Source organism: Coregonus clupeaformis, chromosome 7, assembly GCF_020615455.1.
Source record: "Coregonus clupeaformis isolate EN_2021a chromosome 7, ASM2061545v1, whole genome shotgun sequence".
Taxonomy (NCBI): Eukaryota; Metazoa; Chordata; class Actinopteri; order Salmoniformes; family Salmonidae; genus Coregonus; species Coregonus clupeaformis.
Window position 1 is genome coordinate 70,310,321 of NC_059198.1, and position 105,085 is coordinate 70,415,405.

The 105,085-nt window shown below is 44.8% G+C and overlaps 5 protein-coding genes across 8 annotated transcripts; 2 read left to right on the top strand and 3 right to left on the bottom strand.

The window, feature by feature from the left end:
* Positions 1-3,854: 3,854 nt before the first annotated feature.
* LOC121569558 (SRC kinase signaling inhibitor 1-like) lies at positions 3,855-49,332 on the top strand. The gene is made up of 21 exons (XM_045221509.1): positions 3,855-3,880; positions 4,792-5,135; positions 9,854-9,889; positions 16,879-17,077; positions 20,573-20,865; positions 25,811-26,670; positions 26,875-26,982; positions 28,877-29,004; positions 29,833-29,853; positions 30,541-30,701; positions 33,810-33,985; positions 34,689-34,819; positions 35,296-35,443; positions 36,050-36,368; positions 36,602-36,878; positions 37,063-37,211; positions 38,668-38,817; positions 40,282-40,371; positions 40,506-41,585; positions 43,464-43,595; positions 48,828-49,332. The coding sequence occupies exons 2-21, from the start codon at positions 4,818-4,820 to the stop codon at positions 48,828-48,830; spliced, it is 4,779 nt and encodes a 1,592-aa protein (XP_045077444.1). The 5' UTR covers positions 3,855-3,880; positions 4,792-4,817; the 3' UTR covers positions 48,831-49,332.
* A 5,489-nt stretch (positions 49,333-54,821) lies between these two features.
* Positions 54,822-77,098, bottom strand: LOC121569559 (formin-like protein 1). Its single transcript, XM_041880627.1, has 25 exons — positions 76,489-77,098; positions 68,857-68,940; positions 68,148-68,234; positions 67,797-67,870; positions 67,341-67,424; positions 67,071-67,214; positions 66,825-66,936; positions 66,649-66,725; positions 66,466-66,559; positions 65,898-65,972; positions 65,681-65,791; positions 65,417-65,566; positions 64,584-64,685; positions 63,922-64,468; positions 58,521-58,645; positions 58,140-58,342; positions 57,709-57,943; positions 57,542-57,610; positions 57,350-57,430; positions 56,992-57,121; positions 56,689-56,852; positions 56,455-56,556; positions 55,738-55,842; positions 55,464-55,560; positions 54,822-55,199 (listed from the first exon to the last, which is right to left on the bottom strand). Exons 1-25 carry the CDS (start codon positions 76,663-76,665, stop codon positions 55,135-55,137), a joined length of 3,294 nt encoding a protein of 1,097 aa, XP_041736561.1. The 5' UTR covers positions 76,666-77,098; the 3' UTR covers positions 54,822-55,134.
* Positions 77,099-78,347: 1,249 nt separating this feature from the next.
* Positions 78,348-88,308, top strand: LOC121569561 (max-like protein X). Its single transcript, XM_041880631.2, has 8 exons — positions 78,348-78,454; positions 80,766-80,802; positions 80,939-81,028; positions 81,553-81,662; positions 81,899-82,001; positions 82,500-82,599; positions 86,448-86,649; positions 86,950-88,308. The coding sequence occupies exons 1-8, from the start codon at positions 78,413-78,415 to the stop codon at positions 87,004-87,006; spliced, it is 741 nt and encodes a 246-aa protein (XP_041736565.1). The 5' UTR covers positions 78,348-78,412; the 3' UTR covers positions 87,007-88,308.
* Positions 87,717-91,399, bottom strand: LOC121569562 (homologous-pairing protein 2 homolog). Of its 4 annotated transcripts, none has more exons than XM_041880632.2 (8): positions 91,142-91,228; positions 90,805-90,905; positions 90,602-90,691; positions 89,447-89,558; positions 89,221-89,363; positions 89,090-89,143; positions 88,770-88,829; positions 87,717-88,595 (listed from the first exon to the last, which is right to left on the bottom strand). In XM_041880632.2, the coding sequence occupies exons 1-8, from the start codon at positions 91,161-91,163 to the stop codon at positions 88,539-88,541; spliced, it is 639 nt and encodes a 212-aa protein (XP_041736566.2). In that variant the 5' UTR covers positions 91,164-91,228; the 3' UTR covers positions 87,717-88,538. The 4 variants fall into 4 exon arrangements, with proteins under 4 accessions (XP_041736566.2, XP_041736568.2, XP_041736569.2 ...); XM_041880634.2 differs by having other exon boundaries at positions 91,093-91,178; XM_041880635.2 differs by lacking the exon at positions 91,142-91,228 and adding an exon at positions 91,235-91,399 and having other exon boundaries at positions 90,602-90,905.
* An 81-nt stretch (positions 91,400-91,480) lies between these two features.
* On the bottom strand, positions 91,481-102,746 carry LOC121569560 (reticulophagy regulator 3). The gene is made up of 10 exons (XM_041880629.2): positions 102,531-102,746; positions 101,765-102,009; positions 98,168-98,274; positions 97,754-97,784; positions 97,517-97,643; positions 97,235-97,319; positions 96,472-96,609; positions 96,236-96,315; positions 95,595-95,727; positions 91,481-93,767 (listed from the first exon to the last, which is right to left on the bottom strand). The coding sequence occupies exons 2-10, from the start codon at positions 102,007-102,009 to the stop codon at positions 93,205-93,207; spliced, it is 1,509 nt and encodes a 502-aa protein (XP_041736563.2). The 5' UTR covers positions 102,531-102,746; the 3' UTR covers positions 91,481-93,204.
* Between the last annotated feature and the right edge of the window lie 2,339 nt (positions 102,747-105,085).

Consider the following 105,085-nt stretch of genomic DNA (forward strand, 5'->3'; position numbering starts at 1 on the left):
AGAAAGTGTGCATCTGATTTGAACAGTTATTACGGTGACCGCGGTCATTTGGCTGGCCAATTACCATCATCCAAAATTCCATGACTGTCACAGCCCTACCATCTCCCCCTCTCCATCTCCCCCTCCTCATCTTCTTCTCTCCATCTCCCTCTCCCCATCTCCCCATCTCCCCCACCCCATATCCTCCTCTCCATCTCCCCCTTTCCATCTGCATACAGACAGACAGGTTAGCAGGCAAGGCCAGCCCAGCTCTGGAGAACACGATGCCTTCTGTTGATGTGAGACTAGCCAGATCCCCTCCCCTCCCCTCCCCTCCCCTCCTCCTCCCCTCCTCCTCCCTGTCTCTGCTTGTTTAATATCCTCACATACACACTTCCTTCCTCCTCGACATCCATCTGCAATTTCCACCCCCCCTTCTCTTCATTACTCTCTCTCTCTCTCTCTCTCTCTCTCTCTCTCTCTCTCTCTCTCTCTCTCTCTCTCTCTCTCTCTCTCTCTCTCTCTCTCTCAGTGGCCATACCATATGGTCATTATGAGCTCCCCGGATGCTCCATCCCTGGTGCAGTGGTGCCTGGCGGTTCAGAGAGAAGGCTGGGGAGAGATGCCCCCCTAAGGTGTGTGCCGCTGGAGGGAGGCAGCTGTGGTGTAAGAGGAGGCCTGGTGGTGGTGGTGCAGTGGCTTAATGGATCCCTCTGTATGAGTAACACATCCCAGGGCTCTCTGAGCAACACTGAGGCTCTGCCAGATTCCGTATCACTGCATACAGCTCCAGAAAAAAGACTTGCTGCCTGTCAGAAAAGATAGTTCATCCAATACATAAAACAATTGTTTGAGTATTGCTCTGTGTGATCTTGCATTCCTTTCTTTTTGGGGGTGAAGCGAGGGTTCAACGTTATATCTGAGCCTCAGGCGTTTCTACTTGCCTACCGCAGCTGAATCTTTTTTTGTTTTGCCAGTTGAATGCTCTTGAACTTACCCTCTCTCTTCTGAGGAGAAGCAGGTGCCTTATTGTTTGAGTTCAGAGGTCAGTTCCTATGGTATCTATGCGACCAATCCACCATCACTCTCTCTCCAGGAGCGTTACTTTACTTGGCATTATGTGACATTGCAGTAGACTCACTCAATACAGTATGTCTGACAAGCCATGCTCAAGATCAAGTATTATTCTGCAGCCTTCCTTCCATGATGGCTCTTTTATGTAGCTTTAAATGGTGCTGCCGTGCGTGGGTTTTACACCGATTGTTTTGCTTGTCATGGTCATTGTTTGCCAGCTTATGGGGAAATCTATTGGCTGTGACAAATAAAGACGAACAACCTGTCTTCCTGTTTCCATTATAATCCTCCTCCTGCCCACAGAACTCCTAACAGGGCTGTATTCAAGATGTGCACTGACTGTGTGAACAGGTTACCAAGCACATAGCAATGGAGCTGAATGACTAGTTTGCAGATGTCTAGTAGATAGGCATGTAACTGAATGACTAGTTTGCAGATCTCTAGTAGATAGCCATGTAACTGAATGACTAGTTTGCAGATCTCTAGTAGATAGCAGTCAGTGGAGGCTGCTGAGGGGAGGACGGCTCATAATAATGTCTGGAACGGAGCAAATGGAATGGAATCAACACCTGGAAACCATGTGTTTGATGTATTTGATACCATTCCACTAATTCCGCTCCAGCCATTACCACGAGCCCTTCCAATTAAGGTGCCACCAACCTCCTGTGATAGCTATGTAACGGAATGACTAGTTAGTAGATCTCTAGTATGGTTTGTATTGAATTGCTTGCAGACCTTCAACTGGATTAGAAACCAAGCCTTTTCATCCACTACAAAAACTATAACAACAAGCCGGCATTTTTTACATTTATACATTTTCATAAGTTACAGAGATGTGTTGTATCTCTACCAAATAATAGATTTCTAACCTCTAGTGGATGTGTGATGAGTGAGTGACTGAGTGAGTGAGTAAGTGAGTGAGTGATGGTGATTATATTGATTGACTACCGTATATTCAGCTCCTTTGGTTGTTCAGGGCCCTGGCTAATCAGCCTGTTAATGGGGCTGACTGTGGCTGATGCTCATGCACATCATTATGTTGCTCTATGGGGCCCTGCCTGACCAGCCATTATAATGCATATGGGGCCCCTTAGTCAGGGCCAGGGCACAATAAGCCTCCATCTAATGAAGTGTACACCACAGATCTGGGGGGCCAAATGAACACATCCAGCAGCATGTACTGTAGTAACTATCTCCACCAGAGCGCTCAATGCTAATGCTATTACCCAAGAGGTCAGTCCATTTAGCCTCACCCCCGCCCAGCCCCAGTCTATCAGCACTCCCTAACACAGTGTTATGGAAGGGTACGAGTATTTAGAGATCTTTATAATCAGTGTGCTGTGGTACGGTGCTACCCAGTGCTTTGAAATGATTGGGTGAAGAGAGAGGGGTGTGGTTATGGTTGAGAAAAGGTTGATTACAGGAGAAGAGAGGTTGTACAGTATGTCTACTTGTTGACATGTGATCAACTAGTCCTATTAACACCTGAACAGCCCATATGGCCTGGCCTCTCTTTCTTTCTTTCTTTCTTTCTTTCTTTCTTTCTTTCTTTCTTTCTTTCTTTCTTTCTTTCTTTCTTTCTTTCTTTCTTTCTTTCTTTCTTTCTTTCTTTCTTTCTTTCTTTCTCCACCCCCCTCCCTCCCTCTTGTCTCTTCTCTCCTGGTGGGTGTCTATCCATGATAGACTGTGTGGCCTCTGGACTTCAGGTGGCCCTACCTGTCGTGTCCAGCCTTTGGCGGCTCCCTTCCTTCCTTCCTCCCTCCCTCCCTCCCTCCCTCCCTCCCTCCCTCCTCCCTCCCTCCTTCCTTCCCTCCCTCCCTCCCTCCCTCCCTCCCTCCCTCCCTCCCTCCCTCCCTCCCTCCCTCCCTCCCTCCCTCCCTCTCTCTTCTCTCTCTCTCTCTCTCTCTCTCTCTCTCTCTCTCTCTCTCTCTCTCTCTCTCTCTCTCTCTCTCTCTCTCTCTCTCTCTCTCTATCCTTCCCTCTCTCCCTCCCTCCCCCCAAGCTCTGTGTGTTAATTACCAGTTCATTTGATGCCTCTGCCCTGAGGAGTACCACGCTGCTCTGCTCCCTCCATCCCTTCATCCCTCCATCCCTCCATCCCTCCATCCCTTCATCCCTTCATCCCTCCATCCCTCCATCCCTCCATCCCTCCATCCCTTCATCCCTTCATCCCTCCATCCCTCCATCCCTCCATCCCTTCATCCCTCCATCCCTCCATCCCTCCATCCCTCCATCCCTCCATCCCTCCATCCCTCCATCCCTCCATCCCTCCCTCAGCTCAGCTCCATCATAATGATCCTGGTGAGGCTTTAATGTGCAGATGCCCTATTAAGCATCACTACTTTTCACAGTTTTTTTATTTTCTTCTGTGCCTTTAGTTTGGTTTAATCAATGTTTTTTCCCTACCTACTTTTGAATTCATCTTTTTTTTTACCTGCTTTGAATTGAATGATTCTAATTAGATCCTGCCAACTGTTGTATTTAAAAATGTTTGGGGTATCTGAATCGTCTGTGTAATGATGGATTATTTATTATGCCATCTATTAGCCTACTACTAGTGGAATATACACATTAATATCAAACCATGAGTATTTATAACAGCCTTTATAAATACATACAGATGCATAATCCATTCATAATCCATTACACAGGTGGTACATACAGAGAGGTACTGTGTCATAGCTGTGCTATGTGTTTGAGTGTGTGAGCGCACTAACAGGGTGTGTGTGTGTGTGTGTGTGTGTGTGTGTGTGTGTTTGCACACACAGATTAACCGTGGGCATGTTTCTTTTTTTAGCCAACGCTGGGGCCTGTTATCCAAAACAAGGTAATTGAGTGGGTGAATGGCACCCCTGTTGTTCTCATGCTTTAAGCTCATTGATCTCCACTGTCACCCATTTTGTGCGTCACCGACTCACCCCCCCCACCCCCCACACCATGTGTTGTCTGTGTTGATTAGAGAGGTGATAAAGGGCCACACTGGCTGTCGGGGAGACATGCTTCCTCAGAGCCCAGCTCTCTCAATAACCTCTGTCTGCTATCTCCTCTAGTAGGATGGGAGGGAGGCCTGGATATTTAGGGAGGAGGAGGGGGAGGAGGAGGGGAGGAAGAGGAGGGAGGGAGGAGTATGTTTAGATAAATGGAGAAAGATTAGTTAGGAAGTGGAAGCTTCTTCTTTTTGCAGCTGCCTCCCTGATTTTGTAGAGGTAATTATTTCTCTCTCTGTCTTCAGAAAGCAATGAAAGGCACTTCAGATGACAAATAGGAGCAGAAAAATGGAATATCCTTCAGAGAAAATTCTGCTACATTCTTTTCTTTGATCTATTGCAGGAGCATTTTGTTCTCCCCCTCTAAAGTTGAGATCAATAATCCTGCAGGGAGCTGCTTTTCTCTCTGCTGTTCTGTTTGGTTTTGTTCCGTCTTGGTGGCAATGAGTCTAACATCCCATCCCACTCTCTCTCTCTCTTTCTCTCCCGTTCCCTCTCTCTGTCTCGCTCTCTCTCCTTTATCGCTTTCCTCTCCTCCTCTGTGTTCATCTGTCTGTGTGTGTGCCTGCCTCTGCCTGTGTTCATCTGTCTGTGTGTGTGCCTGCCTCTGCCTGTGTGTCTGGATGTTTGTGTGCATTCATCTACACGTCTGTGTCTGCATGCCTGTCCTGTGTGTGGTGATCCACTTTCCACCTTACCTGCTACCCCCTCCCTCCTTCCCTCCCTCTACCCCTCCTTCCATCCATCTCAGATCCCTCAGAGCGTGGTGGCGGTCACATGATCTCGACAGATGACCTGGAGTACCCGCGGGAGTACCGGACACTGGGGAACGGGACGCGGCGTTTCTCCAACGTGGGTCTGGTGCACACCTCGGAGCACCGCCACACGGTCATCGCCGCCCAGAGCCTGGAGGCCCTTACCAACCTGCACAAGGTGGACATGGAGCGCAAGAGGGACGCCTTCATGGACCACCTGAAGAACAAGTACCCGCCCCAGTTGCAGCACCCCGGGCACCAGCACCACAACCCCCCCTCGCCCTCACCCTCCCACGGCAGCATGAGGCAACCTGACAGAGAGCGAGCCGCGCGCGAACAGGTAAACACTACCTACGGGTACTTACTTACATGAATATAGTGTATTGCTGCAGTGTACACACACACACACATACAACCACCTCTATTTCCCACTGCATGACTAGGATGGAGTTGGTTACAGACTAGTAGTTTCAGATTGGTCTCTGGGTCTGTAGGTCTGTGGGTGATAACTGGAGCTGTTCTGTGTGAAAGATGATCAGAGAGAGAGAGAGAGAGAGAGAGAGAGAGAGAGAGAGAGAGAGAGAGAGAGAGAGAGAGAGAGAGAGAGAGAGAGAGAGAGAGAGAGAGAGAGAGAGAGAGAGAGAGAGAGAGAGAGAGAGAGAGATGCCAGACAGAGAAACGGCTACAAATCCTAAATTGCCCGGGATATCATCATCGGGGCACGAGGGAGAGAGCAGCAAAGCCTGGAATTCCTTGTCATCTGCTGGCTGTGCATTTGATCGTCTGGGTGGAACATGAACAGGGGGGAGGAGGGGGACAGAGAGAGAGAAAAAAAAGGGGAGGAAAAGGGGGATCAGCAGAGGAACCAGTCAACCAGCCTGCTAGTCAATTAGCCAGCGCCAGCGGGAGGGAGACAGCCACCCATCTGCGAAGGAGTTAATCGTCTGGTGTTGTAATGAATTAAATAAAATAGTTTCCGCCGCATGTGCCGGAGAGAGGGAGGGAAGTGGAGAAAGAGAGAGCCAGAGGGAGGGAGAGACTGACAAAGCGGTATGAGGATCCTCTGCACCTGACAGAGGGAAGGGACAGCCTGGTGAGACTGGATAGGAAAGAGGAGAGGATAGGAGGACAGGTGCACTGCAGGTGAGAGCTGGGGGAGGATGGGAGGTGTTTAGTGAGGGAGGAGTGTGTGTAGGTCTGGAGGGGGTCTCGTATGTCAAGGCAGGACTGGTCTATGTTTGTTGTGGTAGAGTGTGTATATGTGTATGTGTACAGGTGTATGGAGGTAGACTGACTGGGAGAAAGATCGAGTAAAAGAGAGAGAGAGACTGACTGAGTGAGAGAATGACGGAATGAGGGAGGGGGGGTTGAAGGAGGAGGGGTGTAGGTAGGAGAGGAAAGGAGAGAGCGCAGCCTGCTTTGCATGCAGGTCAGGCAGTGTGGCGCTCCAGTCTGTGAGGCTCTGTCCTTCTGTCAGAGAACCCTGCCTGCCTACGGCCCTCTCCCGCACAGAGGTGCAGTGTGTGTGTGTGTGTGTTTACACGGGACAGTGAGGCTGGACGGGTTGTGGTGTATGTGTGTTTTCGTGTTTGTGTGTGTACACCGTGGCAGGGGAGAGATAGGATGGGAGAGGGATGAGGAGGGGGGGAGGAGGGGGAGGAGGAGTGGGAGGAGGAGGGGGAGGGGAAGGGGGGGAGGAGGGGGAGGGTTAACAGCATACATTTAATCCCTGGTCCCCACCTCTAATCCTGGATGGAGGTGCAGGCAGGTCTGCAACCTGAAACACATGGGTAGTACATATGTAATTCAGCAGGGGTATGTGTTAACTGGGGGGATAAAGATGTTTCAGCTTAGTACTAGGGCTGCTGGTGGAGTCATACTGTATGTATTAGCTAGTATGGAAGACTGGTGTGTGGTGACTATGATAAATCTGGGTCTGAGGAGGTGGCTGCAGAGTGTTGACTCGTCTAGGTATGCTGAGAGGGGTTTGGCACAAAGTGGGAGTTTTGGTGGGTTCATTTATTTTCTATTAGTATGCTGTATATAAAGGTTATAATTGGTCAGAAACCATACTTCAAGGTAAACAAACAGCTTTATAATACTGAAAGCATAGTGTTGTCTTTACCTTAGAATCCACTGACCTGTGCTATCTATCACACGGCAGCAGTATTTGTAGGATGGCTAATCAAGGTGCAGTTCAAACAACAACAGGAGCTGAAGTGGTGGAGAAAGAGAGGCTGTTTACTCTGACCTTAGATCTGTAAACAAGACTCATTACATGACAGCCCACAGAACAGGCACATGCACAATAAACATTCTCACATTACTAGTCTGTGAGGAAAACAACATTATTCAAGAGTTATTCACTTGCAGAAATGCTGCCTCTGAGCATCTGTCTGTCAGTTAGTTCCAGGGTTGTCAGGGGCAACCCCTGAGCCCAGGCAGGCTAGACTGAATGACTGACTGCCACATGAGCAGGTAGAATCTAACCCAGCCCATCCCACAGGCAGTAGAGCCTACCTCCTAGTCTAGTCATGACCTACTTTCCACATGGACACACACACACACACACACACATTTCCATCCTGCCGACACACAGGCAGAAAGCTTTGGTTCATCTGACCTCCAACATAAAACCAGTAGAATAGAAGTCACTTATAGAATAGAGAGAAATGAGAGCAGCCAAGAGAGCAGAGTTTAACTGAATGTGTTCTCTAGTAGACTCCGAGTTACATCAAGGTTATCCTATAGAGATCATTGTTTTGACATTAGTAACATCCAGCTCCCCAGTAAAGGACTCTCAGGATTTATTTTGTGTCAGTGTAAGCAAAACTAGTTCTTACTGGATCTGACCGTTCTAGCCTGTTCTGACACTGCTAGACATTACAATGAACTCAATCCCAACCTTTTATTTCAACTCATGCCCCATCCATCCTGTAATGCAAAGAAAAGGAGAACTTATCAGGGAGGCTCATCCGCATATATAATCAGCAGCCACCTATGTGATTCAGAGAAACAGAGAAAGTTCCAGACTGTTGCTGTAGTTGTTTATCCTGGTTCCAATAATGTTTGTGCTGTATAGCTGATTCCTGTCACAAACAGGTCTGGTAACAGGCTAGTTGTTGTTGCCATGGCAAGGAGTCTTAGCGGTGCTACCCGGTGCCCTGTGGTCATATATTGTCACTCTCTCCAGGTCATCACTTAGTCTCGACCGGATCATGAAAAATGCAGCTCCATTGATCAGCATGGGGTGTAGAGGTAGTGTGCCCTGTACACCATGCCGCCTCCCTAGTCCATTGCCAAGCCCTGCAGGACTGTTTAACACTGTGTCAATGAGAGAGATAATAATAATAAGAATAATATCCCATTTAGCAGACGCTTTTATCCAAAGCAATTTACAGTCATGCGTGCATACATTTTTTTTGTGTATGGGTGGTCCCGGGGATCGAACCCACTACCTTGGTGTTACAAGCGCCGTGCTCTACCAGCTGAGCTACAGAGGACCACAGTTGAGTTGAGGGAGATGTCATTCTATGTCTGTTGAGGTTTACTGACCAGTAGCCATCTTATTGTTAAAATAACTGGAGGACCACGAGATAGAGGGAGGAACACCTTAGACTTAGAGAGACTGGCATCATGTAGGTCAGGGGGGATTCCCATCAGCCATAACCAGCTCTCCAGCTAGCTAGCTGCCTCGGTTTTCATAGTTAAATGAATGTCGGTCATCTATTATAAATTACTACGCTGGGTGAGAGACAGACGGGGAGATGATAAAGTAACAATCAGTTGTAAATGAACTCTTTCTGATGTCCATAATAAAGATATGATGAGGTGATATCGAAAGGAAACACTGAGAATGAAAAACTAGCCGACTATGATAAAGAAAATAAAGAAAACCTAGGCTACCTGTCATTTTGTCCGATCCTCACGCAGGTGGATATATGGCAGTAGGGGAAACGGACACTCCAGTAAATGAACTGGAAATTGCCTGCAGATAAGAATAAATAACTAGAATAAGAGTTAAGATTTGGAATTCAAATGTATGAACTGTCGCCATCTTTTTAATTTACATATGATTGTGAGGTGTTTCCAGGCCATTGGAAGCCTGGTTTATAGCACACCGTGGTTATTATGTTTTAATGGAAAGCTTACTTCCTGGGGCCTAGACTGCCATGTGTCACAGTAAAGAATGGAGGGAGAGGAGGGTTAGGTAGAGAATATCAAATGGCTAGAGAGAGAGAGGCAGGTGGAGAGAGGGAGCAGAAACCAAGAGAAAAGGAGAGAGAGAGGGGGCCTGTCTGCCGATGGATGATGGAGAAGTCTGGGAGACAGGCCAACATCTGAATGACTGACAGAGTGGCCTGTTTAATTCAATTTCACTTCTTTCATTTAATCCTGTCAAAAGCCACAGCCTGTAGCTAGTTCCTACTTGGTTTGAGTTGTAACATAACATTCACAAACAGACCCCCCCCTCACACCCTCCTGCCCACATCCACAACACCTAATCCAAATCAATTACTAAGAACATTGTAACCTTCTTGTTGTATTAACAATTCCCTTAATGGCCTGTCAATATGTCCTGTGTTGGCTCTGATGGAGGATAATGACATGATGCTTGGGATAGTGTGTGTGTATGAGTGTGTGTGTGTGTGTCTGTGCTTTGTGTGTGTGTGTGTGTGTGTGTCTGTGTCTGTGCTTTGTGTATGTGTGTGTGTGTGTGTGTGGGGGGGTGCAGCATAGTAGGGTGTGTGCAGCATATTTTGGGCTGGGGATGGTCACACTTCCAAGGGCATTTGATGCTGGTGTGTCACTGTCAAGGGCTTTTGGGTTACGTATTTCAGCCACTCTCTCTACCTCTCCTCTTCTCTCCATCTCTTTCTCCATCTCTCTCTCTGTCTCTCTCTCCCTCACCCATCATGCAATTTCTCAAAGAGTTACTTTTATTGTTAGCTGTCAGATACTTGAGAGTAAATGTCTAACAACACCCCCCCTCTCTCTCTCTCTCGCTCTCTCTCTCTCTCTTCTTTTCTCTCTTTCTTTCTTTTTGTCTCTCCCCAGCAACAACCCAACTACTGGAGCTTTAAGGTCAGTGCTGTAAGTGACAGTGTCGCTGTGTCAGTTTGGTTTCTCCATCCACTGTGGTGTGTTCTTGTTGTGTGTATTTTTGTCTTTGTGTGTGTGTGTGTGTGTGTGTGTGTGTACCACCCCAGGCTCCTGTGGCACATCTCTCTCTCTCTGCCTGGTTTCTGCAGCAGCCCTGTGCCCGTTGCACCGCTGGCACGCAGACTCTCAGTTGGCATCTCTTGAGTCTCAGGCGGCGGCAGCAACTTAAAGCCTTCAAGCTCCATTTAATCTGCAGGAAATGATTCTCCCAGGATTAATGCCACCTCAGTCAGTCAGTCAGTCAGCTAGTGCCTAGCACTAATGGCTAACATCCATGTGACCTTGCTAGAGTATTACTCAGGCTAACTGAGACGTTAAGAAGACATTACAGTGCCTTGTTGCATTGTGGAAATATTGCTTTGACATTTCTCAGATGTCCTTAGATATTACTGACAGGCTTTGAGGTTAGATATGCTGTATTTAGGATAAATGTACAGTTATATGTAATGTATTGTTTCTGTTCTGTCTTGCCTGCGGATGCATCAGTGAGGGTATATCTGTCTTGCGTGTGACATTGAGGTAGATGGAGTAGATGGAGTTTATGTGTATGTGTCATGCTGTGGATCTATGTGAGCTAACATGGTTTACAGGGTGTAAATTAGCTCCGTTGAGGGTTATATTTCATACATGTTGTCCAGTGGCTGCTGAGGCACAGCATGGATCTACACAGAGAGGCTTTCAGGAAGTATTGACATCTGTGTGGGAAGAGGCCTTTTCTGAGGTTTATGCTTCCCTGAAATATCATCCAGACAGGGTGGAAATGTTACCAGATATCAATATCCAGATCCCTGACCCATCTACCACACAGCTATGTAATTATTATACTGTCCAAAAAAGCTTTAAAAACCCTCTCACCTCAAGACATTTTTCTTTGCACTCCCAACAAACTCTAATCAGAGGCAGTCAGTCAGACAGGCTGTTTTCTTGGCTTGACTGCCCGCTGAAATTAGACAGTCATCAAATCGCTGTCACAATATTAGATTTTCTCTTCATTTTTCTACTTCCATGACTCGTGGAAATATTTGATCAAGTGCTTGTTGAATAATGCTTGCCCACTTCTCCAGTGCTCCTCCACATAAATTACATCACAGTGTCTAAATCTGGAGCTTAATATAATTAAAAGCCTACTGAATGAGTCACATTCTCAACAAGCTGAATTAGACAGAATTAAAGTGAAGGAGGAGAACAGGTGATAAGTAGTAGAGGTAGAAGAAGATGTAGAATCCAGCCCTATAGAGTTTTCTCTGCTGTGTGTATCAGACCTGAGTTCAAATACTATTTCATGTATTTCAATTAGTTTTCAGTACATTTCAAAACAAGTATTCAGATAACCTTTATTTTAAAAAACAAGTAGTTGAATATTGGAATGTATTTTGAAATACACTTGGAAAGTATTTGAAAATGCTCAAATACACTGACTCAAATACACAAAGACTTTCAATTACAATTTGGTAGACTATTTGGTTTTTACAAATAACAAATAAAAGTACTTGTTTTGGGCTGTGAATTTGAAAATACTCAAATACACAGAAAAATAGTATTTAAATAACAGATACTCAAATACACACGTATTTTAACCCTGGTCTGGTATGTATGTATTCTACTGGCCTGGCCCCTTTTCTATTTTTCCTCAGCAAAGAAGACTACCAGCCATCTCAGTCATCATCCCTCCCCAGAGTACGCCATTTTCCTCACTCTCCTGCCGAGCGAGCAGATCGCATCAGTGTACAATCCAGCGCAATTTGGCAGAGCAATTTCTTCCATGCATTGATGACTCCCCGTGTTATAAAGAGACTGAGCTCGGCCAAGGAAAGAGGGGGGGGGGGGGCACGCTCGCATTCTGCCCGAGAGATAGACGGCGAGAGTGAAAGCCAGAGATAGAGGGAAAGAGTAAGTGAGGAGTAAGAGGGGGGTAATTTTGTTTCCAATTTTCGCGGAACAGCCGTAGGCTTGCTTGTTTTCTAGGCTCTTCTCTCCCTGTTTGGTGAAATACCACAAAGTGTGGATAGAGAGCGAGTGTGTGTGAGAGCAGGGCTGTTCAAACAGACATAGAATTCAGCAGGAGAAGGAGTAGAGGCTGCTTTGAGAGCTGTCCAGAAACAGAGGTGTTGACATAGAGAGATCCAGACAGCCAGAATGAGAAGCTACTTTTGAGACGAATTAAAAACTGATGACGCTCTGAGGGGTGTGAGCGACAGAGCAGGAAAGGGAGGGGAAAGATGGCACAGAGAGATATTGTAGAGAGAGAGAGAAAGAGAGAGAGAGAGAGAGAGAGAGAGAGAGAGAGAGAGAGAGAGAGAGAGAGAGAGAGAGAGAGAGAGAGAGAGAGAGAGAGAGAGAGAGAGAGAGAGAGAGAGAGAGAGAGAGAGAGAGAGAGAGAGAGAGAGAGATGGGGAGGGAAAGGAGAAGGACATACACTGAGTATACAAAACATTAAGAACACCTACTCATGACATAGACTGACCAGGTGAATCCAGCTGAAAGCTATGATCCCTTATTGATGTCACCTGTTAAATCTATTTCAATCAATGTAGATTTAGGGGAGGAAACAGGTTAAAGACAATTGAGACAATTGAGACATGGATTGTGTGTGTGTGCCATTCAGAGGGTGAATGGGCAAGACAAAAAATGTAAGTGCCTTTGAACGGGGTATGGTAGTAGGTGCCAGGTGCACTGGTTCGTGTCAATAACTGCAACACTGCTGGGTTTTTCACGCTCAACAGTTTCCCATGTGTATCAAGAATGGTCCACCACCCAAAGGACATCCAGCCAATTTGACACACATCTGTGAGAAGCATTGGAGTCAACATGGGCCAGCATCCCTGTGGAACGCTTTCGACACCTTGTAGAGTCCATGCCCTGACAAATTGAGGTTGTTCTGAGGGCAACTCAATATTAGTAAGGTGTTCCTAATGTTTGGTATAGTCAGTGTATGAAAAAGGAAAGGTTACTGAAAGTGCTTGAAAAGGGCAGATAATAGAAGGGTGATAGAAGAAGAGAGAGGTGTGAGGAGTGTGATATTAGTCAGTTAAAACCACCTAAGGTCGATGTCTGTGCCCCTGCGGAAATCGAATTAGCATAATAAAAAGATCCCTATACAAATCCATCAGTTTAAGCTAGATATATCTGTTTTTTTGCATTGGATGTGTCTCAATACACCGCATCCGCCTATGTCGCACTTCCGCATCTGCGGTGAAAGGTGACAGAGCTAGAGCGGTGTTTGTCAGACCATGAGAGATCCTGAAAATCAGTCTTCTCACAAAATCGTCCGTTTTGCTCTACAACCCCCACAAGCGTATTGGGACTCGTCTAAAGTCGGTACAGCCGATCTGCCAACTTCTGTCTGTAGCATCCAAACAGTTTGGGCTACACACTAATGATGGCTCTGTGGAAAGGTGAGACTCTTACGAACACGTACATGTTGGTTTTGCTCAATGACGCCCACAGGCCTCACAAGACTCATCTGAAGGTCCCCCGGTACGAGTTGAAAAACATTATGGAAGTATATATGAAGACTGTTTAGTACCAACAATAAGGGGTTAAATACATGTTTAAAAAAAATTATAATAATAATGTTTCCTGAACTTTCTTATATCTCTCAGATATAGGACAGACACTTCCTTTACATATTTCCTTTAGATTTTTTGGAGGGGACTATCTGTTGTTCCATGTGGTGAATCTGTTATTCAATGTATGGGCTAATAGCAGCAAGGCCAAATAAAAATTGCATCAAATAAAACAATTCTAGATTTTAAAATGTAAATTAATTTAAACAAATTATCCTTGGTATGAGCTTCTTAAAACAATTCTTAGTAGAACCCCCCCCCCTGTCTTAGACAAGACTTAGACTCTCATGGGTTAATAAACGTCTCTCTAGCAACAGATCTGAGAATAGTGAGAATGTCTCTTTCTCTCTTTCTGACTAATAAACTCTCAGTGGAATGTCTTATCACTTATCACCATGGTAATTAACAGCTAAAGAGAAACCAGAGGCCGTCACCCCCTGTCATGTGATCCTCCAGTGGTGGACTGGACAGCTATCTGTTTTCTCTATGTGGCCTTGCCCCCAACCATTAACTTAAGCCTCTCAACCTATAACAAGCACTTAAACACAACCATGACACTGACCTTAAACCTGACCCACCCTGTGTGTGAACAAGAGACAAAATAGAGAGAAACAGAGAGGGAGGGAGAGAGAGAGAAAAGGAGAGAGAGATGGGGTGTGTTGTTGGATTGAATGCAGTTCATAGCCCTAGGTATGTTGCAGTCTGCTGTGTCCTCCTTTACATTGAATTATATTTCTTGTAAGTTTATCTTGTTTTCTCCTTGTTCATTTCTTCCTCCGTTGTATTATAAGAATGTAGTCTTCTCACAGTAATTGAGTGCTATTGAAAAAGCCTGGATTGACACCATAGGATGATAGGGAGAGAGGGAGAGAGGGAGAGAGGGAGAGAGGGAGAGAGGGAGAGAGGGAGAGAGGGAGAGAGGGGAGGAGAAGAAAAGGTGCAGAGAAAAGTGGAAGAGGTGGAACCACTGTTTTCCTCTGAAGAGAGAGTGCGTGTCTAGCATTAGAGATCTCTTAGCAGATGGTGTGTGCATTTACCTGCCCATGATGACGCACTGGAGAGAATGGTTCTAGGAACGCTCCCCGCGATCTATCCAACTGGGCACCCACTGGTTGAATCAACGTTGTTTCCACGCCATTTCAATGAAATTACATTGAACGTTTGTGCCCAGTGGGATATCACTTTGACACCTTTACATAAAATATCTATGGCAACAACACCAAGTTGATATGGTTTCTTTCCTCCAACATATTGAGAGAACATATTTTGTTCCATTGGGGGAATCTACCTTTGTTTCTTAAGTGTTTAGTGTTTCTCCAAGCTACAATAGAATGACTCACACCTGTTTTTCCAACAACAGTCAAAGTGAAAGAATCTCATTAGGTGAGTTGCTGGAGTTTGGTGACAGATCTTCTTTCGTGTGTGTGAGAGAGTGATGGTGCTAGTTTCCCTCTCTCCACTTTCTCCTGAGTTCTGTTTGATATTTTGCATGGTCTCACTGGTTCGGTGTGATTTGTTGAAAAGATCCTCTGTTATGTAGACACACAAACTCCAGGGAGTAGCGTTAGCTCAACGTCAGCTCACTGACGTGTTGGAGACACTAGAGGCCTCCTTTGATTATTGCTGTGATTAGAGATGTGACTCACTCTTCTAAAGGACATGTATCTTTTAGCTGTGCTAAGTCAAGATGATGGCTGTGTTTTATCCATCTGTGCTCTGGCTTTATTTAGCCCTGGAGCTCTGTTTGGCTCACTGGAGCTGGTGTCTGTGTGGATTGTGTGTGTAGTGTGTTCTGTGTGTACAATATATGTGCTGCTGTGTGGTGCTATGGACTGTGTTGTTGTGCTGCCTGCTCAGTGTGGTCGTTGCTTCGATAAATGACCCCATTTGAAAGCACAGTGGGGGCGAGCCGTCAGAATCACCCTCTCTCTGCGTGCTCAGACACTGTCTGCCTGCCCTGCCCTGTCCACCAAATCAAATCAAATCAAATGTTATTGGTCGCGCACACATATTTAGCAGATGTTATCGCAGGTGTAGCGAAATGCTTATGTTCCTAGCTCCAACAGTGCAGTCATTTACAAGTGCCACCACTCTGTTGTGGGGTTGTGTGTGTGACTGCACTGTGTAAATGTTTGTGGTTGCAGTATGAACTGTGCGTGTGTGTGCTGTGTGTGCGTGCATGCATGTGTGCGTGCATGTGTGTGTGTGTGTGTGTATATGTGTGTATATGTGTGTGTGTGAGCTTGTATGTGTGTCACAGGAGGTTGGTGGCACCTTAATTGGGGAGGATGGGCTCGTGGTAAAGGCTGGAGCGGAATGGTATCCGTTCCAGACATTATTAAGAGCCGTCCTCAGCAGCCCCCTGTGGTGTATGTGCATGCATGTTCTGTGTATTTGTCAATGACCCCAAAGCGAGCACTGCTGGGAGTCAATGAGCACAGCACTCTGTGAAGCTGCGTCTCGCCTTCCTAAATACAAGATTAATGAGAGCCTCGTAAAAAACATGCTGAAGTCTTATTAAACCAGAACGAGGGATGAAAATGACAGAGAGAGCGGAGGAGAAGTTGTGTTCTACTTGGTGTGAGGGACAAGCGAGGGGCGTAGGCACTGTATTGTACCGTAATGTGTCTGGCTGGCTCTGCAATCCTAACAGTCCTCATCTAGCATTCTGGGAGCTCATTAAAGGAGTCTGGGAGCTGGAGGAGACCCGGCGGTGGGGATAGGGGAGCCAGCTCACTGAACAGAACACAGCAGCCTATCAGAACACAGTCTAGTAGCAGTAGCAGCAGAGTAGCTGAGGAAGAAGAGATGCTGCCTGGGCCCAGGCCAGTAGAATAAACCCAGAGTGACAGCCCTGATCTGGATCTGCATGGCCTTGTCTAATCCAGACAGCCCTGGCCCCAACCAATAGGGAGAGGAGTCAGGTGTAGAGGGAGAGAGAACTTTACATAAGCTTTAAAACATTAAAATAGGTCTCAGTGCCCACCAGGTTATTCTGTATCTTCCCCATTCCTACCTACTTGTCCTCAGTGGATCCCCAGTTCTGAAGGTGTTGTGTTCTGCACCTCTGCCTTGCTGTATCCTTCTGCTGTCAGCATTGGTGAACCAACAGGCACCGTCACATTATTCCATCCCACCCTATCAGAAAGAGGAAAGATGGCATCAGTTGTGTGAATGTTGGTCCTGACATGCTGATACATTATGCCAATCTTAATTGTGTTTGTTTGTCTTATAATCTGTATATTGTTTGTTACCTCTTTCAAGTTTGTACTCCTCTCTGTCAAATCCATTCTATCTGCCTCTCTCTCCCTCTCCTCTCCCCAAACAAACTCTCTCTCTCTTTCTCTCCTCCAGAGTCGTAGCCCGCGTCACTCCCAGTCCACCCAGTCTGGGCTAGCTGACCAGGCTGCTAAGCTGTCCTTTGCCTCGGCTGAGTCTCTGGCTGAGACCATGTCTGAGGCTGACATCCCCCTGGGGTTCAGCCGAACCAACCGCTTCCGCCAGAGTCTGCCCCTGTCTCGCTCAGCCAGCCAGAACAAGCTGCGCTCCCCAGGTGAGACCCACCACATACTGTACAGAGAATATACAGTACATGAGATCAGTGGAGGCTCCTCAGTGGAGGAAGGGGAGAACCATCCTCCTCAGTGAATTCCATAAATTTTTTTATAGTGAAACTTTAAAACAGTTATCCTTTTAGATATATACTATACTAAATATATTCACATGCCACCAAATAATTGATTAAAACGCACTGTTTTGCAATGAAGGTCTACAGTAGCCTCAACAGAACTCTGTAGGGTAGCACCATGGTGTAGCTGGAGTTAGCTTCTGTCCTCCTCTTGGTACATTGACTTCAATACAAAAGCCTAGGATGCTCATGGTTTTCACCCCCTTCCATAGACTTACACAGTTATTATGACAACTTCCAGAGGACGTCCTCCAACCTATCAGAGCTCTTGTAGCATGAACTGACATGTTGTCCACCCAATCAAAGGATCAGAGAAGTAATCTAGTACTGAAAGCATAAGCTACTACAGCTAGCTAGCACTGCAGTGTATAAAATGTGGTGAGTAGCTGACTCAAAGAGAGAGAAAGACAATAGTTGAACAGTTTTGAACAAATTTATTTATTTAAAAATGAAGGAGAAGCAAGAGAGAGAGAGGGAGAGAGAGAGAGAGAGAGAGAGAGATTGCTATATTAAGTTGTTTTTTATTTGTTTTACTTTCACTTAGCTAGCAAATGCAGCTAGCTAGTTTAGCCTACTCAAACACCCAGCTCAAACAGAGAGGGATGCTATGTTAGCTAACTGGCTATGCCTATCCAACACTGGAACTTTTCCAAATCAAGGTTAGCTTTTGGTTTTATTCATTTATTGCCCCTGCCGGTGTAACTGCTAAACTGCTTGCTAACTGTACACTGTACTGCATGATTGTAGCGGGTTTACTAACGCGTTAGTTCTAGTAGCTATGTTGACTGACATTAGCTAATATGGTGACAACGATGTAGGCTGTGTGTAGCGGTTAGCGGTCATGATATGAAGGTTTGGCTTAGAAAGCTTTTGTCGCAAACAGCTGATGTGTTGTGCACTGAAGCCCACAAGCGAAGGGAAAAGGTGACAGGAGGACAGCGCGTAAATGCGAAAAGGAATTAATGTGCAAAGTGATCATGCTGTTTGTATGTGGCTGCTATGAAAGTGAACTATTCATTCCACCGATTCTGTTGAAAAACGTTTCTTAAGTGGAAGCAAACGGAACGAAACGGGGATAAACATACCTGAATTTGTCCAATAGAAAATCTTTTTTGCAACTGTTGGACTAATGATTACACCCTAGATCAGCTAGATGCAGGCAAGTGTGCAAGGCGGTATTGAATGTGCCACTGTCTGTCATCTTGATTACTCAAATGTTTATCTTGACCTATGCACCTACGTTGTAAACTTTCATTCATAGGCTAGGTTGTAGCAACCTCATGATGGGTATAGGTAAAATGTGAGTATCATGTAGTAGCCTAAACCTATCAATGTTACATTGAGCTGTATATTTTTATTTTATATTTGAGATTCTTCAAAGTAGCCACCCTTTGCCTTGATGACAGCTTTGCACACTATTGGCATTCTCTCAACCAGATTCATGAGGTAGTCACCTGGAATGCATTTCAATTAATAGATGTGTTTGAGCCAATCAGTTGTGTTGTGACAAGGTAGGGGTGGGGTATACAGAAGATAGCCCTATTTGGTAAAAGACCAAGGCCATATTATGGCAAGAACAGCTCAAATAAACAAAGAGAAATGACACTACTTTAAGACATGAAGGTCAGTCAATACGGAAAATGTGAAGAACTTTGAAAGTTTCTTCAATTGCAGTCACAAAAACCATCAAGCGCTATGATGAAACTGGCTCTCATGAGGACCGCCACAGGAAAGGAAGACCATTAGAGTTACCAGCCTCAGAAATTGCAGCCCAAATAAGTGCTTCTCAGAGTTCAAGTAACAGACACATCTCAACATCAACTGTTCAGAGGAGACTGCGTGAATCATGCCTTCATGGTTGAATTGCTGCAAAGAAACCACTACTAAAGGACACCAATAATAAGAAGATACTTGCTTGGGCCAAGAAACACGAGCAATGGACATTAGACCGGTAGAAATCTGTCCTTTGGTCTGGAGTCCAAATTGGAGATTTTTGGTTCCAACCGCTGTGGAACCAACTATTTCATAGTTTTGATGTCTTCACTATTATTCTACAATGTAGAAAATAGTAAAAATAAAGATTAGTAGGTGTGTCCAAACCTTTGACTGGTACTGTACATGACCATGTAATAGCCTTTACCAGCTACATAGCTGAGGCAACATCTTCCTCATCCCAAAGCTTTTGTAGACTTCTTGCATTAAATGTCAATTTACCAATCTGATCAGAATGGCTTCATGCCATTTTCATATTAACATTTACCTAGCTTATCTGCTATCTTATGAAACCTTATCTGCTTACATAGTAAATAATTATCAAACATCTCAAATTCCTTTCACATTTTGTGGTTATTCTTTCTTTGAATTCACTATTCAATATGAATTCTTGTGAAATGATTGAATCGTGATAACATTTGCATATTTTGTAACCATTTCATAAGCGTAAGTTATGCACTCCAGGCTGGGTGTTGTTATCAGGGACCAATCACACATCTCCTGGGTGTTGTTATCAGGGACCAATCACACATCTCCTGGGTTAGTAACCTACAGCCTGGTGCCTCTTCACACCCTCAGATCAGTGTGATTATTCTCTGCCTGCCTGCCCTGTGCTGCATTACTGCTTACATAACACTGGATCATCCACGCCTTAGATTGTATCCCACTATTTGAGGCACAACAACCATATACAGCCATACACTGCACTGTATTTCATTATTAGCACAGAGATAATATATTTATAGACATAAGTCAACTCAGTGTTGGGACAGCTTTACAGTGTGGACTACAGTATCATAAGAGTGAACTCAGTGTTGGGACAGCTTTACAGTGTGGATGGATCAAACTTATAAACATTGGGGGGTGTAGGCTATGCTAAGCACGCAGGGAGAAACAGAGTGCTGTAAAACCAGTGACAGTGACGGATGATGAGCCCTTTGGAAGAGGAGTTTAGGCAGTGCTATAGAACAGTGGCACTCTCTCACTCCCACCTCCTCCTGTCTATTTATCAACCTGAGTCTCTGACTCTCTTCACCTTCCCTCTATCTATCTCTCTCTCCTTTTTCTTTGAATTTCATCCCCCCTTCCTCTATGTTTCTATTATCTCCTGCTCTACCTTCATCCTCTTCCTCTCTGTTTGACTTTAAATTCTCTCTCCGTGGCCTAGGGTGGTCTAGCGGTGATGCCTCAGCCTCCGGCACACATCTACAGTGTCGGCATAGGTTCCAATCCGGCCTACTGACCTTTGACCCAACCTCTCTCTACCTTTCCCCACTGTCATAATCTCTCTCTATCTATTCAATAAAGTCAGAAAAGATCTTCAAAATATATGATAAATTGTGTCTCTTTATCTCTCTCCTTCTCCAGGCGTGCTGTTCCTGCAGTTTGGGGATGAGACGCGGCGGGTGCACATCACCCACGAGCTGAGCAGCCTGGACACGCTGCACGCCCTCATCGTGCACATGTTCCCCCAGAAGCTGACGGCGGGGATGCTCAAGTCCCCCAACACGGCCATCCTGATCAAGGACGAGGCGCGCAATGTCTTCTACGAGCTGGAGGACATCCGGGACATCCAGGACCGCAGCATCATCAAGATCTACCGCAAGGAGCCCATCTACGCCTCCTACCCCGCCACACACCTGGTCAACGGGGACCTGAGGGTGAGACAGGGAGGGGAGAGAAGGGTGAGGGAGGAGAGAGGGGTGCTGAGGAAGGGGAGGGGGGAGGGGGGGGGAGCTGGGATGGGGGATAGGTGGATAGGTGGATGGAGGGCTCATTATTCTACTATAAATGCTGATACTATCACATTACAGTTGGGCTTTAACCTTTGAAGGTGCAACAGCCCTTTGTGCCCTTTGTGTCCAGATATTCCCTCTGGGCAGTACTTTTATCTTCAAGAGTACCATTTGCTGCCTGGACACTAAATAACAATGTTTCACCCCCTCTGCATGTCTCTGCTTTGGTTGAGTTCAAGGTACCTTGAAGTTGTTCTGTTTTCAGTCCCTATCATCTGTAATATTCACAATACATTGAGGATGAATCAAATCAAATCAAATCAAATCAAATTTTATTGGCCACATGCGCCAAATACAACAGGTGCAGACATTACAGTGAAATGCTTACTTACAGCCCTTAACCAACAGTGCATTTATTTTTTATAAAAAAGTTAAATAAAACAACAACAAAAAAGTGTTGAGAAAAAAAGAGCAGAAGTAAAATAAAATAACAGTAGGGAGGCTATATATACAGGGGGGTACCGGTGCAGAGTCAATGTGCGAGGGCACCGGCTAGTTGAGGTAGTTGAAGTAATATGTACATGTGGGTAGAGTTAAAGGGACTATGCATAAATAATTAACAGAATAGCGGCAGCGTAAAAAGATGGGGTGGGGGGGCAGTGCAAATAGTCCGGGTAGCCATGATTAGCTGTTCAGGAGTCTTATGGCTTGGGGGTAGAAGCTGTTGAGAAGTCTTTTGGACCTAGACTTGGCACTCCGGTACCGCTTGCCGTGCGGTAGCAGAGAGAACAGTCTATGACTAGGGTGGCTGGAGTCTTTGACAATTTTGAGGGCCTTCCTCTGACACCGCCTGGTATAGAGGTCCTGGATGGCACGAAGCTTGGCCCCAGTGATGTACTGGGCCGTACGCACTACCCTCTGTAGTGCCTTGCGGTCGGAGGCCAAGCAGTTGCCATACCAGGTGGTGATGCAACCAGTCAGGATGCTCTCGATGGTGCAGCTGTATAATTTTTTGAGGATCTGAGGACCCATGCCGAATCTTTTCAGTCTCCTAAGGGGGAATAGGCTTTGTCGTGCCCTCTTTACGACTGTCATGGTGTGTTTGGACCATGATAGTTCGTTGGTGATGTGGACACCAAGGAACTTGAAGCTCTCAACCTGTTCCACTACAGCCCCGTCGATGAGAATGGGGGCGTGCTCAGTCCTCTTTTTTTTCCTGTAGTCCACAATCATCTCCTTTGTCTTGGTCACGTTGAGGGAGAGGTTGTTATCCTGGCACCACACGGCCAGGTCTCTGACCTCCTCCCTATAGGCTGTCTCATCGTTGTCGGTGATCAGGCCTACCACTGTTGTGTCGTCGGCAAACTTAATGATGGTGTTGGAGTCGTGCCTGGCCATGCAGTCATGGGTGAACAGGGAGTACAGGAGGGGACTGAGCACGCACCCTAAAGGGCCCCCGTGTTGAGGATCAGTGTGGCAGAGGTGTTGTTACCTACCCTTACCACCTGGGGGCGGCCCGTCAGGAAGTCCAGGATCCAATTGCAGAGGGAGGTGTTTAGTCCCAGGATCCTTAGCTTAGTGATGAGCTTTGAGGGCACTATGGTGTTGAATGCTGAGCTGTAGTCAATGAATAGCATTATCACGTAGGTGTTCCTCTTGTCCAGGTGGGAAATGGCAGTGTGGAGTGCAATAGAGATTGCATCATCTGTGGATCTGTTGGGGCGGTATGCAAATTGGAGTGGGTCTAGGGTTTCTGGGATAATGTTGTTGATGTGAGCCATGACCAGCCTTTCAAAGCACTTCATGGCTACAGACGTCAGTGCTACGGGTCGGTAGTAATTTAGGCAGGTTATATTAGTGTCCTTGGGCACGGGGACTATGGTGGTCTGCTTGAAACATGTTGGTATTACAGACTCAGTCAGGGACATGTTGAAAATGTCAGTGAAGACACTTGCCAGTTGGTCAGCACATGCTCGGAGTACACGTCCTGGTAATCCATCTGGCCCTGCGGCCTTGTGAATGTTGACCTGCTTAAAAGTCTTACTCACATCGGCTACGGAGAGCGTGATCACATAGTCATCCGGAACAGCTGGTGCTCTCATGCATGCTTCAGTGTTGCTTGCCTCAAGCGAGCATAGAAGTGGTTTAGCCTCGTCTGGTAGGCTTGTGTCACTGGGAAGCTCGCGGCTGTGCTTCCCTTTGTAGTTTGTAATAGTTTTCAAGCCCTGCCACATCCGACGAGCATCAGAGCCGGTGTAGTACGATTCAATCTTAGTCCTGTATTGACTCTTTGCCTGTTTGATGGTTCGTCGGAGGGCATAGCGGGATTTCTTATAAGCGTCCGGGTTAGAGTCCCGCTCCTTGAAAGCGGCAGCTCTACCCTTTAGCTCAGTGCGGATGTTTCCTGTAATCCATGGCTTCTGGTTGGGGTATGTACGTACGGTAACTGTGGGGACAACATCATCGATGCACTTATTGATGAAGCCAGTGACTGATGTGGTGTACTCCTCAATGCTATCTGAAGAATCCCGGAACATGTTCCAGTCTGTGCTAGCAAAACAGTCCTGTAGCTTAGCATCTGCGTCATCTGACCACTTTCTTATTAACCAAGTCACTGGTGCTTCCTGCTTTAGTTTTTGCTTATAAGCAGGAATCAGGAGGATAGAGTTATGGTCAGATTTGCCAAATGGAGGGCGAGGGAGAGCTTTGTATGCGTCTCTGTGTGTGGAGTAAAGGTGGTCTAGAGTTTTTTTTTCTCTGGTTGCACATTTAACATGCTGGTAGAAATTAGGTAGAACGGATTTAAGTTTCCCTGCATTAAAGTCCCCGGCCACTAGGAGTGCTGCCTCTGGATGAGCGTTTTCCTGTTGACTTATGGCTTTATACAGCTCATTCAGTGCAATCTTAATGCCAGCATTGGTTTGTGGTGGTAAATAGACAGCTATGAAAAATATAGATGAAAACTCTCTTGGTAAATAGTGTGGTCTACAGCTTATCATAATACCCTCTACCTCAGGCGAGCAAAACCTTGAGACTTCCTTAGTATTTGATTTTGTGCACCAGCTGTTGTTTACAAATATACACAGACCGCCACCCCTTGTCTTACCGGAGTCAGCCGTTCTATCCTGCCGATGTAGCGTATAGCCCGCTAGCTGTATGTTATCCATGTCGTCGTTTAGCCACGACTCGGTGAAACAGAAGATATTACAGTTTTTAATGTCCCGTTGGTAGGATAACCGTAATCTTAGGTCATCCAATTTATTTTCCAATGATTGAAGATTGGCTAATAGGATTGATGGGAGCGGCAGTTTACTCGCTCGCCGTCGGATCCTTACAAGGCACCCCGACCTACGTCCACGATATCTCCGTCTCTTCCTCATGCGAATGACGGGGATTTGGGCCTTGTCGGGTGTCTGTAGGATATCCTTCACGGCCGCCTCGTTGAAGAAACATTATTCGTCCAATACGAGGTGAGTAATCGCTGTCCTGATATCCAGAAGCTCTTTTTGGTTATAAGAGACGATGGCAGAAACATTATGTACAAAATAAATTACAAATAACGCGGAAAAACACACATAATAGTACAATTGGTTAGAGGGCTGTAAAACGGCAGCCATCTTCTCCAGCGCCATTTGTTTGGGACAAACCTATGCAAATAATTAGAGTGTGTGTGTGGGTGGCTGTGTCTCTGTCTCTGTCTGTGTCTGTGCGTATGTGTGTGTTTTCGTGTGTGTGTGTGTGTTTGTGTGTGTGCGTGCGTGCGTGCAGGCATACGGAAATCCCTAAAGTGTGTACGGAGAAACAAAATAGGATGGACTGATGGACTGAACTAGATTACATGAAATCATAGAGAGTTCTTATTTCCAGAAGGGTAGATGATGTGGTAAAGCCAGGCCTTTGAAGAACATTAAAGTTGCTGGCTCTTTGCTGGCTCTTTGTTCTATGACAGTGTGTGTGTGAACTGCACACCCCCTCCTAGTTCAGTGCTGTGCTGGGGACTGCCCTGCATGTTAGCTAACATCTTGACATTGAACTGCTCCGGGGTGTACATTTTTGGGTTTGGAGAGCTGGTTTTAACTGTGTTTTCAGGGTTTTATGTAAGTATTAGTCCCGACTCCTGTGTACAAGTGTGTGTGTGTGTGTGTGTGTGTGTGTGTGTGTGTGTGTGTGTGTGTGTGTGTGTGTGTGTGTGTGTGTGTGTGTGTGTGTGTGTGTGTGTGTGTGTGTGTGTGTGTGTGTGTGTGTGTGTGTGTACAATATTAAAGGATTAGACCACACAGGCAAACGGTGGAGGAGAGAAGAAAGAAGGAACCTGTGGTGGATGAGGAAATTCCTGCTTTCTCTCACTTCTCTTCAATAAAGAGGAAATAGATATGTGCAGATATGGAGATGTGCTGAATACGAGTTCTTTGTAATCCAATGTAATACCAATGGGTTTAGTTGGGCTGGTTAAATGGAGCTCAGTGGTTCTCCTAGATGAGTGGAAGGAGAAGAAAGAAACAGTGCGACAATAAGGCTGGACTGGGCCCCTCTCTTAAGCTCTTTCACTTTCAGCCTCAGTTATTACACTGTAAGGTGACAGTCAATACATGTAGGTATTCCCATATCCTATAAGCCTTTCTGTACTCTTGGATAGAGTCATTACTATAGACTTGAATAACACGTGTTGATTGTGTGGTGGTATTTGATGTGGGCTTGTATAAAGATGCTATGATTGCATTGATGAGCCCAGGCTGCCACAGACTGTCCAATGTCAGTCTGATCTCCTATCCTCTGATTGTCAGTCTGGCACAGAGGGGGAGCACAGCCTTTTCATCCACTGGTATCCACGGTAACCTACCCTCCACCCCTGCCCCTGTTGTCATTTCAGAGGGATCTGGTGTACACATCCCGAGAGTCCTCCCCTACCCGCCGCCTCAACACCCTGCCCTCCTCCTCCGCCTCACCCCCCTCCGGTTCCCCATCCCGCTCTCGTCTGTCCTACAGTGGGGGGCGGCCTCCTTCCTTCGCCGGGCCGGGTAGTCACCCCCAGCACCAGCAGCACCCCCAGCAGCACCAGCCCCAGCATTCCCACCACCCTGGGGCTGGCTCCCACCACGGGGGCCCCAATGCTGGCCTGTCCTCCTCCCCTAGCGCCATCCTGGAGCGTCGTGACGTCAAGCCCGACGAGGAGGTGTCTGGGAAGAACATGATGTTGGTGAAGAACGAGGGGTTGTATGCTGACCCCTACAGCCTGGTACACGAGGGCCGCCTCAGCATCGCCTCTACACAGTCACTGGCTGCCATCGGAGACCCCTTCGGCTTCCCTGTGTCAGGTGGGCTGTACCGCCGTGGCTCTGTGCGCTCCCTCAGCACCTACTCTGCTGCCGCCCTGCAGGGGGAGCTGGAGGACGCCCTGTACAAGCCTGGAGGTCCCGTCTACTCCGACTCCTACTCCTCAGCCACACTGGGCATGGGCTTCCGTATGCCCCCATCCTCCCCACAGAAGATCCCTGATATGCAGCTGAGGGACAGGGGGGACTCATACTCCAGCTCCCCCAGTCGAGCCTCCCCGGTCAGGCAGACCTTCCGCAAGGACTCAACCTCCTCTTCCATGTTTGTGGAGAGCCCCAAGTCCAGGCCCAGTTCCAGCTCTGACCCTTTGGCCCTGCAGGCCGGGTCGGGAGGGGACGGGAGCAGGTTTGCGCCCGGGTACAGCTCCCCGCTCCCTGGAGAAACTTCTGAGTCCAGGTGAGTATATGTGTGTGTGTGTGTGTGTGGTTTGAGATTTCATGCTTCCCCTATACAGTATGTGTGTGTTTCACTAGGTGTTTTCTAGTGTATACTAGTATGTTGTGACATTACTGTGTGACGTGTGGGCGCATGAGCTTGCATGTTTGTGTGTGTGAGTAAACCTAACTGACCAGTGTGTGTTAACCTGCTGGCTTTCTCCAGGGATCGTATGGAGCGTCTGGACCGTATGGAGGCCATGGAGAAACAGATAGCCAGTCTGACAGGCCTGGTTCAGAGTGTACTGACCAAAGCACCCGACAGTGACAGCACGTAAGACCCCCATAAGACCCCAAACACACAGAGCCATTCATAGAAGTATATACTACTACAGCAGTAGCAACATGACAGGACGAGCACAGAAATACATGACTGGTCTCAAGATACAGTGAGGGAAAAAAGTATTTGATCCCCTGCTGATTTTGTACGTTTGCCCACTGACAAAGAAATGATCAGTCTATACTTTTAATGGGAGGTTTATTTGAACAGTGAGAGACAGAATAACAACAAAAAAATCCAGAAAAATGCATGTCAAAAATGTTATAAATTGATTTGCATTTTAATGAGGGAAATAAGTATTTGACCCCCTCTCAATCAGAAAGATTTCTGGCTCCCAGGTGTCTTTTATACAGGTAATGGGCTGAGATTAGGAGCACACTCTTAAAGGGAGTGCTCCTAATCTCAGTTTGTTACCTGTATAAAAGACACCTGTCCACAGAAGCAATCAATCAATCAGATTCCAAACTCTCCACCATGGCCAAGACCAAAGAGCTCTCCAAGGATGTCAGGGAAAAGATTGTAGACCTACACAAGGCTGGAATGGGCTACAAGACCATCGCCAAGCAGCTTGGTGAGAAAGTGACAACAGTTGGTGCGATTATTCGCAAATGGAAGAAACACAAAATAACTGTCAATCTCCCTCGGCCTGGGGCTCCATGCAAGATCTCACCTCGTGGAGTTGCAATGATCATGAGAACGGTAAGGAATCAGCCCAGAACTACACGGGAGGATCTTGTCAATGATCTCAAGGCAGCTGGGACCATAGTCACCAAGAAAACAGTTGGTAACACACTATGCCGTGAAGGACTGAAATCCTGCAGCTCCCGCAAGGTCCCCCTGCTCAAGAAAGCACATGTACAGGCCCGTCTGAAGTTTGCCAATGAACATCTGAATGATTCAGAGGAGAACTGGGTGAAATGGTTGTGGTCAGATGAGACCAAAATCGAGTTCTTTGGCATCAACTCAACTCGCCGTGTTTGGAGGAGGAGGAATGCTGCCTATGACCCCAAGAACACCATCCCCACCGTCAAACATGGAGGTGGAAACATTATGCTTTGGGGGTGTTTTTCTGCTAAGGGGACAGGACAACTTCACCGCATCAAAGGGATGATGGACGGGGCCATTCCCTCAGCCAGGGCATTGAAAATGGGTCGTGTATGGGTATTCCAGCATGACAATGACCCAAAACACACGGCCAAGGCAACAAAGGAGTGGCTCAAGAAGAAGCACATTAAGGTCCTGGAGTGGCCTAGCCAGTCTCCAGACCTTAATCCCATAGAAAATCTGTGGAGGGAGCTGAAGGTTTGAGTTGCCAAACGTCAGCCTCGAAACCTTAATGACTTGGAGAAGATCTGCAAAGAGGAGTGGGACAAAATCCCTCCTGAGATGTGTGCAAACCTGGTGGCCAACTACAAGAAACATCTGACCTCTGTGATTGCCAACAAGGGTTTTGCCACCAAGTACTAAGTCATGTTTTGCAGAGGGGTCAAATACTTATTTCCCTCATTAAAATGCAAATCAATGAATAACATTTTTCTCACACTGTTCAAATAAACCTACCATTAAAATTATAGACTGATCATGTCTTTGTCAGTGGGGGATCAAATACGTACAAAATCAGCAGGGGATCAATTACTTTTTTCCCTCACTGTATTGTTGTTTAATAGACCAGAATATGTACAAGTACATTATTGAAGTATAGTAGTACTATACATAAGTATAGTACAGCTGTTGGTATTATTGGCTGGTAATAATGATGTTGCCCTGTGTACACTATAAATCCCTGTATGTCCTGTAGTATAAGTACATACTGTAGTACATGAGTATAGTACAGGTGTTGGCATTAGCACTGTAATTGCCTTGCCCTGTGGACCTGGTTGATCCTCAGATGCGGCCTACTGCGTCTCTGCATGATGGCGGGCTGCCCTCCGGACCAGGGCTCGGAGTTCTCACGGCCCTTCCCTTTCTCTTCCAGCGAGAAGACCGAATCCAACAGCGACGGCTCCGCCACTGGAAGTGAGTACTACGCCTGAAGTTCTATATATGCTCAAACTAGATTGAGGTGAATTGAGTTTTAGTTTGATCCTGTAGTCAGACTGAGTCCAGTCCTGCTAACCATTTACAATAGTTCAGGCTGAGCTTAGTTCTCGTATCCATTTACTCATTGGACCAGGCATAGACCAGTTATTTTAACAATAAGATGGCTACTGGTCAGTAAACCTCAACAGACATAGAATGACATCTCCCTCAACTCATCTGTGGTCCTCTGTAGCTCAATTGGTAGAGCATGGCGCTTGTAACGCCATGGTAGTGGGTTCGATCCCCGGGACCACCCATACGTAAAAATGTATGCACACATGACTGTAAGTCGCTAAAGCGTCTGCTAAATGGCATATTTTTATTATTATTAACTAGCAACCTAGATACAAACTTACCCATCGCTCTCTTCATGCTTCCTCTAATATCTCACATTTTCCCTCCCCTTTCCTCTTCTGTTTTATTTATCTTTCTTCTCACTCCCTATCTCTCTCCATATCTCTTTCCTCCACTGTTGCTAATGCTTCCATTTAGCATGAGTGAGTCTACAGAGACTTGCTGTTCAATGGCCAGACCATCAAAGGGCCAGCGAAAGGACACATCTGCCTTTGATGCCTCTCCTTGGCATGAAATAACATCAGAAAATAAAGCCGTTAAATTAGCCATTTTTCTCTCAGCAATAGTCGATAGAGGATGTGTTCAGGGGCCCTCATTTGCCTCTGGCAATGTAAACCTTTTTTCTCCACTCTCTCTTCTCTCTCTCCCTCATTTATCTTTGGTAACTGGCTCACTGCTTCTGTATTACAGCTGGACGGCTGAAGCGGAAAGGTAGTTTCACTCTTCTCCTTCTCTCCTTTTCTCTTCTATCTCTCCTCTCATCTCTCTGCCCCTGTGTGGGTGTATGTGGTGTTGTCCCAGCTCCAGTGGTGGTGGTGGTGTGTCTCCTCTCTTATGTACCCTTTGGTTGGTTACCTAGAGGTCAGGTCTGTCTCTTCTACACCCTGTCCCCAACTCCTCTCTAACCCCCCTCCTGTCTCTGGTCCTGTCTTGTTGGTCCCTTACTCCTTTTGGATCTGTCTGTCTTGGTCCTCTGTAGCTCAGCTGGTAGAGCACAGCGCTTGTAACGCCAAGGTAGTGGGTTCGATCCCTGGGACCACCCATACACAAAAATGTATGCACGCATGACTGTAAGTCGCTTTGGATAAAAGCGTCTGCTAAATGGCATATTATTATTATGTTCGACCATCTGCGATTCAGAAGGATATTCTCCTCCCACCATCAACAGGCTCTCCCTGTTCGTTTTCTGTCTACCTCTGTCCAGGAACTGAGCTGGGATCCTTTACCTGTGCTCCCAAGACTGCGTGTGGAAGTGTGGAAGTGTGTGTGTGCGTGTGCGTGCGTGCATGTATCTGCTGTTGTGTGTATGTGTACAGACGTCTCTATACATACAGCATTGTAATTAACCCAGTTTCCTTTGACTTCCTCATAGCCTGTGTTCTGTCCTGTGATTGTCAGCTCTGACGCCGTCGGCCCCGCTGGCTCTGATGCCCCCCCCTCCCTCCGGAGACACCCAGGTCACCACCGTCACCCGGCTGCAGATGCAGCTCCACCTCCACGACCTGCAGCAGAATGCCACTGACCTGCGCAAACAACTCTCCCAGCTCCGCAAGATGCAGGTGGGAACAACTGGGCCTACTCTCAATGTGTCTATTAGAATGGCTGTTTACACAAACACGCAGGCAAATAGGCACGTGCACACACACACACTCACACTCACACTCTCACACACTCACACTCACACACTCACACACACACAGCTGCAGTCTTAGTTACTGCTATTTATGTTACACTAATATCACACACACTTCAGAGGCGAGGGAATGAAACATGTTATACAAAACACACTAATAATAAACAAGATGTCTTCTTCTCTGACACATTTAGGTCATAGTTTGCTTTGAGGATGTTTGGGATGTGAGACAATGGAAGATTAAAGTTGTAGTGTGTGTTGGTACTAAGAGTTTCAAGCCGTGGTCATTAATACCCTAGGCTAGTGGCTATCCCTGTGAAGATGGACGCAGCATCAGATAATAGAAAGAAATGAAACCTTTTTCACTGTGACTCCCTGCGGTACCATGGTTACAGGCTTAGGAGAAAAGCTAAGGATGAGTTAAATGCTTTCCATGAAAAGAGGAGAGAAGAGAATCATCCTGTCTATGTATCTTAACTCTCTGGAGAGAGAGGGGGAAGAGGGGAGTGGAAGTGGTTTCTCTAACACATTAGATCAGTGGGGAAAATAAATGAAGAAGTGTAGAGGATATGGCGTATGTGATTTAGGGACAGCACAGGGTCGTTTAATAGTCTGCCCTGTCTGTCTCTTCCTTTAGAGAGACTTTATGAAACATAGCAGTGGACACAGTCAGTGGTCCAGTCCACTTCATGCATTGTTAAGCTCTCCCTAGGGCCCAGCTCCATGGCTCATGACTCCTGGGTTTTGTCGTTTTATAGCCTGTGATTTCCTCAACATACTGCAGGTGCTCACAGAGAGGCACAGCAGCAGTACCTGCACCAACTCTCTGCTGATTAGGAACTGGGTTTAAGTGGTGGGATATATTGTTTGAGAAATAATACACTTAGTGTACAAAACATTAAGGACACCTGCTCTTTCCATGACATAGACTGACCAGGTGAATCCAGGTGAAAGCTATGATTCCTTATTGATGTCACCTGTTAAATCCACTTCAATCAGTGTAGATGAAGGGGAGGAGACAGGTTAAAGAAGAATTTTTAAGCCTTGAGACAGTTGAGACATTGTGTATGAGTGCCATTCAGAGGGTGAATGGGCAAAACAAAAGATTGAAGTGCCTTTGAACGGAGTATGGTAGTAGGTGCCACCGGTTTGTGTCAAGAATTGCAACGCTGCTGGGTTTTTCACGCTCAACAGTTTCCCATGTGTATCAAGAATGGTCCACCACCCAAAGGACATCCAGCCAACTTGACACACCTGTGGGAAGCATTGGAGTCAACATGTGCCAGCATCCCAGTGTCCCTTTCGACACCTTGTAGAGTCCATGCCCCAATGAATTGAGGCTGTTCTGAGGGTAAAAGACACAGATGGAGAGGAGTGAAGTGGTAAATGGAAGCCAAACGCAGCACAGTGGGACTAGAGAGTAGTAATAATCTGTCATTTACCTGTGTGTGAGCCCAAGCATGACTCCTAACCTCTGACCCAACCCGTTGCCCATGGAGACGGCCACAGGCCTGAATAATACATGATGCTCATGAATTATGTAGAGCGAGAGCGAGAAAGGAGAGAAAGGGTGAACGTGGTAGAGGTAGCGTAATGCAGAGAAAGAAACAGAAAGACAACAGAGTACACATGTTTTTATTGTAACTGCTGTGGCTGGATCAGAATAAATGGGGTTTTAATGTACCACTTCTATTGGGGCAAATCAGAAGTAATGCTGCAGAGCACGTTGTTCATACTGTTGTTCAGTTTGATTCCCTGGAACATAAAAGCAATCCATTATTAATTTCCCTTGCTAAGCAGGTGCTTTCATCTCAGTAGCGCTTGCATTACATACATTATAACAGATTCCATTCATAGTTCTGGATGTGTATTGAATTTTGATTGAGTGCTTTGCTCAAGGGCACAGAAGCAGTAGGATTTAAACGTCCTACCAGTTCAATTCTCTAACCGACAACCCTGCTGTTTTCTGCCTGTGTGTGGGTTTTTTCTGAGTGAGACACCCACACGCATGCACGTGCACACACAAAAACACACACACACACACACACAGCACCGTGATGGGTTCCATCATCAGCTAATCACATTCTGTTAGCAGGGGAGACAGGTTGGCTCAGACAGTACCGCTGGCGCATCAGAACGCCCGAAAAGCTCTCAAGGACAGAGCAATCTGTGTTAACACAAACACACACTTTCTCACTCTCTCTCACACACACACACACACACAGAGAGAGAGACACACCGTGGAGGTACAAACTCAGGGCAGGGCAGGGCATCCTCATGCACACATCAGCCCATTACTAGACAGACAAGGCCAAAAAAGAACACACCGTACGCAGTCAAGGTCAGGGCAGTACTGTATACAGACAGACACACACCAGTGTTTCCCATGTATATATATTTAGCAGCAGCGCACCGCCACTGCAAAATTGTTGCCGCCACACCACATTTTTTAAATGTATTTTTTAAAATACATTTTCGGGATGAAGAACAACATTAATAATTGACTTATATATTTTTGAATAATATAATCTTTTAGAACTAGAAATCTCCAAAATAAAAGCTAAAGCAATGAAACCAAAAAAAATAAAACAATGTCGTAGGAGTCGTTTTTGCATGGCTAGATTACAGACCGGACACGCAGGACACATGCCCAGGGGCCCCGATTGGGGTTCCCATTGATTTTGTTATAATGTTTGAGCATAAGAACACTGAATCAGCCATGGTAGAAATGCAGGAAATTAGCTTTCACACTGCAAAATGTTCTGTCAGCTCCATTGAAAAATGTATAGAATTGCAGGAATGTTTTTGATCTGGGCAGGACCACCTTAGGTGTGTGATACCAAATTCTATACATTAATGATGACCTGTATGACCTCTGTATGACCTCAGACACCTGTAACCTCTATTACCAATTTGGTTACACTGATTTCTGCTACAAATCATTCATATCATTCAGACCACTATTAGTTACACAATTTTATCTTGTCTAACCATTCAGTATTGTCTGTCGGTCTGTCTGTGTGTGTGTCTGCAGCTCCAGAACCAGGATAGTGTGAAGACGCTGCTGAAAAGAACGGAGAAGGAGCTGAACGTGCGTGTGAGTGACGCTCTGAGGAAACAGGAGGACCCTCTGCAGAGACAGCGCCTCCTGGTGGAAGAGGAGAGACTCAAGTACCTCAACGAGGAGGAGCTTATCATCCAGCAACTCCAGTCAGTACTCACTTAATTACGTTTATTGAATGACTGGTTAACTGATTGATTGATTAACTGATAGACCTGACTGACTGATTGATTGACAAAATCTATTCACATGATTAAAAAATTAAAAATAAACATCAGTAAGATAATTGAGGTTCTAAAGAGGTCCTATGATTAATATGGTTGTACTAAGGCAGTCCTACTGGTAACAGAAACAATGCCCATGCATTACAACAGCTGGAAAACATCCCCGGTTCCCAGACACTGTCTGGTTTAGCAAAGAGTGTGTAACTTTATACGAGTGGACATTGTTGAATAAATCATTCGCCTCGTTAGAACATCGCTGTTAATCTAGGCTTATTATTAACCGTTGCTAATAGCCATTTTATTTCATTTAATTATTCATACCATTTTGATTGGCCATATGGCTTCAGGCTGATTTATTTGACATCATTAAGTTGGGTTTTCATTAGTAGTTTTGCTTCGTCAGCTTGTGTATGTGTGTGTGTGTGTGTGTGTTCCACGTTCATGTGTACGTGTGTGTGTCCAGTCTGTGTGTATGTCTCTCCATCGCCCTTGTGGTTCTCTCACCTCCTCACACGCCACAGTTGTATGGTAATTCACAGTAGAACATTACAGTCTTCATAACATGAACGTTTTCATGTTAACTGTGAAGGTCTTGTGTTAACACGTCTCTCCTGTGTTGTCTGTCCAGTGACCTGGAGAAGTCAGTGGAGGACATCCAGAAGGGTTCAGCTGTCAATCACAAGCTGGTGACGGTTCAGGAGCTGGAGGAGAAGGCCTCGCTGCTGAGGAAACTAGGAGAGACACTCACAGAGCTCAAGAGTGAGTCACTCACAGATTCAGTCTGATACACTGATCACTCACAGACACACCGACACGGTCTGATACACTGATCACTCACAGACACATTGACAGGGTCTGATCACAGGAGGCTGCTGAGGGGAGGACGGCTCATAATAATGGCCGGAACGGAGTAAATAGAATGACATCAAACACCTGGAAACCACGTGTATGATGTATTTGATACCATTCCACTAATTCCGCTCCAGCCATTACCATGAGCCCGTTCTCCCCAATTAAATGTGCCACCAACCTCCTGTGGGTCTGATACACTCATCACTCACAGACACACTGTAGGCACTGACTTGCTGTCAATCACTCTCAGATAGTCAATCACAGACACACATCAGTCTCAAACATCCAGATATCACAATCACCACTCTCAGAAATCAGACTCCCATTGTGACTCCTGAGATGATAATATGTAGCGTCACCTCTCTCTCCCTGTCCCCCTCCAGACCAGTTCCCCAGTCTGCAGAGTAAGATGCGGGTGGTGTTGAGGGTGGAGGTGGAGGCCGTCAAGTTCCTGAAGGAGGAGCCACACAGACTGGACGCCCTGCTGAAACGCTGCAAGAGCGTCACTGACACACTGACCACCATGCGCAGGTACGACCCAACACACTGACCACCATGCGCAGGTACGACCCAACACACTGACCACCATGCGCAGGTACGACCCAACACACTGACCACCATGCGCAGGTATGACCCAACACACTGACCACCATGCACAGGTACGACCCAACACACTGACCACTATGCTCAGGTACGACCCAACACACTGACTACCATGCGCAGGTACGACCCAACACACTGACCACTATGCTGAGGTACGACCCAACACACTGACCACCATGCACAGGTACGACCCAACACACTGACCACCATGCACAGGTACGACCCAACACACTGACCACCATGCACAGGTACGACCCAACACACTGACCACTATGCTCAGGTACGACCCAACACACTGACCACCATACACAGGTGCAACCCAACACACTGACCAGTGACCACCATGCGCTGGTAGGCTACGGCCCACCACACACTGACCATCATTGATACATCAACACTGATCCAACATCACAGGTACGAAGTGTAACTCAGAGCCTGCATTGTCTAGCCACAGCACAACACCACTAAACACATAATAGCCGATATACAGACATTACTGGCATCGCCTGACATTGGCTGTATTTGTGTGGTCAGGCAAGTGAATGAGGGCATATGGAAGAAGCAGGAGGACTTCCCCAAGCACAGCGGTGAGGACTTCCGTAAGAGTTCCGACTTTGACATGCCCACCAGCCCCCCTCTCAACCTCAGTGACCTGAGGGGCGGCAGCAGCCTGTCAAACTGGAGCCCCCATTCCAGCCACAGCCATAGTCAAAGTCATGGCCATGGGCACAGCAACCCCTCCTCTGGCCCCCACAGGGACAACCACCCCCCTGTGCCTCACAAGGGTCGGGCCCTGGAAGAGCTGGCCAACCGCGCTGCTGCTGATAAGGCTGTGTCTGTGGAGGTTCGACTGGTAAGGAACCCTTCTGTTACTCCATTCTAGTCTTTAATCTGTAGTTTTCTGAGTGTGGCATTGGTATGATGATACAGTATATATGGGTGTTGGAGGTGAGTGAGAGTAGGCATGAGTGAGTCTACAAGTGTGGATGTCTGCACATGTGTATGAGTGAGTGTGTGTCTGTGTGTGTGTGTGTCTGCGTGCATATACAGTATCACTCACTGTGATATCTTTCTCTATGGTTCCAGGCAGCAGAGCGGGACTGGGAGGAGAAGCGGGCCAGTCTGACCCAGTACAGTGCTCAAGACATCAACCGTCTGCTGGAGGAGACCCAGGCTGAGCTGATGAAGGCCATCCCAGACCTGGACTTTGCTGCCAAGCAGATCAACAAGCCCTCCTCCAACACGCCCTCCCAGTCTCAGACCCCCCAGAGCGGGGGAGGGATCCCAGAGCACCGTCCTACCAAGCCCCAGCATGCTACACACAAGCTCTCGGGGAAGGAGCCTGGCTCCAGACGTGGCTCTGGTAAGGATTGATCAGACCTCCCCTTACCCAACAGAGGTAACAGTAGAGCGTTGGGGTTTTTGATGTACTGATGGGCAGCAGTGTTTTGTCACATACTCAGCTCATGAATGTGTCAGTGTTGGATGTGAATGTACTTTGTCCTGTTCTCTAACGGGTGCCCATGGTACTGCCCTCCCTGCCACAGATGTAGAGCAGCTGACGGTGACTCGGTATCGCACAGAGAAGCCCTCGAAGTCGCCCCCTCCCCCGCCACCTCGACGCAGCTTCCCATCATCCCCGTCTGGCCTGACCACCCGCAGCGGAGAGACCCTTATCCCCGGCAAGAGCATTAAGGTGACAGAGCATGAGGCATGGATGTACAGTGGCTTGCAAAAGTATTCACCCCCCTTGGCATTTTTCCTATTTTGTTGTCTTACAACCTGGAATTAAAATTGATTTTTTGGGGGTTTGTATCATTTGATTTACACAACATGCCTACCACTTTGAAGATGCCAAATATTTTTTCTTGTGAAACAAACAAGAAATGAGACCAAAAAATAAATAAACTTGAGTGTGCATAACTATTCACCCCCCCCCCCCAGTCTCAAATCTCTGGAAGACTGAAACAGGTTTCCCTCAATAATTTCCCTGTATTTAGCGTCATCCTTCAATTCTGACCAGTTTCCCAGTCCCTGCCAATGAAAAAAATCCCCACAGCATGATGCTGCCACCACCATGCTTCACTGTGGGGATTGTGTTCTCGGGGTGATGAGAGGTGTTGGGTTTGCGCCAGACATAGCGTTTTCCTTGATGGCCAAAAAGCTCAATTTTAGTCTCATCTGACCAGAGTACCTTCTTCCATATGTTTGGGGAGTCTCCCACATGCCTTTTGGCGAACACCAAATGTGTTTGCTTATTTTTTTCTTTAAGCAATGGCTTTTTTCTGGCCGCTCTTCCGTAAAGCCCAGCTCTGTGGAGTGTACGGCTTAATGTGGTCCTATGGACAGATACTCCAATCTCCGCTGTGGAGCTTTGCAGCTCCTTCAGGGTTATCTTTGGTCTCTTTGTTGCCTCTCTGATTAATGCCCTCCATGCCTGGTCTGTGAGTTTTGGTGGGCGGCCCTCTCTTGGCAGGTTTGTTGTGGTGCCATATTCTTTCAATTTTTTAATAATAATTGAATGGTGCTCCGTGGGATGTTCAAGGTTTCGTATATTTTTTATAACCCAACCCTGATCTGTACTTCTCCACAACTTTGTCCCTGACCTGTTTGGAGAGCTCCTTGGTCTTCATGGTGCCGCTTGCTTGGTGGTGCCCCTTGCTTAGTGGTGTTGCAGATTCTGGGGCCTTTCAGAACAGGTGTATATATACTGAGATCATGTGACAGATCATGTGACACTTAGATTGCACACAGGTGGACTTTATTTAACTAATTATGTGACTTCTGAAGGTAATTGGTTGCACCAGATCTTATTTAGGGGTTTCATAGCAAAGGGGGTGAATACATATGCACGCACCACTTTTCTGTTATTTATGTTTTTGAATTTTTTGAAACAAGTTATTTATTTAATTTCACTTCACCAATTTGGACTATTTTGTGTATGTCCATTACATGAAATCCAAATAAAAATCTATTTAAATTACAAGTTGTAATGCAACAAAATAGGAACAACGGCAAGGGGGATGAATACTTTTGCAAGGCACTGTATATTCACACAAACACACACAGACACGCACACACACACACACACAAACACACATACACACACCTCCTGCCTAGTTTCTGATCTCCTCTATGTATGTGTGGGAAAGTCGGAGGCAGAGGAGGCAGAAACACAGAAGCCCCATGTGCAGCTACGACGGACAGTGTCTGAAAACCCCCGTCCTGCGTCCACCCCTCCCACCATCGCCTCTGGAGACAAGGAGGAGGGAGAGGAGGACAAGATCACTGCTGAACTGGAGGTACTGGTATACCAGCTTCAGAAATAGTGTATTAATAGTGTTAGCAGAGTTTATATAGTATTATTATAAGTGGTCTCTGAAGGATGTTAGGTAAGGGTGCAGGGAATGGGTAATGTTACTGAAAAACGACACTTCCTCCGCTTCCCTAATTTTCCCTAGAGCTTGTAGCTACACATGCCCATACACACACACACACACACACACACACACACACACACACACACACACACACACACACACACACACACACACACACACACACATGCCTCATTAGCTGGCTGCTTGGTGTGTTAGAGTGGATGGTCAGGCCAAAGCAGCAGGTGCCATATGTCCTCCACACCCCAGGCCTCCTCACTGGGACAGAGAGCTCCAGTCACTGTGGGCCCAGATTACTGCAGATCACACAGCTTAGTCACACACACACACAGTGTGTCACCCAGAGCTCACAGACCAACCCAGCCTGGCCACATGGACAAAATGGAGCGTTGGATTGTGTGTTTGTTTTTCTGATGCCCTGCTGGCCACAGTGAAACAATAAATTGGACAGATTATTTTTTATTTTTTACTGTAATTTTAGATAGACCAGTTATAATCACTTATCTTGATATTATGGATGACTTATCCTAATTTAACAATTATTTACATTATTTCAACTACGCCCCTCCCCTCCCTCCTACACTTCCCCTGGCCAGCTGTTTCAGAGAGCCCCCCTCAGGCTCAGCCACACCCCTCCCCTGTCCCCGCCCAGTGCGCCCCGCAGCAGGACCAGCGTGCCCCCCTCCAGCCTCAACCTATGGCCCCCAGTTGCACAGTGCACCAAGGTAACGCCCTCCCTGACCTCGCGAGGGCTTGTGTGGACTGCAGCTTCCTGAGACTGCCCTCACCTTCCTCCTTGCCCTCCTCGCCCTCCTTCCTCCTCGAACTAACACTTCCACCACTCTACCCCCTCCCTCAAACACACACTCCCATGTTCCATCCCTGATCTCTACCCCCCTCCCAGAGTACACAGTCCCATCCTCACCTTTGTCTCTACCTGCAGAGTGCTCTCCACATGTTCTCCTGTCACACACAACAGCTGCTCACCAGCACACAGACTGTACACTGAACCTATTCATCTTGGTGTTGTAGGGAAAGTAAACGGGTTTGTACTATTGTTTTAAATGCAGCCCCTTGGTCCAGCACTCCCCCTGTTCTACACTACCAGAACACACCCCTAAACACACTGTCTCCAGACAACACCATCTCTACAACTGCCCTCCCCTCACACATCCTGTACCAACACACACTCACGAACTGATGGAGTGATCACTCACAGATACACACAAACACTCCTGTGACTAGTGACTCTCTGTGTTGATTGCAGTGCTCTGAAGTGCATGTGGGTGTGTGTGAGAGCGTGCAAGTGTGTGTGAGTGCGTGTGTGTGTGTGTGAACAGTTGTGAAACTCTACACTGTGTCTACCAGCTGTCTAGAGTATCGTTGGACTGCTCTGGCCTACAGTGGAAGCAGGGCAGCTCAGAATACACTTCCAGCATACTGGCATCACACTCACAGGTTAGTGCCCTAATAAGAAGTATTTTATAACCAGTCAATTACCATTACACTGTTTAGAAAATAATCATATTTTATCTTATTGAAAGTATGTTGGAATATTACTTCTATTCACCCATTTTGTTTTACATGCACAGAGCATGGCCCTTCCTGGTCCGTCCTTCTCTCCAGTCCCCCGGATTGTGTTGACAGAGTGCATGTCAGTTCCACTCTCTCCCTCAGAAGGCTTTGTCAGAGAATTGACACAGGACCATCAGATGTCCCTGACAGTGGACCAGTCCCAGAGCCAGACTGCTCCTCTCCAGGCAGTCCCCCAGATCCAGGTCTCTAAAAGGAAGGATCCTGTCAGCCAGGCCCAGAGGAAGCCCTCTCGGCGGGGGGAGCTGAGAATCCAGGAGTCCTTTGAGAAGGAGGAAGAGAGGGAGGAGAGAGAGGAGCTGTCCTTGGTACTGACTGAGCTGGAGGTGAGAGTGATGTCACCCTCGCAGGCCCAGGAGCTCAGCAGGACCATGGGAGAGGCTTTACAGACACTCACCATCCCAACTCAGCCTTCAGAGGGAACCACTGAAGCCCGTCTGTGTGGGGCTCCACTACTGGTACTCTTCAGGGAGACTGTGACGGTCAGAGAGGCCTACAGGCAGCTGCAGTTACTGCTGGGCAGGGTGGAGGACACAGGGTCATCCAAGGCGGTCCCCAAGCCCAGAGCAGGACCTTCTCACAGCAGCCTGAGCAGCAGCCCCAGTCCCCTGGGTTCCAGGATAACTCTCTCCCCTGAGCAGCAGGTCTCTCTGAGAGAGGCTCTGAGGAGAGGGGTGGAAACAGGCGACAGGAACCTGACACTACCTCACAGCAGTGGAACAGAGCGCATTCTAGCCACCCTTCCGGAGCCCAGTCAGGACTCTGCAGAAGCAGCAGTGAAACCCAATGGGTCTGCATGTTTTGAGGAGAGCCAGGCCAGGGAAGGACAGGGACAGAACCCCTGTAAGCGGGGACAAGACATCAGGAGCAGCACCTACAGGAGGCTGGACAACCTGGAGGAGACCATCCGCGAGCTGGAAAACACCCTGCTGGAGCTCAGTGGCCACCCCACCACACTCCCCACTGACACCGCCCTGTCAGAGGCTCCAGACCCAGCCCAGATGCCTGGCACCAGCACCACAGAGACCAAGAAGCCCCCAGTCCCACCCAAGCCCAAACCCTCCTTCACTCCTTCCAAGGTCTATAACATGCACCCCTGCATAGACTCTGCTCTTTGGAGGGCATGCACCCACTTCTCTCTATCCTCATCTCTCTTTTTGGCTTTAAGAGTTCGGGTTGCAGTTTCTGCTGAAGCGTCATCTTGTCTTCCTCCTGTTCACTCCTATCTGACTGCACATAACGTACCAACCTCACATGGAGTTATACCTCACACCTCCATTGAACCTCTCTACCTGCCAATTCCCACATAGATATAATCTGTTGTCTGCTCCCTGTGAAAACTGGTAGATTTTGGCCGTCCAAACAGAATGCTTTAAATGCTGAAGGCTTTAAATCTTTAATCAGTTCAACTCAAAGGGGCCCGCAACAGATGCTCTCCTTCTCTGTACTGTGATTAGTAATTGGGCTACTGTCCTCTTGGAGAGGGGCTGTTAATTGTCTTTTTATTGTTCTTCTGTTTCTACTCTGTAAACCAGGGCCAAGTCCAATCTCTGCTGCAATAAACTGTCATTTCTCTTTCGCTCCCCTCTTTATTTCCCCCCTCTCTTCACATCTTTGTCTTGTCTTCTCATTGTACTTTGCTGCTTCTCTCGTCTCTGTAATCAATGACCAGATACCTGCATCATCAACTATTCCAGCTTTACCTTGAACAGTCTTTAGGCTTATCGACGAACTAAATGTTGAGACTTGGTTTCCAAATTGGTCTGAAACTGAATACAGACACAAACTGTTGTTCTCATTATCCCATAGTAATTCGTTAGCATAGGGCAGACCAGACCTCAGAGGGCTCATTGCATGCTGGGAGTCTGAGTTTGTCACGTCACCTTTAGGTCAAGATACTTTGTAAAGCTCCCAAAATGAATAATGATGATAGATAGAGAGTTAGAGACCGACAGGTGAAGAGGTAGAGTGTAGCACGGACCACCATGTTGTCTCCGTGTGTAGATAAACTCACACCCACTCCAACTCCATCCATGAGTGCAAGCTGCAGTAGGTCTGGCTGTCAGGGACCATTTCTTCTCCTTGCCATTCAACTGGAGAAACAGGTCCCGTGGGCTTGGCATGGGCTTGGCATGGGGTTGGTGTGGAGTTGCAGCGTTTTCACGCCTTGTTGCATCACCCTCATTACTGTAACCACCACTGCCTTTAACTGGGTCTCATTAGGCCAATCAGATCCTTCATCCAGGTTCCCTACTCTACCCGTGAATGACTTATATTAGCATACCATACTGGGCACTCTGTCTCCTGTAATCATATGCAGTGCCTTTCCTCTTAGCTAATGTGCATGTGTGGAGGGGGTTGGGGAGTAGATAGGATGTGCGTGCCTGTGTTGGTGAGTGAGTGCGTATTTTCTTTTTGCATATTAGAGGTAGAGAAAATGATTGAGCCGACGACATCATATGATGAAGCCCCTGGTGCAGCCACGCTACGCAACACCACTTTGAATTGTACATTTCCATATTCTCCTGTTTGTCAGATCTTCTGTAGCGCTGCAGCCTGTGTGTAGTGATATAGTGATATAGTGAAAGTCAGTGGGGTGGATGATAGGGAGGTATATCAGCGATCTTAGGGCTTTCAGCAGCCTGCGGGCTTACTGGGTGAGCGCTTCTATTGAGTTGGTATATGTCTGATTAAAAGGAATGAAATGTCAATCTGTTGGTGTTCTGTGACACTCATACTCCCATTTCTCCCCATCTCTCCCCTTCTCTCCCCTTCTCGCCCCATCTCTTCCCATTTCTCCCCATCTCTCCCCTTCTCTCCCCATCTCTCCCCATCTCTTCCCATCTCTCCCCTTCTCTCCCCATCTCTCCCCATCTCTCCCCATCTCTCCCCTTCTCTCCTCTTCCTCTTCTTTTGTCTATTCCCCCATGCCCTCCTCTCCTTCTCTCCTTCTCCAGGGAGGGAACAGCTCTTCAGCTGTGGGTAAAGTCCACTCCTCGGCTGCCTCCAGACTGAAGCACCTGCAGCAGAGCAGCACAGAGAAGACCAAAACTGGCAAGAGGGAGGACTTCCTCAAGGGCCAACAGCAGGTACTGTATTCTAGTCAGACTGATCATCCCCCTACCTAACTGAACCCATACCCTACCTTCTGGTCACACTCCCACTGAGACGATACCCCTGCACAAGGTAGCTTATTCCACTGTTGTATTGGCGGTGTACCTACATATCTTGGTGCAGCTTCTTAATCCATAGACCGTCTATGGATTAGCCAGAGCCAATACTACTACTAGGGTCCTGTTTGGTAAAGGGGATATAGATAGTGTACAAAATACAGTGGGGAAAAAAAGTATTTAGTCAGCCACCAATTGTGAAAGTTCTCCCACTTAAAAAGATGAGAGAGGCCTGTAATTTTCATCATAGGTACACGTCAACTATGACAGACAAAATGAGAAAAGAAAATCCAGAAAATCACATTGTAGGATTTTTAATGAATTTATTTGCAAATTATGGTGGAAAATAAGTATTTGGTCAATAACAAAAGTTTCTCAATACTTTGTTATATACCCTTTGTTGGCAATGACACAGCTCAAACGTTTTCTGTAAGTCTTCACAAGGTTTTCACACACAGTTGCTGGTATTTTGGCCTATTCCTCCATGCAGATCTCCTCTAGAGCAGTGATGTTTTGGGGCTGTCGCTGGGCAACACGGACTTTCAACTCCCTCCAAAGATTTTCTATTGGGTTGAGATCTGGAGACTGGCTAGGCCACTCCAGGACCTTAAAATGCTTCTTACGAAGCCACTCCTTCGTTGCTCGGGAGGTGTGTTTGGGATCATTGTCATGCTGAAAGACCCAGCCACGTTTCATCTTCAATGCCCTTGCGGATGGAAGGAGGTTTTCACTCAAAATCTCACGATACATGGCCCCATTCATTCTTTCCTTTACACGGATCAGTTGTCCTGGTCCCTTTGCAGAAAAACACCCCCAAAGCATGTTGTTTCCACCCCCCATGCTTCACAGTAGGTATGGTGTTCTTTGGATGCAACTCAGCATTCTTTGTCCTCCAAACACGACGAGTTGAGTTTTTACCAAAAGTTCTATTTTGGTTTCATCTGACCATATGACATTCTCCCAATCCTCTTCTAGATCATCCAAATGCACTCTGGCAAACTTCAGACGGGCCTGGACATGTACTGGCTTAAGCAGGGGGACACATCTGGCAATGCAGGATTTGAGTCCCTGGCGGCGTAGTGTGTTACTGATGGTAGGCTTTGTTACTTTGGTCCCAGCTCTCTGCAGGTCATTCACTAGGTCCCCCTGTGTGGTTCTGGGATTTTTTCTCACCGTTCTTGTGATCATTTTGACCCCACGGGGTGAGATCTTGCGTGGAGCACCAGATCGAGGGGAGATTATCAGTGGTCTTGTATGTCTTCCATTTCCTAATAATTGCTCGCACAGTTGATTTCTTCAAACCAAGCTGCTTACCTATTGCAGATTCAGTCTTCCCAGCCTGGTGCAGGTCTACAATTTTGTTTCTGGTGTCCTTTGACAGCTCTTTGGTCTTGGCCATAGTGGAGTTTGGAGTGTGGCTGTTTGAGGTTGTGGACAGGTGTCTTTTATACTGATAACAAGTTCAAACAGGTGCCATTAATACAGGTAACGCGTGGAGGACAGAGGAGCCTCTTAGAGAAGAAGTTACAGGTCTGTGAGAGCCAGAAATCTTGCTTGTTTGTAGGTGACCAAATACTTATTTTCCACCATAATTTGCAAATAAATTCATTAAAAATCCTACAATGTTATTTTCTGGATTTTCTTTCCTCATTTTGTCTGTCATAGTTGACCTGTACCTATGATGAAAATTACAGGCCTCTCTCATCTTTTTAAGTGGGAGAACTTGCACAATTGGTGGCTGACTAAATACTTTTTTGCCCCACTGTAGATAGTGTAGTGCACTAGGGACCTGAAGGTTTTGAAGCATGTTGGGTTATAAGTTAGAGATGCAAGGGGGCCCAGGGGAGACGGGGAAATTGAACTATTCAGGCGTGTCAGAACAAAGTCAAGCTGAGAGAGAACTTTCTTCTCTAGTTCTGCCAGGAGTCATGTCAATGAAGTAAGCTTTAATGTCAATGTTATTTGAAAAATACAGGAGCACTGAAGTGCACCTAAACCCCCTCTCTGCGCTAAAAATACTTTGATATGGAATTCAGAGAAGGAGCCATTCGATTGGATCAAGAGAGCGAGAGAGAGAGAGAGAGAGAGAGAGAGAGAGAGAGAGAGAGAGAGAGGCCAATAAAGCCCTTTGAATTGAATTGAGAGAGAGAGAGAGAGAGAGAGAGAGAGAGAGGCCAATAAAGCCCATTGAATTGAGAGAGAGAGAGAGAGAGAGAGAGAGAGAGAGAGAGAGAGAGAGAGAGAGAGAGAGACAGACAGAGACAAAGAGAGATCCATGTATATATAATATATATAGAGAGAGAGTTGTGAGACTGTGCTGCCTAGTAGCTATATAGGTAAGCATGGGAGGAATGTCTCTAATTCCCTTGTCTCCCAGTGTAGGCTGAGGCTAATCAGTACCCAGTTGTGTCAGTGTAATCACTGATTATTCAATATGAAGCGCACAGTGCTTCCCCTCAGTGTGCTCCCTTCAGCTCTCGCTCGCTTTCTCTCTCTTCCTTCATTTTATTCCTTCATTGTTTTCATCCCTTTTATTTCTTGTTCTCTCAATTTTGCTGTCTCTCTTTTCCCACCTCTATCTTTCTCTCTCTCTCCCCCTGTGTGCCTCTCGTTCCCTCCCTCTACTTCCACTCTGTGTGTGTTTGGAAAGCTGTAGGTGTGGAGTGGCCTCCTTCTAGCCCGCTGAGAGGAAAATGAATCCCATTATTTCAGAATGAGGAGACAGGATCTCAGCGCGCCCCCTTTGTCCGCAGACTGTTGCAAACAATTACACTGAAAAGAGGCTGTGTGAAAAAACTATCCCCTCGTCCAAAGAAGGAAAGACGCTCAAAACAATCTCCCTCCGAGTCAGCACCAAGCCATCAGTTAGGATAGCGCCAACAATAACAGTAACTAAGACATTACTAAACCCATTTCAGAGCATTTTGAATCACCATATGGCTTCAATCGCAGAAGTCAATCTCCCCACTACTCAATGACTGACAGCAGGCTGTTTGTATGGGCAGCACATGCCATGGATGTCTGTCTTCTCTCGTTACAACACCTCAAAACTGTCAGATACCCTCCTATACTATACTGCCCAGGCTACTGTGCCAGCCAGGTGCCTATCCACCAACCATGTTAGTTGACCCACAGAGTTTTAAGGTGCCCCACTAGTTTCCCCACTCCCATAGAGTTGTAAGTTAGTTTCCCCACTCCCATAGAGTTCTAAGTTAGTTGCCCCACTCCCTACTGATGCTGTTGTTTTGACTGACACCCACCCAGACATGCCCACCGTGGGTGTCCTCTCTACTGAAGACACAGCTGAAGGTAAAGAGGTCTCTTCTCTTCTCCCCTCCCCAGAGATGACTCCTGACCCCAAACTCTTACATTGACCCTCTCTCTCTCCGGCCATCACTCTCTCCTTTCATATTCCTATCTTTCTCTTTTTGTCTCTTTTCTGCTTATATCCTCAGTGGTGTTATGAATAGATGTTATTGGTGGTGGGAAAGATTTCATATTTGTGTTATCTGTCTGTACTATGTGTTTTCTCGTGTGTGTGTGTGTGTGTGTGTGTGTGTGTGTGTGTGTGTGTGTGTGTGTGTGTGTGAGACTGAACAGGGCATTGTGAGATGATACTCATTGCTGTTGTGCCTGCGCTTGTTGTTTGGCACTGCTACAGTACCAGGAGACATCCCGTCAGAGCGTTCCAGGCGTGAGAGGATTTTTTAAATCACTGAGCTGTTATAAGACCAGACAGTTCAAAGCCACCATTTCGCTCCGGGGGGTAGTAAAGGCCAGTCCCACAAGACAGTCTTTTGGCAGGCAGCTCTGAGCTTCCGGAGATGAGAGGATGCAATTTTACCGCACTAACAGACCGGAATAAATGTTGCGGTAGCCAGGCTTGAGAGAGAGGAGAGAGTGAGGGTGTCCTCAGGCAGAAGGAACAGCCCCTCTCCCTGGGGGCAGACAGCAGCACCAGAGGTACTGGAGCACCAGCCAACAGAGTAGGTTAAAGCCTCAGAGGCCACACAACACGCACCTGCTGTCCAACCAACCACACAGAACGAAACCCCTCAATCCCCACACTAACACCCTCCAACCACTCAACATGCAGGGCAGAGTAGAAACCTCTCTCAGAAATAGTGGATGGCCTTTTTTTGGAACATTGTGGAGGAGAACTTTCGCCATACTTTCTGTATGTTATTCAAGAGCAAATGATTTGCTATCGTGGATAGAATTTAAGTTAGTCTATTTGATCGTTGTAGTCAAAGTCACCTCTAAATAAACAATGACCTTTGATATAAAACCTGGTATGCAAAGTTATTGCTCTCTCCCAGTGTCTGGGATGGTTACATCAGACTCTTCCTTCACGTTACACCTCTCATCCCCCAGCCACAAGCACAGATGTCTAGACAGGTGTCATCATCCAGTGGCACTGATGTAGGACTGATCACAGAGTAGGGGACCCTCACACATTCGTGCTCTGGCATAGATCTGGTAGCGTTTGGCACTGCCTGTCTTCTGCCCATGCCCTGGCACTGCCACTGGGTCTGCCACATGCCTCCAGCCTTCCTCTATGAGAGAGACTGGCTGCTGGCAGACTGCATTTACAGAGAATACACCCCATATACTGTATAATGTCCACAGTGTTACCACAATGTCTCACTGCCAACACAGCGCCATGTACTGGTGTACTCCAGCATCACACAAAGGGGAATGTGTGTGATGCTGTTCATTTAACATGTTTTGCATTTTTAATGACTCAGACGTCCATTAAAAAAACAGTCAAAACAGTAACGGACAACAGCAGTGTAACCCCTGTACACTTCTGTTACATTTTCACTTCAGACTGTTGGTATCATAACACAAGAAAGATATGTATTGTCGGTTTTTAACCCCCATTCTGTGTAGTTGGCACTCTTGGCTAGCATCAACATCTGCTGATACTAACCTGAATTTCCTGTGTTTGTCTCTTGTTCTCATCTCACCCCTCCTCCCTCACCCCCCACCTCTCACCCCACCCTGCCTGTGTCTCTCTACACCACCTGTTCCTGGGGCGCCACCACCACCTCACCCACCACCCTGTCACCTGTGTGATCCTCCTGGGCCACCCTGTGCCACCCGGTCTGCCCCTCCACCTGCTCCTCTGTGACCTCTGACCCTGCACAGTGAGTGAGGGACCAGCCTGTGCCCTGTGCCTGTGCTCTCCAGACTCCTCCTCATCACCAACCACCTGACTACAGAGCTGCATCTGACCCCCCACCCCATCCCCTGCTACTCCTAGTCCACCCCCTTAAGCCCCCCTCCCCTCTGTTGGCTTAACATGGGTATTGGCAGAGTCTCTGACTCCTGTACCCTCTCACATCCTACATTGACCACACAATGCACAGGATATCTACCCTGTGTGTGTTCTGTTTGTGAATGTGCATGTCTGTGTGAATGGAAGGGTGCTGTCGGGGACCACTACCAACTATATGACTGTTCTCTCTTTTTTCATTTATCTTTTCCCCCCTGAAACATTTCCAATTTTCCCCAATTCTCCATGTTCCACCTCCTGTTCCTGGTCTGTACCTGGGTCTGACCCATAGGCCCTTGGGAACAGCAGCAGCAGTATTAAGCCCCTCCTGTCAGGCACCAAAGCTGACAGTTTCTCCGGCCGCCTGCCCTCCTCCAGTTCGGCCTCGGCTGTGTTCGCCCCGGGTCTAAGGAAGTATCCCCAGGAGGGGGCGCTGTCTTCCCTGACAGCCTCCTCCAGCCAGGCCAAAGCCCTGCTGGCCAGCCTGTCAGCCTCCAGCCTGAGCGCCGAGGCCCTGCTCCTCTCCTCCACCTTCCGCCAACACCGCCTCCTCCGTGAGCAGCAGCGCGCCTCCTCCCTGCCCCTGCCCAACGGCCGCTCCTCCAACTCCACCACCACCTCAACCACCACCTCCTCTTCCTCCTCCTCCACCTCCCCCACCTCCACCACCCCCACCCCCACCCCCTCGCCCTCCTCCCCGACCCCCCTGACCTCCCTCAACCTCTCCTCCCTGGGGCTCAAACCTGGTGGCCGCAGCCTGCAGTACTCTGGCTCCAACAGCTACAAGGAGCGTGGCAGCAAGACCCTGCCCAAGCCTGTCTCCCCTAGCAACTCACAGTGAAGTACAAGAGGATGGATGAGAAAGAGGAGGAGCACCATCACATGCCAAAACTGAAGAGCAAAACAAGCAAACTGGCCCCGCCCTCTACGGTAGCCCTCAATGCCAAGAGTTAGATGCAGCAAAACATATCAGTGGGGAGTTCCCCAGAATATCTGTAGGTATTTCTCAGAGTTTACTTTCTGAGTGTCACTTTGCTGCTCTTGGTCTCAGTCCAGCAGCCAGAATCTTCACATATCTCTAATTATACAGTACAAGAGTTGATGAGACATTAAGTGGAGGTGCACTGCACTCCTCCTTGGACAGTCTGGTGGTTCCTCTGTGGCTCTCCCACTCAGTAGTACTGACAGTTCCCCAGACCCCCAGAGAGAGAGCTCAAAGATGGGCCTTGGCCTTCTCTCCCTCCCACTGCCTTGTCTGGTCCGGTCTGATCTGGTCTGGGTGGACAGAAAAACAGTGCCAGTCCTTTATGAACCCTCAGTCCATCATCGCACCATTTGCCAAATCTTACTGGATGGAACCTTAGTGGAGTAGATGTAATATCTAGACTGTGACTTATATTATACAGAGTAGAGTTGCAATAATCAACGAGTACAGTACAGTAGTCGTGTGTGTTCAGAGTTATAGCAGTCTTATTCCATCACCTGGCAGAATGTGAATCTGTGGAGAAAAACGAAGCTAAACCAAGGTGGTGGTTTCCATTCTGGGACAGTTTTCTGTTTGTTCCTTTCTTTATTTCAGACTTATTTCATCACCTGTGGAGAAGTCTAAACTGGTGCTATAGTTGTCCCTGTTTTGTAAAGAGCTTACATGAATGAAACGGCTCCCATTCAATGTGACTGTACATTCCACTGTATATCCAATACTATATCCCTGGAGTGGCTTAAGGCCTCTTCTCTCCAGTATCTGATTCCATTCTTCCCCTCGTTCACTATTAACACAGCAGTTTGGCAATGGAAGAAAAAGCCAGGGAGCTGCTTTTGTTGAAATCCTCTGATTTGAGAGTCTGCACACAATTTTATCAATTTTATAGGAACAGTAATGTGATATTACAGTAGATCAATTATTTAACGACTGAGCTGGTACATGAAGAAGGGAACAAAGGAAAACAAAAATAAATCAAAACATTGAAAGGGATCATTAAAGAATGTAGAATGAGTAGACATGAATGATGTATGACAATCAGGACGTATCCATAGTTGAAGGGTTTTGCCTTGGACTGGCGTTCCCTGCTGCAGTGTTTACACTCCTTACTCAACACACACTCATGTGACCAGGCACAGGCATATAGCAATAGATGCATGCACACTCTCCAACACGCCAGTGAGACGGAGATCCACCTAACTGTTTATGGAAATCACAGTCTCCAGTTGTATTGAGTCATAACTATTGACTAGATTGGCCATTTCTTTATTTCATGACTGTAGAACCACTGATCATGAATTAACCCATACCGTTTTGATAATGCAGTCTTTTTGGTAGTATTTGATTTGAATGGTTAAAAGGCACAGAACATTAGAGAGAGAAACAAGAGCACAAATGAATTCTCTTCTGAAAGGGACCAGAGATATGGACCAGCTGGTGGAGCTCCCCTCTGATTATTTACAAGACATGCTGCACAATGAGTTTCATTTTGGCTTGTGTGTATTTTCAATATTTGCTCTAGCTAAAACCCACAATAAGTTTATCTGGACCTCCCCTGACAGAGAAGCTGGCTTAGCCCACAGCTGTTGGTTGTGCAATAGTAAGGTTGCCACTGGAAATGGCTGCTTTTTTCTGTGTGATAGATGTTATGGAGAATAATTTGGTTCATGTAATATAACGAAGGCAGATCCAGGGTATATGAGTGTTCTCCCTTAAAACCGGAGTGCTTACGAAAATATCACCGGCTCCATTCCTCACAGCTGACTTAAGAGCTTGGAAGTGTTATAAGGATAAAACAGACTTTCATCAAAGACATGTCAATGTTTCCCTGCTGTTAATCTTACGCCAGCAACCACTCTGAAGCTCTCTTTCTTCTGTGATGCGTCACCAAGGCGGCCTAGGGGGTTTATGGCCGTGTGTAGTCGTACACAGTTCATTCAGTTAATTCTTCAGTTGTTCGGTAGACAAGTGCGTGAAATCGATTCTTCATGGCACTGAGATTAAAACAATTGCTTGTGAAAGGGGCTGGTGTCAAGTGCAAACAGCTTGAGGTGGGAGGATTGTTTTTGGTTTAATAACAAAGGGCTGGGAAGACAGGTTCATCTGGAGGTCACTGTTTGACACCCTTTTGAGTTTAAGAAGGCTATTATTTTTTGCACCTTGCTATCTGGGCTGTCCTTGGGGGGAGATGTGTCTATGAATCAAACCCTTCTTGGAAAAGGTTCCCATTGGGCCTGTATTTGTGACATGGTACTGTATTATATTTGCACAAAATGATCGATGTTGCAATTTCCCCATGAGAGCACAGAGTGGACCTATCTGCATGAACCCTCTGGGTCTTTGGTTTCGTTAGAGACCCACCAAAGACATGTTCTTGTAGGCTTATAGCAGTACAGCTCATGTGCACGTTTGTCTTTGCAGGCGGAGGAACCTTGGTTTGATGGCACAAATCAGATCAGTGGCTCCAACAACACATTACTGTAAAGATCAGAACAAAGGGCCACATATTGGCCTACACACACACACACACACACGAGTATGTCAGAATGTGGCCGTGGCATTGCAATAAGCACACCCTCTGTTCTGTCAGCGAGAAAACGGCAAGCTCACGGCACAGCGAGTTAGTCAAGCCTCATGCTGGCTGCACTGTAGCAATGCAGGACTCAAGCCCTGGGTTTTATAAAGTGAAGCCTAATGAAAGAAATTAACTTACTCATGCAGCTCCACACTCAAATCCATAACTCCCAGCGCTGCATTTGCGTCTGGCAGGGTGATGGGGAGGAAGGGAGGGAGGTATTCACACTTCGCTGCTTTTACACAAGAAAGTCCCTGATGAAACCCCAAGACTACGTGACGATGCTTTTTTGAATCACCGTAACACTAGTGTTATTGGACAGGAGATTTTAATATGGCAGAGTCTTGGAGGGGTTTATTGGTGGTGGGGATGAGGAAAGGATGGTGGAGAGTGGAGACACTCATAATGAAAGCCCCTGGCAATCAGAGAGATAATTCATGCAAACTTGAAATGAAAAGTAAAATAATTATACATATATAAATATATATCTTCGTTAAGATGTTTGTGTATGATATTAATATAATTGTGAAGAAAGTGTGATATATAGGCCTAGATTAAATTATTATAATGTACAATTTAAATCATCCTCCTTTTTGGATTTATATGAGTAGGCATTTTGTACAGACTTTCCTTTTTAATTATTCAAGAGAGATACTGTATTTCACATCAGCAAATGATTTATTCATAAGCAGAACATTTTTATATTGATTTGAAAATATTTATCTGTGTAGGACAGGTATGTGGAGCTCATTTTTAATTCAGGGATATTTTTATGAACATTATTTTCAACAGTTGTGTGAGTTTCCTCTTTTGTTGGCCTGCTGGCCTATACTACTGGTATGTTTAGGAAGAGGTTGCCCCTGAGCTGGTCCAGTGCAATGTCTACTCCGAGGCCTCCACTAGCTAACATTCATTTTTGAGGTAAGGGTAAGAGTTCCTAGACCTGTTCTTAGGGGCGTGCCTTTTCTTTGGAACTTCTATTGGTTTACTTAGGATGGTATTAAATCATTATGGCCCAAAGTTATTAACAGAGAAGGGACTCAGCATTGAATAAGTCATTTAGGTTTCAGTGACCGCCAAGAGCGCATAACGCGGATAGATATGGAACGTTAGCTTTTTCTTCTTCTTCATCATAATCATTGTCTATTGAGACATGTTTGGTTATGTTTTTAATAAATGAAAGAGACATATGTGTATTGTTTTACCTGGTTTCTGTGGTGTGTATAGTACTGTATGAGGTTTTTACATGAATGTGTGGATGTTCCAAAATCTTGGCATCTAGAAGAAAACGAAACAAAATTATATTATAATTATATGTAAATAGACCGAGTAATTCCTAGAAAGTTCAACAAAATATTATGTCCAAAATAATGTTTTAATAATAAAAAGATGATGAATACAAAGGTATATTATAAAACAATGCATGTATATTGTCAAGCAATCGCACGGTGCAGTTGAAAAGTGTTGTCTACATGTTTTCTTAAAAAACAGAGCGAGAAAGAAAAAGAGGTGTACCACTTTAAAGGTTTACAGCGGTAGAGAACCAGACCCTTTTTATTATGGATCTTTATGTGACACAGGCATGATCAGTGATGCTATGGTGATGATGGCTAAGAGTGAGGAGTGTTCCCAACAATTCAGAACGACCCAGAACGATCCAGAACGCTTCAACGCACCTTCACCAGAAAAACCCACCAATTACGATCTCCCACTTGTAGAGTAGTGTGATATAATGAACAATACAGAAAATAGATCTATATAAATATAAATACCTACTGATACTGGAGATACTCATTTATCAGTGTGGATGCCATGATATTCTGTGAGAAATGTGATTTTTTTTTCTGTGAGAAGACTGGCAGTTGAACCTGCCTCCTTTTGTACATACTTGCTGTGGTTCTGTGTCTAATAAAGTGCAGCTCTCTTGTACAGTCGTGGAGTCTGGGTTTTGCTTTATCGTAGACAATAAGTTAATCTTCTTTCCCTTTTGGGATCAATAAAGTATTATCTCAGTAGGTGGCGGCCCTGCGACATGTCCAGCGGCGGCCCTCAGATGTGTCATTGTAGTATTGTTAACTGGGTATGGAATGGTTTCTCTGTTCATCTTCCCTGGGGCTAGGAGGCTGTTTCATGTACAGACATAATGTGAACACTCTGATATGATTACAGGGCCATTGTCTTTCTAATGGCATGGCTTGGCAGGTCACGGATCCACTCTAGGGTAAGCAAGTAATTGAGTCATGAATTTGGGGTAATACAGTAATGTGAAACTTTTTTTTATTTATTTAAAACAATTTACTAATTAAAAGATGAAGAAAACAAAAAATTATAGTTATTTTAAAAAGCTAATTGGATAATGGTTAAAAATGCATAGATGTATTTCTATGTTACACATTTGCTCATGACGTATAGCTTAAACTCTGTGTTCTATTTACAGAGTAAATTCATATTGTTGTTTAAATGTATATTGATAAGTAAAAGGCAACATCATCTCCAGTACTAATGTATGTGTATTGTGTATGTACAGTACAAGTATGTATTTGTGTTCTGTGTATGCATACACTTTGATATTGCGTGTGTACAGTCATCTCAGTGGAGTTGTGGGTCTTGGAGCTAGAGTTGTTCAGGTGTCTTGACGCTGTGCTGGTCTCCGTCCATCTGTTGCTCTGAACGGTGAGTTCCTCAGGTCTGGGACAAAGCACATAGACACAACCACTGAAACTTAGCAAGGGATATCTATCTCAGAATGTACTGGTGAAAAGTGTGGTAACACTTTATGATTTACATACTTATTAATCATTCATGTAATTTATAGTGCCTTATAGCCCACTTATAATGTGTTATGACATTGACTATAAGCGTCCTTAACTCTGATGTTTTATAGATCATAAACTATAATGACTTATAAGACTATAGTGCATAATGTATTCTAGCCATAGTGGTTTGTCATACCTGTGATGATGTCCTCCAGGGCCCCATCCTTCACCTGGGGCTTCACCTGCCTCTTCTTCAGCTCCGCTATCAGGTCCATCTTGGGCATCATGGGAGACTGGCAGGGGTCAAAGGGTAAAGCTGACACATTGGCATATATAGTATGGACCACATTAGAATGACCAGTCACTGGTCGAGCAGTCATAGGGGAAGTTTTTTAACTGACTGTATTGAATGTAGAGATTGTGGTGGATTGAGTTGGTATGGGGCATCGGTCTATAGTCTATTGTCATACCTTGTGTCCTGCAGCCTCTTTCTTTCTAGGGGAGGGAGACTCTGCTTGGTTCTCACTGCTCTGGGCCTCCAGTCTCTTCCTCTGTTCATTATCCTGCTCTGCTTGCTGTGTGGGACACAGACACAAAAACAGGTCATTAAAGGTCCAATGCAGCCGTTTTATCTCAATAGCAAATAATTTCTGGGCAACAATTAAGTACCTTACTGTGATTGTTTTCAATTAAAAAGGTAAAAATAAACAAAAATAACTTCTTAGCAAAATGCTATTTCTCGAGCAAGAATTTTGCTAGGACTGTCTGGAAGTGGTCTGAGTAAGGGGTTTAATTGAAGGAGCCTAATAGGAGGGATGTGTAACCTGAAAACCAGCTGCTATTGGCAGAGAGGAGGGCAAACTTTCTTTGTTATTGGTCTGTTAACTTACCAGGTGGTGCAAAAATCCCACCCAGCCAAACAAGCTGAAATTTCAGCCAGTCTTTTCAAACAGCTCTTACACTAAAAGTTCATTATCATAATTTTCACAATTTCACAGTATTATTCCAACCTCATAGTGTGGAAAATATATATAAAGCACAAGAAAATCACGTTTTTGACTGCACTGCCTCTTTAACAAACATCATATAAATACAAAATGCACCCACGATAGACACAAGTGAAATATAATGAGCTATTTCATTATCCTTTCCCTCTGTGCAGCCTCATTATGGGGGCACCACCTCACCTTATAGGCCTTCATGAAGCGGACAAACAGAGGGAAAAACATGGAGGGTTGCGTGGTCTTGGGGTTCTCTCCAAAATACTCCACTGCCGAGCCAAACGCCTCCTAGTGGTGGACGTGAGAGAGGAAGAGGAGGAGAGATGAAGATCACACATCATAAAATAGGTATTGAACATCTTCTGTGGAATTATGTGTGTTGGATGTGTCTATGAAGTTCAAATGTTATGGAATTCCAACCTGAGCGGTCTTGCTGTCTTTGAGTAAAGAGTCCAGTAATTCACTGTTTGTCTTGACAAAATTCTTCAGCACTGTGTTGTCTTCCTGCACCAGGAACTCCTTCTTCGTCACTTCCATTCCCCTCTCCAGAGAGCGGATATCCTGAAGAATACTGTCCAGAGACACTGAAACACACAAACACAGGAGAGAAACAGGGCGTCAGTTATTCGCACTATGAAGGGCTGCATTTTTTAAAGCTGTGTGTAAATGTGTTTGCGCATGCATGTGTGTGCATGCGTGCAAGCGTTGATTGCATTCACACACCTAGGCCAGCCTTGTCCACAAAGTGCAGCTCAGTGTGGAAGTTGTTGAGTTCAGGGTATTTCTCCTGGACGATGCTGGAGATGAAGTGTAGTAGTGTCTGGGAGCGGTCTGTAGACTTTGTGTCCAGCAGCTGACAGGACAGAGACAAAGAGAGGGACAGATGGAGTCATCTCTCAAAGACGGACTGGCCTGCCTATCAACATACCATAGCGCCCTCAACAGTCCAAAACCTGGCTTTAGCTAATAGTGACTTATTCATCGTTACAGAGATTAAGCCAGTTAATCTCCATCTTAGTGATGGTTCTATTCATGTTAAATAAGGGAAACAATTTTGCCTCAAGAGCAGAGGGGAACTCACCAGGTCCAGACTCTGCAGGCGGAACCCATAGGCTGCACCCCTCTTACTGCTGTTCATGTAGTTCCCAAAGGCTAGGATGATCTGGAGGGGAGGAGCCAGATACAGAATGTGTTACATAGACAGTGCAGGCCTGTTTAAAGAGGTTCTCTGATTGGAGGTTAGCAGTGATGGACAGGGAAGCCCTCCACTCACCTCTAACATCTTCTTCAGCTTGGCCGAGGACTTAATGGACATGGATGCTGCGATTATAGAGTTCAGTTGCTGTAGGTGAGATTATGAATGACTATAGTATCAGATTCAGAAGAAAGTCATTGTTGTACAGATACAATTTCATTGTATGGCCTGAGCAACTGACTTACCGGCTGCAGACGTTTGACGCTCTCTGGGAAGTTGCCCATGAAGGTGAGGGTGCTGATTCGCTGGGCAAGACGAGGGATCTTCCCAAAGCGCATCATGAAGCGGTCCTCCTCTGACAGTTCATCCAGCGGACGGCCCTCCTTCTCATAGTTCTGGAGGAGCTTCAGCTCGTAGTCTGACGGGACAAACCTCTCCAGCAGCTCCAGGAAGTCAAGCCCTAACGACTGCTGGTCATACCTGGAGAGGAGGGAGAGAAGGAGGGAGGGAGAGAGAGAAGAAAGACAATAAGGAAGGGACAAAAGAAGAGTGTTAGGGGAAGGTGGGATGAGGAGAAAGAGAATTAAGGGATTAAAGAAAACAAACATAAATGAAATGTGTGAGAAAGATGTTTACTAAGGAAAGGAACAGAATAGTAGAAGATAGAGTTCCATACGTCTCAATAGCTGTGCAGATGTCTGCGGGGCTCCTGCCTCCCTTGCGTAGCGTGATGGCCAGGTTCTTGGCCTTGTTGCCCTCGATCAGGTTGACCTTGCTGGGGGCCTTCTGGGCCACCTTGACCTTCAGAGTGGACAGAGCTGCTGGAGGACCCTGGGCCTTGGTCTTAAACTGCTCCTCAAACGCCTCCATGTTCAGCTCCTGACACAACACACATAGACATGGTTAGACAGGGAGGAAGAGGGAGGGTAAGGAGGGGAGAGAGAGGAGTAGAAAGAGGGTCAGAGGATGAGAGGAGGAGAGGAAAGAGTGGAAAAAGTGGGTCAGAGGGAAGGTGAGAGAAGGGAGCACCAGTATCAGTGTGGAGGTTTGGTCTTACCCCTAAGACCTGCTCATCGTCCAGCTCGTTGAAGACCGTGCCAGTCACCTGGTTGGGCTTCAGTGCCTGCCAGTTGAGCAAAGGCATCCGGAACTTAGTCTGGATGGGCTTCCTGCTTTTACCTCCTAAGAGAAAGAGAGAGAGAAAGAGAGAGTAGGAGAGAGAATCAATCACAGTTGTCAATCGCCAATGCATTCATTTCACCCTTCAGCAAATTGGACGCATACAAATTCATGAGATTGATTGACAATCTGATTAGCATGGAGCTCTCTCCTATTTGACTTCTCACACCCTAATCTCTTTATCTCTCCTCTAGATGAATGGTCTCCCCTCTCATCTTCTAATCTCTGCTGTAGACCGCTACTTACCATTCATATTTATATATACAGTGGGGAGAACAAGTATTTGATACACTGCCGATTTTGCAGGTTTTCCTACTTACAAAGCATGTAGAGGTCTGTCATTTTTATCATAGGTACACTTCAACTGTGAATCCAGAAAATCACATTGTATGATTTTTAAGTAATTAATTTGCATTTTATTGCATGACATAAGTATTTGATACATCAGAAAAGCAGAACTTAATATTTGGTACAGAAACCTTTGTTTGCAATTACAAAGATCATACGTTTCCTGTAGGTTTGCACACACTGCAGCAGGGATTTTGGCCCACTCCTCCATACAGACCTTCTCCAGATCCTTCAGGTTTCGGGGCTGTCGCTGGGCAATACGGACTTTCAGCTCCCTCCAAAGATTTTCTATTGGGTTCAGGTCTGGAGACTGGCTAGGCCAATCCAGGACCTTGAGATGCTTCTTAGGGAGCCACTCCTTAGTTGCCCTGGCTGTGTGTTTCGGGTCGTTGTCATGCTGCAAGACCCAGCCACGACCCATCTTCAATGCTCTTACTGAGGGAAGGAGGTTGTTGGCCAAGATCTTGCGATACATGGCCCCATCCATCCTCCCCTCAATACGGTGCAGTCGTCCTGTCCCCTTTGCAGAAAAGCATCCCCAAAGAATGATGTTTCCACCTCTATGCTTCACGGTTGGGATGGTGTTCTTAGGGTTGTACTCATCCTTCCTCTTCCTCCAAACACGGCGAGTGGAGTTTAGACCAAAAAGCTATATTTTTGTCTCATCAGACCACATGACCTTCTCCCATTCCTCCTCTGGATCATCCAGATGGTCATTGGCAAACTTCAGACGGGCCTGGACATGCGCTGGCTTGAGCAGGGGGACCTTGCGTGCGCTGCAGGATTTTAATCCATGACGGCGTAGTGTGTTACTAATGGTTTTCTTTGAGACTGTGGTCCCAGCTCTCTTCAGGTCATTGACCAGGTCCTGCCGTGTAGTTCTGGGCTGATCCCTCACCTTCCTCATGATCATTGATGCCCCACGAGGTGAGATCTTGCATGGAGCCCCAGACCGAGGATGATTGACCGTCATCTTGAACTTCTTCAATTTTCTAATAATTGTGCCAACAGTTGTTGCCTTCTCACCAAGCTGTTTGCCTATTGTCCTGTAGCCCATCCCAGCCTTGTGCAGGTCTACAATTTTATCCCTGATGTCCTTACACAGCTCTCTGGTCTTGGCCATTGTTTGAGTGTCTTGGCCATTGATTGAGTGTGTGGACAGGTGTATTTTATACAGGTAACGGGTTCAAACAGGTGCAGTTAATACAGGTAATGAGTGGAGAACAGGAGGGCTTCTTAAAGAAAAACTAACAGGTCTGTGAGAGCCGGAATTCTTACTGGTTGGTAGGTGATCAAATACTTATGTCATGCAATAAAATGCAAATGAATTACTTAAAAATCATACAATGTGATTTTCTGGATTTTTGTTTTAGATTCCGTCTCTCACAGTTGAAGTGTACCTATGATAACAATTGCAGACCTCTACATGCTTTGTAAGTAGGAAAACCTGCAAAATTGGCAGTGTATCAACTACTTGTTCTCCCCACTGTATGTATATATATATATATATATATATATATATATATATATATATATACAGCTGCGGAAGAAATATATATACCACCGGAGGTTGGTGGCACCTTAATTGGGGAGGACGGGCTCTTGGTATTGGCTGGAGAGAAATAGGTGGAATGGTATCAAATACATGAAACACATGGTTTCCATGTGTTTGATGCCATTCCATTCGCTCTGTTCCAGCTATTATGAGCCGTCCACCCCTCAGCAGCCTCCACTGATATCCTGTACACATGTAACTGCCAGATTTATGGAAACACTTAAGTAAATGAGGGATACAAAGTATATTGAAAGCAGGTGCTTCCACACAGGTGTGGTTCCTGAGTGAATTAACTTCCTATAAAAATGCTGGGCAGGCCATTATGTTGGCTACCATGGCTATGCCCCCATAGGATGACAATAAACCTATCCACAGGGCACGCATGGTCACTGAATGGTTTGATGAGCATGACAACAATGTAAATCATATGCCATGACTTCTCAGTTAACCAGATCTCAAACCAATTGAACACTTATGGGAGATTCTGGAGTGGCTCCTAAAACAGCGTTTTCCACCACCATCAACAAAACACAAAATGATGGCATTTCTCATGGAAGAATGGTTTCACATCCCTCAAATGGAGTTCTAGACACTTCTAGAATTTATGTCAAAGTGCATTGAAGCGGTTCTGGCTCGTGGTGGCCCACCGCCCTATTAAGACACTTTATGTTGGTGTTTCCTTTATTTTGGCAGTTACAGTGCCTTGCAAAAGTATTCATCCCCCTTGGCGTTTTTCCTATTTTGTTGCATTACAACCTGTAATTTAAATGGATTTTTATTTGGATTTCATGTAATGGACAGACAAAATAGTCCAAATTGGTGAAGTGAAATGAAAAACACAACTTGTTTCAAAACATTCTAAGAAATAAATAATGGAAAAGTGGTGCGTGCATATGTATTCACCCCTTTTTGGCCATCAAGGAAAATGCTATGTCTGGCGCAAACCCAACACCTCTCATCACCCCGAGGGACTGGGAAACTGGTCAGAATTTAAGGAATGATGGATGGCGCTAAATACAGGGAAACCTGTTTCAGTCTTCCAGAGATTTGAGACTGGGACGGAAGTTCACCTTCCAGCAGGACAATGACCCTAAGCATACTGCTAAAGCAACACTCAAGTGGTTTAAGGGGAAACATTTAAATGTCTTGGAATGGCCTAGTCAAAGCCCAAACCTCAATCCAATTGAGAATCTGTGGTATTACTTAAAGATTGCTGTACACCAGCGGAACCCATCCAACTTGAAGGAGCTGGAGCAGTTTTGCCTTGAAGAATGGGCAAAAATCCCAGGAGCAGTTTAGCCTTGAAGAATGGGCAAAAATCCCAGTGGCTAGATGTGCCAAGCTTATAGAGACATACCCCAAGAGACTTGAAGCTGTAATTGCTGCAAAAGTTGGCTCTACAAAGTATTGACTTTGGGGGGGGGGGGTAAATAGTTATGCACGCTCAAGTTTTCAGTTTTTTAATCTTATTTCTTGTTTGTTTCACACAAAAAAATATTTTGCATCTTCAAAGTGGTACAGGGGCGGTGTGTTCAATAGGGCGATATTGTGACACTCTGGCTCCATGGACTTTGATATTTGAGCCAGGGTTGTTCATTGTCATTGGTTTGGGTGTATTTCATTTGGTGGTGTTGGGGATGGGTGAGTTTCATTTTGTTTGTGTCTAGTGGTGATTGGTCTATGACTCCCAATCGGAGGTAACGAGTGTCAGCTGTCGGCTCGTTATCTCTGATTGGGAGCCATATATATTCTGTGTGTTTTCTCCTTTGTTTTGTGGGTTATTGTTCCAGTGTTGTATGTTCTGTCGGTGTCACAGAGGACTTCACGTATCGTCATTTGTTGTTTTTTCGTGGTTGCTTTAATTAAATAAAGTCATCATGTTCACTCCACGCGCTGCGTATTGGTCCGCTCCTTCAGACGATCGTGACAGATATGGGCGACGCACTGCCAAACGGGGAAAGGAAGGAATTTTTTTTCTAATCAATTATATCACGGCAACAGTAGTTATCAGTGTTGTAATCTAGACGTCTGATCTGCCACAGTGCCACTAAATGTCCAATCAGGCTAAAGTCGTGCTTCAAATGCCCCCCCCCCCCTTTTGGGGCGATTTCAGTCAGGTTGAAAATCGCCCAGAAGTCTGTCATAGACTCCCATGTAAAATCTATTTTTTTCAAATATCAGAGCTTTCAATACAATCTCTATGGGTTTCTGAGGGCTTGCACTTACGCGCTTTCGTCATACGTAACATAACCATGAACGTAACTAAGAAAAGAGCGGGTAGCCTCATCAATCAATTCACTACTACTGTGAAAATGGCTAGGCTTCAGTGCAACTCGATTGTGTCTTTGAAAGAAGTTCCTTTTTTGTCGGCGAACAAATGAAGATAAATTGGCAACGAAACAATTAGGACCTCCCAGACCAAATTTAATAATTCAACAGGTTTCTACTAAAGGGGGGAAGTCCTACACCCGAGGATTTTCCAAAAATTGGTACGAACGAAAAACCTGGCTAGCAGGCTGCGATGTAGCTAATGCAGTCTTCTGCTACCCCCTGCTTACTCTTTCACCCTGAAGGCGGCACGGCAGACAGCACCGCTTGGACAGCGACTGGTGTGTAACGGACATGCACCATCTTTCAGGAAAGATTAAGAAACATGAGCTGTCAAAGACCCACATGGATAGCTGTTTGAGATTGTCTGCTTTGGGGAGAGTGAACATTCCCACTCAACTGGATGAGGGATACAGGCTAGCTGTCCGCCGCCACAATGATGAGGTTAGTGTTGATAATCACAAGTTTACTGGAGAACTGAAACTGACAAGGCTGACAAGATAGGACCCTTTTGTCCATTGTTATTGGATAGGAACAGAACTTATAACCAGCTCCTGACCTAAATAGATCTTAGCACAACATTTTACTCAACATATCATATTCCATATTCACTATAACAAATATATTTACTACGACATTAGCAAGAACCGCCACATCCTCAGCCGGCTAATCCAGTGTGTGAAGTTTTGCGGAGTGTTTGAGTTAGCTTTGCGAGGCAAAGATGAAACTGAGGGCTCCACCAACCCTGGTAAGCCAACACTTTTGAGATCAGTCAATAAATGCTTCTGGTATTGACTTATATGCTGCCCCTGTCTTCATGTTGTTGCTGGACATATCTTTTTTAAAATGTGTGTAGGTCACCTAAATCATCAGTTTTTTCAGGAGCCGCCACTGAAGTGGTAGGCATGTTGTGTAAATCAAATGATACAAACCCAGGTTAATTCCAGGTTGTAAGGCAACAAAATAGGAAAAATGCCAAGGGGGTGAATACTTTCGCAAGCCACTGTATCTGTATATCTCTAATGAAAGCAGATAAGAGTCACCTTACCGGCTTGGCTGTCTCCAGAAGGTGGGCCTCCGGGTGGGGGCGGGGGTCCAACGCCGGGTGGAGGAGGAGGTGGGGGCGGAACTCCCCCGGGGGGAGGGGGCGGAGGAGGGAGGGGTGGGCCACCGGAGCCAGGCGGGGGAGGAGGAGGAGGTGGAGGGGGTGGGGGAGTAGGTCCACCAGGCCCAGGAGGAGGAGGGGGTGGGGGAGGAGGAGGAGGGAGGACAGCAGAGATGGCTGAGGAGGGAGTGGCATCGGGGACGTCTGGGCCAGGGGCAGTGGGTCCAGTGGAGCTGAGCAGGGGCTCAGAGGCTGGGGCGGGGACGTACTCAATGATGGTGACAGGCACCACCTGGAGGTCTAGGGCCCCAGAGGGGGTGCGTCCCAGGCGGATCAGCCCTCGGTCCTGCAGCTCCTGCACCTTGAGTTCCAGCTCAGAGGAGGGTTGGCTTAGACGCTCTCTGTCCCGCTCCCTCTCCTGGCTTATCTCCCTCTCCCTCTCTCTCTGTTGCAGAGAACTGACCTGGGAACAGGAGTCCCGCAGGTTCCCCTGTCAGTCGCACACACAAAGGCAAGGAAAAGTTATCATCACACAATCACACACATACCTTTCTGTCTGATACACTATATTGTAAACAGTCCTCAGTTAACTGTACAGTGCAGACCTTGAGCAGCTCTGTCTCCTTGGTGGCTTGGAGGAGCTGTTTCTCTAGTTCAGCCATCCTCTCTGCAGACTGGCTCTCAATCTCCTCTAGCCTGGCACTCAGCTACAAAAACACAACACAACATGACAGAACACAACACATGACATAACACGACACAACATGACACAGCACAACACATGACACAACATGACACAACACAACACGATACAACACGACACAGCACAACACAACACGACAGAACACAACACATGACACAACACATGACACGACACAGCACAACACAACACATGACACAGCACAACACATGACACAACACAACACGACACAACACATGACACAACACGACACAACACATGACACAACACAACACATGACACAACACAACACATGACACAACACAACACGACAGAACACGACACAGCACAACACAACACAACACATGACACAACACATGACACGACACAGCACAGCACATGACCCAACACATGACACAGCACAACACATGACACAACACAACACAACACAGCACAACACGACACAACACATGACACAACACGACACAGCACAACATGACACAACACAACACATGACAAAACACAACACAACATGACACAACACAACACATGACACAACACAACACGACACAACACAACACGACACAACACATGACAACACGACACAACACATGACAAAACACAACACAACATGACAGAACACAACACAACATGACACAACACATAATTTGGAGGTCACAGACAGAGTCATAGAATAATTGCTGGCATTGTTTAGATTTGAATGAATCAGACTGTGTGTGTACAGTATGTATGACTGACCTGTGTGTTATGCTCCTGCAGTTCGTCCACATGCTCCAGCACCCCACCCCTGTTCTCTGCATCCTCCAGCAGAGCCCCCACATCAAACACGTTGTCCAAGTAGGCCTGAATCTGAACCTGCAGCTTCTCACTCTCTGTCAGCTTCAGAGTCTGACACACACACACACACATTATCATCGTTATCATGGCGATTTCATTTCAGTTTTAAGGAGTTGGTTTTGTGGTTGTGACCGTTCGATTTTCCACAATGAGATGAGAGCTTACCTCTAAGTACTGGTCCAGTCCATGGTGAGTGAACTCATATTGCAGGTGAACACGGAAGTTCATATTCTCCACCGAATGCACCACAATGTTAATGAACTGCATACAGGCCACCTGAAGAGAAGGATCATCATATTTGATCTTTAACCTTTCAGAACTACATTGTGAGCAATGTCAACACATCAGCCAGTAGATTTAAAGCCGTTTTGTGTCCACGTACCATGAAGTCAATGTTGCTGTCATCGTTGCTAAAGTACTCCATCAGTTTCTCAAAGCGGTTCTTCTCTCCGCTCACCTGAGTGAAAAGACATGGGACAGACGTTCCTTGTTTCAGTAACACAGTCATGCACTTCAACAGATGTCCACAAGAGGGTGTATGTTTTATTACTTTGTACAGTGTGTGTTTGCATTCATAGAAAGCTGATAAAATACTTCCACTTCTGCTTTAAACATTTCTAACATTAAATCTAGTATTAGTCGTGATGGTCACCGATATGGAAAGTCTATATCGATGTCAGTTGAATTTTTCCAGATTACATTCAGTTTGGTGAGTAATGGTTACGCACTCACAACATGATGTCTTTGTGTGAGTGTGTGTTTTAGAGTTCTAAGTGTGCTTGGTGTGACTAAGACAGGGTGTGGCATGTATCAGTTATGAGATGAGTTAGAAGAGAAAAGTCTTGGCCCCGAGAACACACAAATGAGTAGGCAAAGGTGAGATGACATACAGTACATATTGGTCAAGTAAAGTCTGTTCTAGTGTGGCTAAGTTTGGTCAATCCCGTCACCTCCTTGAAGTTGTCGAAGGCAGCGAGAATGATATCATGACCGCCCCTCACAAGACACACAGCAGCCAACAGCTCCAACACCAGGGCTTTGGTTCTGTAGAGACCAGGAATATAATACCACATCAAACACACACACATCATACACATGCACAAGCATGCTCACACACACACAGGTGTTCATACCTGGGGTTCCTGTTGTTGAGACTGAGAGTGATCTTGTTGACACAGCGTGGGTGTGTCATCACTTGATTGAAGCCCGACTGAAAAAGTGATAATCAGCTCTATAATTTCACTATTTCAAACTCCATATCACGGTCATGCACACACACCGCACAACACACACACACACACACACACACCTGGTAGTTCATGATGGCACGCAGACACATGATGCACACATGGACGTCGTCCCTATGACTGGTCAATTGAGAGCTCTTCTGAGTTCTCCTACTCTGGGCCAGAGAGGTTATCCTGCAAATGAGATATTGAGAGGATGGAAGAGATGGTGGTCACTTTGCAGTGGAATATTTTTGGTGAGATTTATCCTGTGGTCTGTAAGGCTTGCTTAGTGAGACTCTGGTCTCATAACGGCTGATGGTTCTTACCGTACGGTTAGGGCGCGGGCTGCTCTGGTCATGCCATGTGTAGGGGAGCTTCCTGCACTCTTATTCAGGTCCTCCATGGACCTCTCTGCTGGCTTCCCTCTCTCTGACAGTGTTCCCCCATTCTCAGCACCCTCCAGGTCAAACCTATAGATACATTCCCAAATACACAAACATATAGTCACATATAGATAATGAAGCATTAATCTATGTCTCATTGATACAGTACGGGATTCTGTTAAGACTGAATGGGAGGCTGCAAGGGATACTCACGAAGCGTCACACTGGGCGTAGGACAGGTAGTCCACCAATACATCTAAACCCTGGTTCTCCTCATTCAGAAACTCCTGGGCCCAGCTATATAGAGAGAAAGAGAATTACAACCCGATACTACTTTAAGGACAGTTGAGTCAGTCGTACTGACTGATGGGATACCTGTGGGACCAGTCCTGGTCAAACCTAACATGGCAGGCGTAAAAGAAACGCCTGAAACTAGATCCCCTACATACTGGTCTTGACGAGAAGAAGAAAATAAACTGTCGGGGGAGGTTCTCTTCTGCATTGTTCAACCAATCCAGTAAATGTGGAGGAGGAGTTAAGATGGAGAGTCGCCTTGTTAACGTCCAAAAGCGGAAGTCGCGTCACAGGCTCTCTTTCCATTTCCCCAGAAAACCAGAACATCCGGTTGTTCGGGACACGGCAGAGGCTAATCCTGGTCCAGTCACTCACCCAATATGATTGGTGCGGAGGGAGATCTCCAGCTCTCTCAGTACCTGGGTGGACTCCTGGACCCGCCTCTTGAACTGAAATAGGCCAAAACCATACAGAGAAGCTCTATGAATGAAGGAAACTCACAAACCTTTATATCAGTAGTTCAGTAGTTATGCTAATGAGACTGGCCTTATATTACTCGCTTAGTGGCTTTGTCATAAAATGCAAGGATGTACTACTACTGTAGATGTAATATTGTTATCCCATTGTTCCAAAACACACATATTTAGTTCTTGAAATCCCTGGCTACGGTGAGAATGACAAGAAGCTCTATGAACGTGAGCGGGAAGGGAGGTACTGTACACCCACCCTGCGGGTCACTCCTCCTTGGTCCTGGTAGAAGCTCTTGATCTTGGTCAGATAGGTAGAGGGGGGGTTCTTCACCTGGAAACGCTCCTGACCACACAGAACGGAGGGAGGAAGGAGAAGGGGATGAGGGGAGGAGGGTGAGTGAGAAGAAAAAGAACATAGTCAAACACAACAAGCACCGTAAACCACTCTGTTACCATGCCAACCTGCTGAGGGCAAGTGTGCTTACCACAGGAACCCATCAGAGTTGTAGTGTTGTGGTAGAAACAGACTCTATGACATTTTGCACTCTGACCTACATTACATATTGGCAACTGAACACCAGCAACACACATTTATTTTTCTTCACAGTTATTTCCGTATGCTGTGTTTTTATAACACTTCATCTCAGATACAATCATGGGTTACACTTTATTTTAACGGTCCATAATAAACCATTTATAAGACATTTACAAAAATATGACACACCATTTATGGTTATGGCTAGGTTAGGTTAGGTAAGGGTTATGGTTAAATAGTGCTCGCTTTAGATTAGGGGCTGAAAAATCCTTTACTTATGATTATTCATAAATGTGGGAGTAATGATTAATACATAGTTTTTTATGGACCGTTGAAATAAAGCATTACCCAATCATGTAGAACTGTGTATGTACTAGTGCATGAACCAATCACCCCATGTAAGGTGCCCAACAAGATGTAATGTTCTTACCTGATCACAGATCAGCTCCCACTTCTTGTCATTGTCGTACTGACTCAACAGCTTCAGCTTGTCTGGAGGCAGGTTCATATAGCTCTGAGAATAGAATAAGGTGCACTTCAAAAACCTACCTCAATAATGACATTAAACCGTTATTGTGATTACAACTGGGGTCTTTGGGGATCTTGTATATTAAATTAACTCTGACTGGTCTACAACGGCATGTTACTCAATAGACTTAAATTAAGCAGTGCCTGCATAATAATATAATCTTAAATAAAATATTTCACTACCAACCAGCCAACACTCTTGTGCACATTTTCATAACGCTTCCGGTTCGTGCCATGCTGTTCAAATGTGATCAAAAACCACAGATGTCCCCACCAGAGGTATTAGTGAATGTTATCGTCATCCTACACCACCGAGATGACTCACTGTTTACATATATTACTGGTAACTAATGGAAACCATCTATGAGCATGTATCAGGTCTAGTCATGAGCATTTTCTAACACATACAGATAATGCTCCTCCATTCATCATTGAGCATAGCTTGCCTATACAGTAGTCCTTTAGCCGTGGTCTGTTTGAGTGAGTTGCTGCTTAGATTCAAGTGGATTTAACCTGATTGATTCAATAGTTATTCGTCTCTATGACAGGTGAGCCATGTGGCCCTTTCTACAAGAACATATGGTGTGTATACAGTACCAGTCAAAAGTTTGGACACACCTATTTTTACTATGTTCTACATTGTAGAATAATAGTGAAGACATCAAAACTATGAAATAACACATATGGAATCATCTAGTAACCAAAAAAGTGTTAAACAAATCAAAATATATTTTATATTTGAGATTCTTCAAAGTAGCCACCTTTGCCTTGATGACAGCTTTGCACACTCTTGGCATTCTCTCAACCAGCTTCATGAGGTAGTCACCTGGAATGCATTTCAATTAACAGGTGTGCCTTGTTGAAACTTAATTTGTGGAATTTCTTTCCTTCTTAATGCTTTTGAGCCAATCAGTTGTGTTATGACAAGGTAGGGGTAGTATACAGAAGATAGCCCTATTAGGTAAAGAAATTCCACAAATTAAGTTTTAACAAGGCACACCTGTTGATTGAAATGCATTCCAGGTGACTACCTCATGAAGCTGGTTGAGAGAATACCAAGAGTGTACAAAGCTGTCATCAAGGCAAAGGGTGACTACTTTGAAGAATCTCAAATATAAAATATATTTTGATTAGTTTAACACTTTCTTGGTTACTACATGTGTACATTTAGTTTTCTGTTGCTAGTCTTTGTCCCTCAAAATCCACCATCGGCCACTCCCATACTGTACCCCACCCAAACACTACAGCTATGTCCCCAGCAAAGCCACACTTACTGGGGTACACGTCATCCTCAGGGGTTTGTTAACGTGTATAGAGGAAACCACAAACTGTTGCTTGAGAACATTAAATTCCGTATATCTAACCACAGTCCACACCCTTCTTAGTAGGCCTTAGACTGCCTCGACTAAAACATCACTCATCTAAAATGCCTTAAATAAATAACTTTCACTAGCTGTTAGTTTGGCCGGAAACATCTATGGTGTTAATATGTGTGTCACATGAGAATGATGCTTAATATATATTGTATTTCACACCATGTTAATCAATAGACATGACAGAGTTGAATCAGCTTCTTGTGATATACAGTACCAGTCAAAAGTTTGAACACCTACTCATTTCAGCATTGTTCTTTATTTTTACTATTTTCTACATTGTAGAATAATAGTGAAGACATCAAAACTATGAAATAACACATATGGAATCATGTAGTAACCAAGAAAGTGTTAAACTAATCAAAATATATTTTATATTTGAGATTCTTCAAAGTAGTCACCCTTTGCCTTGATGACAGCTTTGTACACTCTTGGTATTCTCTCAACCAGCTTCACGAGGTAGTCACCTGGAATGGATTTCAATCAACAGGTGTGCCTTGTTAAAAGTGAATTTGTGGAATTTCTTTACCTAATAGGGCTATCTTCTGTATACTACCCCTACCTTGTCACAACACAACTGATTGGCTCAAACGCATTAAGAAGGAAAGAAATTCCACAAATTAAGTTTTAACAAGGCACACCTGTTAATTGAAATGCATTCCAGGTGACTACCTCATGAAGCTGGTTGAGAGAATGCCAAGAGTGTGCAAAGCTGTCATCAAGGCAAAGGTGGCTACTTTGAAGAATCTCAAATATAAAATATATTTTGATTTGTTTAACACTTTTTTGGTTACTACATGATTCCATATGTGTTATTTCATAGTTTTGATGTCTTCACTATTATTCTACAATGTAGAAAATAGTAAAAATAAAGAACAACGCTGAAATGAGTAGGTGTGTTCAAACTTTTGACTGGTACTGTATATCACAAGAAGCTGATTCAACTCTGTCATGTCTATTGATTAACATGGTGTGAAATACAATATATATTAAGCATCATTCTCATGTGACACACATATTAACACCATAGATGTTGCCGGCCAAACTAACAGCTAGTGAAAGTTATTTATTTAAGGCATTTTAGATGAGTGATGTTTTAGTCGAGGCAGTCTAAGGCCTACTAAGAAGGGTGTGGACTGTGGTTAGATATACGGAATTTAATGTTCTCAAGCAACAGTTTGTGGTTTCCTCTATACACGTTAACAAACCCCTGAGGATGACGTGTACCCCAGTAAGTGTGGCTTTGCTGGGGACATAGCTGTAGTGTTTGGGTGGGGTACAGTATGGGAGTGGCCGATGGTGGATTTTGAGGGACAAAGACTAGCAACAGAAAACTAAATGTACACAATATGTATGTGAATATGCGCTGTACATACAGACATGAGGTTACTCATACACACATATACCCACATACACTCTCAGAAAGACATACAGTGCCTTCGGAAAGTACTTTTCCACACTTTGTTTTTAAATAATCGTTAGCAATCTACAGACAGTGCATGTCAGAGCAAAAACCAAGCCATGAGGTTGAAGGAATTGTCCGTAGAGCTCCGGGACATGATTGTGTCGAGGAACAGATCTGGGGAAGGGTACCAAAAAATGTCTGCAGCATTGAAGGTCCCCAAGAACACAGTGGCCTCCATCATTCTTAAATGGAAGAAGTTTGGAACCACCAAAACTCTTCCTAGAGCTGTCCGCCCGGCCAAACTGAGCAATCGGGGGAGAAGGGCCTTGGTCAGGGAGGTGACAAAGAACCCGATGGTCACTCTGACAGAGCTTTAGAGTTCCTCTGTGGAGATGGGAGAACCTTCCAGAAAGACAACCTTCTCTGCAGCACTCCACCGAGTAGGCCTTTATGGTAGAGTGGCCAGACAGAAGCCACTCCTCAATAAAAGGCACATGACAGCCCGCTTGGAGTTTGCCAAAAGGCACCTAAAGACTCTCAGACCATGAGAAACAAGATTCTCTGATCTGATGAAACCAAGATTGAACTCTTTGGCCTGAATGCCAAGCGTCACGTCTGGAGGAAACCTGGCACCATCAATACGGTGAAGCATGGACTTGAACCTGATCGAACATCTCTGGAGAGACCTGAAAATAGCTGTGCAGCGATGCTCCCCATCCAACCTGACAGAGCTTGAGAGGATCTGCTGAGAAGAATGGGAGAAACTTCCCAAATACAGGTGTGCCAAGCTTGTAGCGTCATCCCAAGAAGACTCAATGCTGTAATCGCTGCCAAAGGTGCTTCAACAAAGTACTGAGTAAAGGGTCTGAATACTTATGTAAATGTGATAATTAATTTGTAATGAATTAGCAAATTTGCTTTGTCATTATGGGGTATTGTGTGTAGATTGATGAGGGGGGAAAAAACAATGTTATCAATTTTAGAATAAGGCTGTAACGTAACAAAATGTGGAAAAGGTCAAGGGGTCTGAATACTTTCCGAAGGCACTGTATACTCTTATGTGCGCATGGGTTGTACACATGAACGCATGAACGCAAGCATGCACACACACGCACACACCTACATTTTGGGGTATGGGTCGTTCCATTTGATTTCAAAAACGTTTTTACCTCATCCCTTTTGATTTGAACTAAACGTCCCATACAAATTTTACTATGGTAGAAGTGGACAGAAAGTGATTTTTTTGGACCTGAATGAAAAAACATTTAGGAGATAGAGGTGCTCAAATTTAACCATTTTGAATATCCTCACCCTACCATGAGACATCCATGTCTTTATCACTGGAAAATATAAACGGTTGAGGTCGAGATCACTTAAAAGCTTAAAAAGGTTTTCAAACTATTTTATAATTTCTTGAGAAATTGTTTTTTAAATCAGAATAGTCCTTTTTTTTACCTTTAACATCAATTATCTACACTGAACAAAAATATCAAACGCAATATGCAACAATTTCAAAGATTTTACTGAGTTACAATTCATCAAAGAAAATCAGTCAATTGAAATAAATTCATTAGGCCCTAATCTATGGATTTCACATTACTGGGTAGGGACGCAGCCATGGGCCCACCCACTTGGGAGCCAGGTCCAATCAGAATGAGTTTTTCCCCACAAAAAGGCATTATTACAGACAGAAATACTCCTCAGCACCTCCCCTCCCCCTCCTCAGAGGATCCCGCAGGTGAAGAAGCCGGATGTGGAGGGTGGAGGTCCTGGGCGTGGTCTGCAGTTGTGAGGCAGGTTGGATGCACTGCCAAATTCTGTAAAACGAAGTTGGAGGCGGCTTATGGTCGAGAAATTAACATTACATTCTCTGGCAACAGCTCTCTTGGACATTCCTGCAGTCAGCATGCCAATTGCACGCTCCCTCAAAACTTGAGACATCTGTGGCATTGTGTTGTGTGACAAAACTGCACATTTTAGAGTGGCCTTTTGTTGTCCCCAGCACAAGGTGCACCTGTGTAATGATCATGCTGTTTAATCAGCTTCTTGATATGCCACACCTGTCAGGTGGATGGATTATCTTGGCAAAGTAGAAATGCTCACTAACAGAGATGTAAATACATTTGTGCACAAAATTTTAGAGAAATAAGCTTTTTGTGCGTATTTCTGGGATCTTTTATTTCAGCTCATGAAAAATGGAACCAACACTTTGCATGTTGCGTTTATATTTTTGTTCAGTATAAAAATGCTTAAACTCAGATTTTTTTTCATTTTCGCATATGTTGTATCTTAGACCCTATTTACATAATCTGAGGTGTTTGTGTTGTGCCCGCCATCGGTTGAGACACAGTATACTCTTGAATACGTTTATGTTCACTCATAAAAATACAAATAAATCAAGAAACTATAAAATAGTTGTTTGTAAGCTTTTAAATGATTTCAAACGCAACTGTTTATCTTTTCCAGTGATGAAGATATGGATGTCTCATGGTAGGGTGGGGTATGCAAAATGGGTCAACTTTGAGCTCTACCATCTCCTAAATGTTTTGGCACTCAGGTCCAAAAAGTTACTTTCTGACCACTTCTACCATGGGCAAATATGTATAGAAAGTGTAGTTGAACTCAAAGGGGGTGCGGTCAAAAGTGATTGAAATCAAATGGAACGACCCGTATCTCAATTTAGAGACCCTATATGGGTATCACAGTATGAGTCATAATACCCATAAAACCTATCAGTCAAACAAGGAAATGGTTCCAATTGTTTCCCACCATTCATTTTTCCCATAGGGGATTTTATAAACACTTAAAATAAGGGATGTGTTTCGTATAGGCTTACCCTGGCGTGACATTTTGATAACCATGTAAATCTCTCTAGGACAAGGTGACTTATATCAATATATTTGCCTGTATTTAACCCCCCCCCCCCAAAAAAAAAAATAATAATAATAATAATAATGCCAATTAGCTGCTAATGTGGCTATCATACAGAACTACAAATGCCATGATGATCTGGACGAAACCGCCAAAACGAGGCAAAGGTAAGAATCTCTGGATTAACTATCTAATGTTAGCTACATTTTTAAATTAATAAATTGGCTACATTTCTTTAAATTGACAATTCTGTGAATGGTCTCATGCAAGTTTTAAATTGACACAATACCTGTTAGCAAAGGTGTCAGCTAGAGATGACGTGCAGGAGCTTGCAGAGATTTGTAGTCTTGCATGATGTCTACTTTGATGCTAATTAGCATTTTCTAATCTGAGAGTAAATCGAGCCGAATATATTGATAAAAGTCACCTTGTCCGAGAAAGATTTAGATGGTTATCAAAACGTCACGCCAAGATAAGCCTACACAAAACACAGCCCTTATTTTAAGTGTTTCTAAAATGAATGGTGGAAAAATGATTGGAACCATTTTGCTGTTTGACCGCTAGGTTTTATGGGTATTATGACACTTCCACTGTGGGGCTCTATTTAGAACCTGAGGGGAAGTCCTGTTCTCAGTTTCAACATGTTGTTCCATTCTTACTGTCACCCTGAGCCCAGACTCTCTTCTTAAAAAAGAAACATTATTGCTTTGACCTAATATCTGCTCTCACACATTGCCACATACCTAAACATATCTGCTTGTGTGAGTGCTATAAGTGCCGTATTATGTCTGTTTGAAATCTAGACTAGAGAAGGTAGCATTCACTGTTGAAAGAAAGAGGAAGTCAGGTCATGCTCTGATAGAGCAGACCGGTAGAGAGGACAGTGGGCATGAAATGGCGTAGGCTAATTAAGGGTATTTACCACACACATATTAGCTAATAGTTATCACACTACATAGACAGCCCACATGCATCAGACCTAAAAGTCAAAGAAGGTGAAGGTGTATGCATGGAAAGATAGTTTTACTGTCATGTTGTCACGTCTTTCGTGTGTCTCCATATCTAGTGCCTAATAGGTTTAGCATCACATTTATTAGATGTTTATCTAAATGTGCGATTCACACTGCTTGCGCTACTCATGATTGACTAATATTTTCTATAGATAAGGCCTTGTTCCCCTGAGATGTCCTGCTTCTTTTGTAAAAAAAAAAAAAAACATTCTTCTAGTATTGGATTGATAGCATTATGTTGTCCTACATAGGTGTTAACTGATGGGAAATGACATGTTGAAATATTTGAGAAACATTTGCCTTCCTGTCTTAGTCTTGTGGTCTCATTCATTCAAAATATATTGCCCAATCCAGCACCTTGCCTTCATGGTGTCTCCAGTTCCTCTAAGAGTGCAGACTGCAGTCGAAGGTCTATGAGATCATTTGAACACAGGCTGAGCAGAGAGGCCGATTTCAAAATATCTAAAAGAGGACGTGAGCTTTTGGATGGGATTGAGGCCAACAAAATGTCAACTCTCTTTACATTTACATTTACATTTTTGTCATTTAGCAGATGCTCTTATCCAGAGCGACTTACAGTTGTTTTTTGTTGTTTTTATACTGGCCCCCCATGACTGGCTGCAGTGAGAGAGACGGCATTGTTTTTTAACATTAACCAGAATTACCTTGACTGAATTCAAATGTAAAACTGAATGTATTTTCTCTCAGACATTTGGCACCCAGCATATTTAAGTGAGTGATTTTACCTGTTACTTTAGATATCAGTGCAATACATACAGTAGGTGTGTGATGCAACTAAATTCCTGTGTGATGTGCCTGTATTTCTGTGTGTTGATATGCATGATGTGTGTCTCCCCTCCTGTCCTGCCACTCACCAAAACCACACTGAAGCGCTCCTCCAGCTCCTCCTCTGGGGGCACGGGCAGCTTGGGGGGAGCAGACTGCTTCTTCTGCAGGGTCGGGGTGGGGTCACTCAGGCCCGTTCCTGACCCCACAGAGTGCTTGGCCTCCCGGCCATCTGCCTGCTCTATTCCCCCCGCCGCATTCCCCATCACCAACCTGAACAGGTAATCCAGGGGAAAGGTTAAAAAAAAACTATATTTTAACTGTTAGTGCTAGTAGGCCTAATTCCAAAACAGACTGAAACTCCAACTCCGATGTCTGCGCGCACTGAAAAAAAGTAGCTAGTTACTTCCAGTGTAGGGCAGAGAAGGTAAATAAAAACAGGTCTTTGAGTCCTTGGCACTTCAACGTCTCTGTGAGATTAGGCAGGTGGCTCGAACAGCCACTGGCCTACTGCAATTGTCTTGGTCCTGAGGTGAGGATGTTTGATGGAGCAACATCTTTCCTCCTCATCCCTTATCTCTTCCACTCTCCTCACTCTCTGCTGGATAACAGGTGTTGAAGCAAGATGTTGTTTTTACTATTAACTGCTTAAAGTTCCTACAGTGAGCTCAGCACAGACAGGCAGGGCATGGGTGTTACAGGAAGGAGAGGGGAGTTTGACACAGTCGTTGCAGCAGAGGCAGAAACCGCATAACCAGAAAAAGCAGAAGAGTAACTTCCTGCTGTGTGTGAGAGAAACACAACTACAAGGGGGTGGAATAAGGTAGAGTAGGGTGGAGAGACGAGACTGAGGTAGAAGCAGAGAGGGAGGAAAGTGATTGGATGTGGTTGGAGAAAATAGACAAGAGAGTAAAGGGGGTGGGAAAAATAAGGGATAAAGGAAGACTACGTAAGTGTAGTGGGCCTATAGTCATATGAGCTATGAAGAGTCATGTAAGTTATGAAGAGTCATATGAGCTATTAAGTATCTACACGTATCTTGCCTCGTGGATGGTGGGTGCATGCCAAATGGTAGAGGGTGGATTAAGTAAGGTGTTTTTATCATAACTTTCTTGACTTTCCATTGTTAGGAAACCACTACCAGAACATAGCTTGTGGAAGTGTGAGTGCAGTTGCGTTTTACCCAGTGTACTTTCAAAGAACACTCCAAGAGCGCTACCCTGTGTCAGATATGCACATTACTACCCCTAGTGAAGTCAAGGCAAAATTGCCATCGTTGTTTCCATGTGGTGGTGAATAAATTGCTGACAATCAGAACATCAAAAAGGTCTTAGTAGACATTTGTACACACTTTTCTACCAGACTTAATTGATTAATGTCAGTGACTGGCCAAATAACCCACTCACCAGTGTCCAAGAGCAAAATCAGTTACTGATTTTTTAAAAGCATCAGCAGCAGGCCTACTTCCAGATATGAGGAGCTTATGACTGTGTTTAGACAGGCAGCCCAATTCTGATATTTTGGCCAATCACATCAGATCTTCATCACATCAGATCTTTTTCAGATCTGATTGGTCCAATTAGTGAAAGCAATATCAGAATTGGCGATGCCTGTGTAAACGCAGCCATTTGCCATGTTCAAAATACCTGAGAACTCGGATATCTCTGACTTCCGACTTGAGTACGTTCAAAACAACTGCGAACTTAGGAGAATAAAAACGAGCTCCGACTGGGAAAAATCGATTTGAACGGTCATCCAACTCGAAATTCCAACTTGGGAACTCGGGCCTCTTTCTAGACCTCCGACTTTCCGACCTGAAGACTGACGTCATGATTTGACCAAGTTCCCAGTTGTTTTGAATGCAGCAATAGATCCCTACGGCCAAACATGCTCACTTTCTTGCACTTATTTGAGGCCAGCTGTCATACTGTGTGAACCAGCAGAGGGCGTAGTTCCCTTTCTGCAAATTGTTTTTCCACCCCATGATGCTCTCGAACAGCTGTTGATTCCAAGATGACGGATCCTACAACATTGCCGGAGGATCACTGGATCAAAGTAAGCTAGCTAGTTTAGACAAATATATGAGACGTGAGGACAAGTAAGCGTTGTATGACACTGCCGTATATTCGTAGCAAGAATACTGTGTTTGTAATTTGGAGTTAACTTGCTACAATTGGCTTGTGTTAGCTAGCTAAAGGGTAGCTATCTAGGTACTAGCGCTTTTGTTTATGAATCTTTTCAAGCTTCTTCCCCTTTCTTTACGGTTCTGTGATGGTCAACTGCTGGCTAGCTGGCCAACTTGTAGCCTAGTCCTAGTGGACCAGACGGGTGATTTGCAAATTCACCGTCTGGGAGAACCCAGTGTTTAATTTTGGAAATGGTACAGTCATTATATTTCCACAGGTAGGTATTAATAAATCAACTTTACAAAACGCTGGAAGTGTGTTCAGATTTCTATCACATGATGAAGCATGCGCATACGTCACGATGTACATGTACGCAACGCATGTTTGCGGAGGTCGTGCACGTGTTTACATGGGTTTGCCAAAAATACTTGCCATACTTCAGCCTTGTATGCACTGACCGCATAGGAACGTCGGGGCTACTCATAACTAGCGGCCACCTAGCAGTAGTGTGAAGTACTTAAGTAAAAATACTTTAAAGTACTACTTAAGTAGTTTTTTTGGGTATCTGTACTTTACTATTTATATTTTTGACTACTTTTACTTATACATTTTAGTCATTTAGCAGACGCTCTTATCCAGAGCGACTTACAGTTAGTGAGTGCATACATTTTTCATACTGGCCTCCCGTGGGAAACGAACCCACAACCCTGGCGTTGCAAGCGCCATGCTCTACCAACTGAGCTACAGGAGGGCCTACATTTACTAAAGAAAATAATGCACTTTTTACTCCATACATTTTCCCTGACACCCCAAAGTACTCCTTACATTTTTCTGCTTAGCAGAACAGAAAAAATTGTCAAATTCACACACTAGAACATCCCTGGTCATCCCTACTGCCTCTGATCTGGCGGACTCACTAAACACACATGCTTCATTTGTAAAGATGTCTGAATGTTGGAGTTTGCCCCTGGCTATCAGTAAAGAAAATGTTGCCGTCTGGTTTGCTTAATATAAGGAATTTGAAATTATTTGTACTTTTACTTTTTACTATATACTTAAGTATATTTTAGCAATTACATGTTCTTTTGATACTTAAGTATATTTAAAACCAAATACTTGTAGACTTTTACTCAAGTAGTATTTTACTGGGTGACTTTTACTTGAGTCATTTTCTATTAAGATATCTTTACTTTTACTCAAGTATGACAATTGGGTACTTTTTCCACCACTGCCACCTAGTAACCAGGTCATTTAATGATTAGCTACAAGCAAGTTAGCCACAAAAGGTTCAGGTTATTAGCTGGTGGGAACTCAGGTTGCACTTGTGTCCAAGATTTAAACAAAAAAGAGGACTTCTCTGACAATTCTGCCTACTTGAATCAAATCAGTGGTGTATTCAATCCGCCGATTCTGTTGCAAAATGTTTCTTAAACGGAAGCAAACGAAACGGGGAGGAACCTACCTGTATTTGACCAATATAATCTCTTGTTTTAGTTGCAGAATGTAACTGTTTGGACAAATGATTACACCACAGGACTACTGTCAGTGGATTTTGTTGATGCATATTGCTGTGTTTGTCTGAGGGGATTAGATTAAAGTGAAAGTTGATTGAATTGGCTTTGGAACCGGTGCCCTGTGCAAAGTCCACGGCGGAGTCCTGAATCCTACTCTACTTTTCAGCCGACTTCTGCTGCGTTTACGTGCTAGTCGGAACTAGGAAACTCGAAAATGTCTGACTTGCTAACTGGTTGAACGCGGAACGTTTATAACTACAACCGGTTAGCAAGTCTGACATTTGAGTTTCCTAATTCAGACTAGCATGTGAACGTGGCAAAAAGTCGCCTGAAAAGTAGAGTAGGATTCTGTTTCCACATGCAAAAGTGATTGCTTTTGATAAAAACCCTTTATCTGCCTTCCCAATGAAAACTAGTTTGAAAATTCAAACATATAGGCTATTTTATGGAAAATATATGTTGTATGTTTCTGGATGATGCACCATGCTGCCTTGTTGAATTGAATTGTTGTTGACATTACTAAGCAGCACAAATTACTGTTTCGATTCGAGAAGGGAGCTCCTCCCTCACTGCTTTTGCCCATTCACGTCACCATAGACCGGTGCCCTGTGGCTCAGTATAATCGAATCTGCCCATTGAGTGAGAGACGAGAAAGAGCCTGTTGTTCTCACCTCCTTATCCACTGTTTTATTCTCTCTCCTGTCAACACCTGCCATGGCTGAACAGAACGATGGGGCTTTCAGTGACAATGGATTTGACCACAGTGAGTAGTATCGTTAGGCCTAACTGTTGTTTTACCCAAATGTACAGTCTATAGCTAGTAGGCTACCAGTCCTGTGGGTAACTGTTGATTTTGTCATTTAATGATGTCTGAACTCTTCTTCATGTTCTCCTTTAAGGTTTCTTTGCTGAGAATGCAAGGAAGAGTACTGTGGTCTCCAGGGCTAACAGCATCGGGTCCACAAGTGCCTCATCAGTACCAAATACAGGTACTGTGTTGTTAGTCATTTATGTTTAGACAACATATGTCAGGGAATATTTCTATCGGCGATGTTGATGTGTGTACTGTATGACTAAACGGCTTGTGTAGGTGAGACAATGCTGCATATTTATTTTGTCCTGATTCAAAAAAACATAATTCATGCATTGCCCCTTTAATTCATTCTGTTACTCCCTACCCCACTCTCACTTCCACTATTCTTTCTTATAATTTTTTTACATTTGACATTTTAGTCATTTAGCAGACGCTCTTATCCAGAGCGACTTACAGTTAGTGAGTGCATAATTTTTTTTCATGCTGGCCCCCCGTGGGAATCGAACCCACAACCCTGGCGTTGCAAGTGCCATGCTCTACCAACTGAGCTACACTTTTTTCAATTGCATTTCCAAGTGACCTAGTTTGGTTGGGCATTGTCCTGCTCTCTCATTGTCCAGTGCTTTATTCTAGCTTGATGTCAGCCTTGAGCCCTAGGGAGGTAGACTGAAACACCTGCTCTTCCTCTCCTCACTGTAGATGATGAAGACAGTGACTACAGGCATGAGACCACATACAAGGAGTCCTACAAAGACCGGCGGAGACAGGCACACACACAGGCCGAGCAGAAACGACGGGATGCTATCAAGGTTGGCTTCCGATAGGGAGTGGAATAACAGAAGCATAGATCATGGGAAGGAGGGTAGTTGTAAAAAGGGACAAGGGAGAAAAATAAAAAGGATTGGGAAATGAGGGTGGGGGGTCTTTGGACAGAGGGAGTTGGTGGCTCTGATCTCTTCCAATACATTAGATGTTTCTTAGGTGGCCAAATGTAATACTTCTGTCAATTCTAAAATCTGTTTGTCTTGTGTGTTTGACTCCACAGAAAGGATATGATGATCTACAGTCCATAGTGCCCACCTGCCAGCAGCAGTCTGAGTTTGCTGTGGGGACACAGAAGATCAGCAAGGCCACAGTGCTGCAGAAAAGTACAATATTCTATATAGACCATTATAAACTGGGTGGTTCAAGCCCTGAATTCTGATTGGCTGACAGCCGTGGTCTATCAGACCGTATACCACGGGTATGACAAAATATGTATTTTTACTGCTCTAATTACATTGGTAACCATTTTATAATAGCAATAAGGTACCTCAGGGGTTTGGTATAAGGCCAATATACCACGGCTAAGGGCTGTATCCAGGCACTGCGTTGCGTCGTGCATAAGAACAGCCCTTAGCCGTGGTATATTGGCCATCTACCACACCTCCTTGTGTCTTATTGCTTAACTGTACTGCTCAACCAGAAATGTGGGAAATGTACATTTTAGGATTGTGCAAATTGACATTCCGACCAGCCTTTATAATGTCAACATACTATAAATATTTAGAAAGGGTCCCACCCTAAGGTGGAATTTTCCTCCCTGATAGAAATGCTTGCCTGATCCAGAAATCCCTGACTGGTTGTTTCTGTGTTTCCTGCTGCAGCCATCGACTACATCCAGTTTCTGCACAAGGAGAAGAAGAAGCAGGAGGAGGAAATGTCTATGTTGAGGAAGGAAGTGATGGCACTGAAGATCATGAAAACGTAAGTCACAGGCAAAAAATCTGTTACTACAGTGTGATACAGTAAAATGTAAAAGCAGACAGGGAGAGCTGCAGTGTGAAACCATTAAAGATGATATTAGCTATGTTAGATTAAATATGTATAATTAAGGTTAAGAGAGCCTTCAAGGATATATTTAATTGACCTAATAACTCATGCATAGGATTGCAGAGGCTGTATCAGGTCAGCCCTGGCAGACTGGCCTTATCAGAGAGAGGGAAATGCCTCAGCCCACACTCTGCTCCACCAGAGATAAGTCCAGGAAAGCAGTCAACGGGGTTGGTTGACCCTCAGCGTATACTGTGGAGGGAGGCCACTCATACGGGGACATCTGAATGGATTGAGCTGCCATCTAAGCCTGAAGAGGCACGGAAGCCTCATTTATAACAGTTTTGAAATGTGCAGTAATTTATGCTATTCTTTGATAGCATCAGGGCTCTATGCTGAACTTTTTTACAAGGAGCACGTGTGCGCCTAAGTTGGGAAATGTAGGCACACACAAAGAAATTTAGGAGCACAATGAAAAATGAGGTATTAAAGCTAGAATCCTACTTTTCTCTAGGCGCACTGGTGCTCCTAAATTAGAATTCCAGGTCACACAGCAAAATATTTAGGCGCGTATGCGAGTAAGTTTTGAGAATGACACAACTACTAATTTTCACAAAGTCTGCTGCCTCAGTTTTGATGATGGCAATTTGCATATACTCCATAATGTCATGAAGAATTATCAGATTAATTGCAAAGTCCCTCTTTGCCATGAAAATGAACTTAATCCCCCAAAAACATTTCCACTGCATTTCAGCCCTGTCACAAAAGGACCAGCTGCTATCATGTCAGTGATTCTCTCGTTAACACAGGTGAGAGTGTTGACGAGGACAAGGCTGGAGATCACTCTGTCATGCTGATTGAGTTAGAATAACAGACTGGAAGCTTTAAAGGGAGGGTGGTGCTTGAAATCATTGTTCTTCCTCTGTTAACCATGGTTACCTGCAAGGAAACGCGTGCCGTCATCATTGCTTTGCACAAAAAGGGCTTCACAGGCAAGGATATTGCTGCTAGTAAGATTGCACCTAAATCAACCATTTATCGGATCATCAAGAACTTAAAGGAGAGAGGTTCAATTGTTGTGAAGAAGGCGTCAGGGCGCCCAAGAAAGTCCAGCAAGCGCAAGGACCGTCTCCTAAAGTTTATTCCGCTGCGGGATCGGGGCACCACCAGTGCAGAGCTTGCTCAGGAATGGCAGCAGGCAGGTGTGAGTGCATCTGCACACACAGTGAGGCGAATACTTTTGGAGGATGGCCTGGTGTCAAGAAGGGCAGCAAAGAAGCCACTTCTCTCCAGGAAAAACATCAGGGACAGACTGATATTCTGCAAAAGGTTCTGCAAAAGGTAAAGGGATTGGACTGCTGAGGACTGGGGTAAAGTCATTTTCTCTGATGAATCCCCTTTCCGATTGTTTGGGGAATCCGGAAAACACCTTGTCCGGAGAAGACAAGGTGAGTGCTACAATCAGTCCTGTGTCATGCCAACAGTAAAGCATCCTGAGACCATTCATGTGTGGGGTTGCTTCTCAGCCAATGGAGAGGGCTCACTCACAATTTTGCCTAAGAACACAGCCATGAATAAATAATGGTACCAACACATCCTCCGAGAGCAACTTCTCCCAACCATCCAAGAACAGTTTGGTGACGACCAATGCCTTTTCCAGCATGATGGAGCACCTTGCCATAAGGCAAAAGTGATAACTAAGTGGCTCGGGGAACAAAACATCTACATTTTGGGTCCATGGCCAGGAAACTCCCCAGACCTTAATCCCATTGAGAACTTGTGGTCGATCCTCAAGAGGCGGGTGGACAAACAAACACCCACAAATTCTGACAAACTCCAAGCATTGATTATGCAAGAATGGGCTGCCATCAGTCAGGATGTGGCCCAGAAGTTAATTGACAGCATGCCAGGGCGGATTGCAGAGGTTTTGAAAAAGAAGGGTCAACACTGCAAATATTGACTCTTTGCATAAACTTAATGTAATTGTCAATAAAAGCCTTTGACACTTATGGAATGCTTGTAATTTTACTTCAGTATACCATAGTAACATCTGACAAAGATATCTCATAACACTGAAGCAGCGAACTTTGTGAAGACCAATACTTGTGTCATTCTCAAAACTTTTGACCACTACTGTAGAGCCCTGAACATGTGCTCCCAATACGATGCTATCATAGTTGTGTAAATATGATATTAACACTATTGTCAGTAGCTAGGTTTCCATCCATCCATTTCATGCCAATATGCTAAAATCGCATTAAAAACAATATGCGCATTTTCCCACCAGAGATGTGTTTCCATCAAATTGACTTGTTGCAGATAAAAGGCTGTGCGTGATGATGTAGTGCACATAAAAATACCTTTTGTGGTAAAATTCCCATACAAGTTAAATGGGTTTACGTCACTCTACTGATGGGGTTTCTCACATTTATTTTGTTATACAGCGAGTTCCCACTCTGGTCTTGGCACGTGCGCTCTAGCCAACAGCTCGCAGATACAGTGCGGGTATAGCCTACATGGCAGCTTTTTAGTTGTTTTTTTTCTATATAAAAAAACATCCCCTAGCCCGGACGACGCTGGGCAAATTGTGCGCTGCCCTATGGGACTCCCGGTTGCGATACCGCCCGGGATCAAACCCGGGTCTGTAGTGACGCCTCTAGCACTGCCTTAGACAGCTGCGCCACTCGGGAGGCCCTACATGGCAGCTTTGTCAAACGGGAGCTCGATATTTATTGGAAAGGAGCATCAAGCTCATCAACTTGCACTTTCACCACCCTGTGAAGTTCACCATCATTTATTTATTTAACCTGTAGCCTAATAAACTACATGCTTTCCCAATGCATTGTAGTGGGAGGACCACACAACATGTAATCGCGTGACTCCAAGTTTACATCAATATGATGGTTATTATATTTAATATTTGCACATTAAAAGCTTTTCCACCGACAGTTCTCGCAAAATTTATTTTAGACTCAAAAAGATCCCACCTTGTCTAGCGTGCTTTGTTTTGTCTGCATTTGGTTTGTTTACCGACAAATGTTCTGTTTCAATCAGGCCTGTCATGAAAAAAATTTTTATCCGACATGTACTTTACGCGCATGAAAAGGTTGGATGGAAACCTGGTTAGAAATGGTCAGATGTAGTTGAACATGTTACTTAAGCAATAAGGCCCAAGAAGGTGTGGTACAGAGTCTGAATTCAAAATGGATTAAATATTTGTTTTTTTCTCACCCATCTACACACAATACCCTATAATTGTGAAAGTGAAAACATTTTTGTAGAAAGTTTAGCAAATTTATTGAAAATGAAATACAGAAATGTCTAATTTATGTAAGTATTCACACCCCTGGCTTGAATACTTATTAACTCAAAACATTTCAGGTTTTCATTTTTTTATTAGTTTGTATTTTTAAAAAAAATTAAGTAAAGAATCTCTATATTTATTCCACTTTTGATATTATGGGGTATTATGTGTATGCCAGTGACACACAATCTCAATTTAATCTATTTTAAATTCAGGCTGTAACACAACAAAATGGAAGAAGTCTAGGGGTGTCAATACTTTCTGAAGGCACTGTATTGGCCATATACCATAAACCACCGAGGTGCCTTATTGCTATTATAAACCAGTTAACAACATGAATATAACAACAAAAAATATGTTTTGCATCATACCCATGGTATATTGTCTGATATACACGTGGCTGGAATGCTGTTTCAGCCAATTAGCATCCAGAACCCAAACTACCCGGTTTATAATGTGTTTAACCTGTGTGTTGTAGGAACTATGAGCACATAGTGAATGCCCACCAGAACAACCCTCAGCAGGGGGAGGAGCAGGTGTCGGACCAGGTCAAGTTCAGCGTGTTTCAGAGCATCATGGACTCCCTGTTCCAGTCCTTCAGCAGCTCAGTGTCTGTGGCCAGCTTCCAGGAGCTGTCCGCTTGCGTCTTCAGCTGGATCGAGGAGCACTGCAAGCCTCAGGTAGGACACTCAATGTACTGTACTGCTGGGGGATTCTTGCTGCTGGTGGATGGATGGCACACCAAATCATGTATGGTTTTATTTAAGGTAATTGTCTTTATGTGATAGTCATGGCATTTTGGTGTATTTTCTGCTCAAGGATGGTATTTTGGACTTCAGTCTGACCCAACAGGTCAAAACTATCACCATTGAATGCTATAATTGACATGGCAGCCACCCTGTCTTGCTCTGAGGATGGATGACTATGTTGAGTTGACAGCTGTGTAAGGTAATCCATGTTTGTCCCCTTTTCCTTCCCAGACATTGCGTGAGTTTGTGGTGGGAGTTCTCCGGCAGCTCAACAGCCAGCTGTATTAATGCTGGCCAGGTGTAAACTCTGGACAGGAATCTCCCCTCAGGGATGGAGCTGAGGCCTACCCTGGGTTCTCAGGTTGATATGTGAGGTCTCTACCAGACCCTATCTTGTTCCCTCCTGGTCTGCAGTATTTAAATCGTTAACTCTTACTCAACTCACCACCAGGGTCTGCAACAGGGTTGGGTGTTTCCTGTCTAGTCAGGTCAAATCCAGCCCAGCATTCTGTCTGTGGTTTTAGTCGTCAGGGGTTCTCCTCATTGCAGAATAGAGTTGTGTTCAACGAGGCAAATGGCCACTATTGCTTGTAAACGTTCCGTAATGTTTACATTCACCACAAATTGTTAATTGTTCCATTTTGAACAACAACAAAAAAAAAAATCTGTTCCAGTGTTCAAACCAGCATAAAGTTGTGAACCAGTTCGAATCAAATCCAAGACTGTCTGCAACATGAGATAAAATGTAGAATTCAAACAAGTTGTGATGGTATTTGAGAATTGTTAAATGTTTGCTGTTGTGACAGAATCAAGCATATTTGTAAATCTGTTACTGCAGCTTATCGCCTTTTCATAATCTTTATTGGCAAAAAGACACGGTAGAATAGTGATTTAATGAATAGTTCTGTATTAAACATGGTTTTTAAACAGTATCTCTGAACCAAAAACTCTGGCCAGGATTCAATCAGATTAGCGGTAAATGCATAGCTTATCATTGCTTTTTAGGTGGTGTTGGAGGTGTAACTCCGTTAGAGCTGTCAAATCCACAAGAAGCTCCTGGCTTTAACTATAACTGCCATTGGATGCACCGAGTAACATTAGTAGAAAACCCGTGCAGCCATGTTACAAATTATAACACTGAAATGTGTGATACCTACACCTCGATTAGGCTTGTACAAATCCCGATTTCATTTAATGATTGAGTGTCATTTCAATATAGGCTACACTTTCTTGTTCTGAACTTCCAAGGTGGGTGGGATATATGGACGGGTGTGGTTTTATAATGACCACAAGAGCTGCCGATTTGACAGCTCTTGACACCACCTAAACAAAAGCAATGTGTTTGTTGGCTGACGCAGGTTACCATAGATCTGATTGAATCCTGGCCTTAAACAGTCAAGAATGTAAAAATTAATGTGAATGATAATTTATTTGTACAATGTGCTCAGGAGAACTTGTACCAAATGTATCAGGACCTTCTGGTAAACTTAACAGATGTGAATGTTTAATCTGTAATCACCTGACTTTAAAAAGGGATTATTTTATACGACAAGTCTCTGTGCTGGTATAAATAAATCAGGTCTACTGTTACGTTCTTTTGCTGATTTGGACAAGTTTGAAAGTATTTCGTATGAATATGATTTTTAATTGCAAGGATACATCTGTACAAGGTATTATTGCAAAACATTACGATTAATCAAATCAACATCAAAACATAAATAAAAAATAGTAATGAGTTATTCCTGGAATGAGTTGATGGCATAACACAACTCCCTCTGAGTTGACATTCAAGTCAAAGTAAGAGATCCTCCAACATTCTGTCAGGTACTTGGCATAGTCACTTTACAGTCCTCATCAGTCTCCACACCAACTTCTTCCTAAACAGAGAACACAAAAGATGCTGACATCTCAGGTTGACAAATAGAGTAAACATGATAGGCATTTGTCTGCCTCTGTCATGGTGATGAACAATATCTCATTTCCCAAATACAAACAATATAATTAATGTGTAGAACAGTCACTATAGATCTATGTTTTGCAGAGCATCTTACCAGAAATTGCTTCTTGGTCTTGGGGTATCCCTCCAAAATGGAACCCATCATGTCAGATGCCTGAGAGGAGCAGAGACAAAATCAGACTATTTGTTCTGGTTTATCCTGCTTTGACACTAATACCATTAAGTAAGGGGTCTATTCAATCCAAATTGCGGAAGTACAGCGTGATTGACATTTTAAGGCAATGTCAGCGGAGACTGCATTCACGGTAAACGATGCATGTCTACTTGATCGGAAATTACCTTAACATTTCTATCACGCAATCTTTAACACTTCAGCAATACAGCTGGAATAGAGCACTAAAATAAATAATTCACCAGTCTCTTCCTCTTCTTCCACTCTTTCACGTAGAGATGTCTCTCCTTGTAAACCTGAAGGAAAGATGCATGAGCACAGTATCTGGGGAAAGTGTTTTGTATTTGAACCCAGGTCTGATTGTGACCCATACCTTCTCCTTCTGCTCTGGTGTGACATGATTGGTTGCTGACTTGATCTTCTCCAGGTGCTCCCTGTACCCAGAACACTCTGCTTTCAGCTCCAGGATCTCTGACATTTCCTCTGTGGTCAGGGAGCTGTTGAGCTCCTTCAGCTCTGCAATCAGAGATAAGAGTATGTCAGAGAGTCCAGTGTGTGTGTGGGCAGGGTGGTGATAGGGCCAAAGAGGGGAGCCCTACCTGCGTCCAGCTGTCTGCAGCCCTGAGAGACAGCCTCCACCTGTGTGCTGAGGTCAGAGATGCGACTGTCCATGGCCTTAAGATCTGCCTCACTCAATTCTGCAAACTGGGCCTTGAGGCAGTCAAGGACATTACTGGGAGTTACTTTTACAGTTTTTTTTATTGCTTTGTTGCAACTTTCACAACTATGTGATACATTTTCACAACTATTAGTACAAAACATATAATCAGAAAGTCAGTTTCAAAACAACACATTTTCAATTGACTATAACACAAAATCAGTCCCCTTTTCACCAAACTTCACACTGCTTTACAACAGTTTTATTGGCCAATACAGAACTGTAATACCCATAATGTATTCCATTTACATAGCAAGACACTTATCCAAAGTGACAGTCCACATTTTTGGTATGTGTCCCCAGTGGGAATCGAACCCACAACTCTGGTGTTGCTAGTGCCATGCTCTTATGAACTGAGCCACGTACAGGACCACTACAATACACAAGTACAATACTGTAAAATAAACAAATACTTTATTACAATACAGGTGGAATATGTATGATTGCCATCCCCATGAGCGTACCACCCTCCTTCAGGCCATGGATGAGGCATGCAATGATTTCAATCCAGGCCTGGATAGAAAATTATAAATATTTGATGTTAATACAAATTTGATGGGTAGTGCAAGTTTATTGCCTAATGTGAAAACAGTGTAATGTGCTGTAATTTACAGTACTGTAGCATACTACATTCAAAGGGCAATTTTGAAACGTATATCTTACATTTTCTGCTTTTTTTGCTATTGGAGTATGTTAAAATAACTAAATTGAGAAAATATCATTATGTTGTGTTTTGGTGATTAAACCAATGTACTCATATTTCACAGTAAACCTGTGTTTTGGATCAATGGTTGTGTGGTGAAAGATGTCTCCAAACAAAATGAATGCACAATGAAGGGTTTTGAATGCAAGACTGGTTGCTTACAAGTGTTAACAGTTTGGAGTGTTTTACTAATTCACTACATACTTGTGAAAATAGCACCAAAAAACAACTAATCATCAAAACAGAAGAGATTCAGAACAGCAGTGGCTACATATTACCATCAACATATACAGTACGCACTGACGTGCTGCTCTGATACCTAGACTGGCTCACCTGATCAGCAAAGTATATATTTTGCTTCCCATAGGTTCTCTCTTTGACCTTCCCTTCCTGTGCCAACTGTTCCATGGCTTTAACCACAGCCTACCGGGATAGGAATGAGTACCGGTAATCAAATATACATTTTAATTTAAACATGCTGATCATATAATACTGAAAATCATATCACTGGCTCAGAACAGTTTGGCCTTTCTCACCGTCTTTCCCAGGCCGTGCTGCTTCTGTAAATTGCTTAAGACATCTTGGGCACTGTAAGGACGGTTCTTCTCGTTCAGGTAAGCAAATATGACTGTTAAACCTGAGAATAAAAACACAAAACAGTGACCTCGGAGTTGTGACCTGTAGAACTTATATCTGGTCTAAGAATTTATCAGTGCAGCAGGTCAGTGAGTGTCAGTGTGTGCTAGCTTGCTGTACTGGTTCTAACTTCGCTAACGCGTTAGTTAATTCGGTTAGGAAAACATATGTCATGTTTGGCAACATACCAGACACAATGTAGCAACCAGGTAAAATAAAAAAGATAAAATCTCATGCCTCCGTTGTCTTTTTTGCTCATTTTCTTTATTCCGTGAGCTAGTAGCTATCGCTAACTAACTTATGCTAGCTAGCGGTGCAATAATTATTTACCTAGCTTGAGTTTCGCGCGCAGTGACGTATTGTGGGTGTCCAGGCTTTACATACGTCATATCAAAACAAAAGGCTGTTTTCATCACGCTCCACCGTTGTGCATGACAGCCCTGGGAAAGCTCGAGTATGGACTCTCGAGCGTTACATGAAATAAGCGCCAACAACATTGGCTGGTGGACCAAAAGGATGTCAAAATTGTGATTTTGGATCTGTGGAATAGTGCATTGTTTATAAATAAAATAAACATTTAATCCAGACTTCATATTTAATAAGATTTCCACATCAAAACATATCAAAACCAATGTCAGAGAGGAAAAATACACTGTACTGAACAAATGTACTTAACATAATACTAAGAATGAAGAATTGCCTGGCCGTCTTCATGGAGAGACACTGCAACAACCCCTGCTTAAACTAAAGTGGTCCAAAACAAGTTATATAAATTCACTTTTTAATTAAAATCCCAAACCTTTTCAGATCAGACAGATTCAGTTGTTTTCTGGGCCATCTCCATGAACAGGGGGATCCAGAAGTTATATTGTATTAAATCTCCCACAGTCATGATATTCTATACAACACAAATAGCATTATTGGGCAATTTGTCATATATAAACAAGCATTGTCTGTTTCTGATTGTTTGATCCAGCTACTTCAGCAAAACCCAACTGCGGGTCATTTGAGTTTCAATGACCAAGAATGATCACTCCTATTTATTCGATTGTTTCAATGAAAAGACAAAAGCAGTAGGAGCTTGTTTTCCCATCGCAGGGTAATCATGCTGACCTGCACCCTAGTTTTTAAAAGACAAGCATATTTCATATTTTCCTTTACATTTTCACTTTTAAAAAGGCTAATCAGGTTGAGTTTTGTATATCAGCATTTTGTTCACCCATCAATGTAAACATGTTTTCCTGATGATTTTCTTAAGACGTTTACAAATGTGGTACATGCATGAGGTTCAACTAAAGGTTTATATTCTGTACTTCTGTTCTACTTATATCTGCATGTCTATTCTACAGATTCTCCTCTGAGAAGGATCAGCAAAAATGAGTGAAGATGGTGATAGGGATTGGGAATGCCACGGGAGAAGGGATACAAGGAGCAGGTTATCTTGATAAAATAACTTACTGTGATGACAAAGACAAAAATATCTAAACAGCCCATGACGGCTCATTCAAGACACATGCAGAACACAGGAGGCAACCCTACGTTCACAGATCTACCATAAGTACAGCAAACAAAACAGGACAAATAGTGTGGGAAGAAACATTTGGGTGGGGGAAGAGACAGTAAAACACATTTAACTAAAATGCCTATCCCCTTTCTTTAAAACAATGATTTCAGACTCAAAACAAATTCATGTCTCAATCAAGAATGATCCCTAAAAATATCACCATTATTGACTTAGTTTCTAATAGAGAATGAGTGTCTTAAAATGAAAGCAGTGGCTTTTAGTTAACGATAGTCCCAGTCAGATATTGCTAAAACAAGGTCATTGCAGTTGTAAAACTTCACTAATCAATAGGAATGTCATACTTGGTCCCATATTAAACAGCCCTGTGTGTCTAGCCTTTTAGAAAGTGTGTATACTACCTAGTGGTTGACTTTTAAATAACGTATTACTAACTTGGGCATACTGGATGACAGGACAGGGAAGTGGTTCTGTAATGCTGTTTCAGGAAGGTTACGTTTTTTACATTGCGTTTCCTATTGCTCAGCCTACAAAATAAGACTTTCTGGATGATGGTGGCTTACACATACAAGCTACAGACTAGAGGAAGAAATTGAAAAGGGAGATAGAAAAATAAAGAAATCAGAAGTACTTCACAGTGGTATCAACTGAGGTCAATCAGGAGCCTGGCTGCTGGATCCTACAATTAAATGACTCGCACACGCACTCAAAACAATCCATGAACATTCCAATCACACACAAAGACTTAGTTTGATTGTTATACACAGGTAGAGGTGCCTCACTGTGGTTTCCCCAGCAGGTTGGAGAGGAAGCTGGACCCCTGTCCCCCACCCTGCCCACCTCCCTGTCCTCCTGCACCCCCAAAGGAATCCATCTGGTTCAGCTCCGACTGATCCAGCATCTCAAAGTCCTCTCCGTCCAAGTCTGTGTCCAGCTCCGAGCTAGACTGCTTGCGGTAGCCCCTGTTGGCCCCTGCTCTGATGGGCCTCTCCCTGCGGGTGGCAGGGGGACGGGGCTGCATGGCCCCAGCCAGTGCCGCCTGAATCATGTTGCTGGCGATGATTCCAGCCAGGTCACCTCCGAGGAAGTCGGAAGCGGGGGGGAGGCCGCCAAAGGAGAGCTCCTCGTCCAGGTCGTCCTGGTCAGAGTCCAGGTGGGATTCCACATCCAGCAGCTCGGCTGTGGATCGGGGGCCAGTCCGCCCAGAACGAGGTCCCAGGCTGGGCAGCCCGATGCACGAGTCATCGTCGTCGTCCATCAGGGTGGCGTCTGGGTTGATGGACGGGAAGTCATTGAGGTCTTGGGCAAACGACTCCTCATTGTCACTGTGTCTATCAAAATCTGAGGATGAACAGAGAGGAAGGGGTTCAAGATGTTGGAATGTCATTTGTAATTTAAAAACACAGACCATCACCCTGCACAACATGTCTTACCAGAGTAGGCAGTCATGCCACAATACAGAAAACAGTACAGTGCCTTATGACATGTCATCCTATCATGTAGGCTCTAATGTTAGCTACTGGGGATGTAACGATTCACAGATACGCATCGGTCCCTGATTCAAATGTTTAACATACAACTGCATTGGTCCGTGGACCCAAAACCGATCCAAATGTAGCATGCATCGGTCAGAAAAATGTATTCAAACGTTACGAATCGCTGATTCACATTTTTTGTCATTGCTCATATTACTTTCTCTCTGGGCCTCCCGAGTGGTGCAGCGGTCTAAGGCACTTGAGGCGTCACTACAGATCCGGGTTTGATCCCGTGCTGTGTTGCAGCTGGCCGCGACCGGGAGACCACTGAGGCGACGCACAATTGGCCCAGCGTCGTCCAGGGTAGGGGAGGGTTTGGCCGGCAGGGATGTTCTTGTCCCATCGCGGTCTAGCGACTCCTGTGGCGGGCCGGGTGCATGCACGCTGATACGGTTGCCAGTTGTACGGTGTTTCCTCCGACACATTGGTGCGGCTGGCTTTCGGGTTAAGCGAGCAGTGTGTCAAGAAGCAGTGTGGCTTGGCAGGGTCGTGTTTCGGAGGACGCATGGCTCTCGACCTTCGCCTCTCCCGAGTCCGTACGGGAGTTGCAGCGATGGGACAAGACTGTAACTACCAATTGGATATCACGAAATTGGGGAGAAAAAGTAGTAGAAAGTACAAAAAATACTTTCTTTCTACCTTCTGAAAATACCTCTGATCTTTTGAGACAACTGATGTGTCCTCTCCTTCAGTGTCGAACTAAGCATGTAACTGTGTTGACAGTCATTGATCTACAAGTCATTTTGCATGCCGAACAACCCTAGAGAATATTAGTAGCCTAGTCAAACCGCGCACTGTGCCCAGCTTCACGCACTGTGCCCAGCTTCACGCACTGTGCCCAGCTTCGCGCACTGTGCCCAGCTTCGCATGCTGACCAACGCAAGGTAGGCGTTCTGTTCCTGATCTTGCACATCTATGCAACACCTTCAGCATTCAAATGCTCAAATGGCTTGAGCGATATTAGGTTGTCACTCAACTAATAAAGCCTATGTAATTTGCTAGGTTATTGTTATCTATGCACTGTCGAAAATTGTGTTTCACCGGAATAAAGCTCACTAAACTTCCATACGGTCAAAACCATTCGATTTTGAGATGGGGTGAAATCCAAAGTTGTGTTCATTGGCTATGTCATACCCAATTTGTAAACAATAAATATTGACACATTACTAGCTCAAACACTTAATCTGCAAAAATTACAAGTTAATTATTGGGTGATTATGATTTCAGAATCAAAGTTGGGGGATAAAAAATAGGCTATATTGCCCCCCCTAATCTGATAGTGGGGTGGTAGATGCCTAGTCTCCCTTATGGTTTAGATCAGGTGCCTACATAGTATACCATTTACACACACACACACATCAGCTCAGATAGATCCAGCCCAGAGAGGCCCAGCTCATGATCTCCATCAGCAGCAGATTTTAATTTAGAATGGAAAATGAATGTTTGCATCTCTAATCAAAAATCATGAGCTGGGCCTAAAACGTATCGTTCCTGTATCGTATCGGAGCCCATGTATCTAGATACATATCGAATCGTCTCGAAAGGGAAAGATGCACATCCCTATTAGCTACATTGCATCTGCCTCTAATTCTCGTGACTCCAGAGCATGTGCGCCTGGAGGTGCGGACTGTACCTTCTGAGCCCTCTGTGAGAGGAGTCTGGCCACGGGACAGATTAAAGGTCCCATTGTCTGTGTATGAGACCTCAGCGTCAGAGTGCTCAGAGTCTGTCATCGCAAGTTCTTTGGCCACTATAGCATCGTCAAACTGAAAGAGAGCAAAGACATTGAACCTTGTTAGTAATTTATAATATAGTATGTTTCCTCTTGAATTTATACATAGTCAAGGATTACATGTTTTTATTTTTATATATTTTTTTATTTCACCTTTATTTAACTAGGCAAGTCAGTTAAGAGCAAATTCTTATTTACAATGACGGCCTACACCGGCCAAACACGGACGACGCTGGGCCAATTGTGCGCCGCCCTATGGGACTCCCAATCACGGCCGGATTGTGATACAGTGCCTTAGATCACTGCGCCACTCGGGAGCCCATGACCTGATATGACTGGGATGGCCTGCTATTTCTATCTTTAAAGGGGTCAGGTTATTTATTTTCAATCTGAGACCAGCTGCAGGCTTGAGCTACATGCGCCACTCATGGCCATCTAACTGAGTAATAACCAAAAAGTAGGCCCATTTCAATAACCATGACAGTCAGATGACAACCTGACTATGCTTTTGGACTGCCTGTAAAATACATCTGGTGAATTACCGTCGGGCAGAATGCAGCAAGCTCCTCCTCACTGTCACTGGCATCACCGGAGGCTGCACCCCGTATTGGCTTGCGGAGGACTGCAGAGCAAACACACAAACCACAGGTTACAATGACTGAGCTACTCTGTTGATCCAGTCAAGTTAGAAGGAGATACATTGGTTTAGGTTTGCAAACTGTAGCTATGACAATGCAACTATCAGACAAACAAAAAATAGGCAACACGCTGTACTCACACTGGTTTTCGATGGGCTTTGACATCATGTACCCGCGAACGCTGAAGTCCAGCCACTGCAGGGCCGGCTCCAGCTTCACGCACACACGCTGCCACACTCGGTGGTACGCTGCCAGGGGGCACAGCAGAACAGCCAGCACTGGGACAAGAGAGAATGGCTTGATGTTAGTGGAAACATCACTGGGCATAAACAAAGAAAAAAAACATGGCTGCAGAAACAAAATGCATTAATCTGTACTATTAGGCTCTGGCTCACCCAAACCCCCCAGCTACTCTCCTCAGCCCACACACCCATGGGCTTGAGCCCAACTAATCTCGTCATTCAACAGAGAACAAAACAAAGAGGGGGAGCTCTAGCAACCACAAGATTGTTAGGTACATCAGAGGGCCCTGGCAGGGCCTCCCTCTTCCTGGCTCTCCGGTAGATTGGTCGCTCTACATTGGTTAAAGGTGAGGGGATTAGCATGTCTCAGCCTGACCTCCTTCCTGTATCTCCCTCCCTCTCTCTCTCGCTCTCTCCCTGAGTCCCTCCATCCCTGCCTCCCCCTGATTCCCTCCCTGCCTCAGCCCAGCCAGGCATTAATCACCTCAAAGACAGAACCCTGGTGCCAAGGGACCACAGATCTGGTTTCACCAGCCATGCATTTTTAACAGGGGAAGCCAGCTTGAGTTTCCCCGCCATTAGGGAGCTCTGAATGGGGATGGTGTTTGGGAAACAGGAGGGTGGGGTTGGTGGTGGGTGGGTCGTCTCTCACTGTACTCACCCGCAGAGTAAGAGAGCACCAGTCCAGGAATGTACCGTCCAACCACGGCCAGACAGGTCAAGAGGGCACAGGTCAGGAGGCAGAACTAGAGACAACAAACACAGACAAAGGAAGTCACCTTCAGCAAGTTCAACTGCAAGCAATTATTTTAGTTCAACTGGTCAAGTTAATGATTAGCTGTATGTTCACAGTAGGCTGAGAGTAGACAAGATATTGTATTAGGGTTTAGGGATTATATAGGAGACCCTTCATACTAGTACAAGGAGAGTGCCATGGCCTCACCTTGCCAGGGTTGTGGCGTTTGAACTGCACAAGGCTGGATGTAAAGGCCAGCCCAGAGACCCAGACCTCAGCAATGTGGTGACACAGCTCTGGAACACTGAGCATCCCTGGCTGCACCAGGCCCCAGCTGCAAGATAGGATTACAACAACATCAGTGACATCATCTCTCTGAGACCACTGCCCAACCAGAATGTGACGATAGGATACAAATGATGTATTTTTAAGACATAGGCCTACCTTTCATTTTCAGACTCATCAGGTTTTTTAACTGTGGGAAGAGACAGAAAATGCATTTAACACCCACAGTATCACTACACTTAGACACTCTATACCACATGAGTTTAAATGAGGACAGGCATAACAAAGGATATTATTAATTATACAGGGTCTAATGAATAGCACAGACCAGGGCCAGGCTGTGAAGCGTTTACAGATGTGTCTCAACCCTCAAATGTAAAGCAATAGGGTATTCACACGAAGGGTAGTATGACACTGGGGAATAAGGGACAGGATCTAAGAACCTAGTCAGCTATAATTAACACAGTAGGGCAGAGGTACTCAGCGGGGACAGACCAAGACACAGTTGGGCATGAGGCATTGGGTGCAGAATAAGGCAGACGTTCCAGAAATAATGTACTATACCCTCCTCACCTCTGATCTCAGGCCAGATCTTGTTCCTCCAGCTGTCAACGCAGATGAATACAACCAGGCCTGAGGACAGCAGGAAGAGCAGGCGCAGCGAGGTCAGGGCAAAGAACCTAGAACAGAATAATAAGATCAGCTTCACAACAGCTGATGTTTCCTTTTGTTTAAGATGTCACAAACATACCCTGTGGACTGCCGTGCAAGTGGCAGTTATGTCCAGACTCAGGTGTCTGTGCGTGGTGCCTCGGTTACTGACAAAGGTGGGTTGCTGACTGAATGTGATGGAAAAGGCCAACACATACAAATATTGTGGTGATAGTGTGTGTGTACGTGACTTTGAGCTCTACTTCGAACACAGGTGTTTCCTGTGTTTCTCACCTCCTGAGTAAAATGTTCTCAGACTTTGACAGCAGACAATCTATACATTAGTTAAAATGAGGACAGGTATAACAAAGGTTTAGAACTACATTAACTTCAAGCTCACCAAGAAGCAAACATACTCTTTCACATTGCCAGGCCAGCATTGTAAATAAGAATTTGTAATACCTACATGTTTCAAGCAGACCACCATAGTCCCTGTGCCCAAGAACGCCAACGTAACCCGTCTAAATTATTACTATTTCCCCGTAGCACTCACATCTATAGCCATGAAATGCTTTGAAAGGCTGGTCATGGCTCACATCAACACCATCATCCCAGACACCCTGGACCCACTCCAATTCGCATACCGCCCAAACAGATCATGCAATATTTATTGCCCTTTCCCACTTGGACAAAAGGAACACCTATGTGAGCATGCTGTTCATTGACTACAGCTCCGTGTTCAACACCAGTGCCCTCTAAGCTCATCACTAAGCTAAGGACCCTGGGACTGAACACCTCCCTCCTGACGGGACGCCCTCAGGTGGTAGGCAACAACACATCCGCCACGCTGAACCTCAACACTGGGGCCCCTCAGGGGTGCGTGCTTAGTCAACTCCTGTACTCCCTGTTCACCCATGACTGTGTGGCCGCACACGACTCCAAAACTATCATTACATTTGCCAACGACACGATGGTGATAGACCTGATCACCTCAGTGTCCAAATCACTAAGGATCTATCATGGTCCAAACACACCAACTCAGTCATGAAGAGGGCACTACAATGCCCCTTCCCCCTCAGGATGCTGAAAAGATTTGGCATGGGCCCTCAGATCCTCAAAAAGTTATACAGCTGCACCATTGAAAGCATCTTGACTGGCTGCATCACCGCTTGGTATGGCAACTGCTTGGCATCTGACCGCAAGGTGCTACAGAGGGTAGTGTGTACGGCCCAGTACATCACTGGGGCTGATCTCCCTGCCATCCAGGATCTCTATACCAGGTGGTGTCAGAGGAAGGCCCTAAAAATTGTCAAAGACTCCAGCCACCCAAGTGATAGACTGCTACCACACAGAAAGCGGTACCGATGCACCAAGTTTGGAACAAACAGGACCCTGAACAGCTTCTACCCCCAAGCCATAAGACTGCTAAATTGTTTGTTAAATAGTTAACCAAATAGCTATCCGGACTATCTGCACTGACCCTTTTTACCTCATCACATACGCTGCTGCTACTGTTTACTATCTGTCACTTTATTCCTAGTGATATGTACATACTGTATCTACCTAAATTACCTCGTACCCATGCACATCAACTTGGTACTGGTACCCCTTGTATATAGCCAGGTTATCGTTACTCATTGCGTATCTATTATTAATTGTATTATTATGTGTTTTACTTTTCTATTATTTCTAAAAAAAAATGTGTCTCTGCATTGTTGGAAAGGGCCCATAAGTAAGCATTTCACTGTTAGTCCACACCTGTTGTTTACAAACATGTACCAAATAAAATGGTATTTGTTCTTAATTGATCTGCCTGGTAAAATAAAAATAAACAATCCTAGTAGCCTACCGATTGGTTTCAAAAGCAATGTTGAAATTCAGGACTATGTAAATCTATGAAAACAACTGGCCTAAAAATTGATAGCTAGATAACAGCTATTACACGTGGCTCCATTACCATGTGGTTTAACACAGCAAAAAGACAGTTAGTGGCCACAATAACAGCAGAGTGAAATGTTGGTGATAGCCTACATCATTAAATATGAGAGAACTATTGGCTGATAATGCATGGCATACATTTACATTTTAGTCATTTAGCAGACGCGCTTATCCAGAGCGACTTACAGTCAGTGAGTGCATACATTTTTCATACTGGCTCCCCGTGGGAATCGAACCCACAACCCTGGCGTTGCAAGCGCCATGCTCTACCAACTGAGCTACAGGAGGCTACAGCTTCTTATTAGCAGTATTGAGATAGATAACACATTCAGAAGGAAAAAACATGACCCCCATTTCTTAGGGACCTCAGTTTAAAGTAAAAAGTACACACACTGATTGTGTGAAAACTAAAACACACAAAATAATTGTCCAATTCCTATACCCACACACCAGCACTGGTACTGTTAGGGTGATATACTTTTCTACAATTTTAATTTAATTAATGTTTTTTTCATTTAGCTGACGCTCTTTTTCCAGAGCGACTTACAGGAGCAATTAGGGGTAAGTGCCTTGCTCAAGGGCATATGGACAGATTTTTCACCCAGTCGGCTCGGGGATTCGAACCAGCAACCCTTTGTCTTGGCCAGGTCGCAGTTGTAAATGAGAACCTGTTCTCAACTGGCTTACCTGGTTAAATAAAGGTGGGGGGAGGAAAAAAAACAACAACAAAAAACTGGCCCAACGCTCTTAACCGCTAGGCTACCTGATGCCTTATTTCCAGTACACTTCTCCCCCAAAAATGCATGTGACTTGTATCGTTCCATGCATTACTATGCATCACTCTGGGCATATATAGCCTACTACTCCACTGTGTGTGTACTGGGGCACATGTAAACGGGAGAGAAAAACCGAGGCTGAAATAAGTAGTGGTCTAATCGAATAAAGGCTGCATGAACTACATGTCACTACAGCATGACCGCCACAGTGATTCATGACACACAACAATAAAGTCAATGTACAGTAGGAGAAGGAATTCAAAGATTTTACACTGATTAAATGTGGGTATTTCATTAGTTCACCACACTAAGTAGGCTGACTTCTTGACATCGATTGATTGGTGACATGGTGGCTGTTTGCAATGGCACATGTAGGATATTGACTATGTAATACAAAGTGCATGGACTTTTTAATCGGGCACATAGCACTAATTCCTTTCACATATTCTGTTTTACACTCCTTATAGACATTTGACATATAGGCTGAACTAGAGTAGTTGCAGTAGTCGCAGATTAAACATACTAGGCCTATTTTCATCTAAAGATAATAATGTCAACCCCCAGAGTAGATAGTGTTTCTAATGTAGCCTACAGAAGCACAATGCTTTGCTGTTCTATTAATAGCAGCTCTGGTGAGCCATCTGTCTTATCTTACATTTCTATGTGCAAAGGCTTCTGGTGGTACAGTAGATAGGATTACTGTACTTAGATAGGATGTATGTAAGTCATGAATTATACATTGTACAAATGCAACAAATATGCTTGTCATCACTGCCATATCATTTATAATTTCACAAAAACTTACCAGAACACAACGTTGACCACTGTGTACAGTAGAACACTCTGAAACGGCCTTTCCCACACCAGTACGGACTGTAGGTAGGTCACCACCGGCTCGTAGCGTCCGAGTCTCTCCTGAAGCGAGGCTTTGACAACGCGGACCTGGCTGTCTCTTTCGCTGGAGCATGGTCGACTTCTCAGGCCAAGAGTCGACCCCTGTTTTCCTGAACACTCTGCCATGGCATCTCCCATTCCTTCCGTGTGTGCCATCTCTCGCGTCAAATGTTGATTAAATAACCCAAAATAACACCTCGGTATAAATATGGAGATAACTAAAGAAAGTGTCGTGTCGCAACACGTGTCTCACACTTTCACGTTCAGAACAACCAACACCGCTTTTAGCCGACTAGAAGACGATATAGCAGACTTGTTGCCCCCCCTCGATTGCCTTGTCTCAAACAAAGCTAACTGTCAAAAGTCCCTGCCCGAACGAGCCTGTCATTTAACAAACATGTACGAAATACGCTACCATTACTGTAGCTCGTCAAATTTACCACGCAGTGTCGTTTCACCTGGCTATCTGGCTAATTAGTGTGCTAACTAGCTAGCCAAATAGCTAGCTAGCTATGTATGCTAACTGAGTGCTAATAGCGTAGCTAACTGCTGGCTTAGCCAGCTAACGTTAGCTACCAAGCAACTGCACGATGCTAGCGATATCTTTACCAACAATGACTAGAAAATATTTATATCAATTATTTGTAAAATAGCACACACAAAAAACGGCCACTTACTTTGACATTATTGCCGAAAATTATCCAGTGGTATTGACAATATGGCGTTGTCCTAAGACTAGCTAAGTGAATCGCATATATATTTTTTTTTTTACAAAAAAAACGTAGCCAAATGACAAACACATGCGTCAACTGGCTCACCAATCATAAGCAAACGCACTACCTTGTCGTTTGTTGTGGATTTAGTTGTGGACAGACAGTTTGCGGACCAAACTCTGTGAATGGCATTCCAATAACCAGATTGAGGAAATCTAAAATCAGTCAATTTTGTAAAATATCGTGTACTTACACTTTACTATCACCATCATCAGACATCACACTGTACAGCAGTTGCAATGAAACCATGCATGCAGTATGTCTCATATTCTATAATTACAGCTAGATCTTCATGTATGAATGAGTTTTAACTGAAGTTGGTAAAACATTTCCATACACTTTAGAAGATTTATAGAAAAACACAATGTTTGTATTTTGCAACAAATCAGATGCCACGTAAATAAAGTAGCTGGATTATTGCGAATATAAGGATGAATGTCAGTGCAGTTTCTTTTCGAAACGGAAGCAAACGGAACGAAACGGGGAGGGACCTACCTGAGTTTGTCCAATAGAAACTCTCGTTCCGTTTTGCAACTGTTTGGATAATGATTACACCCCTGATCCCATGTTTAATGTGGGGTACTGCTCATCGTAAATAACGTAAATACTTATTCTTCGATAAGGTTTAACGGCAGTTGACATCCCAAAAAGTTTGCATTACCGCCACCTACTAGACTGGAGTATAACGCCATTATATTTTGCTTGAAAATAAAAAATAAATCAACAAATACCCTTACCATCTAACCCTACACTCACTAACAATCCACCACCCTACTCCACAATTTAACTCTATATGGTCCTACCTCAGGCCAACAGCCTTTAAAGGACGGGACACCACCACTCAACCCCCCCCCAACTCTTCTGAAGTCAAGTCTCATACACCCAAATACCTATCTGCAGCTGCCACCACAACTTCACTTTTCTGTGACTTACGCTCCATCCCTGCAGTACAGTTGATAACCATTGCTATAAACGCTAAAAATCCAATCTTACTGAAGCATATATCACTTGTTGGCCTATCCCTCTGTACTGGTACAGATCTACTACTTACACTACTCATTTTTTACATTCACATTTTAGTCATTTAGCAGACACTCTTATCCAGAGCGACTTACAGGAGCAATTAGGGTTAAGTGCCTTGCTCAAGGGCACATCGACAGTTTTTTCACCTAGTCGGCTCGGGGATTAGAACCAGCGACCTTTCAGTTACTGGCACAACACTCTTAACCCCTAAGCTACTCCTCTCAGGATCCCTCCCCTTTGACCCATCTTCCTGTACTTTCTTCACTGCCTCAGCATATGACAACTTCTGCACTACTCTAACCCTGGAAACCTCAACATGCCTCTCTCGCACCGGACATTTCTGATCCCCAGCTCCATGGGCACCCCTACAATTAACATATACCACTACTTTCCCCAATGCTACACATTCCTTTGTCTAATGCCCTTCTGCACACTTCTCACACTTAGGAACCTCCCTACATACTGCTGCCACATGCCCATAAGCTTGACACCTGTAACAACGTAATGTATTCGGCACAAAAGCTGGTACAGGTTAACAAAAATCCTAACATCACTTTGTCAGGCAAAGACTCAACATCAACACTCAAAAGAACAACCAACAACTCTTCTGTTTCACCTCTCACTTCACCCTGTCTGCGTCGCACCAAACGACAAGCATCACAAACATTGGGAATCTTCCCCTTCAATTGGTCAACTTTCACATTTACTGCTACCCCAGTAATCACTCCTTTCAATGGCGCCATTTTTTTTTTTTTTAGAGCAAAACAATTTACATCTCTTGTCCCCATTCGTTTAACGCGGAGCGCCTGCTCCCTCTGACCAGTAGAGAAACAAACAATTATCACCAGACCACTTCTGGTTACCTTCACCGATTCCACAGCACCCAACTCTGTTTTCATCCACCCTGAAACCACAAATGGATCAGTCAAAAGGCAAGGGTCCACCTACCGTCACAAACTCATCTTTATCCTAACCCTCCGTGCAAGCCTCGGGCTCTGAGAACTTCACCACACCTACCCCCTCCGATATTTCGCCCTCACTCATTTCCATTTCTCCTCCTGTATTCAATCCGGCGTACAGCTCACTCTGCTTAAAATTTCTACCATTCTTATTTAGTAACATAAATAGGGGTGAAAGGCATGGCAATCTATGTGGAAAACATTCTACACCCAGGGACATGTGATTGCTGATTATTGTTGTTTGAAATTCTAATGTTATGTAGCCTTGCACGTAAATCTATTCCTGCACAATGTCTGCGCAATATTGATGTTTTCACTATGGTCACACATAATGAAATAGCCTAATTTAAATACGATATTAGAGCTATTTAATTATATCCAGACAATTTCGAAAAAGTCCATTATTTATTTAATTGTAGTAAATTATAATATACTTCTATTCACAACAATTATGCCAAGCTATTTTACTCAACTCCT

Bases quoted from the DNA above. Each gene is read 5' to 3' on its own strand.
- LOC121569558 (XM_045221509.1), top strand. From the start codon at position 4,818: ATGATCTCGACAGATGACCTGGAGTACCCGCGGGAGTACCGGACACTG. The intron at 9,890-16,878 runs GTAAGTGACAGT...TCTCTCCTCCAG, and splicing joins GGAGCTTTAAGGTCAGTGCT to AGTCGTAGCCCGCGTCACTC. The intron at 33,986-34,688 runs GTCAGTACTCAC...TTGTCTGTCCAG, and splicing joins CTTATCATCCAGCAACTCCA to TGACCTGGAGAAGTCAGTGG.
- LOC121569559 (XM_041880627.1), bottom strand. From the start codon at position 76,665: ATGGGGAATGCGGCGGGGGGAATAGAGCAGGCAGATGGCCGGGAGGCC. The intron at 66,560-66,648 runs GTATGAACACCT...TGGTCTCTACAG, and splicing joins CTCAACAACAGGAACCCCAG to AACCAAAGCCCTGGTGTTGG. The intron at 65,792-65,897 runs GTACGTGGACAC...CCTTCTCTTCAG, and splicing joins ACAGCAACATTGACTTCATG to GTGGCCTGTATGCAGTTCAT.
- LOC121569561 (XM_041880631.2), top strand. From the start codon at position 78,413: ATGACGGATCCTACAACATTGCCGGAGGATCACTGGATCAAA. The intron at 78,455-80,765 runs GTAAGCTAGCTA...ATGGCTGAACAG, and splicing joins CGGAGGATCACTGGATCAAA to AACGATGGGGCTTTCAGTGA. The intron at 82,600-86,447 runs GTAAGTCACAGG...TGTGTGTTGTAG, and splicing joins GCACTGAAGATCATGAAAAC to GAACTATGAGCACATAGTGA.
- LOC121569562 (XM_041880632.2), bottom strand. From the start codon at position 91,163: ATGAGCAAAAAAGACAACGGAG. The intron at 89,364-89,446 runs GTAGGGCTCCCC...CTCTGATTGCAG, and splicing joins CTGCAGACAGCTGGACGCAG to AGCTGAAGGAGCTCAACAGC. The intron at 89,144-89,220 runs GTATGGGTCACA...TCTTTCCTTCAG, and splicing joins CACCAGAGCAGAAGGAGAAG to GTTTACAAGGAGAGACATCT.
- LOC121569560 (XM_041880629.2), bottom strand. From the start codon at position 102,009: ATGGCACACACGGAAGGAATGGGAGATGCCATGGCAGAGTGTTCAGGA. The intron at 96,610-97,234 runs GTGAGTACAGTG...CTCTTGTCCCAG, and splicing joins GGTGCTCTCTTACTCTGCGG to TGCTGGCTGTTCTGCTGTGC. The intron at 93,768-95,594 runs GTACAGTCCGCA...GTTCATCCTCAG, and splicing joins TCTCACAGAGGGCTCAGAAG to ATTTTGATAGACACAGTGAC.